Source organism: Vulpes vulpes, chromosome 1, assembly GCF_048418805.1.
Source record: "Vulpes vulpes isolate BD-2025 chromosome 1, VulVul3, whole genome shotgun sequence".
NCBI lineage: Eukaryota > Metazoa > Chordata > Mammalia > Carnivora > Canidae > Vulpes > Vulpes vulpes.
Genome location: NC_132780.1, coordinates 51,503,594 through 51,647,772, shown reverse-complemented (window position 1 = coordinate 51,647,772; position 144,179 = coordinate 51,503,594). Strand labels below are relative to the sequence as shown.

The 144,179-nt window shown below is 39.6% G+C and overlaps 3 protein-coding genes across 10 annotated transcripts in view; 2 read left to right on the top strand and 1 right to left on the bottom strand.

The window, feature by feature from the left end:
- The window catches only part of ZNF782 (zinc finger protein 782), a 56,399-nt gene extending 11,774 nt beyond the window's left edge, over nucleotides 1–44,625 (top strand). For 4 of the 5 annotated variants that reach the window (XM_072764112.1, XM_072764106.1, XM_072764118.1 and 1 more), the window contains 2 exons: nucleotides 34,469–34,564; nucleotides 41,355–44,625. In XM_072764112.1, coding sequence (XP_072620213.1) covers nucleotides 34,469–34,564; nucleotides 41,355–43,225 — 1,967 coding nt within the window. In that variant the 3' untranslated portion in view covers nucleotides 43,226–44,625. Of the gene's footprint in view, nucleotides 1–34,468; nucleotides 34,565–37,214; nucleotides 37,282–41,354 lie in introns of those variants that run through there. The other variant, XM_072764129.1, reaches the window with a different exon arrangement.
- A 41,109-nt stretch (nucleotides 44,626–85,734) lies between these two features.
- On the top strand, nucleotides 85,735–121,057 carry ZNF510 (zinc finger protein 510). 4 transcript variants are annotated; one of them, XM_072764136.1, is made up of 6 exons: nucleotides 85,950–86,055; nucleotides 89,309–89,367; nucleotides 92,072–92,114; nucleotides 113,277–113,403; nucleotides 113,730–113,825; nucleotides 116,020–121,057. In XM_072764136.1, the coding sequence occupies exons 4-6, from the start codon at nucleotides 113,334–113,336 to the stop codon at nucleotides 117,711–117,713; spliced, it is 1,860 nt and encodes a 619-aa protein (XP_072620237.1). In that variant the 5' UTR covers nucleotides 85,950–86,055; nucleotides 89,309–89,367; nucleotides 92,072–92,114; nucleotides 113,277–113,333; the 3' UTR covers nucleotides 117,714–121,057. The 4 variants fall into 4 exon arrangements, with proteins under 4 accessions (XP_025840001.2, XP_072620242.1, XP_072620237.1 ...); XM_072764150.1 differs by lacking the exon at nucleotides 92,072–92,114 and adding an exon at nucleotides 87,811–87,878 and having other exon boundaries at nucleotides 85,955–86,055; XM_025984216.2 differs by lacking the exon at nucleotides 92,072–92,114 and having other exon boundaries at nucleotides 85,735–86,055.
- A 9,542-nt stretch (nucleotides 121,058–130,599) lies between these two features.
- LOC112908726 (tumor protein p63-regulated gene 1-like protein) lies at nucleotides 130,600–136,527 on the bottom strand. The gene is made up of 2 exons (XM_072747909.1): nucleotides 135,880–136,527; nucleotides 130,600–130,812 (listed from the first exon to the last, which is right to left on the bottom strand). The coding sequence occupies exons 1-2, from the start codon at nucleotides 136,447–136,449 to the stop codon at nucleotides 130,600–130,602; spliced, it is 783 nt and encodes a 260-aa protein (XP_072604010.1). The 5' UTR covers nucleotides 136,450–136,527.
- Between the last annotated feature and the right edge of the window lie 7,652 nt (nucleotides 136,528–144,179).

Sequence of the window (144,179 nt, the reverse complement as noted above, 5' to 3'; positions counted from 1 at the left end):
ATTCTTCTGCATGTGGATATCCAGTTTTCCCAACACCATTTATTGAACAAACTGTTCTATTTCCATCGCATATTCTTTGCACCATTAAGTCAACTCTATATGTATGAATATATTTCTGGGCCTCTGTACTAATCCATTGGTCTATATGCCTGTTTTCATGCCAGTACCATAATGTTTTTATTACTATAGCTTTGTATAATATATTTTGAAGTCCGGTAGTGTGATGCCTCTAACATTGTTCTTTCTCAAGATTGCTTTGGCTATCCAGGGTCTTTTGTTGTTTAATATGAATTTTTGGATTTTTTTCTACTTCTGTAAAGAATACCATTGGGATTTGAATAAGAATTGCATTAAATCTGTAGAGCACTTTGGGTAGTATAGACATTTTAACAGTATTAATTCTCCAATCCATGGGATGTCTTTCCATTTGTCTGTATCCTCTTTAAATTTTTTTATTGATGTTTTGTAATCTTTACTATACAAGTCTTTCAGTTCTTTGGTTAAATTTATTCCTAAGTACTTTTAAATTTTCTTTTCAGATAATTCATTGTTAGCATATAGAAACTGTGTTGACTTTACATACTCTAACTTTACTGAATTTATTAATTTTAACATTTCTTTTTTGTCTTTAGTGTTTTCTACATAGAGAATTGTGTTGTCTGCAGACAGATAATTTTACTTCTTCCCTTCAGGTTGAGATGCATTTTATTTCTTACCTAATTGCACTGGATAAGGTTTCCAATACTATATTGAATAGAATTGGTGAGAGTGGGCATACTTGCCTTGTGCTGGATCTTAGAGGGAAAACGTAGTATTCCCCCATTGATTATGGTGTTTACTGTGGGCTTTTCATATATGCTTTATTGTATTGAGCATAATTGATATATTTAGATCTGTTTTGTTGAGAATTTTAATCATGAATGAATGTTTACAAATGAAACTTTGTGAAATGATTTTTCTGTGTTTTTTGGTATGATCACATGGGGTTTTTTTTCCTATCATTTCTTTATGTGTTGTATCACATAAATAGATTTGCATATAAACAACCTTGCATCATAGGGATAAATCTCACTTGTTCATGATATATGATCCCTTTAAATATGCTGTTAAATTCAGTTTGCTAGTCTTTTGAGAATTTTTTAAATCTATGTTCATCAGGGATATTAGCTTGTAGTTTTCTTTTCTTGTGATGTCTTTCTCTGGTTTTAGAATCAAGGTGATGGTGGCATCACAAAATGAATTTGGAAATGTTCTTTGTTCCATTTTTTGAAAAGGCTGAAGAAAGATTGGTATTCCTTAAATGTCTGACTGAATTCTGCAGTTTAGCCCTCTGACCCTGAGCCTTTTTTTTTTTTTTTTTTTTTTTTGTCAAGAGGCTTATGATTAATTATTCAGTCTTATTTGTAAGTCTGTTTAGGCTTTCTCTTTCTTTTTGATTCAAGTGTGATAGATTGTATATTTCTAGGAATTTATTTCTTCTACATTAATCAGTTTGTTGACATTTATTTAGATTAGTCCCTCATGATCCTTTTTATTTCTGAGAAATCTGTTATAATATCTCCTCTTTGCATTATTTTTGTATATTTTCTTATTGGCGTTTCTCTTTGCATTTTTAATTTTATTAGAGTCATCTCTCTTTTTTTAGTCTAGCCTAAGGGTGTGTTCATTTTGTTTATTATTTCAAAATACCAACTGTTGGCTTTTGCTTTCTCTAGTCTCCGTGATATTTATTTCTGCTCTGACCTTTATTTTTAAAATTATAACTATAGGGATCCCTGGGTGGCGCAGCAGTTTGGCGCCTGCCTTTGGCCCAGGGCGCGATCCTGGAGATCCGGGATCGGATCCCACGTCGGGCTCCCTGCAGGGAGCCTGCTTCTCCCTCTGCCTGTGTCTCTGCCTCCCTCTCTCTCTGTGTGACTATCATAAATGAATAAAAATTTTTAAAAAAAATTATTAAAAAAAATTATAACTATATTATTTTATTTTATTTTACTTTATTTTTTATCTTAGTTTTAAGGGTAGAGTTTAGTGATTCATCAGTTCATATAATGAGCACCCAGTGCTCATTACATCAAGTACCCTCCTTAATGCCCATCACCCAATTATCCCATCACCCCACCTCCTCTAGCAATCTTAGTTTGTTCCCTAGAGTTAAAAGTCTCTTATGGTTTGTCTCCCTCTCTGTTTTCATCCTACTTTATTTTGTCCTTCCCTTCCCCTATGTTCAATCTGTTTGTTTTTAAATTCCACCTATGAATGAAATCATATGGTATTTGTCTTTCTCTGACTGACTTATTTCACTTAGCAAAATATACTCTAGTGCCATCCACATCATTGCAAATGGCAGTATTTCATTCTTTTTGATGGCTCAGTAATATTCCATTGTATAAATATACCATCTCTTCTTTATCCATTCATCACTCAATGGATATCTGGTCTCTACATATTTTGGTCATTGTGGACATTGCTGCTATAAATATTGGGGTGCATATGCCCTTCCAAATCACTGTTGTATCCTTAGAATAAATACCTATGAGTGCAGTTGCTGGGTCTTAGGGTAGCTCTATTAACATTTTGAGGAGCCTTCATACTGTTTTCTGGAGTGGCTGCACCAGTTTGCATTACCCCAAAAGTGTAAGAAGATTCCCCTTTTTTCTAACACTCATCAGCATCTGTTGTTTCTTCAGTTGTTAATTTTAGCCATTCTGACTGATGTAAGGAGGTATCTCACTGTGGTTTTCGTTTGTATTTCCCTGATGTTGAGTGATGTGGAGTATTTTTTCATGTGTCTGTTAGCCATTTATATGTCTTCTGTGGAGAAATGTCTGTTCATACTTTCTGCCTATTTCTTGGCAGGATTTTTTGGTTTTGGGCGTTGAGTGTGATAAGTTCTTTATAGGTTTTGGATACTAGCCCTTTATCTGATAAGACATTTGCAAATATCTTCTCTCATTCTGTAGATTGCCTTTTAGTTTTATTGATTGTGTCCTTTAGTGTCCAGAAGCTTTTTATCTTGATTAACTCCCAATAGTTCATTTTTGTTTGTTTTCCTTCCCCTGGAAATCTGTCTAGCAAGAAGTTGCTGTGGCTGAGGTTAAAGAGGTTGCTGCCTATGTTCTCCTTTAGAATTTTGATGGATTCCTGTGTCACAGTTAGGCGTTTCATCCATTTTGAGTTTATCTTTGCATATGGTGTAAGAAAGTGGTCCAGTGTCATTCTTTTGCATGTGGCTGTCCAGTTTTCCCAACACCATTTGTTGAAGAGACTTCTTTTTCCATTGCATATTCCTTCCTGCTTTGCCAAAGATTACTTGACTGTAGAGTTGAGGGTCCATTTCAGAGTTCTCTATTCTGTTCCATCCATCTATGGGTTTGCTTTTCTGCGAATACCATACTGTCTTCATGATTACAGATTTATATTACAGCTTGAAGTCTGGAATTATAAAGCCTCCAGTTTTGTTTTCCTTTACAACATTGTATTAGCTGTTTGTGGCGTTTTGTGGTTCCATATCAATTTCAGAATTGTTCTGGCACTGTGAAAAATGCTGTTATTTTGATAGAGATTACATTGAATGTGTCATTTGTTCTTCCAAACCATGAGCATGGGATGTTTTTCTATTTCTTTGTGTCTTCCTCAATTTATTTCATAAGTGCTCTATAGTTTTCAGAGTATAGATAGAGTCATTGCTTTTCTGGTTAGGTTTATTCCTAGATATCTTATGATTTTTAGTGCAATTCTAAATGAGGTGGATTCCTTGATTTCTCTTTGTACTGCTTCATTATTGATGTATAGAAATACAACAGATTTCTCTATGTTGATTTCATATCCTGCAACTTTGCTAAATTCCTGTATCATTTCTAGCAGTTTTTTTGGTGTAGTTTTTTGGGTTTTCTGCATAGAGTGTCATGTCATCTGTGAAGAGTGAAAATTAGATTTCTTCTTTGTCAATTTAGATGCCTTTTATTTCTTTTTGTTACCTGATTGCTGATGCTAGGACTCCCAGTGCTATGTTGATAAATAGTGGTAAGAATGGACATCCATGTTGTGTTCCTGACCTTAGGGGGGAGGCTCTCAGTTTTTCCCCGTTGTGGATGATGGTAGCTGTGGGCCTTTATGATGTTGACATATATTCCTTCTACCCCTACTTTCTTGAGGGTTTTTATCAAGAAAGGATGCTATATTTTGTCAAGTACTTTTTTCTGCATCTACTAAGAGGCACAATGGTTCTTGTCCTTTCTTTTTTAAATTTTTATTTTTTTTAAGATTTTATTTATTTATTCATGAGAGACACAGAGAGAAGCAGAAACATATGCAGGGGGAGAAGCAGGCTACCTCCAGGGAGCCTGATGTGGGACTTGATCCCAGGACCTTGGGATCACGACCTGAACCAAAGGCAGATGCTCAACCACTGAGCCACCCAGGTGCCCATTTTTTTTCTTCTTCTTCTTTTTTTTTTAATGTGATGTATCACGTTGATTGATTTGCATATGTTGAACCACCCTTGTACCCATTTGGTCCAAGACCAAAAAGGTCTTGGTGAATAACCCTTGTAATGTATTGTTAAATCCAATTAGCTAGTAGCTTGTTGAAAATTTTTGCATCCACGTTCACTGGGATATCAGTCTGTAATTCTTGATTTTAGTGTCTTTGTATGGTATTGGGATCAAGGTAATGCTGTCCTCATAAAATGAGTTTGGAAATTTTCCTCCATTTCTGATTTTTGGAAGTTTCAGAAAAACAGGTATTAAATTTCTTTAAATATTTGGTAGAATTTCCTTGGGAAACCATCCAGCCCTGGACTCTTATTTGTTGGGAGATTTTTGATTACGGCTTCAGTTTCTTTGCTGGTTATGGGTCTATTCAAGTCTTCTATTTCTTCCTGTTTCAGTTTTGGTAGTTTATGTTTCCAGAAGTGCATCCATTTCTTCCAGATTGCCTGATTTGTTGGCATATAGTTGCTCATAATATTCTTTTGTAATTGGGTATTGGTGGTGGTGGTTGTGATCTTTCCTCTTTCATTCATGATTTTATCTACTTGAGTCCTCTCTTCTTTTTAATAAAGCTGGCCTAGAGATTTATCAAATTTGTTAATTCTTTCAAAGAACTATTTCCTTGTTTCATTGATCTGTTCTACTGGGTTTTTAAAAGTTTCTGTATCGTTGATTTCTACCCTATTATTTCCCTTCTGCTGCTAGATTTAGGCTTTTTTTTGCCCTTTTTTCCTAGCTCCTTTAGGTGTAAGTTTAGGTCATATATTTGAGACTTTCTTGCTTCTTGAGGAAGGCCTGTATTGCTATATACTTCCCTCTTAGGATTACCTGTGCTACATCCTAAAGGGTTTGGACTGTTGTATTTTCATTTCCTTCCATTTATGTTTTTAATTCTTTAATTTCCTGGTTGACCCATTCAGTTTTTGGTAGGATGTTCTTTAACCTACATGTATTTATGGTCCTTCCAAATTTTTTCTTGTGATTGACTTCAAGTTTCATATCACTGTGGTTCAAAAACATGAATGGTATGCTCTTGATTTTTTGTACCAGATGAGTCCTAATCTGTGACCCATATGCATGGGTCTTGTTTTTGTATTAATTCTGATACCTTATGTCTTTTGATTGGAGCATTTAGTCCATTTGCAATTCAGAGTAATTATTGAAAGATGTGAATTTAGTGCCATTGTATTACCTATAAAGTTACTATTCCTGTAGATTGTTTCTGTTCCTTCCTAGTGTTTGTTACTTTCGGCCTTTATTTCCACTCACAGAATCCCCTTTAATATTTCTTGCAGGGCTGGTTTAGTGTTCACAAACTCCTTTTTAGTTTTTGTTTGTCTTGGAAACTCCTTATCTCTCTTATTCTGAATGGCAGCCTTACTGGATAAATTATTCTTGGCTGCATGTTTTTTCCATTTAGTACATTGGATATATCTTGCCAATCTTTTCTGGCCTGCCAGGTGTCTGTGGATTGGTCTGCTGCCAGCCTCATATGCCTACCCTTATAGGTTAAAGCCCTTCCCTCCTGAGCTGTTTTTAGAATTCTCTCTATATCTTTGTATTTTGTAAATTTCACTATGCTATGTCATGGTGTTTACCTACTTTTGTTGATTTTTAGGGGCATTCCCTGTCCCTCTTGGACTTGAATGCCTGTTTCCTTCCCTAGATTAGGGAATTTCTCAGTTGTAATTTGTTCAAGTAAACCGTCTGTCCCCTTTTCCCTGCTCTTCTTCCTCTGGGACTCCTATGATATAGATATTATTTCGCTTTGTGGAATCCCTGAGTTCTATGTGTACCTTCATGACCTAATAGTTTTCTTCGCCTTTTCTTTCAGCTTCATTTTTTTTCATAATTTTATCTTCTCTATCACCTATGTTCTCCTCTGCTACTTCAGTCCTCATACTGATTTTATCCAGCCTGTTTTGCATCTTAGTTACAGCATTTTTTATTTCTCTCCAGCTAGTTTTTAGGTCTTTTATCTCTTCAGCAAAGGTTTCTCTGGTGTCTTCTATATTTTTTTTCAAGTTCAGCTAGTAATCTTATGACTGTTGATCTAAATACTTGTTCAGGTATATTGCTTATATCTGCTTTGAGCAAATCCCTGGCTGTGATATCTTACTGACCTTTCTTCTGGGGAGAATTTCTCCATCTTGTCATTTTGGCTAAGTTTCTATCTGTTTCATGTAATGGAAGCTTATTATGTTTCCTGCATCTCAGAGTAATGCTATATTAAAAAGAGGTCAAACACTGTGCAGGGCCCGGCCATTTGGGAATTGTTTCTGGTGTATGCTGTGTGCACTCTGCTGTTGTGTTTTGGCTCTTCTTTCCTACTGGCCCATCCCCTGCAGAGTTCCTCCTCGATTGCAGTGGGGAGTGTTTGCAGTTCATCTAGGTGGCTTTGATTTGTTAAAAAAAAAAAAAAAAAAATCTGAAAAGGAAAGAAAGGAAAAAAGAGAAAAAAGCCTGATCCTAAAAAAGAGAAAAGGAAAAGGAATAACAACAACAAAAACCCAGGCAGACAATCAGAAAAACTATAAGCCTGATTCCAAAAAAAGAGGAGGGGGGAAAGATGAAAAGAAAAAAAAGAGCCTGATCTAAAAAAAAAAAAAAAAAAAAGGAAAGAAAAAAAGAAAAAAAAATCTTAGGTTATTTATTTTTTTCTTCTTTTCTATTATGTGCACTTAGTGCTATAAACTATTCTCTGAGTACTGCTTAACTGCATCACACAAATTTATTTTCATCTAAAAATTTCAGAATTTCTCCTGTCTTATTTGATGCATTATTTAGAAGTATATTGGTTAATTTCCAAATATTTAGGAATATTCTAGCTATCTTTCTGTACTTGATTTCTTATCTACTTCTGGTGTAATCTGAGGACATATTTTTTAATTTCGACACACATTTGTTAAAATATGCTTTTGACCTAGAATATGTTCTATTTTGATGAGTATTTCATTTATACTTTGGGCGAATGTGTGTTCTTCTATTGTTGGAATAGCCTTAATATATGTCAGTAGGTCCATGTTCATTGCTAGTGATATTCAAGCTGTCCACAACCTTAGTAAAGATCTGCCTTCCTGGTTTGTTAATACTGACAGAGCAGAGTTCAAGGATCCAAATCTAACAGGAAGTTTTGTGTATATGTTGTTTCAGTTTTTTGCCCGATATGTTTTCAAGCTCTGTTTTTAGGTGAATAAATATTTAGAATTGTTGTGTCTTCATAGAGAGTAGACCGTTTTATAGAGGGTAATATCCTGGTAATGTGTATGATGTTTGGTAATCTTCCATGTTTTGAGTTGGAAGTTTGACTTTCTCTGAGTTAATGCATTTCAGTTTTCTTTCTTTGATTATTATTAGCATGGCATATTTTTCTTTATCTCTTAACTTTTAACCATTCTGAGTCTTTGTATATAAAACGTATTTCTTACATTCAGCACAGAGTTCCCTTCTACCTTTTTTAAAATCGTGTTGACAGGCTCTTTCATTGGGTGTTTTTAGACATTCGTATTTATGATGACTAACTGATGTAGTTGCATTACATTTTTTAACTTTTCATTGAATTTATTCTTTGATTTTCTCTTACCGGTTCCTTTTTTTCTTCTTGCCTTCTTTGCCTTCAGGAACATTTTATATGACTCCAATTTATTCCTTTTCTTAATGTATCACATATACTTATTTTAAAATCTTTTTAGTGGTTGCTTGATATTTACATTATACCTTTTTAAGTAATCTATGTCCATCTTATAACCATAAGACTATCACTTCACACATAACCATACCACTTCACACATAGTGCACATATAACAGCTATGTACCATAACTGTGGCCCTTGCCATCCCTTCTGCTAATGTTATCATTAAGTTATTCCTATGCTATAATCATCTCATAGATTGTTATTGTTATCATTATTTTTATCTTGGACGTTCTAGGAATTATGAGATTCTAAATCTTTTTCACCTTCAGTTTCACCTTCCTCTGGCATTCTGGCAGCTGGAGACAGGAAAATACTGTTTCTTACTGCCAGGTAAGGTTTGGAGTCCAGATTCTCTACTTAGCCTGTGTAGACACCATGAGTTAGGGATTGGGGCCAGTGTTTGCCGCTGGTCTGTGGTGAAAGTCTTGGCTCTCTACTAGTCCTCTTCTGACATGATCCCACTGGAAAGGTGGAAGGGTTCTTTGTTACTGCAGAATGGTGGTAGAAATCTGTCTTTACTGATAGAGGCAGGCATCAATGTTTTCTCATGGTATACGGCTGAAGTAAAGCAGTTGTCTAAAATTTTCTTTCTAGGCTACCCCTTTCCTTTTACTTGTGTAGAGAAAGCAGTCTTTAATGGGATTTTTTTTTTCTGTGTACATTTGCTTGCACAGATTAGGTTGTGTGGGTTGCTTTTATCTAGTATTGAATTTAGATATGTTAGGCAAAAATAAAACTCAGGAAACTAGGTGTTCATTCTTAGATTCAGGGATCATTAGCCAATCTCTTTCCTTTGTTCCACTGTCCAAAGTCTCTGTAATTTTGCTTTATATGTAATGTCTAGGATATAAGATGGTCTTAAGGGGAGGGACATAATAAAGTATGTCTAATTAATCTTATCTGGAACCATCAGCCTCTGAAATTTTCACTTAAGAATTGCTTTTAAGTTTAGTGTAATTTTTTTTTTTAGTGTAATTTTTAAATATGTGAAATATATATGTAGTTCAAAAACCCAAACTATATTCAAAGATAAGGTCAAAGCCTCATTTCCATTCTTCTTCCCTTCATTCTTTCCCCTCCTGTCCTACTTTTATTACTTTCTGATTTTTCTGCCAGTGTTTCCTTTTTGCAAATATAAGCAATTATATAATTCCTGTCTCTCTTCCTTGCTTGATCAAAGGAGAGCTTTCTCTGCACAGTATTCTGCTTCTCTTTATTTTATACTGAATATTACTCATTGCCTATGTATAAGCTCTTGTCTATATTATGAATTTATGGTCTTCACTTGTGGGTAGATGCAACACAAGTTTATTAACTAGTCAATGATGAACATTTGAGTTTTTTTTTTTTTTTTTTTTCATTTGAGGTTTTATATTTTGCTGTTGTTACCAGCAACGCTGTATTGAATAACCTTGTACATATATCATTTTGTATCTGTGCAGGTATACCTTTAAGATAAATTCCTAGAAATGAGATGTTGGGTAAAAGCTAATGAATCTGAAAATATTTTAGTGCCCCAAATTTATATTTCTTAAAGATAGATGTGATTGTATTACTGCCTTACTAAGAACACTCACTGGCTGTTGATTGCTTAAAAATGTCAAAATATGGCTTCAAGAAAGCCATATTTTTATTCTCTTCCACAAGAAAGCCATTCTCTTGATTCTCTTCCACATCTTCTACCATATGCCCTCTTGCTTTCTTTGTTCCAGCCTTACTCATCTGTTTTTAGAACCATGTACACACTGTCTCCTTTTCTTACAAGGATCTTGGTACTTGTTCTTTTCCTTGGAATGCTCATATTTCCTTATTTCAGTTATTCCTATACTTTCCTTAAAGATTTACTCAAGCTTCATTTTATCTTAACATTTCTTTTTCTTTGAGTTTGAAAACTTTCACAAAATAGTAAATAGTCCAGTGAATCCCTCCCCACCCAACTTCAAAAAATGGCACACATTTTTTATAGAAAGATTTCTTTGAGCTCCCTGAAGTCAAGTTGGATTGTATATTTTTGTTTCCTGGGGCTTAACAATTTTGCAGAGCTACGTTTGTTTATGTAGATTAATTTTAATTTACCCCAGGAATGCTGAGCTTCCCTAGAATGTTCACCAAGTTGCCAGCATAAAAAAATAAATAAAAATATTTTATGAACTAGCAACTGATGAGAAAACAAAGTTACTTACAACACCATTTACCGTCACTCAAAATAATCAAATACTAAGATGTAAATTGAAAAAAAACATGTATAGGACTTTAATGCTGAAAACTACAAAACCCTGATTTAAAAAAATCAAATATCTAAATAAGTGTATATAGTTTATGGATTGCAGTAAAGGGATTAAATCTCATAAAATTGGTAACTGATATATTAAATGTAAATCTTAGACCAAGCAACATTTTAAAAAACACAACATTATTCCAAATTTACAAGTGAAGCCAAAGTAACTAGAACAGATAAAATAATGTTGAACAAGAAGTATAATGTGGGAAGTATCACTCTACCGGATTTAGAGAACCCAGAAATTAACCCATGAAAATACAGCCAACTGATTTTTGACAAAGGAAAGAACAATTCAGTGGAAGAAGGATAATGTTACAAAGCAAATGGGTATCCACAGGCAAAAAAATGATCTCAACTTAAACTTCACTATATAGAAATTAACTCAAAATGCACCATAAATTTAAATGTAAATATAAAATGACATAATTTTTAAAATTTGGAGGAAATCAGGGATGCATGGGTGGCTCAGTAGTTGAACATCTGCCTTCAGCTCAGGGCATGATTCTGGGGCCTGGGAATCAAGTCCTGCATTGGGGAGTTTGCTTCTCCCTCTGCCTATGTATCTGCCTCTCTGTGTGTATCTCTCATGAATAAATAAATACAATCTTAATAATTTTGGAGAAGATCTTTGGACCAAAAACTTGATGATGCATTCTTAGATACACAACAACAAAAACACTGATGAATTGGACTTCATCAAAATTAAAAATTTAGGGGCACCTTGGTGGCTCAGCAGTTGAGTTTCTGCCTTCAACTTAGGGCATGATCCTGAGGTCCCAGGATTGAGTCCCACATTCAGCTCCCTGCATGGAGCCTGCTTCTCCCTCTGCCTCTGTCTCTGCCTCTCTCTCTCTGTCTCTCATGAATAAATAAATAAAATCTTTTTAAAAAATTAAAAATTTAGACTGCAAGAAAAGGCTGAGAAGACAAGTCACAGACTAATATGAAATATGCAAATCCTATATATCACAGTAAACTTACTATAAACTCATAAAATCAAAGGTAAAAAAAAAAGTCCAGTTAAACAATGTGAAGGAAGGAGTATGGCTAGAACACTTCCAGACTCATTTTACTAGGCCAGCATTCCTCTGATACCAAAACCAGACAAAACACCACAAAGAGGAAAATTACAGGCCAGTATCCTGAACATATATGCAAAAGTCCTTAACAAAATATTAGCAAACTGATGGGGTGCCTGGGTGGCTCAGTAGGTTAAGTGTCTGTCTTCAGCTCAAGTCCTGGGATTGAGTCCTGCATCAGGCTTATAGCTCAACAGGGACTCTGCTTCTCCCTCTACTTCTGCCCCTACTCTTACTGTCTCTCTCCCTTTCTCTCTCTCTCTCATTCATAAATAAATAAATAAATAAATAAATAAATAAATAAATAAATAAATCTTTTTAAAGAAAATGTTAGCAAACTTAATTTACAATATAAGAGGATCATATAGCATGATCAAGTGGAATTTATTCCAGAGATGGAAGGATGCTTCACTATCTGGAAATCAATCAACAAGACATACCACATTAACAAAATGATAAAAATCATGTGATCATATCAATATGCAGAAAAGGCATAGAACAAAATTCAACATCTACTTATGATAAAAATTCTCAACAAAATGGGTATAGAGGGAATGTATCTAAACATACCGAAGGCCACATATGACAAACCCGCAGCTAACATACTGAATGGTGAAAAGCTGAAAGTTTTTCTTCTAAGATCAGGAACAAGGATACCCACTCTCACCGTTTTTATTTGACATCCTGTTGGGAGTCTTAGCCACAGCAATTAGGCAAGAAAAAAAATAAAAGGGATTCAAATTGACAAGGAAGAAGTAAAACTGTCACTATATGCAGATGACATGATACTACACATAGAAAATCGTAAAGACTCTACAGAAAAACTAATATATCAGTTCAGTAGAGCTGCAGAATATAAAAATCACTGTATAGAAATCTGTTGTGTTTATATACAGAAACTATCAGAAGAAAAAAAAACAATCTCACTTATAAAAAATAAAATATCTACAAATAAATTTAAGAAGGTGAAAGACCTGTACACTGACAACAAGACATTGATGAAAAAAATTGAAGAAATGAAATAAATAGAAATGTATTCTGTATTCATGGAGTGGGAGAATTAATATCATAAATAATTCATACTACCCAAAGCAGTCTGCAGATTCAGTGCAATCACTATCAAAATTCCAGTGACATTTTTCACAGAACTAATGTTAGTTCTGTTAAAACAAAAACAATGTTAAAACAATTCTAAAATTTGCATGGAGCCACAAAAAGATAAAAAATAGCTAAAACAGTCTTCGGAAAGAACAGAGTTGGAAGCATCACACCCCCTGATTTCAAACTATATTACAAAGCTGTAGTAATCACAGTAATATGGTACTGGCATAAAAACAGACACACAGATCAATGAAAGAGAGCCCAGAAATAAACCTATGCATATATGGTCAATTAACTTATGACAAAGTAGCCAAGAATACAATACAGAAAGGATAATCTCTAAAATAGGTGTTGGGAAAATGGACAGCCATGTGCAAAAGGATGAAATGGACATTATCTTATACCATACACAAAAGTTAACTCATAATGTATTTAAAAACTTCACTGTAAGGCTAGAAACCATAAAACTCCTAGAAGAAAACAAGGGTAGCAAGTACCTTGATATTGGTCTTTGTGATGATTTTTTGGGGGGAACAAAAGCAAAAATCAAGTGGGACTACATAAAACATAAGTTTCGGCACAATAAGGAAACCATCGACAAAATGAAAACAACCTAACTGGGAGAAAATACTTGAAAACCATATGTCTTTAAAGAACTCCTGTAACTCAACAGCAGAAACCAAACAATTCATTTAAAATATGGGCAGATGGGATGCCTGGGTGGCTCAGCAGTTGAGTGTCTGCCTTTGGCCGAGGGCATGATCCAGGAGTGGGATTAAGTCCTACATTGGGCTCTTTGCATGGAGTCTGCTTCTCCCTCTGCCTCTGTCTCTGTCTCTGCCTCTCTCTGTGTGTCTCTCATGAATAAATAAATAAAATATTTAAAATAAAATAAAAAATAAAATGGGCAGAGCATCTGAATACATCTTTTTCTGAGGAGGACATTTTGGATGGCCATCAAGTACATGAAAAGGTGCTCAACATCATTAATCATTGAAGAAATGCAAATAAAAAATACGAGGTGTCACCTCACACTACTTAGAGTGGCTTTTATCAAAAGGACAGGAAATAACAGTGTTGTCGAGGATGTGAAGAAAAGAAAATCTCTTCCGTACTATTGGTGGGAATGTAAATTGGTACAATCACTATGGAAAGCAGTATTGAAATTAAAAATAGAACTACCATAGGGATCCCTGGGTGGCGTAGCGGTTTAGTGCCTGCCTTTGGCCCAGGGCGCGATCTTGGAGACCCGGGATCGAATCCCACGTCAGGCTGCCGGTGCGTGGAGCCTGCTTCTCCCTCTGCCTGTGTCTCTGCCTCTCTCTCTCTCTCTCTCTCTCTCTCTCTCTGTGACTATCATAAATAAATAAAAATTTAAAAAAAGTAGAACTACCATATGATCTAGCAGTTCCACTTCTGAGTCTTTATCTGAATGAAAACAGTAACTTAAAGAGATATATTACATGTTCACTGTAGATTTTTTTTTAAGATTTATTATTTATTTATGAGAAACAGAGACAGAGAGGCAGAGACATAGGCAGAGGGAGAAGCAAGCTCCCCACAGGGATCCTGATGTGGGACTCGGTTCCAGGATCCTGGGATCATGCCCCAAGCTGAAGGCAGATGTTCAACTCCTGATTCACCAAGGTATCCCTCACTGTGGCATTGTAATAGCCAAGATAATCGAAACAACCCAAGTGTCCATTGACAGGTAAATGGACTTTAAGAAATGTATATTTATATATATTTGTATTTATTTACTTGTTTACGGTGAATTATTATTCAGCCCCCCAAAAAGAATGAAATCTTGCTATCTGTGACATGACCTTAAGGGCATTATGCTAAGTAAAATAATTCAGACATAGAAAGACAAACAGCATATGATCTCACTCACATGTGGAATCTAAAAACAAAAACGAAGCTCATAAGATACAGAGAACAGATTGGTGGTTGCCAGCAGCAGGTGGTAGGGGAACTTGAAATATGTGATGGGAGTTAAAAGGTACAAACCTCCATTTACAAAATAAGTTATGAGAATGTAATCATAGGAAAAAGTGAAGGAGAGTCCAGTGTAAGATGGTGGATTAGGAGTTCCCAGCTCTTGTTCCCCAGTAATGATCTAACAACTGTCGACTGAGGAAAATAGACCTGGGTCATCTCTGGAGTACAGTTAACACATTGCAGCAACCTAGCATCATGCAAAACTGAGGACAGTGGCTTAGAAAAGCATAGAAAACATTTTACGTGTACCACCCATGTCCCAGCCTGGCAGCCTTTGGTGCCAAGAGGACTTATGTTACCTATATTCCTTTGTTGGGGGATCCCTGGGTGGCGCAGCGGTTTGGCGCCTGCCTTTGGCCCAGGGCGCGATCCTGGAGACCCGGGATCGAATCCCACATCGGGCTTCCGGTGCATGGAGCCTGCTTCTCCCTCTGCCTGTGTCTCTGCCTCTCTCTCTCTCTCTCTCTCTCTGTCTCTCTCTCTCTGTGACTATCATAAAAAATAAAATAAAAAAAAAATATTCCTTTGTTGGGGGAAAGAAGAGCAGAAGGGCCCCTGCAGCCTTTGTTACCAAGGACTCTAACAGTCCTCACTGTCACAAGACACCTTGCAGCTTTCTTTAATGAGGACACATATAGTCTTTGCCTATGGTTACCCTAGCTGATAGAGCTGCCTGGAGTCCATGCTGCTGTGATCCTCTGGAACAGAAGACACTGTTGTGTTCTCTTTGGGGGTGAAGCCATGACACCTTGGAAACATCATGAACATGCTCGAGTCCTGAACTTTGATGCTGCCATTCTGTGTGTCTGCACCCCGGCACCATGAGAGAATCTCTTGCCCATGACATCTGTCTATGGGGCACAGGAGACCAGGAGTAGTCCAGCAGCCTTTGCTGCTGCTGTAGATATCTACAGCCTTCACTGCTAACAAACCCCAGTGCTGACTTGCTGACTTTAGCTGATGGAGCTCCTGAAGTCCACACCTTGCTGCCCCTCACAGAGATGGAGCTGCCACACTTGACCTAACTAGCCCCTTCATACCCACCCTTAGGTGAAAGTCTTTCTTCACTGAATCCAGTCTGTAGAGTTTAAAAGAAGTGAATGATCCTAACAAAGGACATCAACACAAAACTAAAGGAAATAAAAGCCAAGCAAACATTATACTACCAAAGGAAAAGAATAAATTTGCAGTAACCTACCCCAAAGATATGGAGATCCATGAATTGGCTGGGAAAGAACTAACAGTAATTGTTTTAAGGAAGATCAGTAAGCTACAAAAAAACAGACCGCTAGCTCAGAGAAACCAGGAAAACATTTCATAAACAAAATGAGAAGTTCAACAAAGATAGAAATCATTAAAAAAAAATTGGGGGGCTGAAGAACACAATGAATGTAATAGCTTCATCAAGAAGAAATGATCTGTAAATATGTAGATAGGTCATGAGATTATCTAGTCAGAGGAGAAAAAGCAATGAAAAAGAATGAAGAACACCTTTAGGAGTTAGGGGATACCACCAAAAGAACCAGTACACACATTCTAGGAGTCTCAGGAAAAAAGAAAACAACATAAAGTTTATTTAAAGAAATCATGGCTAAAACATTCTCAAATCTACAGAGGGAAATGGACATCCAGGTTTATGAAGCTCCAAGGACTTAAATGAGATAAACTTAATTATTTATTTATTTATTTATGATAGTCACACAGAGAGAGAGCCAGGCAGAGACACAGGCAGAGGGAGAAGCAGGCTCCATGCACCAGGAGCCCAATGTGGGATTCGATCCTGGGTCTCCAGGATCGTGCCCTGGGCCAAAGGCAGGCGCCAAACGGCTGCACCACCCAGAGATCCCTAAATGAGATAAACTTAAATAATCACACCAAGGCACATTATTATCAAACTATCAAAAGTCATAAAAAGAATTTTGAAAGCACCAAGCAAAAAGTGACTCATCAAATAGAAGGTAACATGCATAAGACTTAGATTTCTCAGCAGGAACCTTGCAGGATAGGAGACAGTAGGATGATATATTCAAAACACTAAAAAAAGAGCCTTCCAACCAAGAATACTCTACCTGGCAAAATTATCATTTACAAATGAAGAAGAGCTAAAAGTTTTTCTCACAAAAAAAAACAACCAAGGGAGTTTATTGCCATTGACCTGCATTACATAAATGCTTAACCAGAGTTCTTCAAATCAAAATGAAAACACTAAAGTATATGTTAGCATAAACCTCATGAATAAAAATAGTCAAATACAGAATAATGTAACACTGCAATAGTGGTATGTAAATTACTTTAAAAATTAAATAGATACATAATATAAAAAGAACTCTGATTATAAGAACATAAATTGTACAGAATTTTTATAAGCAACTGATGTTAAGCTGTTATTAAAATAGATGGTTATGATTACAAGGCATTGTATGTGATAGTCAAGGTAACTTCAAACAAAACACCTGTAATAGATACACAAAAGATAGAAAGAAACAAAGCAAATCAACAGAAAAAAAATGTTTAAAGGTAGCAAGGCAGGAAGAAAAGAAAAAAAAAAACCTGCAAAACAGAAAATGACTGATAACATGGCATAAGTCCTCACCTACCAATAGGTAAATGTAAGCAGATTAAACCCCCAATGTAAAAGGCATAGGATACCTGAATAATTTTTAAAAAACAGGATCTGGAGATAATGCTGTCTACAAGTGACTCATTTTAGACTTAAAGACACATACAGACTGAAAGAGAATGGTTGGGAAAAGGTATTTCATGTAAATAGTAACCAGAAAAAAGCATGGCTGCTATACTTAATATCAACAAAATAGACATAAAGTAAAAAACTCTCTAGAAACAAATGTCATTATATAAGGGAAGGATCAATTGTACAGGAAGATATAACAGTTAAATACACACCTAACATTAGAGTCTGTGTGTATATACACACACAAATACAGGCATACTACATTTTATTGTGCTTTACTTTATTGCACTTCACAGATACTGCTTCTTGCATAAATTGAAGACTAGTAGCAACTCTCCACTGAGCAAGTCTGTTGGTGCCATTTTTCCAATAGCATTTTCTGTATCACATTTTGGTAATTATTAAAATATTTCAGAAATCTTCATTAGGACTTCAGGGAACTCTGGCAGAGTAGGAAGACCCTAAGCTCACCTCATCCCATGGATACAACAAGATGATGCTCACATCAATGTAAATAACCCAGAAAACAAACTGAAGGCTGACAGAAAGTAGAGAAGAGGCCATATCAAAGAGGATACGAAAGCCAAAGGTGCAGTATGGAGCTAAACAGCCCATGGGTCTGCCTATGGGAAGGGAAGGATGCCCCTCTCCAAGGGTGTGGAAAGGGGAGTGAAACAGACTCTCACACTGAGAAGGACACACAGGAAAGATTAATGCCCATAACACTTGGCTTTGAAAACCAGAGGACCAAATTTCCTGAGTTCTTAAAATTAGTGGGACTTAACACTCAGAACTTTAAAAATCAGCTGATCTCCTAGAGATCAGGGACTGAGTCTCCCCACCCTTTTACAGACAGCACCACAAGCAGCCTGCAGTGATAAAACATCAGACTAGCAGTTTGAGGGGGCGGGGAAAGATGGTGGAAGAGTCGGGTCCCCAAGTCACCTGTCCCCACCAAATTACCTAGATAACCTTCAAATCATCCTGAAAATCTAGGAATTCGGCCTGAGATTTAAAGAGAGAACAGCTGGAATGCTACAGTGAGAAGAGTTCATGCTTCTATCAAGGTAGGAAGACGTGGGGAAAAAGAAATAAAGAAACAAAAGGCATCCAAGGGGGAGGGGCCCTGCGAGGAGCCCAGCTAAGGCCGGGGCAAGTGCCCCCAGGACAGGAGAGTCCTGTCCTGGAGAAGCAGGGGCTTCACCAATCTTCCCTGATGGAAAGGCGCTCACAGGGAGTTGGCGCAGGATCCCAGGAGGGGTGGGGATGCCCTCAGGCTCCCAGGGACACTAACAGAGACACCTGCGCCCAGGGGAGAGCGTGCCACACCCCGCCGCTGAACTCCCTAAAGAGCTGCAGCGCACTGCTGGACCCGTGAGCAGCTCGGAGGCGGCTCAGGTGGCGGTAGCGTGCGGAGGGGGCTGCGTGCTCCGGGAGCAGCTCAGAAGCGGTTCAGGCAGAGACTCTACAGGGAGGGATCTGTGCAGCCGGGAGCACGATTCCAACAGCACAGGCCCGGGAGCACAGGGCGCCGAGGACACAGCCCAAGATCCGGTGCTCCCCCTGGGACAGACAGAGGCCGGGAGGGCACAGGACACCAAGGACACTCCAGCCTCTAGGCAGTGGAGCTGAGCAGATCAGTGGCTCCTGCCCCCAGAGCATCCAGTCCCCTACAGACTGAGAGCTCTGTAGTTACTGCAGGAGCTGATTCCAGGGCTCCAGAGCTGGCCGCTGCCACTGTTGTTCCTCCTGGGGCCTTACAGTGGCCTCACGGGATAAACAGGATCTGGCCGCTGCCACTGTTGTTCCTCCTGGGGCCTTACAGTGGCCTCACGGGATAAACTTGATAAACATCTTTCACTAAGCCCTACACCAGGCAGGGGGCTAAGCAGCTCCCCCAAGTGCTAACACCTGAAAATCAGCACAGCAGGCCCCTCCCCCAGAAGACCAGCTAGAGGGACGGGAAAAACAAATTATTAACCAAGCAGCACTGGAAAGTTCCAGGGGAAGTCGAGGGATTTACAGTATACAGAATCAGAGGATACTCCCCCTTGTTTTTTGAGTTCGGTTTGCTTCCCCCCCCCCCCCCCATTTTTTTTTCTTTTTTCTTCTCTCTCTTTTTTTTTTTCTTTTCTTCTTTTTCTTTTCTTCTTTCTCTTCTCTCTTTTTATCCTTTTCCCAATACAACTTGTTTTTGGTCACTGTGCACTGAGCAAAATGACTAGAAGGAAAACCTCCCCTGAAAAGAAAGAATCAGAAACAGTCCTCTCTCCGACAGAATTACAAAATTTGGATTACAATTCAATGTCAGAAAGCCAATTCAGAAGCACGATTATAAAGCTACTGGTGGCTCTAGAAAAAAGCGTAAAGGACTCAAAAGACTTCATGACTGCAGAATTTAGATCTAATCAGGCAGAAATTAAAAATCAATTAAATGAGATACAATCCAAACTAGAGGTCCTAAGAGGAGGGTTAACAAGGTAGAAGAACGAGTGAGTGACAAGTTGATGGCAAAGCAGGAACCTGAGTAAAACTCAACAGCAAATAAACAATCCAATCATGAAATGGGCAAAATACATGAACAGAAATCTCACAGAGGAAGACATAGACATGACCAACAAGCACATGAGAAAATGCTCCGCATCACTTGCCATCAGGGAAATACAAATCCAAACCATGAGATACCACCTCACACCAGTGAGAATGGGGAAAATTAGCAAAGCAGCAAACCACAAATGTTGGAGAGGATGTGGAGAAAGGGGAACCCTCCTGCACTGTTGGTGGGAATGTGAACTGGTGCAGCCACTCTGGAAGACTGTGTGGAGGTTCCTCAAAAAGTTAAAAATAGATCTTCCCTATGACCCAGCAATTGCACTCCTGGGAATTTACCCCCAAGATTCAGATGCAGTGAAACGCCAGGACACCTGTCCCGATATTTATAGCAGCAATGTCCACAATAGCCAAACTGTGGAAGGAGCCTTGGTGTCCATCGAAAGATGAATGGATAAAGATGATGTGGTTTATGTATACAATGGAGTATTACTCAGCCATTAGAAACTACAAATACCCGCCATTTGCTTTGACGTGGATGGAACTGGAGGGTATTATACTGAGTGAAATAAGTCAATCAGAGAAGGACAAACATTATATGGTCTCACTTACTGGGAATATAAAAAATAGTGAAAGGGAATAAAGGGGAAAGGAGAAAAAATGGGAAATACCAGAAAGGGAGACAGAACATGAGAGACTCCTAACTCTGGGAAACGAACTAGGGGTGGTGGAAGGGGAGGTGGGCGGGGGGTGGGGGTGACTGGGTGGTGGGCACTGAGGTGGGCACTTGACGGGATGAGCACTGGGTATTCTGTATGATGGCAAATTGAACACCAATAAAAAGTACATGTATGGAAAGAAAAGAGTAGCAGTTTGAAAATATGCTGGGGTATATGGGAGGTAGATTTGTTTACTAATGTCAGAGCCTGTGCTGGAGAGATAGGGATCATGCAGAGCCTTCTCCAGGAATAAAGGAGTTGGTCAGCACCATTTCCCTCTCCCACCCCCACCCCCAGCATAGCAACCTATGGGAACCAGCACAGTGTCAATACTTGCTACCTAACTTGCTAACAATGTCCCCACACACAGGTTTCCCTATGGACATGCCCCCTCCAGACAGAGGATCCTCCCAACCCTTGTTAATAACATTATGCACCCCCACCCTCAACCTCCACCCTCTGCACCTCTGCGGATCCACCCCCTCCACTACACTTTTGGCTAGAGCCCAACCAAATCACTGTGATAAGCCTGGCAGAGTGCAAGCAGCCACAACAAAGGCCAGCAATGGGGTGGGAAAGATAACCACATAACAGCAGTCAAACTATGGCCCCTGCAGTGGGCTGGGGACAGACAACTGTCTGACAGCAGGCCCCTCCACCAAGGAAAACTTTTCAGGGGACAAAACCAAAAGTGCCCTGCACTTCAGTGGTACTGCATCTCCGGCAAATACTTGTTCTAACTCAGATCAAGCCCACAGCAGCCCCAAAGTGACTGCTATCACCATAGAAGCTAAACCCTGCCCACCAGAGGCAGAGACATTGCAGACAACTGGACTAAAGGAAAAGGTGCCTCATCCACAGAAGAAAGCACAAGGAACACACCTAGGTTCTGGTGACCAGGGGAAACTTCACTGCAGGGCACTACAGAATCTCTTCTTCTTTATAAGGGAACTACTTTTAAAAGCACAAAATGTAGTTGACCTTCCTAATCCCTTGAAACAGACACAGAAAGTTAGACAAAATGAGGACATAGAGGCATATGTTCCAAATGTGAGAACAGTACTACATGTTGGGGTGTTGAAAGGGAACCTGGGGGCTCCACTGCCCCTCTACTTATTGCATACTACTACATATTGCTTGTTTATCCTACTTATTTTAGGGGGTGATCTCTCTATAGCCTGGATCTGAATGCCTGTTTCCCTCTTCAAGTTAGGGAAGTTCTCAGGGGTGAGTTTTTCAAATACACTTTCTGGTCCTCTGTCCCTTTCGGTGCTCTCTGGAACCCGAATTAAATGTAGATTTTTCCTTCTGAGGCTGTCATTTATTTCCCTTAACCTTTCCTCATTATCTTTTAATTGGTTTTCTCTTTTTTCCTCAGCTTCCTTCCTTGCGATCAACTTGTCTTCCATATCACTCACTTGTTCTTCTACCTCATTAACCCTCATCGTTAGGACCTCCAGTTTGGATTGCATCTCATTTAATTGATTTTTAAATTTCAGCCTGATTAGGTATAAATTCTGCAATCATGAAGTCTCTTGATTCATTTATGCTTTTTTCCAGAGCCACCAGTAGCCTTGTAATTGTTCTTCTGAATTGGCTTTCTGACATTGAATTGTAATCCAAATTTTGTAACTCTGTGGGAAAGAGTAGTATTTCTGATTCTTTTGTGGTAAGTTTTTCCTTCTAGTCATTTTGCTCAGTGCAGAGTGGGTAAAAAGAAGTTGTACTGTAAAAAGGAAGGAAAAAGGTAAAAAAAGAAAAGGAAAAACAAAAACAAAAAAACAAGGAGGGGTATCCTCTGATTCTATATACTGTAAGTAACTTGACTTCCCCTGGAGCTTTCCATCACTGCTTGGTTAAGAACTTGATCTTCAAAAAGGAAAAAAAAAAAAAGAACTTGCTCTTCTCTTGTCCTTCCAGCTGGTCTTCTGGGGGAGGGGCCTGCTGTGCTGATTCTCAGGTGTGTGCACCTGGGGGAGCTGCCCTGGCCCTGACAGGTGCACTGTTTAGTGGAAGCTGTTTATCCTGTGAGGCCCCTGCTCACTCGCGGCCCGGCTCAGACCCAGGCACAAGGTGACACCAGGAGGAAGAACAATATTGGCAGCAGCCAGCTCTCCTGCCCCTGAGTCAACTCCAGTAGTAACTACTGCAGTTGCCAGGCCACAGGGGTCTGGATTCACCGGGGGTGGGGGCGCAGATCTGCACAGCTCAGGGGTGCCTGAGGCAGGAGCATCCCTGCTGTCCTGTGTCCTCCTGGCCTCCGCCTGTCCCAAGGGGAGTACCCGATCCTGGGCTGTGTTCCCTGGTGCCTTGGGCTCCCAGGCCATGCAGCCCCCTCCACACGGAGCCACCGCCTAAATTGCTCTCAGGCCACACAGCCTCCTCTGTGAGGAACTGCCGCTTGAGTTGCTTCCAGGCACAGCAGACCCCTCCGCAGACCTGCTGCCTGAGCTGTGGCCCGAGCTGCTCCGGGGCACACAGCCCCCTCCACATGCATTATTTGTTCCAATCAATTAATGAAACTAAAGCATAACAGAAGGAAAATGAATGTCATGAATAAATGGAAAATAAACAACACACTTTTAAACAACCAATGAGTCAAAGAAAAATCACCAGGGAAGTTAGATAGAAAATACCTTAACAGAATAAAAATGAAAACACAGGATACAAAAACTTACAGGATGTGGTAACAGTAATACTAAGGTGGAAATTTGTAGCTGTGAACATATACCTTAAACAAAAAAGACGGGAGCCTTGGTGGCTCAGTTAAGTATCTACGTTGGGCTTAGGTCATGACCTTGGAATCCTGGGATCCAGCCCTGCATGGGGCTGCCAGCTCAGCGTGGAGTCAGCTTCTCCCTCCCCCTGCTTTGCTCACTCTCTCACTCTCTCCCCCTCTCAAATTAATGAAATATAAAAAAACCAACAACAACAACAAACAGGGTTGATAGAGGGAAGTGTGCAGACAATACCCTCATTCATTTGGATGTTGGGTATTAAGCTGGGCACTTGTTATGATGAGCATTGAGTATTGTGTGTAAGTGATGAACCACTGAATTCTACTTCTGAATGCAGTATTGCACCGTATGTTAACTAACTAGGATTTAAATAAAAAGTTAAAATGATGTCCTGTTGATAACATAAGATAAGGATAACAGTCCTTTTGCCTCTAGTCTTTATCCCCAAACACAAACTCCATTTTTATCCCCAAAACAGGGTAGTGTAGGATTTTCTACAATATCTTCTAAACTGTCAGGGTATCAAAACCAAGGCAAGTCACTCATAATCTAGAGAAATCTAAGGAGACATGATAACTAAATGTAATGTGATATCCTTGATGGAATTGTGGAACATAAAAATGAGATTAATGGGAAAAATCTGAATAAACTATGGGCTTTATTTAATAATTGCCAACATTGTATTATTAGTTGTGACAAATCTGCTAGTAATGTTAACATTAGGGAAACTTGGGTACAGGATATTTAGGAATTTTCCTTCCTATCCTCATAGACATCATACATTTGCATCTGGCTTTTATATTCAGTCTATAAATCTCTGCCTTTTTATTGTAATGATCAGACCAGGGGGGAGCGGCAAGATGGCGGAAGAGTAGGGTCCCCCAAACACCTGTCCCCACCAAATTACCTAGATAACCTGGATCTAGGTTATCTGGATTCGAATCATCCAGAAAATCTACGAATTCGGCCTGAGATTTAAAGAGAGAACACTTGGAACGCTACAGTGAGAAGAGTTCGCTCTTCTATCAAGGTAGGAAGACGGAGGGAGAAAAGAAATAAAGAAACAAAAGGCCTCCAAGGGGGAGGGGCCCCGCGAGGAGCCGGGCTATGGCCAGGGCGAGTGTCCCCAGGACAGGAGAGCTCCGTCCCGGAGAAGCAGAAGCTTCATCAATCTTCCCGGTCGGAAAGTCCTCGCAGGGAGTTAGAGCAGGACCCCAGGAGGGCTGGGATGCCCGCAGGCACACAGGGACACGAACAGACACCTGCCCCCCGGGGAGAGTGCGCCGAGCTCCCTAAGGGCTGCAGCGCGCACAGCGGGACCCGGAGCAGCTCGGAGGGGCTCAGGCGGCGGCTCCGCGGAGGGGGCTGTGGGGCGCCGGGAGCAGCTCGGAGGCGGCTCCGGCAGAGGAAGAGGCTCCGTGCGGACGGGGCTGCGCGGCTACCGGAGCAGCTCCGAGGGGCTCGGGTGGCGGCTCCGCATAGAGGGGGCTGTGCGGCGGGAGCGCGAATCCAACAACGCAGGCTCCGGAGCACAGGGCGCCGGGACACAGCCCAGGATCCAGCCTCCCCGCGGGACCGGCAGAGGCCGGGAGGGCCCAAGCAAGGACGCTCCTGCCCCGAGCTGAGCAGATCAGCGCCCCGCCCCAGAGCCTACAGGCCCCTGCAGACTGAGAGCTCCGTAGTTACTGTGGGAGTTGAATCTAGGGATCCAGAACTGGCCCGGACACTGTGGTTGTTCCTCCTGGGGCCTCACGGAGTAAACAACCCCCACTGAGCTCTCCACCAGGCAGGGGTCAGAGCAGCTCCCCCAAGCGCTAACACCTGAAAATCAGCACAACAGGCCCTTCCCCCAGAAGACCAGCTAGACAAACAAGTTCCCGGGGAAGTCAAGGGATATATAAAGTATACAGAATCAGAAGATACATTCCCGTGTTTTTTTTTTTTTTTTTTTTTTTTGCTTTTTGATTTCTGTTTGCTTCCCCCACCCCTTTTTTCCTTTCTTTTTATTTCTCCTTTTCTTCTCTTTTTTCTATTTTTTCTTCCTTTTCTCTTTTTCTCTTTTCTTTCCTTCTTTCTCTCCTTTTTCTCCTTCTCCCAATACAACTTGTTTTTGACCACTCTGCTCTGAGCAAAATGACTAGAAGGAAAACCTCACCTCAAAAGAAAGAGTCAGAAACAGTCCTCTCTCCCACAGAGTTGCAAAATCTGGATTACAATTTAATGTCAGAAAGCCAATTCAGAAGCACTATTATACAGCTACTGGTGGCTCTAGAAAAAAGCATAAAGGACTCAAGAGACTTCATGACTGCAGAATTTAGATCCAATCAGGCAGAAATTAAAAATCAATTGAATGAGGTGCAATCCAAACTAGAATTCCTAACGACGAGGGTTAAGGAGGTGGAAGAATGAGTGAGTGACATAGAAGACAAGTTGATCGCAAAGAGGGAAACTGAGGAAAAAGACAACCAATTAAAAGACCATGAGGATAGATTAAGGGAAATAAACCACAGCCTGAGGAAGAAAAACCTACGTTTAACTGGGGTTCCTGAGGGTGCCCAAAGGGACACAGGGCCAGAATATGTATTTGAACAAATCATAGCTGAAAACTTTACTAATCTGGGAAGGGAAACAGGCATTCAGATCCAGGATATAGAGAGATCACCCCCCAAAAAAAATCAATAAAAACCGTTCAACACCTCCACATTTAATAGTTAAGTTTGCAAATTCCAAAGATAAAGAGAAGATCCTTAAAGCAGCAAGAGACAATGAATCCCTGAGTTTTATGGGGAGGAGATTTAGGGTAACAGCAGACCTCTCCACAGAGACCTGGCAGGCCAGAAAGGGCTGGCAGGATATATTCAGGGTCCTAAATGAGAAGAACCTGCAACCAAGAATACTTTATCCAGCAAGGCTCTCATTCAAACTGGAAGGAGAGATAAAGAGATTCCAAGACAGGCAGGAACTGAAAGAATATAGGATCTCCAAACCAGCTCTGCAAGAAATTTTAAGGAGGACTCTTAAAATTCCCCTTTAAGAAGAAGTTCAGTGGAACAATCCACAAAAACAAGGTCTGAATAGATTTCATGATAACACTAAACTAATATCTGTCAATAGTAACTCTGAACGTGAACGGGCTTAATGACCTCATCAAAAGGCACAGGGTTTCAGATTGGATAAAAAAGCAGGACCCATCTATTTGCTGTCTACAAGAGACTCATCTTAGACAGAAGGACACCTACAGCCTGAAAATAAAAGGTTGGAGAACCATTGACCATTCAAATGGTCCTCAAAAGAAAGCAGGGGTAGCCATATCAGATAAACTAAAATTTACTCCGAAGACTGTAGTAAGAGATGAAGAGGGACACTATATCATACTTAAAGGATCTATCCAGAAGAGCACTTAACAATCCTCAATATATATGCCCCGAATGTGGGAGCTCCCAAATATTTTAATCAATAACCAAAGTGAAGAAATAGTTAGATAATAATACACTTATACTTGGTGACTTCAATCTAGGACTTTCTACCCTCGATACATATTCTAAGCACAGCATATCCAAAGAAACGAGAGCCTAAATGATACATTGGACCAGATGGATTTCACAGATATCTACAGAACTTTACATCCAAACTCAACAGAATACACATTCTTCTCAAGTGCACATGGAACTTTCTCCAGAATAGACCACATACTGGGTCACAAATCAGGTCTGAACCGATACCAAAAGATTGGGATCGTCCCCTGCATATTCTCAGACCATAATGCCTTGAAATTAGAACTAAATCACAACAAGAAGTTTGGAAGGATTCAAACACGTGGAGGTTAAGGACCATCCTGCTAAAAGATGAAAGGGACAACCAGGAAATTAAGGAAGAATTAAAAAGATTCATGGAAACTAATGAGAATGAAGATACAACTGTTCAAAATCTTTGGGATGCAGCAAACGCAGTCCTGAAGGGGAAATACATCTAAATACAAGCATCCATTCAAACACTGGAAAGAACTCAAATACAAAAGTTAACCTTACACCTAAAGGAGCCAGAGAAAAAACAGCAAATAGATCCTACACCCAGCAGAAGAAGAGAGTTAATTAAGATTTGAGCAGAACTGAACGAAATCGAGACCAGAAGAACTGTGGAACAGATCAACAAAATCAGGAGTTGGTTCTTTGAAAGAATTAATAAGATAAATAAACCGTTAGACAGGTTTATTGAAAAGAAGAGAGAGAAGACTCAATAAAATCATGAATGAGAAAGGAGAGATCACTACGAACACCAAGGAAATACAAACGATTCTAAAAACATATTATGAGCAGCTATACGCCAATAAATTAGGCAATCTAGAAGAAATGGACCCATTCCTGGAAAGCCACAAACTACCAAAGCTAGAACAGGAAGAAATAGAAAACCTGAATAGGCCAATAACCAGGGAGGAAATTGAAGCAGTTATCAAAAACCTCCCAAGACACAAAAGTCCAGGGCCAGATGGCATCCCAGGGGAATTCTGTCAAACGTTTAAAGAAGAAACCATACCTATTCTACTAAAGCTGTTTGGAAAGATAGAAAGAGATGGAGTACTTCCAAATTCGTTCTATGAGGCCAGCCTCACCTAAATTCCATAACCAGACAAAGACCCTATCAAAAAGGAGAATTACAGACCAATATCCCTGATGAATATGGATGCAAAAATTTTCAACAAGATACTAGCCAATAGGATCCAACAGTACATTCAGATAATTATTTACCATAACCAAGTATCATTTATCCCCGGGACACAAGGCTGGTTCCACACTCATAAAACAATCAATGTGATTCATCATATCAGCAAGAGAAAAGGCAAGAATCATATGATACTCTCATAGGTGCAGAGAAAGCATTTGACAAATTACAGCATCCATTCCTGTTCAAAACTCTTCAGAGTGCAGGGATAGAGGGAACATTCTTCGACATCTTAAAAGCCATCTACGAACAACCCACTGCAAATATCATTCTCAGTGGGGAAGCACTGGGAGCCTTTTCCCTAAGAATAGGAATAAGACCGGGATGTCCACTCTCACCACTGCTATTCAACAGAGTACTGGAAGTCCTAGCCTCAGCAATCAGACAACCAAAAGACATAAAAGCATTCAAATTGGCAAAGAAGAAGTCAAACTCTCCCTCTTCGAAGATGACATGATACTCTACATAGAAAACTCAAAAGACTTCACCCCAAGATTCCTAGAACTCATACAGCAATTTGGTCACGTGGCAGGATACAAAATCAATGCCCAGAAATCAATGGCATTTCTATACACTAACAATCAGACTGAAGAATGAGAAATTAAGGAGTCAATCCCATTTACAATTGCACCCAAACGCATAAGATACCTAGGAATAAACCTAACCAAAGCGGTAAGGGATCTATACCCTAAAATCTATAGAACACTTCTGAAAGAGATTGAGGAAGACACAAAGAGATGGAAAAATATTCCATGCTCAAGGATTGGCAGAATTAATATTGTGAAAATGTCATTGTTACCCAGGGCAATTTACACGTTTAATGCAATCCCTATCAAAATACCATGGACTTTCTTCAGAGAGTTAGAACAAATAATTTTAAGAATGTGTGGATTCAGAAAAGACCCCAAATAGCCAAGGGAATTTTAAGAAAAGAAATCCATATCTGGGGGCATCACAATGCCAGATTTCAGGTTGTACTACAAAGCTGTGGTCATCAAGACAGTGTGGTACTGGCACAAAAACAGACACATAGATCAATGGAACAGAATAGAGAACCCAGACGTGGATCCTGAACTTTTTAGTCAACTAATATTCGATAAAGGAAGAAAGACTATCCACTGGAAGAAAGACAGTCTTTTCAATAAATGGTGCAGGGAAAATTGGACAGCCACATGCAGAAGAATGAAACTAGACCACTCTCTTGCACCATACACAAAGATAAACTCAAAATGGATGAGAGATCTAAATGTGAGACAAGATTCCATCAAAATCCTAGAGGAGAACACAGGCAACACCCTTTTTGAACTTGGCCACAGTAACTTCTTGCAACATACATCCACGAAGGCAAAAGAAATAAAAGCAAAAATGAACTATTGGGACTTCACGAAGATAAGAAGCTTTTGCACAGGAAAGGATACAGTCAATAAAACTAAAAGACAACCTACAGAATGGGAGAAGATATTTGCAAATGACGTATCAGATAAAGGGCTAGTTTCCAAGATCTATAAAGAACTTTTTAAACTGAACAGCAAAGAAATAAACAATCCAATCATAAATGGGCAAAAGACATGAACAGAGATCTCACAGAGGAAGACATAGATATGGCCAACAAGCACATGAGAATATTCTCCGCATCACTTGCCAATCAGGGAAATACAAATCAAAACCACAATGAGATACCACCTCACACCAGTGAGAATAAGGAAAATTAACAAGGCAGGAAACAACAAATGTTGGAGAGGATGTGGAGAAAAGGGAACCCTCTTACACTGTTGGTGGGAATGTGAACTGGTGCAGCCACTCTGGAAAACTGTGTGGAGGTTCCTCAAAGAGTGAAAAATAGACCTGCCCTACGACCCAGCAATTGCACTGTTGGGGATTTACCCCAAAGATTCAGATGCAATGAAACGCCGGGACACCTCCACCCCGATGTTTCTAGCAGCAATGTCCACAATAGCCAAACTGTGGAAGGAGCTTCAGTGTCCATCGAAAGATGAATGGATAAAGGAGATGTGGTTTATGTATACAATGGAGTATTACTGAGCCATTAGAAACGACATATACCCACCATTTGCTTCAACGTGGATGGAACTGGAGGGTATAATGCTGAGTGAAGTAAGTCAATTGGAGAAGGACAAACATTGTATGTTCTCATTCATTTGGGGAATATAAATAATTGTGAAAGGGAATATAAGCAAAGGGAGAAGAATTGTGTGGGAAATATCAGAAAGGGAGACTGAACATAAAGACTCCTAACTCTGGGAAACGAACTAGGTGTGATGGACGGGGTGGGGGGTGGGTGTGAATGGGTGACGGGCACTGAGGGGGGCACTTGACGGGATGAGCACTGGGTGTTTTTCTGTATGTTGGTGAATTGAACACCAATTAAAAATAAATTTATTAAAAAAAGAAGTAATGATCAGACCACTTCCATTTTATAGTAAATGTACCATGTATGGCTCTTTACAATTTTTGGTATCTATTTTTTCCCATTTTTCTTCTTTGGCTGCTTTCTTTGGGTTAACTGTATGATTTTATTTATTTTTTTAAAAGACTTTATTCATGAGAGACACTCAGAGAGAGAGAGAGAGATTGAGAGGTAGAGACAAAGGCAGAAGGAGAAGCAGGCTCCATGCAGGGAACCTGGTGTGGGACTCCACCCCGGGACTCCAGAATCACACCCTCGGCCAAAGGCAGACACTAAACTGCTGAGCCACCGAGGGATCCCCTTACTGTATGTTCTTAATGCTTTCATTACATTTATATTGGTAATTAACTAGCTTTGCCTTTCCTATGGATATGTGGTTGCTTTAATATTTGCAGCATACATCTTTAACTTAACACAATCTACCTTCAAATAATTTCTTTTACTACATTTATGAAAATTTTGTAATTGCCCACTTTTTACCCTTCATCTTATGTGTTGTTGTCATATATTTTACATACACATACATATACGTGATATGTATATATGTTACAAACCTTACAGTATATTGCTGTTGTTATTTTAAAAGGTAATTTACCATTTTTAAAAAAGTTCTAAAAATGGGGCAGCCCCAATGGCGCAGTGGTTTAGTGCCGCCTCCAGCTGGGGCTGTGATCCTGGAGAACCGGGATTGAATCCCACATTGGGTTCCCTGCATGGAGCCTGCTTCTCCCTGTGCCTCTGTCTCTACCTCTCTCTCTGTGTGTCTCTCATGAATAAATAAATAAAATCTTAAAAAAATAAAAAATATCTTAAAAAACTAAGAAACAAAAAGTTCTAAAAATAAGAAAAGTGCATTTTATCTTTATCATCATGTTTCCAGATTGTGGTGCTCTGTATTTCTATGTATAAATCTAAATTTCCACCTGATACCATTTTTCTTCTGTCTGAAGTTTTGTTTTGTTTTTTTTAGTTTCTCCTGTAATATTTGTCAATTGGTGATAAATTCAGCTTTTGTTTGTCTGAAAATGTCTTATATTTGCTAAATATAGAATTATAGGTTGACTTCTTTTATTTCTTTAAAATTGTCACTTCATTGTCTTATGGCATATTTAATTGCTGACAAGAAGTAAGCATTCTTTTTTCCTTAATATACACTATACCTTTTTCTGCCTACTTTAAGTTTTCTCTTCATCAATTGAGATTTTGCCATTTGCAATAAGATGGATAGATTTAGAGGGTATAATGTTAAGTGAAATGAGACAATCAGGTAAAAGATAAATACCATATGATTGCACTCATATTGAAATTTAAGAAACAAAAGAAATGAACAGCCCAAAAAAGGACAAAGAAAAAGAACAAACAAATATAGAGAAGAAACTAGTGGTTGCCAGAAGGGAGGTAGGTAAGGAGAAGGATGAAATTGATAACAGGGATCAAGAGAACATTTTTTTTATTTAGCACTCAATAACGTATGGAATTGCTGATTTTCTGTTTATCAGTGGTTTTTAGCAGTTTGATCACAGTATATCTTGGTGTGGATTTCTTCATGTTTCTTCTCCTTAATTCATTAAGCTTTTAGGATTTTTTTGTACACTTCATCAAAGTTTGAACACTTGTCCATTATTTCTTCAAATGTTTTTATCTTTTTTTTCTTCTGAAATATTTATTACGTATGTGTTCAATTACTTGATATTATCACATGGGTCACAGAATTCTGTTTATTATTATTATTATTACTATTACTGTTATTTACAGTCTTTATTCACTGTGGGTTTCTTTTTCTTTCATGCCTTAAAGTCATCCATTATGTTATTTATCTTTTCTTATATGGTTTCTTAATCCTCTTTAATGTTTTCCTGTTTCTTGTTGGTTGGTTAGTTTTCTCATTTCATATATTCTTCAAACAGGAAGTTTTTAAGTAAGTTCCTGTTTGTTTTCATCATGTTAATATTTTCTTTCTCTTCTTGAACATATGATACATATTTACTGTTTCAAATAGCCTTTATTATTAGCTTTATCATATGCATTTCCTACTCTGTTGCTACTAATTAATTTTCTCTCCAGTAAGGGTTGTATATCTCTACTTCTATTCATAACTAGGTATTTTTTTTATAGGTGAAGAGTGTGGTGAATTTTATAGTATTAGCTATTACTTTTGTTTTATTATTAAATCTTTTGAGGCCTTTTCTGGTTAATTAGTTAAGTTACTTGGAATGGATTTGATCATTTTAAGCTTTGTTATATTAGATTAGAGCTCACTTTAAGACTAATTTGGCTCCACTATTAAGCAATGAACATCTTTCTGGTATTCTCCATTGGCCATGAAGTAGATTTTTCTACCTTGGCTAGTGGCAACAGAAACTTCTTACATCTGTGTATGGCTTCGTTGATTTTTTTACGTCTGCTCTTTTTCACTGGTCTTTCCCCATCCTTGAGTATTTTTGTTAATTTACACCAGTTAGTATTTAGGAGACTCTTTTGCAAATATTTAAGACTCAGCACCAGTGCTTCCTTTCCTTCTTTAGTATTTCTTCCTTAAGAATTCCAGTTGTCATGGCTTCCTTTAATTCATTTATGTTATTTGAGGTTACGGAGTCAGGTAGGCTTTTTTGGTTCTTATTGTTTATAGGCTGTAAACTCTTCTTTGTAGTAGTGTGTGTGATAAGGGAAATTTTCAGTTTGTAATGTTTATGGGCCCTGCTCCTGAACTCTCAGGAAAGTTATGCTTTAACATTTATTAAGGCCAAAATGACTCAGCAAAACTTCAAAACCTGGGCTCTATTTCTGCCCCATGCACACATTGTACATCTGCTTTGAAAAGGGGGGGGGGGAAACCCCTGGGCGGCTCAGTGGTTTAGCACTGGCCTTCAGCCCACGGCGTGATCCTGGAGTCCTGGGATTGAGTCCCACATCAGGTTCCCTGCATGGAGCCAGCTTCTCCCTCTGCCTGTGTCTCTGCCTCTTTCCCTCTCTCTTTGTCTCTCTCTCTCTCTCTCTGTGTGTGTGTCTTTCATGAATGGATGAATAAAATCTTAAAAAAAAAAAAGAGCATTCCAAACATAAAAATATGAAAAACAAAACAAAACAACTCTCCCTGGTTCCCATAAGATTAAAGTCACATAGCCTTGAATATAATAAAAACATAAGATGCAATCTGTAACCTTCTGGAATATCCTTCATCTTGAGGATTTGTAACTGTTTATGTAAAGAACCCTGCACTAAATGTTCATTCTCTGGACCACTCTCTCTTGCTTGTAAGGATTGTACACCCCTAGCGTTGTCCTGACTTGGGCTCAAAAAAACCTCTTCCTTTCTCTTTAAAATTTTTTAAAGTTTATGTTCATTTTACATCAACATGCGATGATTAATAGGACTCACCTCATTCATTTTTCTGTTTTCAAGTATCTCTGTTTGCACTGCCTGGTGTCTAAAGTTTAAAACCCATTAGTGGGGATCCCTGGGTGGCGCAGTGGTTTAGCACCTGCCTTTGGCCCAGGGTGCGATCCTGGAGACCCGGGATCGAGTCCCACGTCGGGCTTCCAGTGCATGGAGCCTGCTTCTCCCTCTGCCTGTGTCTCTGCCTCTCTCTCTCTCTCTCTCACAGTCTGTGTGACTCTCATAAATAAAAAATTAAAAATTAAAAAAAAAACCATTAGTATATAATTTGTGCACTAGATGTGTGACATGGAGAGGTAAATCAATTCCTTTTACTCTACTGGGCCAGTTTAGGAAGTTCTTCTGAAATCTATTTAACACATAGACATTGACCATTTTAGAATTTAACATTACTTAGGCTTATGATTTGGGGGTTTAAGAAGATTGATCCTTTATAAACATTAGAAAATATTTTTATGATCGCCTCCCAGAAAAGTTGTAGTGAGCACCCTGAATGTGCCATTTTTGAACCTTCCTTCATTTTCAGAAATAGTAAAACCTATGCAGCAAATTCAAGTGCTAAATTATTTTCCATTTACAGGGTACTGCTTTACAAAACCAGAACTGATCTTCACATTGGAACAAGGAGACGATCCATGGTTACTAAAGAAAGAATTTCTAAGAGAAAGTTCCCCAGGTGAGTTATTGAATACTGGTAGAAGACATCCAAGAAAATTAGATCCAAAGTGATTAGCTTAAAAAAAAAAAGAACAAAACAGAGCAATCAGCTACAAGTGAGCAGTTTGAATTTTTCAGCACTGTCCTTTTAGAGGCTTTTGCATTTGAAATTATGAAAATAAAAGATCTAATAAAATGTGGAAGGGGCCAGCTTGCATAAGGAGTAGATTGTAAGCATGTTAATATTCTCATCTGTAACAATGGGAACCAACTATTCCATTTGAAGCTGAAAAGTTTAATAATAAACTCCATATACTTAACAGTAAAAAGATAAAAACTAAGAAAAGTTAATGAAGCAACTAAAATTAAGAATCAGCAGATCAGAGAAGAGAAAGGAACCATAATTTTATCATTATATAATAATGAGCTACTAGATGCCATCTAAATATATAGATTAAGGAATTGTATAATTGGAAAGGATGACTAATAGGGCAAACTGTAGCCCTCCTAATTATTAGAAGTTAAATATGTTTGCCAGAGCAAAGATAATAGACCTGTTACTAGAAAAGTTTCTTACAAAGCTGAATAAAGAGTCCTCCCCAGTAATCTTGTATGTCAACTATACTTCAAATACAAAAATAAAACGAAAAGAGTCCCCAGGACAACCACCACATATCACATTCATTGATTCTTTGTTACTCAGCATATAGTCATACTCAGAACTAAGATTTATAAGGTGAAATGATTGGGACAAAGCAAAATCAGCAAAGAGAAACAGGACAAAGTTCAGAGGAAACCAGGTGTGAACTTCCAAGATCCTGAGCGGTGAATGTGACAACACATACGAAATGTTGTCTACTTGGAAAATTCATTAGAGACTAGGTTTTTGGGAACCATCTCAAAAATCTAAGTTCACATTTGTCAGCCAGGGACTAATCTTAAAAGCCAACCATCTAAAGGTTAACAGTCTCAGGCCTGCTGTGTTACATGTTTTATACAAAAGCTATGTAAACACACCACATAACATACAATAAGGTAAACACACCTGCCATATCAATTAATAGAAATGAATTGATTCACCTATTAAAATAAAATACCATCAGATTGTATCAGAGATATGCCTACAAAGTAATATACAAAGTATGAAATATAGTCATCAATTGTTAAGCCAAAGGCGTAAAACTCAATATTTATTTACCTAGCTAATACTTATGGTTCAATTCATGTCAAAAACTGATGAGAAAAAGGACATTTTGATAAAGCTAAATAAGTTTTTATTTTTTTTAATAAATTTATTTTTTATTGGTGTTCAATTTGCCAACATACAGAATAACACCCAGTGCTCATCCCGTCAAGTGCCTCCCTCAGTGCCCGTCACCCAGTCACCCCCCCACCCACCTCCCTTTCTACCACCCCTAGTTCGTTTCCCAGAGTTAGGAGTCTCTCATGTTCTGTCTCCCTTTCTGGTATTTCCCACTCATTTTTTTCTCCTTTCCCCTTTATTCCCTTTCACTATTTTTTATATTCCCCAAATGAATGAGACCATATAATGTTTGTCCTTCTCCAATTGACTTATTTCACTCAGCATAATACCCCCCAGTTCCGTCCACATTGAAGCAAATGGTGGGTATTTGTCATTTCTAATGGCTGAGTAATATTCCATTGTATACATAAACCACATCTTCTTTATCCATTCATCTTTCGATGGACCCCGAGGCTCCTTCCACAGTTTGGCTATTGTGGACATTGCTGCTATAAACATCGGGGTGCAGGTGTCCCGGCATATCATTGCATCTGTATCTTTGGGGTAAATCCCCAGCAGTGCAATTGCTGGGTTGTAGGCAAGATCTATTTTTAACTCTTTGAGGAACCTGCACACAGGTTTCCAGAGTGGCTGCACCAATTCACATTCCCACCAACAATGCAAGAGTGTTCCCCTTTCTCCACATCCTCTCCAACATTTGTGGTTTCCTGCCTTGTTAATTTTCCCCATTCTCAGTGGTGTGAGGTGGTATCTCATGGTTTGGATTTGTATTTCCCTGATGGCAAGTGATGCGGAGCATTTTCTCATGTGCTTGTTGGTCATGTCTATGTCTTCCTTATGAGATTTCTGTTCATGTCTCTTGCCCATTTCATGATTGGATTGTTTGTTTCTTTGGTGTTGACTTTCATATGTTCTTTATAGATCTTGGATACTGGCTTTTTATCTGATAGGTCATTTGCAAATATCTTCTCCCATTCTGTAGGTTGTCTTTTAGTTTTGTTGACTGTATCCTTTGCTGTGCAAAAGCTTCTTATCTTGATGAAGTCCCAATAGTTCATTTTTGCTTTTGTTTCTTTTGCCTTCGTGGATGTATCTTACAAGAAGTTACTGTGGCCGAGTTCAAAAAGGGTGTTACCTGTGTTCTCCTCTAGGATTTTGATGGAATCTTGTCTCACATTTAGATCTTTCATCCATTTTGAGTTTATCTTTGTGTATGGTGCAAGAGAGTGGTCTAGTTTCATTCTTCTGCATGTGGCTGTCCAATTTTCCCTGCACCATTTATTGAAGAGACTGTCTTTTTTCCAGTGGATAGTCTTTGTCGAGTATTAGTTGACTATAAAGTTGAGGGTCCACTTCTGGATTCTCTATTCTGTTCCATTGATCTATGTGTCTGTTTTTGTGCCAGAACCACACTGTCTTGATGACCACAGCTTTGTAGTACAACCTGAAATTTGGCATTGTGATGCCCCCAGGTATGGTTTTCTTTTTTAATATTCCCCTGGCTATTTGAGGTCTTTTCTGACTCCAGACAAATCTTAAATAATTTGTTCCAACTCTCTGAAGAAAGTCCATGGTATTTTGATAGGGATAGCATTAAACGTGTAAATTGCCCTGTGTGACATTGACATTTTCACAGTATTAATTCTTAACAATCCATGAGTATGGAATATTTTTCTATCTCTTTGTGTCTTCCTCAAGCTAAAGAAGTTTTTTTTTAAAGGTCATATAAAAGTTTTGAATACTAGTACATCAAATAAATTATCAAGATTCATAAAACAAAAACTGGCAGGAATTGTAAGGAGAAGTAGGTATACATTAGGTATAGAAGACCCTAATATGTCCCTCTGATTTCATAACAGACTCTAGTGGACTCTAGAATAATGCTCAGAAAACTACCCCTAGGTCAAATCCTGCCTGCTGCTTTTTTTTGGTAAAGAAACACAGGCATATCCATTTGTTTATGTATTCACACTCCAAAGTAGAGTTGAGTAACATGGGTTTGAACTACACAAACAACATACGCTTAAACTGCACAGTTTTTCTTCCATGTGGAATTTTTTCAATAAATACAGTAAGTATATTATTGTAAATATTTTTCATATTTATGTTTTTTTCTCTAGCTAACTTTATTGAAAGAACACAGTATATGATACATGTAACATATAAAATGTGTTCATTGACTTTATGTTATCTATATGGCTTCCAGTCAATGGCAGGCTATTAATAGTTAAATTTTTGGTGAGTCACAAGTCATAATGCAGATTTTCAACTGTGTGTGGAGGAGTTGGCACCCCTAATCCTCATGTCGTTCAAGGGTCAACTACAGTTGGAACAGAGATGCATGACCCGCAAATCCCAAAACATTATCTGTGGCCTTTTATATAGAAAGTTTACCAGCCTCTGGTCTAGACATTATACATAGCATATTTTATAAAATGAACCTATTAAGTGCCTTTCAAAACTCTCTTCTGAAAACAGAAATAAAACCTCTTTTTAAATAACCTTGGGGGGGGGCACCTGGGTGGCTCAGTTGGTTAAGCATCTCCCCTGCTCCGTGGGGAGCCCACTTCCCCCTCTCCCTCTGCCTGCCACCTCCCTGCTTACACTTTCTCTCTCTCTCTCTCTCTCTGTCAAATAAATAAATAAATCTTCTAAAAAACAAAAAAATAAATGACCTTGGAATATTGAGAAAATGTAAATGTATTTTAGACAAATTCCACAATAACACTGTAAATTGCAAACAATATGAGAAAAGTTAAAATCCCTCTATCTTATAATCAGTGATGAATATATATCTTTCAACAACCTATTTTATCAAAGGGTAAATCAAAATTATACAGTATCTAGAAAAAAATTTTATTGAAAACGTTTTTTATAAATGACCACCTTTGGACAGTAGATAGAGCAGTGAAGAATTTTTTATCTCAAATACAGTTTACCCTTGAACAGCAGAGGTTTTTAACTGCAGAGATCTACTTATACATGGGTTTTTTCAATAAATACAATAAAGTACTGTAGATGTATTTTCTCTTAATAACATTTTTTCTCTAGTTTACTTTATTGTAGAAATGCAGTATATAATACATGTAAACTATAAAATATGTGTTAATCAACTGTGTATCTTATTGTTAAGGCCTCCGGTCAACCATAGGCTATTAATAGTTAAGGTTTTGAGGATTCAGAAGACATACACAGATTTTCTCTGTGCATAGGGGTGGTTGGCACTCTTTGACCAGCTGATCTTGAAAACACAGGTCAAGTATACTTTTTTTTAACAAGCAAGAAAGTTGTAAAAGAAAGCTTAAGTAAAGTAAAAGATGTAATAAAAACCATAATGGTATAAATTATAAATCAAAAGGTAGTTCTTGAAATAAAATAAAATACTAACCTCAGCTAAAAAAAGGAAAGAAAACACTATTACTCATTATAAGTTTTGTGATAGATTCCTACTTCTGTAATATAATTTTGGAATACTTTACCCTATACCTTCTCTCTTTTGTAAGCTCTTTAATTTGATGGACATGTCAAAAAACAATGAGATATCTGTGCCAGATAACATACGGTTGTTGAATGAGCTTCTTTACTCACCTGGGTTATGATTTCCTCCAAGAGAATGGTCTATTTCATTCTTCCTTACTTTAGTATGTATCATATAATAAATATTTTTAATAACATTGTGAATTGATTCTGAAGCTAGGTGGAGATAACTATCTCATATTGATTCATTCAGAAGACACTCTTCATAAATGCAATGCCCAAGTCAAATTTCTAGGATTTTTGAATCCTTAGGTGTAGATGAGCAATCGTTCTGGGCCCTTGTTTATGCAGAGCTCTCTAGGTAATTCTGAGGCACACTGCTTTTTATGGACCACTGACTTAACTTACACTACAGAAGGATGCAGAGAATATCACAGTAAGGGTTTCATTTTGGAAACGTGGGCAAAGCTGCATAAAATACATTTCATATCATATAAGGGCTGTTGATTAAAGTACAACCACATAACTTTTGAATACAACCAAGAAAGAGAACATGCTGTCCATTCACCTATGCACTTGCCATCAATTTGAAGATGCATCCTGAGTTTGATTATGGTAATTTACTTTAAAAATCATGAGTCACAAATATGGGTGCTTTCTATATATTTCTTGTTAAAATGAATGATACAGGCAGAATGATACTTCTTTCCTATTTCAAAATAAGTGTTGCTTAAATTTGTGAGAAGCTATGAGAAGCCTTTTTCTTGTTTAGTTTTGGGAGGATAGCTTTGCTATATAGTCCTAAGGCTAGAAGAGAGGGTAAATTAGGGAAAGAATGTGTGTATAAAGTTACTACTGGAAGTGTAATGAGGACTGACATCAAGATTAGAGTAGAAAATACCGTGGACTGGTGGAATGGTAACTAGAATGCATAATGAACATGCAGTTAGTGTTAAACTTTGTTTCCCTGAATCACTTAAATCTTTCATCTCTTGTTGCTTAGTACAGTGTATTCAAGGCTTTCAAATATTTTTAGCATAGGCCTGACATTTTTACTAGGAGTCTGTGTAGTAGCAGGGCAACAACAGTCAAATATGTACAAGGCACCTATAGTGAATAAATATAAAAGATACTTGTAGTTTTTAGGACCAGTTTGATACATGATCCTTAAGATTCTCACAGTCAAGACTAGACAGGTTGGAAAACAGAATTGAAGATTGGGCAAGGAAGACTAGTTTGGGGAAAATGAGCAAGTAGAAATGAGAAAAGATGAGGTTTGATGACCAACAGATATTCACTATTGAACAACCCTGATATAATACCAAGGTACCAGAACCAGGATAGAGCATTGACTCCAGTATAGGTGGGAAAATTACTTTTCGCTCCCATCTTTTTTTTTTTTAAACTTCTGATACACTAATGTTTCTGTGAATGATACCACAGAGAAAATCAAAGCATGGCAAATAGAGTTTGTTTTTTTTTTACCATGAGGAAGTTGGTGCCATTATAAATTAATTTTAGTGTTTTGTAGACTGGAAAAAAATGGAGTTCCAAGGGGAATCATAGAGACTAATGATTATGCTACCATTTTAATCTATATTTGACTAAGAATCTAGACTCATATTTTTCCCTAGTGCAAATTCTATTTCAAATAAATCCATTGGAAATCTTTAATCTACTTTGAATTAGATTAACCTTTGAATTCATCCCATTCACTACTTTTGTTTTTTCTGTTCCCAAGATCCAATTCTCTTGAATATATTCCCAATTACCAATTGTTCCTTTCCTTTATATTTTCTTCTTTAACCAGTTTTGAAAACTATACTTTATGATGCCAAATACATGTGTATATTTACTTCTAGTTTCTTTTCTTTCTACTACAAAAGGTTTGGGTTGTTGTTGTTTTTTTAATAAAAAAGAGAGAATATGTGCTTAGAATTACTTTATTGTTGGGAAACTGATCCAGAAACCAAAGCATCAAATACATAATAGGGCATATATCTATAAGTCCCATTGCATAATAAGTGTGTTAAATATCATAAAGTATTTTTAATTTTCTCATTTTTAGAAGACTCCCAACCTAATCATCTTTCAAAGAAGAGCCTAGAAAGCCAAGGAAAATATTTGTGGCACGTTTTATTCACCAATAAATCATTGCCTACAGAGGAAGAGATTTCAGGAAAACCATGTAATCTGGACATAAACATTTTACGTGCAAGAACAATGCCCTATAAATTTGACACTGCAGGACCTACCTACCTGCATCTCAGCTCATTGGCTCCACACTGTCAGTATTCAAGAAAGAAGGTTCATGAGCTTAATGTATGTGAGAAATGGCTCCTCAGTATTAAGGAGGGCAGAATTAATACCAGAGAGAAATCATTTGTTTATGGTAAAAATGCGAAAGCCTTCAGTTATAAAGAGAAAGTCATTCAACATCAAACAATCCCGACTTTGCAGCAGGCTTCTGAGTACAATGAATGTGGAAACGCTTTCTTTGAAAAGACTGCCCTTATTACATCTGAGAGTACCTACCCCAAAGTGAAATCTTATAAATTCAGTAAATATGGGGGAAAACAATGTGATAAGCCAGCTCTTACAATCTCTCATAGAAATAATCCAGAGAAAAATCATTATGAGTTTAATGAATTTGAATGTACTGAAAACAGAAATAATTTCAGTAAGATCACACAAAGAACTGATACAGAAGGGAAATCTGTCAGCCAAAATTCACACATTGGAGAACATCAGAAAAATCATATAGGAGTGGAACACTTTGAATATGGAAAGAAGTTCAGTCCTAATTTGGCCCTCCCAGTGCATCAGAGAACTCACATGATAGACAAATCCTCTGATTATGACACATGTACAGAGACATTAACTTGCCAGTCAGGTTTCAACATACATCAGAGAACTCACATAACAGTGAAACCCTATGAATGTAATGAATGTGGAAAATCCTGTTCTATGAATTCGTTCCTGATTCAGCCTCTGGAAAATCACACAGGGGAGAAACCCTATGAATGTCATGCATGTGGGAAAGCTTTCAGTGAGAAGTCACGCTTAAGAAAACATCAGAGAACTCACACAGGAGAGAAACCCTATAAATGTGATGATTGTGAGAAGGCTTTCAGTGCAAAGTCAGGTCTAAGAATACATCAGAGAACTCACACAGGGGAGAAACCCTATGAATGTAATGAATGTGGGAAATCTTTCAACTATAAATCAATCCTTATAGTACATCAGAGAACTCACACAGGGGAGAAACCCTTTGAATGTAATGAATGTGGAAAATCTTTCAGCCACATGTCAGGCCTAAGGAATCATCGGAGAACTCACACAGGGGAAAGACCATACAAATGTGATGAATGTGGGAAGTCTTTCAAACTGAAGTCAGGTCTCAGAAAACATCATAGAACTCACACAGGGGAGAAGCCCTATAAATGCAATCAATGTGGGAAAGCTTTTGGTCAGAAATCACAACTCCGAGGACATCATAGAATTCACACAGGAGAGAAACCCTACAAATGTAATCATTGTGGGGAAGCTTTCAGCCAGAAATCAAACCTCAGAGTGCATCACAGAACTCACACTGGGGAGAAACCCTATAAATGTGATGATTGTGGAAAAACTTTCAGGCAGAAATCAAATCTCAGAGGACATCAGAGAACTCACACAGGGGAGAAACCCTATGAATGTAATGAATGTGGAAAAGCTTTCAGTGAGAAGTCAGTCCTAAGAAAACATCAGAGAACTCACACAGGAGAGAAACCCTATAAATGTAATCACTGTGGAGAAGCTTTTAGCCAGAAGTCAAACCTCAGAGTACATCAGAGAACTCACACAGGGGAGAAACCCTATAAATGTGATAAATGTGGGAAAACTTTCAGCCAGAAATCAAGCCTTAGAGAACATCAGAAAGCCCATACAGGGAGTTAAACATATGAATGTAAAGAATTTGGAAAACCATTGAACCAGAAATCAAATCTTACAATATAAAAGGGAAAGAGAGAGAACCATACGAATAAACAATTGCAAATTTCTCTGCAAGATGCCAGCCTTGCATCAGGGAACTTACACAGGAGAGAAATTCTTGGAATATATTTTATATGGGCTGTATTTCATCCAGAATGCAGTCCTCATTATGGATCACTCAGCAAAGGTGTTACAAAGATAATTAATGTGAAAAATACTCTGTACTTAATCATCAGAAAACTTACACTGCAGAAAAGTAGTGTAATGTAATAAAAATGTGAAAATTTTGTGTCGGTAACCAAAATCTACTCATCAGAGAAATGATACAATGAAAAAACTGAACATATAATAAGCGTTTTGATAAGCTTTTGCCAAAAGCCAGCTTTCTCAGTTCAACAGAAAATACACGGAGGTTAGAGACCTCACAAACCATTAGGTAATGGATGTGGGGAACTCTTCTATTATAAATCAGCCCTCAATTGGACTTACACAGAAGTAATTCCTGTATGCCATATAAAGACTATTAATTGTTCACCAAAAAAATTTCCTCTTCTCCGTCATGCTGCACTTAGTCTACATTTTTCAACCAGTGTCATCTAAATGGGGTCCTATTAACAACCTCTGGCTACTAGAATGTGGTGGTCAATGACCTGTCTCACTTAGTACATCCCTCAAATTCTCAATGTTTTCTCCTGTCCCTTAGCAGAATGGAGTGGATATTACTCTCAGTGAAACTCTGGGCTCATGCACTGAAAATCGGAGAGTACAAGACACTAGGAAACAGGGTAAAGAGTGACTGTGGAATGGAATTTTCTCCTCCATATACACAGACTTTTTGCAGCAAGGAAATAATCTTGTTCTCTACTGAGCTTCTGCAGGTTTGAGTATAATTTATACTGACATAATACTCACCGACCCTTAACTAATAAAGCCTATGAATATGATTTCTGTGGATATCTGAACTCAACATATATCAGAAACCTGACAACAAGAGAAACCCCTGACAATAGTTTTTATCCACAACTCCTCATCAGTCAGGTAAATATCAATGAAAGAAATTCAACATTTCAACATATGTAGGAAACATTTACCAAAAAATAACATCTCATTAAATATCTGATAATTGAATTATAAAAGTTTTCAACAAGTCATCAAACTTTAATCTTTCTCAGAATGTGTTACAGGGGGAGAATCTATCAATTTGAGAAAGGTAAGTAATAGCATCTACATAGAAATTGTTCTATAAAACTGTTGTTTCATGTGTATTATTAAAACAGTTAATGAAACACAATATTGATAACAGACATTCACTAGAATAAGACACTTTAAAAGAATAAGAAATAAATTGCATAAACTAAACAGCATTGAATGTATGTGAATATTTTCTGAGTTCTTTTTTTAATCTATGTGAGTTTGTATTCATGCATGCCAGGTACTTATATGTGTATTGGAACTAAACATCACTCTAATAGAATTATCTACCCCTTGCTCAGTAACTATTATGACATCAGTTATACTTTCACATGTAGATTAATAACAAGTAAACCTTTATAGGAAGTAACTGAAAACTCAGAATCCCATACTACATTTTATTTCGCCTGATGCCTTCTGGACATGTGCATATAGGAAAGGCCTTTGTGGGGCGAGATGGCAGAGGAGTACGGTCCCCAAGTCCCCTGTCCCCACGAAATTACTTAGATAACCTTCAAATCATCCTGAAATATCTACGAATTCAGCCTGAGATTTAAAGAGAGAACAGCTGGAATACTACAGTGAGAAGAGTTCATGCTTCTATCAAGGTAGGAAGACGGGGAAAAAAGAAAGAAACAAAAGGCCTCCAAGAGGGAGGGGCCCCGCAAGAGCCGGGCCTTAGCCCGGGGAGAGTGTCCCCAGGACAGGAAAGCCCCATCCCGGAGAAGCAGTAGCTTCACCAATCTTCCTGGGAGGAAAGGCGTTCTCAGGGAGTTAGAGCAGGACCCCAGGAGGGGCGGGGATGCCCTCAGGCCCCCAGGGACACTAACAGCACCTGTGCCCCCCGGGGAGAGCGCGCCACACCCCTGACCGAGCTCCCTAAAGGGCTGTAGCCCCGCACGGCTGGACCCGGAAGCAGTTCGGAGGGGCTCGGTCACCGGCCCCGCCTGCGGAGGTGGCTGTGCGCCCCAGGAGCAGCTCTGAGCGGCTCCGACAGAGGCTCCGCGTGGAAGGGTCTGCGGGGTCGGGGAGCAGCTGGGGGCAGCTGGGGTGGCGGCTCCCCACGGAGGCGGCTGCGCGGCCCAGAGCAGCTCTGAGGCAGCTCCGCCAGAGGCTTTGAGCGGAAGGGGTTGCGGGGCCAGGAGCCCAAATCCAACAGCACAGGACCAGGAGCACAGGGCGCCGAGAACACGGCCCAGGATCCGACACTCCCCTTGGGACAGGCAGAAGCCAGGAGGGTAGGGGACAGCAAGGACACTCCTGCCCTGAGCTGAGCAGATCAGCGGCCCGACCCCGAGCATCCAGGCCCCTGCAGACTGAGAGCTCCGTAGTTACTGCGGATTTGACTCCAGGGCTCCAGAGCTGGCCGCCGCCACTGTTGTTGTCCCCCCTGGGGCCTCACAAGATAACCCCCCACTGAGCCTCACGGTGCCCTCACTGGATAAACAGCTTAAACATCTTTCACTGTGCCCTCCACCAGGCACGGGGCTGAGTACTCCCCCATGTGCTAACACCTAAAAATCAGCACAGGAGGCCCATCCCCCAGAAGACCAGCTAGACGGTCGGGGGGAAAACAAATTATTAACCAAGCAGCACTGGAAAGTTCCAGGGGAAGTCGAGGGATTTGCAGTATACAGAATCAGAGGATACTCCCCATTGTTGTTTTTTTGTTTTGTTTTGTTTTTTTGATTTCTGTTTGCTTCCCCCCACCCTTTTTCCCCTTTTTTCTATTCTCTTTTTTCTTTTTTTCTCTTTTCTCTTTCTTCTTTCTTTTTCCTTTTTTCTTTTTCTTTCCATCTTTCTCTTCTCTCTTTTTCTCCTTTTCCCAATACAACTTGTTTTTGGCCACTCTGCACTGAGCAAAGTGACTAGAAGGAAAACCTTACCTCAAAAGAAAGAATCAGAAACAGTCCTCTCTCCCACAGAGTTACAAAATTTGGATTACGATTCAATGTCAGAAGACCAATTCAGAAGCACTATTATAAAGCTAATGGTGGCTCTAGAAAAAAGCATAAAAGACTCAAGAGACGTCTCGACTGCAGAATTTAGATCTAATCAGGCAGAAATTAAAACTCAATTGAATGAGATGCAATCCAAATTAGAGGTCCTAATGACGAGGGTTAACGAGGTAGAAGAACGAGTGAGTGACATAGAAGACAAGTTGATGGCAAAGAGGAAAACTGAGGAAAAAGACACAATTAAAAGCTCATGAGGACAGATTAAGGGAAATCAGTGACAGCCTGAGGAAGAAAAATCTACGTTTTTTTTTTTATTATTATTGTTTATGATAGTCACAGAGAGAGAGAGGCAGAGACATAGGCAGTGGGAGAAGCAGGCTCCATACACCAGGAGCCTGACGTGGGATTCAATCCCGGGTTTCCAGGATCGCGCCCTGGGCCAAAGGCAGCCGCTAAACCACTGCACCACCCTGGGATCCCAAAAATCTATGTTTAATTGGGGTTCCCAAGGGCCCCGAAAGGGACAGAGGGCCAGAATATGTATTTGAACAAATCATAGCTGAAAACTTTCCTAATCTGGGAAGGGAAACAGGCATTCAGATCCAGGATATAGAGAGATCCCCCCTAAAAACCATAAAAAACCGTTCAACACCTCAATATTTAATAGTGAAGCTTGCAAAATCTAAAGATAAAGAGAAGATCCTTAAAGCAGCAAGAGACAAGAAATCCCTGACTTGTTAGGGAAGAAATATCAGATTAAGAGCAGACCTCTCCACAGAGACCTGGCAGGCCAGAAAGGGCTGGCAGGATATATTCAGGGTCCTAAATGAGAAGAACATGCAGCCAAGAATACTTTATCCAGAAAGGTTCTCATTCACAATAGGAGAGATAAAGAGCTTCCAAGACAGGCAGGAACTGAAAGAATATGTGACCTCCAATCCAGCTCTGCAAGAAATTTTAAGTGGGACTCTTAAAATTCCCCTTTAAGAACAAGTCCAATGGAACAATACGCAAAAACGGACTGAATAGATATCATGATGACACTATCTTTCAATAGTAACTCTGAACGTGAATGGGCTTACTGACCCCAATCAAAAGGCTCAGGGTGTCAGACTGGATAAAAAAGCAGTACCCATCTATTTCCTGTCTACAAGAGACTCATTTTAGACATAAGGACACCTACAGCCTGAAAATAAAAGGTTGGAGAACCATGTACCATTCAAATGCTCCTCAAAAGAAAGCAGGGGTAGCCATCCTCATATCAGATAAACTAAAATTTACCCCGAAGACTGTAGTGAGAGATGAAGACGGACACTATATCATACTTAAAGTATCTATCCAACAAGAGGACTTATCAATCATCAATATATATGCCCCGAATGTGGGAGCTGCCAAATATATTAATCAATTAATAACCAAAGTTAAAACATACTTAGATAATAATACACTTATCCTTGGTGACTTCAACCTAGTACTTTCTACACTCGATAGGTCTTCTCAACACAACATTTCCAAGGAAACGAGAGCTTTAAATGATACACTGGACCAGATGGATTTCACAGATATCTACAGAACTTTACGTCCAAATGCAACTGAATACACATTCTTCTCAAGTGCACATGGAACTTTCTCTAGAATAGACCACATAGTACGTCACAAATCAGGTCTGAACTCATACCAAAAGATTCAGATCGTCCCTTGCATATTCTCACAAAGCACAGAAGAAGTCAAACTCTCCCTCTTTGCCGATGACATGATACTCTACATAGAAAACCCAGATGAATGGGATGAGTGCTGGGTGTTATTCTGTATGTTGGCAAATTGAACACCAATAAAAAATAAACTTATTATTAAAATTAATTAGTTAATTAATTAATTTTAGAAAAGGAAAGGCCATTGTTGCTAAACCATTTTTTTTTTCAAAAAGCCAATGTTTTCTGTGTACTTTTGTATTATATCACGGTCACTGGTACATTTAAAACATATAATAAAATATGGAAAGAGCCCAGATGTCCATCAGCAGATGAATGGATAAAGAAGAGGTGGGGTGTGCGTATGTATGTGTGTGTGTGTGTGTGTGTGTGTGTGTGTGTGTTATTGAGCCACCAAAAAGAATGAAATCTCACCATTTGCAACAATGTGGATGTACTAGAGGATATTATGTTAATCGAAATAAATCAGAGAAAGACATACCATTTCACTCATGTTGAATTTAAGAAATGAAAAAGATATACATAAAATAAGAGGAAAAGTGAGGGTGGCAACCTATGAGAGTCTTTTAACTTTATTTTTAAGAGTCCCCCTTAAAATTTCTTGCAGAGCTGGTTTGGAGGTCACATATTCTTTCAGTTCCTGCCTGTCTTGGAAGCTCTTTGTCTCTCCTTCCATTCTGAATGAGAGCCTTGCTGGATAAAGCATTCTTGGTTGCATGTTTTTCTCATTTAGGACCCTGAATATATCCTGCCAGCCCTTTCTGGCCTGCCAGGTCTCTGTGGAGAGGTCTGCTGTTACCCTAATACTCCTCCCCATAAAACTCAGGGATTTCTTGTCTCTTGCTGCTTTAAGTATCTTTATCTTTGGAATTTGCAAGCTTAACTATTAAATGTCGAGGTGTTGAACGGTTTTTATTGATTTTAGGGCGGGTTCTATTTCCTGGATCTGAATGCTTGTTTCCCTTCCCAGATTAGGAAAGTTTTCAGCTATGATTTGTTCAAATACATATTCTGGCCCTCTGTCCCTTTCAGCGCCCTTGGGAACCCCAATTAAATGTAGGTTTTTCTTCCTCAGGCTGTCACTTATTTCCCTTAATCTAATTTCATGGTCTTTTAATTGTTTGTCTCTTTTTTCCTCAGTTTCCCTCTTTGCCATCAACTTGTCTTCTATGTCACTCACTCGTTCTTCCACCTCGTTAACCCTCATCGTTAGGACTTCTAGTTTGGATTGCCTCTCATTCAATTGATATTTAATTTCTGCCTGATTAGATCTAAATTCTGCAGTCATGAAGTCTCTGCGTCCTTTATGCTTTTTTTCTAGAGCCACCAGAAGCTTTATAATAGTGCTTCTGAATTGGCTTTCTGACATTGAATTGTAATCCTCCCACTCAGGCACCTCTAAGAGCTCAGGGAACAAACTACAGGGAACAAACAGGTTGCTGGAAAGGAGGGAGTGGGAGCACGGGGTACCTGGCGGATGAGCATTAAGGAGGACACTTAAGTAATGAGCACTGGGTGTTATATGCAACTGATGAATCACTGAGTTCTACCCCTGAAACTCATAATACTGATTTGTTGAATAAAAGAGTACATGATTGTATAGTTAAACAGATAAGGGGATACTTCGTGTACATATATTTTTAAGAGTGTATACTTGTAAACACTTGTAAATACTAAGCTTGTCAACATTAAAATATGTAAAATGAAAAAGCATACATTTAAGTATACCCACACATAAACACACACATCTTTAATGTCACTGTTTTCTCAGCAGAAGTATACTGAGGAGCCCTTTGAAGGCATCGTTCATTTATGATACTGTGGTTTTTATTTCTAGCATTTATTTAGCATTTATCTAGCATTTTATTAAACTTTCCATCTCTCTCCTGAAATAACCTACCTAATCTAGCATGTTGTCTAGCTATTCCAAAAGAGGCATTTCATACAACATTTGACATTCTCTGGCTCAGTGAACCGACTCCTTGGGCCCTTGCTTCTCCCTGCAGCCACCTAGCCCTCTAGAGTCTAGGTTAGTTCTTTGCCCTGAAATCTCAGATAAATTTCTGAAAATGTTCAGTAACATTTAAGGAAAATTGTTACAGTCTGCCTAGCTCTTTTCTTTTATGGATGGGAGCAGTCTGCTTTCCTGCTCTCTGCTTATCTGAGCTAATACTGTAAGTTTTCAGTAGATTTTTAATAAATGTTCCAGTGTAATTTGATGGGAAATGATAACTGTCTTCAAAATGGTGATAAAATAATTGGAATTCATGTGTTTTAAATATACCTTCATGTTTACATCATAATTACTTATTCAAAATAAAATACAGACCTAAACAAGATAGCTAACAGTACAAAATTTGTTAGGAAACAGGAGGAAGCTATTTTAATTTGAGACTGAATAGCAAAGCAAAAACGATAAATTGGAGTTTATGAATTATTAATAGTACTTTTCAAGATTTTATTATGAAAATGGGAAAAAAACAGTTTAGGAGAAAATGTCCCTAATCTGATAGTTACGTCAAACAAAGGACTTGAATCCACGGTATGTAAAGAATATTAATAATGGAGAAAGAATTTTTATAATGCAGTAGTAGTTAAAATGGGCAAAACAGGAGATTAAAACAGGCATTTCACAAAAGAAGATATATAGCCAATAAGTACTAGAAAAGATGTTCAAATTTTTAGTTATCAAGGAGGTGCAAATTAATATTCTTGTGATAGTATTACAAATTCCTTTGATAGTTCTTTATAAAGCTAATGATATAACCTACAATCATCAGTTTTAGTTCTAGATATTTGCCCGCAAAGAAACATAAACTGTGCCAAAATTTTTTTCAAGTTTTCTTAAAGAAGTTTATTTAGATGTTAATGGAGCTTTTATTCACAATAATCCCAAACTAGAAAGAATCAGAATGTCCATCAACAGATAAATTATGTAAACAGTGATATTACCTTATAATGGAATAGTACTCAGTAATAGGAAGGACTATTAATGGATGTTTTAACATTGATAAATTTCAGTAAGATTAAATTGGGAAATGAAGCCAAGCACAAGAACCTGTATGATTCCATTTCTATGAAATTCTAGAAAAAAAAACATTAATCTAGAGGGATAGGAAGCAGATGATTGGTTGCCTAGGAGTAGAGGAATAAGGGAATGTTTTAGTGTGATGAAGTGTTCTATATTTAGATTGATAGTGTTTACAAAGCTAAAGGCAACTCATCAAAATGTACCAAAAATGAATACACTTTATATGTCAGTACATTTGATTTTAAAAATTATAAAGGTGAACTTTGGTATATTAGGAGACCCACCATGTGCCAAGTGGCTTGTTGACTACTTGGGTATTCATTCCCTTCTTCCATATGGCTTTGTGACAATGGACAAATCAGTTCCCCTGTATGCTCCCCAGTTTCTTCATTTGTGAAAGGTGCATAATGATAGTAATTACCTACAGTTCATTTGGGGAGCATTTTCTGAGTTAATGTATGTCAATCACTTAAAACCATACCTGTCACACAGTTAGTGAGCAATAGTGAGCAATAAAATCATTATTTTATACTAAATATCCAAGTATATGTGTATACTTATACTAAAAATAAAAGTGAATGTGTTCCTTTAAAAACCTTAAAGCAAGATTATAGTAAAACAAAAGGATAAATTAGACCGAAAGGAGATTCAACCTTGATTGAATGTGAGTTCCTCACACGGGTGGCAACAATTTTTATAACTCTATATAATGACACTATTCCTGGAATGCTTGAACCCTCCAGCTCTGGTAACTTACTGACATGACTTAGCCCAAAACATTAGGTGTCCAGTTCCCAGGAAATTGCTTTTGAACAAAGACATAAAAAGCCCCTCCCCCCGATGACTCTATGTCTCCCCTTTCCCTGCTAAGCTTCTCTCTGATAGAAGCTTTTAGAAACGAGAACTGAGGTGAAGTCTTGTCACTTGGGTGCTCTGCTACAGTCCAGGTTAGCAGGCATACATACCACATGTATAAACATTCTAGAAAGAACTCATACTTAAGCATAGTGCTAGTAATACACACACTCTCTAAATGTTTTCAGCATATGATACCACTGCTGCCTAACTTCTGTTTCCCTGTTGTATTTTCTTTTCCCTCTTGTATTAAAAGTGATTTCAGTGGTGTGGGCATGACCCTTCCTGTAAATATTTTAGCAGCCAGAGAGGATGAAATCAGATGGCATGAGTCCAAAATTAGTCCTTTGTTTGATAGTATAATTTATTTTTATGTTGAAATTGCTGGAACACAGCAGAAGACAGTATTCACAAGATATAGGGAAACACTATAGAAGATTATAGTGAAAGGATGGCATCCACTGTACATAAGTCTGCAACAGAAACCATTAAGTTGACATTCTTTTTTTTTAAGTTTCTTGTTTAATTTTTTTTTATTTATTTATGATAGTCACAGAGAGAGAGAGAGAGGCAGAGACACAGACAGAGGGAGAAGCAGGCTCCATGCACCAGGAGCCCGACATGGGATTCAATCCCGGGTCTCCAGGATCGCACCCCGGGCCAAAGGCAGGCTCTAAACCGCTGCGCCACCCAGGGATCCTGACATTAGTTTTAATCGCTAAACCTTATTCCTTGCATTAATGCTTTATGTCCAAATATTATGAGGGTTTTCAATCCTTATTTTTTTCATTTGCACCATTTGTTTCAGTAACATCCTTGGGTAAAGCAAAATCCAACATCTATATCCCCATAAGAGGAAAAATTTTATCTTTTTTTATTTATTATTTTATTTATTGGAGTTCAGTTTGCCAACAGATAGCATAACACCCAATCTCAACGTGCAAAGTGCCCCCCTCAGTGCCCATCACCCAGAAACCACAACCCCCTGCCTACCTCCACTACCACTACCATTGTTCATTTCCCAAAGTTAGGTGTCTCTCATGTTTTGTAACTCTCACTGATAGTTTCACTAATTTTCTCTCCTTTTCCTATATTCCCTTTCACTAATTTTTATATTCCCCAAATAAATGACACTATCTAATGTTTGTCCTTCTCCGATTGACTTATTTCACTCATCATAATACCCTCCAGGTCCGGGATCCCTGGGTGGCGCAGCGGTTTGGCGCTTGCCTTTGGCCCAGGGCGCGATCCTGGAGACCCGGGATCGAATCCCACGTCGGGCTCCTGGTGCATGGAGCCTGCTTCTCCCTCTGCCTGTGTCTCTGCCTCTCTCTCTCTCTCTCTATCATAAATAAATAAATAAAAATTAAAAAAAAAAAAAATACCCTCCAGGTCCATCCATGTAGAAGCAAAAGGTGGGTATTATTGTTTGTTTTTTGTTTTTTTGGTATTATTGTTTTTAATGGCTGAGTAATATTCCATTGTATACATAGACCACATCTTCTTTATCCATTCATCTTTCAGTGGACACCGAGGCTCCTTCCACAGTTTGACTATTGTGGACATTGCTGCTATAAATATCGGGACAGGTGTCCCGGCGTTTCACTGCATCTGTATCTTTGGGGTAAATCCCCAGCAGTGCAATTACTGGGTCATAGGGAAGATCTATTTTTAACTCTTTGAGGAACCTCCACACAGGTTTCCAGACTGGCTACACCAGTTCACATTCCCACCAACAGTGCAAGATGTTTCCCCTTTCTCCAAATCCTCTCCAACATTTGTTGTTTCCTGTCTTGTTAATTTTCACCATTCTCACTGGTGTGAGGTAGTATCTCATTGTGGTTTTGATTTATATTTCCCTGATGGCAAGTGATGTGGAGCATTTTCTCATGTGCTTGTTGGCCATGTCTATGTCTTCCTCTGTGAGATTTCTGTTCATGTCTTTTGCCCATTTCATGATTGGATTGTTTGTTTCTTTGCTGTTGAGTTTCATATGTTCTTTATAGATCTTGGAAACTAGCCCTTTATCTAATAGGTCATTTGCAAATATCCTCTCCCATTCTGTAGGTTGTCTTTTAGTTTTGTTGACTGTTCCCTTTGCTGTGCAAAAGCTTCTTATCTTGATGAAGTCCCAATAGTTCATTTTTGCTTTTTTTTCTTTTGCCTTCATGGATGTATCTTGCAAGAAGTTGCTGTGGCCAAGTTCACAAAGGGTGTTGCCTGTGTTCTCCTCTAGGTTTTGATGGCTTCTTGTCTCACATTTAGATCGTTCATCCATTTTGAGTTTATCATTGTGTATGGTGTAAGAGAATCATCCAGTTTCATTCTTCTGCATGTGGCTGTCCAATTTTCCCCACACCATTTACTGAAGAGACTGTCTTTTTTCCAGTGGATAGTCTTTGTCAAGTATTCGTTGACCATAAACTAGAGAGTCCACTTCTGGATTCTCTATTCTGTTCCGTTGATCTATGTGTCTGTTTTTGTGCCAGTACCACACTGTCTTGATGACCACAGCTTTGTGGTACAACCTGAAATCTGGCATTGTGATGACCCCAGCTATGGTTTTCCTTTCTAATATTCCCCTGGCTATTCGGGGTCTTTTCTGATTCCACACAAATCTTAAGACTACTTGTTCCAACTCTCTAAAGAAAGTCCATGGTATTTTGATAGGGATTGCATGAAATGTGTAAATTGCCCTGGGTAACATTGACATTTTCACAATATTCTTCCAATCCATGAGCATGGAATATTTTTCCATCTCTTTGTGTCTTGCTCAATTTCTTTCAGAAGTGTTCTGTAGTTTTTAGGGTATAGGTCCTTTATCTCTTTGGTTAGGTTTATTCCGAGGTATCCTATGATTTTGGGTGCAATTATAAATGGGATTGACTCCTTAATTTCTCTTTCTTCAGTCTCATTGTTAGTATACGGAAATGCCACTGATTTCTGGGCATTGATTTTGTATCCTGCCACACTGCCGAATTGTTGTATGAGTTCTCCAATCTTGGGTTGGAGTCTCTTGGTTTTTCTATGTACAGTATCATGTCATCTGCGAAGAGGGAGAATTTGACTTCTTCTTTGCCAATTTGAATGCCTTTTATGTCTTTTTGTTGTCTGATTGCTGAGGCTAGGACTTCTAGTACTATGTTGAATATCAGAGGTGAGAGTGGACATCCCTGTCTTGTTCCTGATCTTAGGGAAAGGCTCCCAGTGCTTCCCCATTGAGAATTATATTTGCTGTGGGCTTTTGGTAGATGGCTTTTAAGATGCTGAGGAATGTTCCCTCTATCCCTACACTCTCAAGAGTTTTGATCAGGAATGGATGTTGTATTTTGTCAAATGCTTTCTCTGCATCTGTTGAGAGGATCATATGGTTCTTGTTTTTTCTCTTCCTGATATGATCTATCACACTGATTGCTTTATGAGTGTTGAATCAGCCTTGCATCCTGGGGATAAATCCTACTTGGTCATGGTGAATAATCTTCTTAATGTATTGTTGGATCCTATTGGCTAGTATCTTGTTGAGAATTTTTGCATCCATGTTCATCAGGGATATTGGTCTATAATTCTCCTTTTTGGTGGGGTGTTTGTCTGGTTTTGGAATTAAGGTGATGCTGGCCTCATAGAACAAGTTTGGAAGTATTCCATCTTTTTCTATCTTTCTGAACAGCTTTAGTAGAATAGGTATCGTTTCTTCTTTAAACGATTGATAGAATTCCCCAGGGAAGCCATCTGACCCTGGACGCTTGTGTCTTGGGAGGCTTTTGATGACTGCTTCAATTTCCTCCCAGATTATCAGCCTGTTCTGGTTTTCTGTTTCTTCCTGTTCCAGTTTTGGTAGTTTATGGTTTTCCAGAAATGTGTCTGTATCTTCTAGATTGCCTAATTTATTGACATATAGCTGCTCATAATAAGTTTTTAAAATCGTTTGTATTTCTTTCCTCTTGGTGGTGATCTCTCCTTTTTCATTCATAATTTTATTAATTTGAGTCTTTTCTCTCTAATTTTATTAAGGCTGGCTAACGGATTATTTATCTTATTAATTCTTTCAAAGAGTCAACTCCTGGTTTTGTTGATGTGTTCCACAGTTTTTCTCATCTCTATTTCATTGAGTTCTGCTTGAATCTTCATTAATTCTCTTTTTCTCCTGGGTGTAGGATCTATTTGCTGTTTTTTCTCTAGCTCCTATAGGTGTAAGGTTAAGTTTTCTATTTCAGTTTTTTCCAGCTTTTGGATGGATGCTTGTATTGCAATGTATTTCCCCCTCAGGACTGTGTTTGCTGTATCCCAAAGATTTTGAATGGTTGTATCTTCATTCTCATTAGTTTCCATGAATCTCTTTAATTCTTCTCTAATTTCCTGGTTGACCCTTTCGTCTCTTAGCAGGATGGTCCTTAACCTCCACGTGTTTGAAGTCCTTCCAAACTTCTTGTTGTGATTTAGTTCTAATTTCAAGGCATTATGGTCTGAGAATATGCAGGGGATGATCCCAATCTTTTGGTATCGGTTCAGACCCGATTTGTGACCCAGTATGTGGTCTATTCGGGAGAAAGTTCCATGTGTACTTGAGGAGAATGTGTATTCCGTTGCATTTGGATGTAAAGTTCTGTAAATATCTGTGAAATCCGTCTGGTCCAATGTATCATTTAAAGCTCTTGTTTCTTTGGAGATGTTGTGCTTAAAAGATCTTTCAATTGTAGACAGTGCTGTGTTCAAGTCACCAAGTATAAGTGTATTATTATCTAAGTATGTCTTAACTTTGGTTATTAATTGTTTGATATATTTGGCAGCTCCCACATTCCGCGCATCAATACTGATGATTGTTATGTCCTCTGTTGGATAGATCCTTTATGTATGATATAGTGTTGCTCTTCATCTCTTGCTACAGACTTTGGGATAAACTTTAATTTATCTGATATAAAGATGGCTACCTCTGCTTTCTTTTGAGGACCATTTGAGTGGTAAATGGCTCTCCAACCTTTTATTTTCAGGTGTAGGTTTACTTACCTCTAGAATGAGTCTCTTGTAGACAGCAAATAGATGGGTCTTGCCTTTTTATCCATTCTGAAACCTGCGGCTTTTGATGGGGTCATTAAGCCCATTCACGTTCAGAGTTACTATTGAAAGATAAGAATTTAGTGTCATCATGATACCTATTCAGTCCCTGTTTCTGTGGATTGTTCCCTTGGACTTCCTCTTTCTTTTACAGTGTCTCCCTTAATATTTCTTGCAGAGGTGGCTTGGTGGTCATATATTCTTTCAGTTTCTGCCTATCTCGGAAACTCTTTATCTCTCCTATTATGAATGAGAGCCTGGCTGGATAGAGTATTCTTGGCTGCATGTTCTTCTCATTTAGGACCCTGAATATATCATGCCAGCCCTTTCTGGCCTGCCAGGTCTCTGTGGAGAGGTATGCTGTTAACCTAATACTTCTCCCCATAAAGGTTAGAGATCCCTTGTCTCTGCTGCTTTAAGCATCTTCCTTTATCTTTGGAATTTGCAAGTTTCACTATTACATGTCGGGGTGTTGAACGTTTTTTTTTTTTTTTTAATTTTAGGGGGTGATCTCTCTATCTCCTGGATCGGAATGCCTGTTTCCCTCCTCAATTTAGGGAAGGTCTCACCTATGATTTGTTCAAATACACTTTCTGGTCCTTTGTCCCTTTTGGTGCCCTCTGGAACCCCAATGAAAGGTAGATTTTTCCTTCTGAGGCTGTCATTTATTTCCCTTAACCTATCCTCATGATCTCTTAATTGTTGGTCTCTTTTTTCCTCAGCTTCCTACCTTGCCATCAACTTGTCTTCCCTGTCACTCACTCATTCTTCTACCTTGTTAACCCTCACCATTAGGACCTCCAGTTCATATTTGTTTTTTTTTTTATTTTATTTATTTATTTTGGGGGAAGAGAAAGAGAGTGAGAGAGAGAGAAAAGCATGTGTGGGAGACGCAGAGGGAGAAAGAATCTCAAGCAGACTCCGGGTTAAGCTCAGAGCTTGAAGTGGGGCTTAACACAGGGTGTGATCCCACAACCTTGAGATCAATACCTGAGCTGGAACCAAGATTTTAGTTGGCTGTTTAATTGACTGCACCACCCAAACACCCCAAATTTCCACAGTATTTTTAAAGATATAGTTTCTTCATTGTTGTGTCCTCTGTTTCCTATCTCTTCACCTTGGCCATGAGATCCCTGAGGACCAAGACTCTGTTATGCTGCTCCCATAACTCAGATTTCACTACAACGTGAGCAGGATACAAATTTTCAGGAATCAAAGGGTTCAGCACAAATTACCATGACAAAAAGCCTCTAGGTGCTGTCCATGTTGTTTGTTCTGATGTTTTCACCCTCACCTTGGCCTCAATGTCAGGAGCAGAATTCTATTTGATGTGTATGTAACATTTAGCTCTGCATAGTAAAAATCCTATATTATCTAACCCCTGACTCCCCTCCCCACATCCTCAAATCCTATGAAGTCTTCTTGTAAAAGAAGTCATGTGTTCTATTCTGTGCATCAAAGGACAGAGTCAACAGAGTAAAGGCAACCTGTGAAATGGGGAAAAAATATTGAGTCATATATCTTATTTGGGGGTTAATGTCCAGAATATGTAAAGAACCCCTACAGGTCAACAGTAACAACAGCAACAAAAACAGTAACAGCAATGAAAACAACTTAGGTATAGAATGGGTGAAAGACTCGAATAGACATTTCTCCAATGAATTTATACAGATGGTTAATAAGCTGACAAAAAGATACTCAACATCACTAATCATTAGGAGAATGCAACTCAAAACCACAGTTAGATATACCACCTCCCACAAATTTTGGATAGCTACTATAAAAAAAATGCAACAGGAAATGATACATTTTGGTGAGAATGTTGAGAAATTGGAAGATTTGGAGATTTTGATGGGAATGTAAAACCCTGCAACAACTGTAAAAAACAGTATGGAAGTTGGTCAAACGGGTCCAGAAGTGGAATTATTGGATCATGTGACAATCCAGTTTTTTATTTTTTGCTCAAATATTCATAGCAGCGTTATTCACAATAGCTAAAAGGCTGAAGCAACTGAAGTAGGACCTCCAGTTTGGATTGCATCTCATTTAATTGATTTTTAATTTCTGCCTGATTAGATCTAAATTCTGCAGTCATGAAGTCTCTTGAATCCTTTATGCTTTTTTCTAGAGCCACCAGTAGTTTTATAATAGTGCTTCTGAATTGGCTTTCTGACATTGAATTATAATCCAAATTTTGTAACTCTGTGGGAGAGAGGACTGTTTCTGATTCTTTCTTGTGAGGTGCTGTTTTCATTCTAGTCATTTTGCTCAGTGCAGAGTGGCTAAAATCAAGTTGTACTGGATAAAGGAGAAAAAGGGAGAAAAAAGAAAGAAAGGGGGGGAACAAACAGAAAGCCAAAAACAAGGGGGAGTATCCTCTGATTCTATATACTGTAAATCCCTCAACTTCCCCTGGAGCTTTGCAGCGCTGCTTGGTCAAGAACTTGCTCTTCCCCTGGCCTTCCAGCGGGTCTTCTGGGGGAGGGGCCTGCTGTGCTGATTCTCAGGTATGTGCACCTGGGGGAGCTTCCTTGCCCCCTGCCAGGTGCACGGTTCAGTGGGAGCTGTTTATCCTGTGAGGCCCCTACTCACTCTGAGGCACAAGGTGACACCAGTAGGAACAACAGTGGCGGCGGTCAGCTCTCCAGCCCTATAGTCAGCTCCTGCAGTAACTACTGCAGTCTCCCAGTCTGCAGGGACCTGGATGCTCCAGGGGTGGGGGGATGGTGATCTGCACAGCTCAGGGGCGCCGGGTGGCAGGAGCGTCCTTGCTGTCCTGTGTCCTCCTGGCCTCCGCCCATCCCGGGGGAGCACTGGATCCTGGGCTGTGTCCCCTGCCGCCCTGGGCTCCGGGGCCTGCACCACTGGAATCGTGCTCCGGGCGGCACAGCCCCACCCGCCCGGAGGCGCTGCCTGAGCTACTGCCTGAGCTGCTCCTGGGGCTGTGCAGCCCCTTTCGGGCAGAGCTGCTGCCCAAGCCGACACTTGGACTCCTCCCCACCATCATGCCCGCTCCAGCCCTTTCTGGTGCCAGCTGTGTGGCACACTCTCCCCCAGGGTGCAGGTCCTCTGTTAGTGCCCCTGGGAGACATTCCCTGCCCCTCCTGGGATCCTGCGCAAGCTCCCTGTGAGCGCCTTTCCCCGGGAAGTTTGGTAAAGCTCCTGCTTCTGGTAAAGCTCCTGCTTCTCCGGGCCTGGGCTTTCCTGTCCTGGGAGCACTCGAGGTGCGGCCTTAGCCTGGCTCCTTGTGGGGCGGCCCCTCCGGCTTGGATGCTTTTTTATTTCTTTATTTTTTTGCCGTCTTCCTACCTTGATAGAAACATGAACTCTTCTCACTGTAGCATTCCAGCTGTTCTCTCTTTAAATCTCAGGCCGAATTCGTAGGTTTTCAGGATGATTTGAAAGTTATCTAGGTAAGTTGGTGGGGACGGCTGACTTGGGAACCCTATTCTTCCGCCATCTTGCCCCGCCTCCCGGATAAACTTTATCATACACCCACAGACCAGGTGCTTGTCCCATAGAAGCCTTGCCACAACTGCAGGACCTGGCAGGACCTATGCCTCCTGGAATAAATAGTACAGAGCTTGGTGTCCTCAAACAAGCCAACCCTGTAGGCTTTGGGAGCTTCCTGTAAAGCCCTAATGGCTCTGCTCTGGAAGCACAGGTCAGACTGCAACGTTTGAGCAACTTCTCAGACCATACCTGTAAAAGACTTGAGGATCCAGATTTCTGTGTTTTCTGGTACTGCCTGACCTCATGGAAGAGGAGCAGTCTGGGATTTGTAACCATGTGACACCAGCAGAGAGTTCTTTCTTGCTGGCTGCTAGGGTGCTGGGCTCTTCAGGGCCCTGGGGATCATAACAGCTGTGATGGTCAACTTGATGCATGATGAAGGCTGCTTTACAACACGTTCCACTCATGGGCCTTCTTTTCTGTATGGTCTTTGAGGGCAAGACTGGCCCCTGTACCTGAAGTAGGGAAGAGCAGCTACAGATACATCTAAGTGTACATTTGTTAAGCTTGGGCACAGCACCTTGCTTAACAAAGATTTACCAAAGAAAGCAGTGCTTGAGTGATGCTTCTAAAAATCGAATACACTCATCATTTGTTTTCATATTGTTTGATATTTTTGTGGAAAAAAATACAATTCTTGAAGAAAATATGGCTCAGCCTCCTCTTTGGCATAGGTTTCCAATGTTTTTATATTATTTAGCTATGTATTCCCCATCCCACCCCTGCCAGCCCTGTTTTATTGAATCCCATGATTTTAGTATATTCTTTTGCTTTTCATTGTCTCTAAGTATTTTCTAATTTCCCTTGTGATTTCTTCCTTGATCTATTGTTTGTCTAAGAGTGTTGTTTAATTTCCACAAATTTGAATTTTCCAGTTTTCCTTCTGTTACTGATTTCTAACTTCATCCTTCTATGGTCGTAGAAGAGACTTTGTATGATACCTTTCTTTTTAAATCTATTGAGACTTAATTTGTGTCCTAATATTTGGTCTCTCCTGAAGAATGCCCCATGTGCACTTGCGACAAATGTGTATTCTCTTGTTGAGTACAGGATTCTATAAATGTTTGTTAGATCTAGTGGGTTTATTTTGTTGTACAGGTCCTCTGTTTCCTTATTTATCTTCTGTCTGGTTGTACTTTCCATTATTGACAGACAGAAATCTCTTGGTTATTATGAAATGTCTGTTTCTCCCTCAATTCTGCCTATTTTTGCTATTTATATTTTGATCTATTTTTATATGTGTAATTGTTTATAATTGTTATGTGTTCTTGCTGTATTGAACCTTGTATTAATATATAATGTATTTTTAGCAACCTTTTAAATTTTTTATTTAAATTCAATTAGTTGTGTATCATTAGTTTCAGAGGTAGAGTTCAGTTGTATACAACACCCAGTGCTCACTACATCAAATGCCCTTCATAATGCCCACCACCCAGGTACCCCATCCTCCATCTGCTTCCCCTCCAGCCACTCTCGGTTTGTTTCCTAGAGTTCAGAGTTTCTTATGGTTTGCCTTCCTCTATGTTTTCATATTATTTTATTTTTCCTTCCCTTCCCCTCTGATACTCTGTTTACAGTTTCTTAGATTCCACTTATGAATGAAATCACGATAATTGTCTTTCTCTAATTGATTTATTTCACTTAGCATAACAACCATTTTTTATTTAAAGACTATATTGTCTGATAATACAGGTACCCCTGCTCTCCTTTGGTTAGTGTTTGCATAAAATATCTTTTCTATCCTTTCACTGTCAACCAATTTGTCTTTGCATCTGAAGCATAGACTTGGATCAAGGTGGTTTTTTTTAATAATAAATTTATTTTTTATTGGTGTTCAATTTTCCAACATACAGAATAACACCCAGTGCTCATCCTGCCAAGTGCCCCCCTCAGTGCCCGTCACCCATTCACCCCCACCCCCACCCACCTCCCCTTCCACCACCCCTAGTTCATTTCCCAGAGTTAGGAGTCTTTATGTTCTGGCTCCCTTTCTGATATTTCCTACCCATTTCTTCTCCCTTCCCTTCTATTCCCTTTCACTATTATTTATATTCCCCAAATGAATGAGAACATATAATGTTTGTCCTTCTCTGATTGACTTATTTCACTCAGCATAATACGTTGAAGCAAATGGTGGGTATTTGTCATTTCTAATGGCTGAGTAATATTCCATTGTATACATAAACCACATCTTCTTTATCCACCTGCACCCTGATGTTTATAGCAGCAATGTCCACAATAGGCAAACTGTGGAAGGAGCCTCGGTGTCCATCGAAAGATGAATGGATAAAGAAGATGGATCAAGGTTTTTTATTAAAATCCATTCTGCCAAACTCTCTCTTGATTAGAGAGTGTAATCCATTTACATTTAAAGTAACTACTGATAAAGAAGAATTATTTCTATTTTACTTCAATTCATTTTTCTATGTGTTATCTACATGATTTATAGCTTTTTTCTCTCCTTCATTTTCCATATTCATTTTGTTTGTTTCATAAGGGGTATTTTTGGTGAAACATTTAAATTACCTTCTCAATTCCTTTTATGTATAAACTATTTTTTTTGTCATTACCGTCAGGATTACATTTAACTTCCACTCTAATTTATATCTGCTTAACTTCAGTGACATATAAAAGCTCTGCTCCTATACAACTCTATCTCAACCCCTTACAGTTTTTAGTGTCTCAGAATTTCATCATACATTGTATGTCCCAAACCATAAACTACCAAGGGTTTTGTGGGGTTTTTTTGGTATATTTTTTTTATTGGAGTTCAATTTGCCAACATTTAGCATAACACCCAGTGCTCATCCTACAAGTGCCCCCCTCAGTGCCCATCACCCAGTCACCCCATTCCCCCACCAACCTCCCTTTCTACTACCCTTTGTTCGTTTCCCAGAGTTAGGAGTCTCTCATGTTCTGTCACCCTCACTGATATTTCTAACAAGGGTTTTTTATTCATTAGTCTCCAATCATGGCTCACAAAAAGTGGAGATATCAATCAAAATTATAATAATATAATACTTTTTATACTTATCTGTTTATTTATCTTTACCAGAGGTCTCAGTTTCTTTATATGACTTGACTTTGAGTTACTATCTAGTCTCATTTTACCTGAAGGACTCCGTTTAACATTTCTTGCAGAGAGGTCTAGTTGTTATGAACTTTCGTCACTAGCTTTGATTTATCTGGGAATGCTTTAATTTCTGCCTCATTACTGAATGATAGTTGTGACATATACAAGATTCTTGATTAACAGTTTTCTTTTTCCTTCAGCTCTTTGAATATATCAATGCCATCTGGCATCCAAAGTTTCTGATGAGAAATCTGCTTATTGTCTTACTGGGATCCCTTTTATGAGATGTTTTGCTTCTGTCTTGCTGCTTTCAAGATTCTCTCTGCCTTTCAAAAGTTTGATTATGGGACACCTGGGTGGCTCAGTGATTGAGCATCTGCCTTTGGCCTGGGATCAAGTCCCACATTGGGCTCTCTGCAGGGAACATGCTTCTCTCTTTGCCTATGTCTCTGCCTCAGTTTGTGTGTGTGTGTATGTGTGTGTGTGTGTCTCTCATGAATAAATAAATAAAATATCTTAAAAAATTAATCTTTGTCTAGTATAACAAATATCCAGGGTTTTTAGAGTTAATTTCTGTTGATTTATTTTTTCCATTGAATGAATAATACTTTCTTCTTTTTGTGTGTGTACGTGTGTGTCCTGTAACTTTCTATGTTGAAAACTAGATATGTATGTCTTTTAATATAGCAATTCTAGAAATCAACGTCTCTTTCTTTCCTCCTGGTTTGCAGTATTATTTGTTTTTAAATTGTTGTAGGGTTTCTCTGTGCTAGGGGTCAGCCTGAGGTATGAGTAAGGTCTTCTCAGAGCTTCTCTGAGCCTGTCCCTCTCTCTGGGCATTTATGGTGACTTTCTAAATTTCATTACATACATGGTTGTTATGAATGTAATACTCCTTAAATGTCTGGCTTCCAAAACAATGGGGGGGGGATGAAAGTGGAAAAAAAGGTACTGTCTGATAAATCTTCCAGAAGTTTCCTTCAGCCATAGGTGGAGGGGCTTATAACAATGGAGATAGGGTTTACAACAATGGCTGTCCACCTCTGTGTCTGCACCTCTGAGATCAGAACCAGCAATCAGCAATAAAAATACAGATCCCTGGAATTTGGATGGCAGGGTCCTTATCACCCACCCTAAACCCACAAGATGCATGCCAACTGTTCCCGGAACACATTCATGGCTACCTGCAGTGGGTTTAGGGGTATGGGGAGATGGGTACCTGATATGGTGCTACGAACTGAAATTAACTGCAATTGACAGGCCTCAGCCTTCCTCTGTTACATCAGAATATTCTGCTAGCATAATTGTCCTCTAGGCAGGGGGACAGATTCCTGGTTCTTCCTAATCCCATCATCTTCCAGCTAGCTCCACCTCTTTTTCATATTACTTAACTTTAGTGTGGTTAATAATTAGGGGACAGTGTTTTGTTCTCTTTCTATAACAACATTTTTAGCTGTATTCAGTACTATTGCTTATTTCTGAATATTTTTCAGTTTGTGGCTTGGAAATTTTCAAAGATGAAGTCAATATCCCCAATCACTGAAAAACCAGTATATTGTTTCTAAGAAGCTTAAACCATTTGGTCAAACATTTGACAGATGATTTGTGTTGTAAGTGCTTTAATTTACTCACAACATTTTTCTTTAGGCCTTTGGGAAAGATATTTTAATTCTATTGAATAATTTTCTGAGAGATAAATTTCCTACCCATTATCTGGTAATCTTGAAATCAGTTAATATTAATTTCACTTTACCTTGTGCATCCCATTTAGACTACTTGTAAAATTTATTTATTGTATCTCACTCATCTTTTATTTTTCTAATCAGATATGGCCTTCAGGTGCCATTCCTTTCTGCGGAAAGGCTGTTTAGTGATAGTAAACCAAAGACTCCTGTGAATATCTGTTAGTCACTGAGCAGAAAAACTCATGAAAATGTAGTACCTTCTTACTTTTCACAAATCACCATAGTTCCTTCAAGTTTTTTGTTGGCTTGTACTAATTAAAATTAGTGGCACCTGGTTGTTCAGTTGGTTAAGCATCCCACTCTTGATATAGGCTAGATCATGATCCCAGGGTTGTGAAATTGAGCCCTGTTTAGGGATCCATTCTGGACATGGAACCTGCTTAAGACTCTCTCCATTTACCTGTACCCCTCTCCCCCTGCCAAACAAAAACAGTAACTCCACTGTGTGAAATCAGTATGTTTTATTTCAAACCAAAATAGTAGGAAAATGTGAAGGCCAATATCACTGAGTAATGTAACTCAGGATTAGTATGGTTATTGCAATGGCATTCTAAATTTTGTGTCTGGTTTTTTTTAACATATTTTTTGCAATGGACAACTTTGGTAGTTCAGTGAAAACAATGGTCCTTCTTAATAGTTTTTAAAGGCATAAAATATAGGATTACAATGAAAACCAAAACTAAAAGAAAGTAATCAAAATTATTTTTAAATATAGATTTTCAGTGTAGTAAGAAACGTGAACTTCATTAATGTATCAAATATCTAAATCTAGTGTCAGACTTATTAGATTCTATAATTTCACAGTAGACATGAACACAGTATTTTCATGTGCAATAATTGGTATGTGGTATATGATAGTATCTCTGATTTCTGTTAATAACTGTCATGGATCCTGTAAAATTACTGAGATTTGTTGGTCACATTCGTTATTTAAGAAACAAGTAGTTATGTAACAGAAACTACTTTTCTAGTTTCTGTTACATTAAAGATGTAATTTTGAGTGGCATCAACAGGATGAAAAGGATAGGTGGTCTCCAAAATCAGTCCCTCTCACAGAAAGACTAAATAGCAACCATTCATAGATAAGACAGTTGTTAAAATCCCAGAACCAAGAGGTGAGATTGAAAAACCCCTTTGAACAACAGAGAAAGAAAATGACCACATTGGAAAGATGTGAGGGGCATTTTTCCTTTGACTACATCATCTCTACCCCAGGCCATGACAACTCCTTGCCTAGAGATTTCTGCTGGGCCTACACTTTCTCCAGTGAGGGAAAAAAGAACCCAAGATGAGCATGAAGCATCCTCCGGCATTACAAGATACTTCCCAAGGTGCTCACCTGGTTCTCATTCTATAGGAATCACTGGAGGAATCACTGGGGCTGGATCACTAGGAATCAGAGATGAGGATAGGGGGCAGGACTTAAAGAACCAGTAAGATCTTGGCAAACCACATGCCTGCTGTTAAGTGGTATCTTACTTTAGCCAACACACCAGCCAGTGCTTCTATCTATTTGCAGTGCTGAGCTGATGACCCCATCTACCCATGAAGCTCAACTGGCAGTTATGCGTGTCTTGAGTTCAGCCAATAGAACATATGTCTATGGAGCCCATTATATGGTCCCACAAAGACAGGGAAGTAAGACAGCAGTCCCACTCCATTGCAGAGTGTAATTTTCAGCCCTGCCTGATCAGAGAGCCCAAATAGTGAACCCAGGCAAACTTATGGCCTAGCCTACAGCCACAGTCAGCTATGGATCCCAGTTTATGGCTTCACCTGATTACCAAATACAGCCTGCAACCACATCAAGTATCCCTGCCAGTTACCCACTCAATTGCAAAGCATAACTTGCAGTCCCATCCTGACCAGAAGGCCCAGACAGTGACCTCACTTGACTAGAGCACAGCCTCCTGTCCCACCCAGCTGCAGAGTACAGCTTAAGGCCTTCCCAAATCAGGGAGCCTATCAGTGGCTTTACCCAAAAACCTTCTCAATTTCAGAGTCAAACCTGTGGCCCTGCCCAACCCCAGGGTAGAGTCAGCAGCCCCACCTGATCACATAGCACAGCCTGAGGTCCTGTCCAATTACAAAGCCTTACCTGTCGCTCTTCCTGAATGTGGAGTCCAGCCAGGAGCACTATATGGCTGGTAGACTACATACCCATCTAATCCAGAAGAGTTGCAAAGAGAGTCTGAAAGCTCACTCAACCAGGGTGTCCAAGAAACATCAATGCACTACCAGGCAACACAACCTGCAAACAGTCAGAAGTGATTATATAGTTCTACCTGGCCACAGAACACAGCTAGCAGTCCCATTTAAACACAGAGCACAACCAGAAATCCACCCTACTGGAGGATCCAGCCAGTGTCTCCCCCCTGCCTCAGAGTATAGGCAGTAAAGTTGCCCAACTAGAGACCTTGACAGAAACCCCAGTTGCCCACAGACACTATCACCTAGCCTGGCCAGAACCCGAAGCTGAGATGAGTGATGAAGGTCTTTCCCTGCCAAAGATAACCTGTAAAATCTAGAAGAGGAGATTTCCTCAAGTATGCAGAAACTAACACAAGAATATAAGAATTACAAAGAATCCAGTAAACCTAATACTACCAAAGGACACTAATAAGATTCTAATAACTAACCATAAAGAAATGGAAATCTATGAATGGTCTGATAATTCAGAATAATCCTCTTGAAGTTCACTGAACTATGAGAACATGCAGTTAGACAACTAAATGAAATTAGGAAAACAATACATGAACAAAGGCTAAAGACATAAAACAACAAAAAAGCCAGAATTCTACAGGTAAACAAAAGAGTGACTGTCCTGAAGAACTCAATAGAAAATTTTTAAAAGACTCGACCAAGCAGGAGAATTAGTGAACACAAAAAAGTATTTAAAAGCATCCAATCATAAGAGAAAAAAGATTTTAAAAGAGTAAAAGAAAGTCTATAGGACTAATAGGATAAAATGAAGCAAAATATTTCATTATGAGAATCTCAGGGAGAGAGTATCTATTTAAAGAAACAATGGTGGGGAAAGAGGGGCAAAATGGCGGAAGAGTAGGGTCCCCAATCACCTGTCCCCACCAAATTACCTAGATAACTTTCAAATCATCCTGAAAACGTATGAATTCGGCCTGAGTTTTAAAAGAGAACAGCAGGCAGCCCGGGTGGCTCAGCGGTTTGGCGCTGCCTTCCGCCCAGGGCCTCATCCTGGAGACCCAGGATTGAGTCCCACGTCGGGCTCCCTGCATGGAGCCTGCATCTCCCTCTGCCTGTGTCTCTGCCTCTCTCTCTCTCTCTCTGTGTGTCTCATAAATTTAAAAAAAAATCTTTTTAAAAAAATTAAGAGAGAGAGAACAGCTGGAATGCTACAGTGAGAAGAGTTCGCGCTTCTATCAAGGTAGGAAGACGGGGGAAAAAAAGAAATAAAAAGTATCCAAGGGGGAGGGGACCCCCGAGGAGCCGGGCTAAGGGACGAGAGCGCCAAGGACAGGAAAGCCCCGTCCAGTCCCGGAGAAGCAGGAGCTTCACCAATCTTCCCGGAAGGAAAGGCGCTGGCAGGAAGTTGGAGCAGGGTCCCAGGAGGGGCGGGGATGCCCTCATGCTCTCAAGTCCCAAGGTCACTAACAGAGGACCTGGGCCCCTGGGGAGAGTGTGCCACACACCAGGCCGAGCTCCCTAAAGGGATGCAGCAGGCGATGGCGGGGTCCCGGGAGCAGCGGGGAGGAGGCTCAGGCTGCGGCTCCCCGCAGATGGGGCTGCCCAGCCCCAGGACCGGGATTCCAGCAGTTCAGGCCCCAGAGCCCAGGGCACGGGGGGACACAGCCCAGGATCCGCGGCTCCCCCCGGGACAGAGGCCGGGAGGATCCAGGACAGACAGGACACTCCTGCCGCTGTGCGGCTCCGAGCTGTGCAGATCGGCGGCCACGCCCCACAGCATCCAGGCCCCTGCGGACTGGGAGCTGCGGTAGTTACTGCGGGAGCTGACTCCAGGGCTGGAGAGCTGGCCGCCGCCACTGTTGTTGTTCTACCTGGGGCCTCACAGGTAAACAACCCCAACGGAGCCTCACAAAGGCCTCACAGGATAAACAGCTCCCACTGAGCCATGCACCAGGCAGGGAGGCTGAGCAGCTCCCCCAAATGCTGACACCTGAGAATCAGCACAGCAGGCCCCTCCCCCAGAAGACCAGCTAGACGGACAGGGGAAAAGAAAGTTATTGACCAAGCAAAACTGGAAAGTTTCAGGGGAAGTAGAGGGATTTATAGTATATAGAATCAGAGGATACTCCCCCTTGTTATTTGTTTTCTGTTTGCTCTCCACCCTGCCTCAGAGGCACCCTGCCTTATTCACTTCTTTTTTTTTCGTTTTCCTTTCTTTTTCTTTCTCCTTTTCTTCTCTTTTTTCTATTTTTTCTTCCTTTTCTCTTTTTTCTCTTTTCTTTCCTTCTTTCTCTCCTCTCTTTTTCTCCTTTTTCCAATACGACTTGTTTTTGGCCACTCTTCACTGAGCAAAATGACTAGAAGGAAAACCTCACCTCAAAAGAAAGAATCAGAAACAGTCCTCTCTCCCACAGAGTTACAAAATTTGGATTACAATTCAATATCAGAAAGCCAATTCAAAAGCACTATTATACAGCTACTGGTGGCTCTAGAAAAAAGCACAAAGGACTCAAGAGACTTCATGACTGCAGAACTTAGATCTAATCAGGCAGAAATTAAAAATTAATTAAATGAGATGCAATCCAAACTAGAAGTCCTAAAGACGAGGATTAACGAGATGGAAGAACGAGTGAGTGACATAGAAGACAAGTTGATGGCAAAGAGGGAAACTGAGGAAAAAAGAGAAAAGCAATTAAAAGACCATGAAATTAGATTAAGGGAAATAAATGACAGCCTCAAAAGGAAAAATCTACGTTTAATTGAGGTTCCCAAGGGCACCGAGAGGGACAGAGGGCCAGAGTATGAATTTGAACAAATCATAGCTGAAAACTTTCCTAATCTGGGAAGGGAAACAGGCATTCAGATCCAGGAAATAGAGAGTTCCCCCCCTAAAATGAATAAAAACCGTTCAACACCTCGACATTTAATAGTGAAGCTTGCAAATTCCAAAGATAAAGAGAAGATCCTTAAAGCAGGAAGAGACAAGAAACCTCTAACTTTTATGGGGAGAAATATTAGATTAACAGCAGACCTCTCTACAGAGACCTGACAAGCCAGAAAGGGCTGGCAGGATATATTCAGCACACTAAATGAGAAGAACATGCAGCCAAGAATACTTTATCCAGCAAGGCTCTCATTCAGAATCGAAGGAGAGATAAAGAGCTTCCAAGACAGGCAGAAAATGAAAGAATATGTGACCACCAAACCAGTTCTCCAAGAAATATTAAGGTGGACTCTGTAAAAGAAAGAGGAAGTCCAAAGTAACAATCCACAAAAACAGGGACTGAATAGGTATCATGATGACACTAAACCCATATCTTTCAATAGTAACTCTGAATGTGAATGGTCTTAATAACCCATCAAAAGGTGCAGGGTTTCAGAATGATTAAAAAGCAAGACCCATCTATTTGCTCTCTACAAGAGACTCATTTTAGACATAAGGACACATACAGCCTGAAAATAAAAATAAAAGTTTGGAGAACCATGTACCATTGAAATGGCCCTCAAAAGAAAGCAGGGGTAGCCATCCTTATATCAGATAAACTAAAATTTATCCTGAAGACTGTAGTGAGAGATGAAGAGGGACACTATATCATACTTAAAGGATCTATCGAGCAAGAGGACTTAACAATCATCAATATTTGCAAATGACCTTTCAGATAAAGGGCTAGTATCCAAGATCTATAGAGAACTTATTAAACTCAGCAAAGAAACAGACAATCCAATCATGAAATGGGCAAAAGACATGAACAGACATCTCACAGAGGAAGACATAGACATGGCCAAAAGCACATAAGAAAATGCTCCGCATCACTGCCATCAGGGAAATATAAGTCAAAACCACAAAGACATACCACCTCATACCAGTGAGAAAGGGGAAAATGAGCAAGGCAGGAAACCACAAATGTTGGAGAGTATGTGGAGAAAGGGGAACGCTCTTGCACTGTTGGTGGGAATGTGAACTGGTGCAGCCACTCTAGAAAACTGTCTGGAGGTTCCTCAGAGAATTAAAAATAGATCTTCCCTACAACCCAGCAATTGCACTGCTGGGGATTTACCCCAAATATACAGATGAAGTGAAACACCAGGACACCTGCACCCTGATGTTTATAGCAGCAATGTCCACAATAGCCAAACTGTGGAAGGAGCCTCGGTGTCCATCGACAGATGAATAGATAAAGAAGATGTGGTCTATGTATACAATGGAATATTACTCAGCCATTAGAAACTACAAATACCCACCATTTTCTTCAATGTGGATGGAACTGGAGGGTATTATACTGAGTGAAATGAGTTAATCGGAGAAGGACAAACATTATATGGTCTCATGCATTTGGGGAATACAAAAATAGTGAAAGGGAATAAAGGGGAAAGGAGAAAAAATGAGTGGGAAATATTAGAAAGGGAGACAGAACATGAGAGACTCCTAACTCTGGGAAATGAACAAGGGGTGGTGGAAGGGGATGTGGGCAAGGGGTGGGGTGACTGGGTGACAGGCACTGACGGGGATACTTGATGGGATGAGCACTGGGTGTTATGCTATATTTTGGCCAACTGAACTCCAATAAAAAAAAGAAAGAAACAATCGTGGGGCACCTGGGGGGCTCACTCAAGCATTTGCCTTCAGCTTGAGTCATAATCCCCCCTTCATGGGGAAAGAAAAGGGGGACAGGGCAGGGCAGAGGAAAGGAAGGCTGAAAATTTCTAAAACATGGAGAGAGAATGGTTACACAGATTTAAAAGTCAAAGGTCTCTAAATTAAATTTTAAAGGTAGTCAATACACATTATAATTGTCAAATGTAAAAAAATATGTATTTTAAAAGCCACAAAAAGGCAACTTGTTACAAGAGAGCCCCCTTGAAACTATCAGCATCTTTCCAAAGAGCTTTAGTAGAATAGGTATGGTTTCTTCTTTAAATGTTTGATAGAATTCCCCAGGGAAGCCATCTGGCCCTGGACTCTTGTGTCCTGGGAGGTTTTTGATGACTGCTTCAATTTCCTCCCTGGTTATTGGCCTGTTCAGGTTTTCTATTTCTTCCTGTTCCAGTTTTGGAAGTTTGTGGCTTTCCAGAAATGCGTCCATTTCTTCTAGATTGCCTAATTTATTGGCGTATAGCTGTTCATAATATGTTTTTAGAATCGTTTGTATTTCCTTGGTGTTGGTAGTGATCTCTCCTTTCTCATTCATGATTTTATTAATTTCAGTCCTCTCTCTTCTTTTTTAATAAGGCTGGCTAATGGTTTATCTATCTTATTAATTCTTTCAAAGAACCAATTCCTGGTTTTGTTGATCTGTTCCACGGATCTTCTGGTCTCGATTTTGTTGAGTTCTGCTCGAATCTTTATTAACTCTCTTCTTCTGCTGGGTGTAGGATCTATTTGCTGTTTTTTCTCTAATTCATTTAGGTGTAAGGTTAGCTTTTGTATTTGAGTTCTTTCCAGGTTTTGGATGGATGCTTGTACTAAGATGTATTTCCCCCTCAGGACTGCTTTTGCTGTATCCCAAAGATTTTGAACAGTTGTATTTTCATTCTCATTAGTTTCCATGAATCTTTTTAATTCTTCCTTAATTTCCTGGTTGTCCCTTTCATCTTTTAGCAGGATGGTCCTTAACCTCCACGTGTTTGAAGTCCTTCCAAACTTCTTATTGTGATTTAGTTCTAATTTCAAGGCATTATGGTCTGAGAATATGCAGGGGATGATCCCAATCTTTTGGTATCGGTTCAGACCCGATTTGTGACCCAGTATGTGGTGTATTCTGGGGAAAGTTCCACGTGCACTTGAGGAGAATGTGTATGCAGTTGAGTTTGGATGTAAAGTTCTGTAGATATCTGTGAAATCCAATTGGTCCAGTGTATCATTTAAAGCTCTCGTTTCTTCGGAGATGTGTGCGTAGAACACCTTTCGAGTGTAGAAAGCACTAGATTGAAGTCACCTAGTATAAGTGTATTATTATCTAAGGATGTCTTAACTTTGGTTATTAATTGATTGATATATTTGGCAGCTCCCACATTCGGGGCATATATATTGAGGATTTGTAAGTCCTCTTGTTGGATAGATCCTTTAAGTATGATACTGTGTCCCTCTTCATCTCTCACTACAGTCTGGGGGTAAATTTTATTTTATCTGATATAAGGATGGCTACCCCTGCTTTCTTTTGAGGACCATTTGAATGGTAAGTGGCTCTCCAACCTTTTAATTTCAGGCTGTAGGTGTCCTTATGTCTAAAAAGTGTCTCTTGTAGACAGCAAATAGATGGGTCCTGCTCTTTATCCAGTCTGACACCCTGCGCCTTTTGATAGGGGTCAGTAAGCCCATTCATGTTCAGAGTTACTATTGAGAGATATGAATTTAGTGTCATCATGATACCTATCAGTCCCTGTTTTGTGGATTGTTCCATTGGACTTCTTCTTAAAGGGGAATTTTAAGAGTCCCCCTTAAAATTTCTTGCAGAGATGGTTTCGTGGTCACATATTCTTTCAGTTGCTGCCTGTCTTGGAAGTTCTTTATCTCTCCTTCCATTCTGAATAAGAGCCTTGCTAGATAAAGTATTCTTGGCTGCATGTTTTTCTCATTTAGGACCCTGAATATATCCTGCCAGCCCTTTCTGGCCTGCCAGGTCTCTGTGGAGAGGTCTGCTCTTAATCTGATATTTCTTCCCTTATAAGTCAGGGATTTCTTGTCTCTTGATGCTTTAAGGATCTTCTCGTCATCTTTGGAATTTGCAAGCTTCACTATTAAATGTCGAGGTATTGAACCGTTTTTATTGATTTTAGGGGGAGATCTCTCTATTTCCTGGATCTGAACGCCTGTTTCCCTTCCCAGATTAGGAAAGTTTCCAGCTATGATTTGTTCAAATACATATTCTGGCCCTCTGTCCCTTTTGGCGCCCTCGGGAACCGCAATTAAATGTAGATTTTTCTACCTCAGGCTGTCACTTATTTCCCTTAATCTAATTTCATGGTCTTTTAATTGCTTTTCTCTTTTTTCCTCAGTTTCCCTCTTTGCCATAAACTTGTCTTCTATGTCACTCACTCGTTCTTCCACCTCCTTAACCCTCGTCGTTAGGACTTCTAGTTTGGATTGCACCTCATTCAATTGATTTTTAATTTCTGCCTGATTGGATCTAAATTCTGCAGTCATGAAGTCTCTTGAGTCCTTTATGCTTTTTTCTAGAGCTACCAGTAGCTGTGTAATAGTGCTTCTGAATTGGCTTTCTGACATTGAATTGTAATCCAGATTTTGCAACTCTGTGGGAGAGAGGACTGTTTCTGACTCTTTCTTTTGAGGTGAGGTTTTCCTTCTAGTCATTTTGTTCAGTGCAGTGGTCAAAAACAAGTTGTATTGGGAGAAGGAGAAAAAGAGAGGAGAGAAAGAAGGAAAGAAAAGAGAAAAAAGAGAAAAGGAAGAAAAAATAGAAAAAAGAGAAGAAAAGGAGAAAGAAAAAGAAAGGAAAAAAGGGGTGGGGGAAGCAAACAGAAATCAAAAAGAAAAAAAAAAACACGGGACTGTGTGTTCTGATTCTGTATACTTTATATCCCTTGACTTCCCCTGGAACTTGTCTAGCTGGTCTTCTGGGGGAGGGGCTTGCTGTGCTGATTTTCAGGTGTTAGCACTTGGGGGAGCTGCTCAACCCCCTGCCTGATGCAGGGCTCAGTGAAAGATGTTTAAGCTCTTTATCCGGTGAGGCCACTGTGAGGCTCAGTGGGGGTTGTTTACCCTGTGAAGCCCCAAAGGAAGGACAACAGTGGCGGCGGCCAGCTCTGGAGCCCTGCATTCAGCTCCTGCAGTAACTACGGAGCTCTCTGTCTGCAGGGGTCTGGATGCTCCCAAGGTGGGCCGCTGATCTGCTCACCATAAGGCAGAAGTGTCCTTGCTGTCCTGTGCCCTCCTGGCTTCTGCCTGTCCCGCGGGGAGCACCGGATCCTGGGCTGTGTCCCTGGCGCTGTGTGCTCCGGAGCCTGCACTGTTGGATTCGCGCTCTCGTCCACCTAGCCCCTTCCGCGCAGAGCCTCTGCCAGTGCCGCCTCGGAGCTTCTCTGGGGGTGCAGCCCCCTCTGTGCAGAGCCGCCGCCTGAGTCCCCTCCAAGCTGCTCCCGGGTCCAGCCCCGCGCGCGCTGCAGCACTTTACGGAGCTCGGCTGCAGGGTGTTCCGTGCTCTACCGCGGCGCAGGTGCTCTGTTAGTGCCCCTGGGAGCCTGAGGGGATCCCCGCCCCTCCTGGGATACTGCTCTAACTGCCTGCGAGCGCCTTTCGTCCTGGAAGATTAGTGAAACTCCTGCTTTTCCAGGCGGGGCTTTCCTCTCCTGGGGGCACTCGCCCCAGCCTTAGCCCGACTCCTCGCGGGGCTCCTCCCCCTTGGATGCTTTTTGTTTCTTTATTTCTTTTTTCCCCTGTCTTCCTACCTTGATAGAAGCGTGAACTCTTCTCACTCTTTTTAACTGAATGAAAATACAACTTCTCAAAATTTGAGGATGCAGTGAAAACACTGTTAGGAGGAAATTTTGTAGCCTTGTAGATGAAAGCTCTAAAATCAATCATCTACGACTCCACCTTAGAAAACTAGAAAAGGAAGAACAAATCCAAAGAAAGCAAAAGAAAAGCAATAACCTGGGCAGAAATCAATGAAATTGTAAACAGGAAGCCAACAGAGAAAAACAATGAAACCAAAAGCTGATTCTTTTAAAGGATAAACTAATTAACCTCTACCCAATCCAAAGAATATTAGTTACTAATATTAATATTAATTAACCTCTACCCAATCCAAAGAATATTAGTTACTAATATCAGAAATGAAAAGTTAGGACATCACTACAGATCCTGTGGTCATTAAAAACATAATAAAGGAAAACTATGGACAACTCTGGATGCAAATATGATAAGCTAGATGAAATGAACCAATTCCTCAAAAGACAGAATGTACTCACAAAAGAAAAAAAGTCTGAATAGGCCTATATCTACTAAAGAAATTAAATCAGTGATTATTAACTTCCAAAATATAGAGCACCAAGGCCCAGATGAGTTCCCTGAAGAATTCCACCAAACATTTAAGGAAGAAATTATACCAAGCATTTATAATCTCTTCCAGAAGACAGAAGCAGAGGGAATGTGTGCGTACTTATTTTATGAGTACAGCATTGCCCTAATACCAAAATCAGACAAGCATTACAAGAAAAGTGCTGACCAATATCTCTCAATACCGTAGATGCCAAAATTCTCAAAATACTATCAGATTGAATCAAATAATATATAAAAAAATACATAACCAACTAGCTAATTTATCCCAAATATGGAAGGCTGGTTCCATATTTAAAAATCAATGTGATGTAATATAATCCATCACACCAACAAGCTAAAGAAGAATCACATGGTCATATCAGTAGATACTGAGATGGCATTTGACAGAATCTAGTACCTATTCATGATAAAAAAAAAAAAAACTCTCAGCAAACTAGGAATAGAGGGGAATTTCCTCAACTTAATAAACAATATCCACAAAAAACCTACAGCTAGCATCATGCCTAATGGCAAATAACTAGAAGCTTTCCCACTGAAGTCAGGAACAAGGCAAGGATATCACCTCTTGTTATTCCTTTTCAACATAATACTAGAAGTCCTACTAATACAGTAAGACAAGAAAAGGAAATAAAACTTACTGATTGGAAAGAAATAAATAAAGCTTCTTTGTTCACAGATGACATAACTGTCTATGTAGAAAATCTGAAAGAATGAACAAAACTCCTGGAACTAATAAGCAATTATAACAAGGTTGTAGGCTACAAGAATATATGCAAATGCCAATCATTTTCCTATATGCCAGCAATAAACAAGTAGAATTTGAAATTAAAAACATAATACCAGGGCAGCCGGGGTGGCTTAGCGGTTTTGCACTGCCTTCAGCCCAGGATGTGATCCTGGAGACCCGGGATCGAGTCCCATGTCAGGCTCCCTGCATGGAGCCTGCTTTTCCCTCTCCCTGTGTCTCTGCCATTCTCTCTCTCTCTCTCTCTCTCTCTCTCTCTCATTCTTTCTGTGTGTGTGTGTGTGTGTGTGTGTGTGTGTGTGTCTCATGAATAAGTAAAATTTTTAATATAAATCTAACAAAAATGTATGAGATCTATATGAGGAAATCTACAAAACTCTGATGAAAGAAATAAAAGAACAACTAGACAAATGGAGAGATACTCCAAGTTTATGAATTGGAAGACTCAATATTGCCAGGATGTCAGTCAATCCCAGTTTGATGTATAGATGAAATGTAATCTCAATCAAAATACCATAAATATTTTATGGATACAAACAGATTCTAAAGGTAATATAGAGAGGCAAAATATCCAGAGACACTGGCCAATGTAATTAAAAAAGAAAAACAAATTCAGAGGATTGACACTACTCAACTGCAAGACTTACTATAAAGTTGCAGCAATCGAGATAATGTTGTAGAAAGAAAGATGAAAGAAGAGACTAATAGATCAATGGAACAGAATAGACAGCCCAGAAATAGACCCACACAAATATAGTCAACTTACCTTTGAAAAGGAACAAAAGTAATGCATTGGAGAAATGACAGATTTTTTAATAAATGGTGTTGATGCAACTAGATGTCCACATGAAAAAAAAGAGATATCAGGCTTTTATACATCTTTTACAACTATTAACTTGTAATGGATCTTAAGCCTAGATGTAAAGTGCAAAGATAACACAGAAGAAAATCTAGATGATCTTGGGTTTGGCACACTCTGGTGCAGGGTGTTTATAGTGGAGAGGGTTGTATATGTGTGGAAGCAGGAAGTATATAGGAACTCTATATTTTCTGCAGTATTTTGTTGTTCTACAAAATAAAGTCTATTAAAAAAAAAAAGACAGAACCAGCCTGAAAGAGCTCCCAATGGCCAAAGATGTCACATATTCAGCAAAATCATAAGTATAGCAATGGATTGTAGCCCAAAGAGTGAAATAAATCTCCATGTTCATACAGATAAAAACACGTGATTGAATAAATAAGTACATAGGGGAGAAGGGACACATCCTTCTTGCAGAATTCCAATCAATAACTATAGAAGACGTCAATGTAATTCAGCCAAATACCACCAGAACACATGCGAATTAAACAATTTAGATTTTAATAGTCATCACAATGAGAGCACACATTACATGGGAATTATAAAGTGTTTCAGTAAGAGGGTGTTAGAAAGGAATTATAAGACTTGAGCTTTAGTTTCTTTTGCAGTAGTTCCGAAATAGGATTGGGTGTTGTTTAAAAAAAAAAAAAATTGTTCAGGATTGGGTGTTGTTTAAAAAAAAAGCAACAGTCCCTTGTATCAGTCGAGAAGAAGATGTTTGGTATTTTCAGAGTGGTAGAGCAACTGCATTTTTGTCTTTATTCATGCAAAACAATAGTCTTTATGTTACATCACAACAGTCACAAAATTACCTTATCTGCTTGTGTTCAGTGATATTGTTTAAAACCTACAGGAAAACACCACTGTTCAGCTATGAGCAACCAGGACAGCATTTATTCACAGCCAGGCTCTCTCTAAGTATCAGGCCAGTTCCTGGACAACACAGGCTGCTATATGCTTTTTCAAACAATGAGGGAAATTAAAAATCACCGAGTAGGGGCACCTGGGTGGCTCAGCAGTTGAGCATCTGCCTTGGGCTCAAGTCCCACATTGGGCTCTCCACAGGGAGCCTGCTTCTCAATCTGCCTATATTCTGCCTCTCTCTGTGTCTCTTGTGAATAAATAAATAAAATCTTAAAAAAAAAGAACACCAGAGTAATAACTGAATCAGGCAAAACCCAAGGATGAGGATGTTTTATAACCTCAAAGTATCCCTCGGCAAATATTTATTAGTAACTGTCATGGTGTTGCATCTACATTGACAACACTGGATTTGGGGTAGGGGGTGGGGCATCAGTGGTCCATCTTGGCACACTCAGGCCAGTTTTTCTCAGGTATGAAGCAGGGTCTCAGGCATGGTATAGGAATGAAGAGATATGGTTTCCTAGGAAAGGAACTGAGAGGCCTTATATTTTTAAAACATTTGTATTCTTAAAGAACTTCAGACACTTAAACTTTAAAACTCTAGAAATTATTTTAATTGCTTATACTTGAATTGCTATGAAATTTATTTATTGTAATATGAATTCCATTGGATACGGCCTTGCTATGTTCCAGCACCTTCCTCATTGTTCTAACAAAATTACTGAATGTTCTCCTTCCACTGCTTTAAGCCCCGGCTTTAACACATACTACCTACTTACTTTCTTTTCTTCTTGAAGTTGTTTTGCAGGATCAGTTTTTAAATATTTTAGCAATATATTTAGCAATGTACTTATTAATATTGCTATACATTTTCTATTCTCTTTTGAACATTACTAAAAATTTTTATTGGAATAAAGGTTGGAATTGTTCCTTTATGTTTAACAAATAAAATATATAAATGTCAAAGAGAAAAAAAACACAGAAAATTTTTTTTAGAATTCTGATTGGAACTTTAATTATATTGTTTCCATCTAGAAAACCGGTATTTATTGAAGTTTTTTTGAAGTTTTTTAAGTGTTAACAGAATAAAGTTTTATACCTTGATTCACATAAGTTGCAATAACTTAACTGGCAACATTAATCTTTTTTTTCTTGCTAATCAAAATTATTTTTATCATTGCCATATAAAATAATCTATATTACAAAATAACAACCAAGAAAAGTGTGTTTGCTTATATATAATTATAGGTACATTTTGTATGTATACATACCCATACACAAAGACAATCTAAATATGTTGAGGTTCCTAATTTCAGAAGTGTGAAAATACAAGTTTATTCCTAAGAGATGCATAATTTGCATGATAATTGTTTTTTTATTGAGTAGTGTGTACTTTCAGGGATTACTTATGGAAGATTGAAAAATTTACTTTTTCTTTTTCTTTTTTGCCCCAAAGATAAACTCTGAGGAACACAAATACTATTCTTTTATGTTAATGATAGGCTCCATTTCCTGGTATTTGTTACATTTTACTGTTTTATTCACAAAAGCTGTTTACATGAGATGAAGTCAATTGTATACTGGTACCCACAAAATGGGAGCCCAAGTCACAGATCTAAACCTAAGTCTGCCTGATCTCATGGTACTCATCTCATTGTCAAAGACACCTAACGTATGCTTATAACACTCAGCTTTAGCTAGCTGACTTTACCTTCATAAGGAAACTTACCTTTGGCTTATAAGGAAATCTCAATTAATAAAATTCGCTCTTGCCCCAAATCCCTTAGAACAGTGCTCTATGGTTTGTTTTTCCTTAAATAAAATACATCAAACTTGTTACTGTTTTAGTTTTGTTATTTGATACATATTTTTTCTTCTCTTGGCAGCTCTGAGTTAAAAGGCACACTTTTGAAAAAACAGTCCAAAATCTTCCCTTTATAAGTTGCATAATACAAAACTCCCAAGCACGCAGAAAAGGAGAAAATAGTAAAAGGCACATACCCATATACTAGAGGTAGAAACCCTTAACATATTGCTACATTGGCCTTCTCTAATTATTTTTCAATTACAAATATGCAATATGTATGTGAGATATTTTAATATACATCTTTCTGAGAGATAAACAGCTTCCAAGATAAGCAGAAACTGAAACTGAAAGAATATGTGACCACCAAACCAACTCTGCAAGAAATATTAAGGGGGATCCTGTAAAAGAAAGAGGAAGCCCAAACAAATAATCCACAAAAAACAGGGACTGAATAGGTATTACAATGACACTAAATTCATATCTTTCAATACTTACTCGGAACATGCATGGGTTAAATGATCCCACCAAAGACACAGGGTTTCAACAGGATAAAAAACAAGACCCATCTATTAGCTGTCTACAAGAGACTTATTTTAGACATAAAGACACCTCTGGCCTGAAAAAGAAAGAATGGGTCTTTATTTATTCAAAATAAAGCTGGGGGGGGGGAAGAAAGCTGGGGTAGCAATCTTCATATTAGATAAATTAAAGTTTATCCCCAAAACTGTAGTAATAGATGAAGAGGGACACTATATCATATTTAAAGGGTCTATCCAACAAGAAGTCCTAACAATCATGAATATTCATGCCCCTAATGTGGGAGCTGCCAAGTATATCAATCAATTCATAACCAAAGTAAAGAGATACTTAGATAATAATACACTAACAGCAGGAGACTTCAACATGGCACTTTCTGCAAATGACAGATTTTCTAAGCACAACATCACCAAAGAAAAAAGGGCCTTAAATGATAAACTGGACCAGAGGGATTTCACAGATATATACATAACTTTCCATTCGAAAGCAACTAAATACACATTCTTCTCAAGTGCACATGGAACTTTCTCCAGAATAGACCACATAATGGGTCACAAATCAGGTCTCAACAAATACCAAAAGATTGGGATTGTCCCTGGCATATTTTCAGACCACGATGCTTTGAAACTAGAACTCAATCCCAAGAAGAAGTTTGGAAGAAACTCAAACACATGGAGATTAAAGAGCATTTTACTAAAAGATGAATGGGTCAGCCAGGCAATTAGAGAATAATTAAAAAGACTCATGGAAACTAATGAAAATGAAAGCACAACTGTTCAAAATCTTTGGGATACACCAAAAGTCATCCTAAGAGGGAAATACATCACAATGGAAGCCTCCCTCAAAAAACTGGAAAAAATCAAAAACACAAACTAACCTTGCACCTAAAGGAACTGCAGGGAGAACAGCAAGTAAAACCTACACCAAGCAGAAGAAGAGAGATAATAAAGATCCCAGCAGAACTCAATGAAATAGAGACCAGAAGAACTGTAGACCAGATCAACAACACCAGGAGTTGGTTCTTTGTAAGAATTAATACAATAGATAAACCATTAGCCAGCCTTATTAAAAAGAAAAGAGAAAAGACTCAAATTAATAAAATCATGAATGAAACACTTGATCACAACCAATGATCGCAACCAATACCTAGGAAATCCAAATGATTTTAAAAATGCGTTATAGGCAGCTATATGCCAACAAATTAGGCAATCTAGAAGAAATGGATGCATTTCTGGAAAACCACAAACTACCAAAACTGGAGCAGGAAGAAATAGAAAACCTGAACAGGCTGATAACCAGGGAGGAAATTTAAGCAGTAATCAAAAACCTCCCAAAACACAAAAGTCCAGGGCCAGATGGCGTCCCAGGGGAATTCTATCAAACATTTAAAGAAGAAATCATACCTATTCTACTAAAGCTGTTCCAAAAGATAGAAAGGGATGGAATACTTCCAAACTCATTTTATGAGGCCACCATCCACTTGTTTCTGAAACCAAAGACCCCACCAAAAAGGAGAATTATAGACCAATATCCCTGATGAACACAGATGCAAAAATTCTCAACAAGATACTAGCTAATAGGATCCAACAGTACATTAAGAAGACCATTCACCTTGACCAAGTGGGATTTATCCTCGGGATGCAAGGCTGGTTCAACACTCATAAAACAATCAACGTGATAGATCACATCAAGAGAAAAACAAGAACCATGTCATCCTCTCAATAGATGCAGAGAAAGCATTTGACAAAATATAGCATCCATTCCTGATCAAAACTCTTGAGAGTGTAGGGATAGAGGGAACATTCCTCAGCATTTTAAAAGCCATCTACGAAAAGCCCACAGCAAATATCATTCTCTGTTTTTTTAAAGATTTATTTATTATTCATGATACACACACACACACACACACACACACACACACACACACACAGAGGCAGAGATACAGGAGGAGGGAAAAGCAGGCTCCATGCCAGGAGCTGGATGCGGGACTCAATCCCGGGACTCCAGGATGGTGCCCTGGGCCAAAGGCAGGCGCCAAACCACTGAGCCACCCAGGGATCCCGCAAATATTATTCTCAGTGGAGAAACACTGGGAGGCTTTCCCCTAAGATCAGGAACAAGACAGGGATGTCCACTCTCACCAATATTACTCAACATAGTACTAGAAGTCCTAGGCTCACCAGTCAGACAACAAAAAGAAATCAAAGGCATTCAAATTGACAAAGAAGAAGTCAAACTCTCCCTCTTTGCCTATGACATGATACTGTACATAGAAAACCCAGAAGACTCCACCCCAAGATTGTTAGAACTCCTACAGCAATTCAGCAGTGTGGCAGGATAAAAATCAATGCCCAGAAGTCAGTGGCATTTCTATACACTAACAATGAGAATGAAGAGAGAGAAATTAAGGAGTCGATGCCATTGACAATTGCACCAAAAATCATAAGATACCTAGGAATAAACCTAACCAAATGGTCAAAGGTCTATACCCTAAAAACTACAGAACACTTCTGAAAGAAATTGAGGAAGACACAAAGAGATGGAAAAACATTCCATGCTCATGGATTGGAAGAATTAATATTGTGAACATGTCTATGCTACCCAGGGCAATTTACAGGTTTAATGCAATCCCTATCAAAATACCATGGACTTTCTTCAGAGAGTTGGAGCAAATGATCTTGATATTTGTGTGGAATCAGAAAAGACCCCGAATAGCCAGGGGAATATTAAAAAAGAAAACCAATGTGTGGCCATCATGATGCCTGATTTCAAGCTGTACTACAAAGCTGTGGTCATCAAGGCAGTGTGGTACTGGCACAAAAACAGACACATAGATCAATGGAACAGGACAGAGAACCCAGAAATGGGACCTCAAGTCTATGGTCAACTAATTTTCAACAAAGCAGGAAAGATTACCACTGGAAAAACAATAGTCTCTTCAATCAATGGTGCTGGGAAAATTGGACATCCACATGCAGAAGAATGAAACTAGACCATTCTCTTACACCAGACACAAAGATACCCAAAAATGGATGAACGATCTAAATGTGGGACAAGAAGCTATCAAAATCCTAGAGAACACAGGCAACACCCTTTTGAACTTGGCCACAGCAACTTCTTGGAAGATACATGTATGAAGACAAGGGAAACAAAAGCAAAGATGAATTATTGGGAGTTAATCAAGATAAAAAGCTTGTGCACAGCAAAAAAAAAAAAAAAAAAAAAAAACAGTCAACAAAACTAAAAGACAACCTACAGAATGGGAGAAGATATTTGCAAATGACATATCAGATAAAGGGCTAGTATCCAAGATCTATGAAGAACTTATTAAACTCAACAGCCAAGAAACAAACAATCCAATCATGAAATGGGCAAAAGACATGAACAGAAATTTCACAAAGGAAGACATACATACAGCCAAGAAGCACAGGAGAAAATGCTCTGCATCACTTGCCGTCAGGGAAATACAAATCAAAACCACAATGAGATACCACCTCACACTAGTGATAATGGGAAAAATTAACAAGACAGGAAACAAATGTTGGAGAATATGTGAGAAAGGTTAACCCTCTTGCACTCTTGATGGGTTTGTGAACTGGTGCAACCACTCTGGAAAACAGTGTTGAGGGCCTCCAAGAGTTAAAAATAAAGCTACTCTGTGACTCAGCAATTACACTACTGGGGATTTATCCCAAACATGCAGATGTAGTGAAACGGCAGGACACCTGCTCCCCAATATTCACAGCAGCAATGTCCAAAATAGCCAAACTGTGGAAGGAGCCTCAATGTACTTCAGTAGATGAATGGATAAAGATGGGGTCTATATATACCATGGAATACTCCTCAGCCATCAGAAAGGACGAGCACCCACCCTTTGCTTCCAGCGGTTGGAACTGGAGGGTATTATGCTGAGTGAAGTAAGTCAATCAGAGAAGGACAATCATTATAGGGTCTCACATATGGGGAATATAAGGAATAGTGAAAGGGATTATAGGGGAAAGGAAAGGAACTGAATGAGAAAAATTAGAGAGGGAGACAAACCATGAGAGACTCCTAACTCTGGGAAACGAACAAAGGGTAGTGGAAGGGGAGGTGGGTGGGGTGATGGGGTTACTGGGTAATGGGCATTGAGGAGGGCGCTTGATGGGATGAGCACTGGGTGTTACACTATATGTCGGTAAATAAAACTTCAATAAAAAAATATTTTAAAAAATTAACCTTCCCTGCATAATCCCAATGTTACCAGAATTAACAAAAATAACAATAACTTCCCTTAATATTTCTAATATCAGATCTATACACAAATTTCCCCAGTTGTTCCCAAATGTCTTCTGGTTTTCTCCAACCAGGATCTGATCCATGAACACATCCTATATTTGACATTTTGTCAAAGTCTAAGCCATAACCTCTGGGGCTTTGGTAGAACCACGGCGCAAGATATTCGTACCCAGTGCTAACCCTCTGCCTACTGGCCCCAAGCCCGCCCAACACACCGGAAATCCGCAAGGAGCCACGGTGTCTCCCTGGGAAATGTAGTCCTGAAGGTCCTGGCTCAGCGCGCGGCATTGTGGGAACGGATATCCCGGATTTCTCCCTGCGCGTGAGAAGTTCTCCTCACTTCCCGGCTTCCGCCCTCTCTGGCCCTGCGGGCGCGGCCTCATTACTTTCAGGTGAGAGGGGAGCCGGTGCCTGGTCCTCCGCGCGCCTGGTGGGGTGGGCTTGTTCCCAGAGGAAGGCACCCGGACGACTAGGGGCATCCCAGCTGACCCCAAGGCGGGAGCACCCCGCCTGTACCCGAGACAGATACGAGCGTCGCCCTGGCGGAGGCGGTTGAGGGGCGGGCGGGGTGGGCCCTCCCCGCGGGCTCTGGGGCCTGGATGGGGCGAGTGCCGTGAGACGACGTTCCCAGTAGCCCGAGCACGGGCGCTGATGCGCCGGCAGGGGAAGATGCCTTGCTGGCGGCGGTGCGCAGTGTGCCTTTAGGATACTGCATGTTGACCGTGAACCTAGCATGAAGCACGGGCTTGAGCATCAAAGCCAGAAAGACCGAGTAAATTCCGCCTTTGTCACTCAGGTATAAGTCAGGTTCTCATCTGAAAATAAAGATATTAGTAAAAACTGCTTCCTGGCGTTGTTTGGAAAGAGGTACGTCAGCATCTATGAAGCATGTTGTCTGTGTGAGTTACTAAACAGTAAGTTCAAGGTATAAGCCGACTGGTAGTGTTGTCTCCCATCATATTTAGAAGACACTTTGCTCTTTTTTTATTTAATATTTAACTTAACCTTCACAGCCACTCTTTATAGGTATAACCACAGAATTTTTCTAAATTTTATTTTATTTAAATTCAGTTAGTTAAAACAGTGTATTATTCGTTTCAGAGGCAGAGTTCAGTGATTCATTAGTTGCATGTCAACCCAGTGCTCATTACATTACATACCCTCCTTAATGCCTGTCACCCAGTTTCCCCCTCTCCCTCCCCCAGCAACCCTTTTGTTTCCTATAGTTAGAGTCTCTTATGGTTTGTTTCCCTCTCTGATTTCCTCTTATTTTTCCTCCCTTCTACTATGATCCTGTTTTGTTTCTTAAATTCCACATATGACTGAAATCATATAATTGTCTTTCTCTGATTGAGTTATCTCTCTTAGCATAATACCCTCTAGTTCCAGCCACATCATCACAAATGGCAAGATTTCATCCTTTCTGATAGCTAAGTAATACTCCATTGTGTATATATACACTTCCTCTTTATCCACGTATTGTCGATGGACATCTGGGCTCATTCCATAGTTTTAACCATATAATTATAAAAAGACAAAATGGACTCAGAAGAGGGAAATTATAGACTGAAGGTCAAAAAGATAAGGAAGCCAGGATATAAATACAGATATGCTTTACTCCCAAATTTAGCTATTCCTAATATCCTGCCTACCAGAAACCCAGCACTGCAGCCTTCACAGCACTAGCAAAGTGACTTGTCCCCATATTCCCAGGACTATGACTGTAAAGTCAACATTAACTAAATGACACTCTGTGACAGGTATATATATTCCGGGGTTTCTGACATGTCTCCAGAGCTGGATAAGACAGCCTCCTGGCACCTCCTGTACTGTTCAGGCTGTCTCGGTCTTGAAGGCTCAGTCTGATATTGTACTGCAGTGCTGTCCAATAGATAAAGTGAGCCATATATATAATTTTAAATGTAGCCCCATTAAAAACTAAAATGTGAAGTTAGTTTTAGAGCGTACTCTTTATCTCAATATATACAAAACATTATTCAACATGTGGCACTAGCCACATTTCAAATGCTCAACAATGGGATGTGGCAAGTGGCTACAATAATGGGTAAGGAGTTCTAATGAATTTGAAGACAATCAAGTTTAAAGCCCTACCAATGGGTCCGAACCAGGATGATTTTGCTCTCTAGAGGACTTTTGGAAATGGCTGGAGATGATTTGGGCTGTCACAACAGAGGAGGAGTGCTAAGAGCATCTGGTGAGTAGAAACCAGAAATTCTGGTAGACATTATACAGCCCCCACATGACAAAGAATTAAACAGCCCAAAATGTCAGCATTGCTGAAGTTGAGAAACTCCTCTCAATGAAAGTTTCATTTAAAAGGAATTTGTTTCCTAGGCCTAAGTCTCCATGCCTCTGGAACAAAGTAGCTCTTGTGTAGCAGGGAGGAGAGGAGCCCCACCTGGGGACAGGAGTCCCACCTGGAGGAAGAGCTCATCTGGCAGGAACCACCCTCACCAGAACTTCAGAACAGATGCAGAAGAACCCAGAAAGGAGTTGTTCCTAATTTGCTCCACAGAAGCAGTTCTTAAATTACCTTGTCCAGAAAGAGCCAGACTTGATGATGTCACCACATCCAAAAGGCATTATAGACTGTGTGACAGTGGAAACTGGACCAGGTTGCAGAAAGTAGTGAGCTGGGGTTGAAAGAGATAGGTGATTATCAGGCCATATGGGAGAAGCCACAGCCAGGGCTGAGGAAATTTAGTCCAGTCCTTCTTAAACAGCCCCCCATTTTCTTCATTTTCCCTCTTGCCAGATTCTGAGCCACTTTCACATTGTGTCTGTCACAAGTGGCATCTAAATATAGGCTGAGGCTTCCTTTATCTTGAACACATAGAATTATAAAATGACTGACAGTATCAGAGGGGATTTCTACCTCTGACTTTAAATTTAAAAAACAAAAAAAAGTGGAGCCTGAGATGTATATCCCCAGTCACTCAGGACAGAGCTAGGAGCAAAGCAAAGTGTGGTTCATTTTGTCACACATAAGTCACTAGAAGTGCCTTATCAAAAATCTTACCAAAAGGACAAAATGATTTTAAATTTTTTTTTAATTTTTATTTATTTATGATAGTCACACACACAGAGAGAGAGAGGCAGAGACATAGGCAGAGGGAGAAGCAGGCTCCATGCACCGGGAGCCCGATGTGGGACTCAATCCCGGGTCTCCAGGATCGCATCCTGGGCCAAAGGCAGGCGCTAAACCGTTGCGCCACCCAGGGATCCTGACAAAATGATTTTAAAATATTTTGGCACTAAGCATCTTTTTTCCCCCCAGAGTTTTCTGTTGATTTTATAACTCAAGGTATAAATAATAATAGGATATTAATATTACCCTCTTTTAATTTTGTGTTAATTAGAGGGGGACATAAAATTAATAGGAAAATAATTTACAGTGACCCAGTGAAAAACAGCAAGGTTACATCCATAGGATCACATCAGACTGTATTACATATTCAGGGAGTGCTGTCTCTATGTGGTGCTTCTTGCCCCTTCTCAAATGTCAACAGAACATTATTCCATAGGGAGGCCCTTTCCCCAGCTGATGTGATGAGATTTTTAGGCAACTGAATCTGGAAGCTCACCAGACCTCTTATAATTCCATTCCTCTTTCCTTATCCCCAGCTTATCCTTCACAGTTCTCTGTACTCCCCCAACAACAGCAGAAAATGAAAACATCTCAGGTGAGTTAATTTATATATACCTATTTTATAATGAATTTAAAGGTAGTTAACACAGAAAAGTAGCAATAGAAATGGATCCAAACTATTCAGGGAAGGTACAAAAAAGCAGATGAGTAGTTCAGCAGAGTTGGCCTATAGATAGATGCTGCTCTCTGAAGTTACACATTGTCCCCAGTGCAGGTGCAGATCTCTTCCTGACCTTTCAGATAGCCATGGAAGAGAGTCGGACAGTATTTGTTTCAAGATTTGCATCGATAAGAATCTTAAATTAGACGTTCCTCATGATCCTAAAGTCAGGCACAGTGTCTTTGTTGGTCTTCAGATAGAGGATAGTCCAGATCTTTCCAATAACAACCCAGAAATAATTGTAGAATATTGTTTTCACTTTTTCCTCAATGGAAGTAAGGGGCATGTTGCCAAAGCAGGGTTTTTGTTAATGCAGCTGTCAATGTAAATAAATTAGAAGTAGACCTTTTTCTGATCATCCTGCTAGATCCAGAGGTAATACTGAAACTAATTGGAGGTCAACATGAATAAGTCATATGTTCATGTCCTAAAAATAGCTCTTTTTAAATATTTCTCTCAAGTCCCTGATTCAAACAAGTTGTTTAGCAAAGATCTTAAAAGTTCTGTTCTCTAGCAAATGCTATCACATGGCCATTCACGTTTCAGTCTCTTCACGTTTCAGTCTCTCCTCCTCTGCCTGTGACCTGCACTCATCCGTGACCTAATAACTACAGTCAAATCCAGTGGGTCTCACCTTGTGCTTACCTCACAGACCTGTCTGCAGTGCCTGACTCTACCCCTACTCTGTCCTTCTGGAAGGTCTCCCATGTTAGTGTCTGTGACAGCCTCTGCTACTGTCCTGCCTCTTGTTTCTTTCATGGAATCATCTTTTTTTTTTTTTTTTTTTTTGCCCTTTCATGTGTCTCATCACAATTTCCATGCCTTCTCACTATTTTTCCAACTGGTCTTCTTGACTCATTTCATCCCCACTCTGGTTTCAACAATGATGTATTTCCTAGTTCTCACAGATAGAACTCTGTGGCCCACTGTGACCAATAGCATTTTTTTTATTGTTAATTTTATTTATTTTTTGAGAGAGAGCATGAATAGGGAGAGGGACAATCAGAGAGGGAGAGAGAATCCAAGCAGACTCCCGGCTAAGTGTGGAGCCCTACTTGGGCCTTGATCTCACAACCTGAGCCAAAATCAAGAGTTGGATGCTTAGCCAACTGAGCCACCCATGTGCCCCACCAATAGCACTTTTTATGATGATGGAAATGGTCTATATTTGCATTGTCCCAAATGATGGCCACTAGCCACATATACCTGTTAGATACTTGAAATGCAGCTAGTGTGACTAAGGAACCAAATTTTTATTTTTTTAATTTTTTTTTAAAGATTTTATTTATTTATTCATGAGAGACCCAGAGAGAGAGAGGCGCAGAGACACAGGCAGAGGGAGAAGCAGGCTCCACGCAAGGAGCCCAATGTGGGACTTGATCCCGGGTCCCCAGGATCACACCCCGGGCTGCAGGCGGCGCTAAACCGCTGTGCCACCGGGGCTGCCCGGAACCAAATTTTTAATTTAAGTTTTAAATAGTCTCACATGGCTAGGGATTGCCCTATTGAACATAGGTGACTCAACATCTCTGTGCAGGTATCTAAAAGGCAACTCCAGCTCAACTGATTCAAAGTAAAAGTTAATATTTACAGTCCTTCCCAAACTAATTCCCCTCATCTTTCCTTATTCGATGGAAAATAGAATATCCCTGGTCAACCAGACACCCAAGCCATGGAAGTGCAGTACATCCCTGGCTTCTCTTGTTCTCACTGTCTCAACTCCTGCCATGATCTGGTGTGTAATTGTGTCTTGCTACTTTTCCTATTTGTCAAAGATACACCAATTTTACATTGTCAAACCTAATGTATTTTAAATGCATTCCTCTACTTTATTCCTCAAACTGCTGTCTCATGGTCTCATACCTGAACTGTTGGAACAGCTTCTTTACTAACCTGCCTACTTCTTTCTTTACCTACTCAAGCACATCTTCCACATGGGTAGTTCATCTAAATGCTAGTGAGGTAATGTCTCATCTCTATTTAAATCACCTCACTGGCTCCTCACCCCACACAATAAAATTCCCAGTTTCTCAGAATAACGTTTAGGCTTTAGAGGCCTTACCAGCTCCTAGTTCTGTTTTTTACATTATTGGTGCTCTGACTTTTTTGACAGCCTTTTACTGAGCAGCCAAGATGTTCCAAGGAAGTGATATGTGCTATATTTAAAGCTTAAACTATACAGATGTTTTTCTTTCCAAACAGTGTTCACAATCTAGTAGGGGGTGCAATATTTAAAATTTTACTATGTGACTTTATTGTACAGCAAAACCTCATTTGGTTTTTTAAACATATCCTCCTATTCCTAACCGCTTCATATCATCTTCTCATTGTCTTCTCTGGAATGACTTTAGAACCACATCCTCATTCTGTTCACCTGATGCTATGGATTGAGTCGTGTCCCCCCACAAATCCATATGTTGAATCCCTAACCCCCAGTGTGGCTGTATGTAGAAATAGAGCTTTCAGAAGGGAATGAAGATTAAGTGATGTCATAAAGGTAGGATACTAATCCAATAGGATTAATGGTCTTATAAGAAAAGGAAGAGGTCTTTCTCTGTCTCTCTCTCTCAATACATAGGCACCAGGCAAAGGCCATGTGAGGACACAGCAAGAAGCCATCTGTAAGTCTGGAAAAGAATGTCACCAGAACCCATGCATCCTAATACTCTTATCTTGGACTTCTGGCCTCCAGAATTGTGAGGAAAGAAATATCTACCATATAAGCCAGTCTGTGGTATTTCATTATGATAGCCTGTGCAACTAAGATCCCTGGCTCTTTACTTTCTCTTTGTTTTCATTTTATTTTTACTTATGGTAAAGTCCAGATAACATAAAATTTATCATCTTAGCCGTTTTTTTAAGCTGTACAGTTCAGTAATGTTAAGTACATTCATATTGCTGTGCACCCAAACTCTAGAACTCTTCATCTTGCAGAACTGAAGCTGTATACCTGTGAAACAACAGCTCTCATTCCTCCCACCATTCACCTCTGGCAAACATCATTCTGCTTTCTATTTCCCTACTCATATATGCGAAATCCTACAGTATTTGTCTTTTTGTGACTGGCTTATTTCACTTAAAATCCTCAAAGTTCATGCATGTTATACCATGTATCAGAATTTCCTTCTTTTTCAAGGCTGAGTAATACAGCATTGTGTGTATATACTACATTTTATTTATCTCTTCATCAGGTGATAGACACAGGTTACTTCCACATTTTGGTTATTGCAAATAATGCTGCTATGAACACAAGTGTACAGATACTTCTTTGAAAATCTGTCAGTCTACTGGATATATATACCTAGAAGTGGCATTGCTATATCATGTGGTAATTCTCTGTTTAATTTTTTTAATAATAAATTTATTTTTTATGGGTTCAATTTGCCAACATACAGAATAACACCCAGTGCTCATCCCGTCACGTGCCCCCTCAGTGCCCGTCACCCATTCACCCCCACTTCCCACCCTCTTCCCCTTCCACCACCCCTAGTTCATTTCCCAGAGTTAGGAGTCTGTCTTCTGTCTCCGTTTCTGATATTTCCTACCCATTTCTTCTCCCTTCCCTTCTATTCCCTTTCACTATTAAATATATTCCCCAAATGAATGAGAGCATATAATGTTTGTCCTTCTCTGATTGACTCATTTCACTCAGCGTAATACCCTCCAGTTCCATCCACGTTGAAGCAAATGGTGGGTATTTGTCATTTCTAATGGCTGAGTAATATTCCATTTTATACATAAACCACATCTTCTTTATCCATTCATCTTTCGATGGACACCGAGGCTCCTCCCACAGTTTGGCTATTGTGGCCATTGCTGATAGAAACATCGGGGTGCAGGTGTCCTGGCATTACATTGCATCTGTATCTTTGGGCTCAACAGTGCAATTGCTGGGTCGTAGGGCAGGTCTATATTTAACTCTTTGAGGAACCTCCGCACAGTTTTCAAGAGTGGCTGCACCAGTTCAGATTCCCACCAACAGTGTAAGAGGGTTCCCTTTTCTCCCCATCCTCTCCAACATTTGTGGTTTCCTGCCTTGTTAATTTTCCCCATTCTCACTGGTGTGAGGTGGTATCTCATTGTGGTTTGGATTTGTATTTCCCTGATGGCAAGTGATGCAGAGCATTTTCTCATGTGCGTGTTGGCCATGTCTGTGTCTTCCTCTGTGAGATTTCTGTTCATGTCTTTTGCCCATTTCATGATTGGATTGTTTGTTTCTTTGCTCTTGAGTTTAATAAGTTCTTTATAGATCTTGGAAACTAGCCCTTTATCTGATACATCATTTGCAAATATCTTCTCCCATTCTGTAGGTTGTCTTTTACTTTTGTTGACTGTATCCTTTGCTGTGCAAAAGCTTCTTATCGTGAGGAAGTCCCAATAGTTCATTTTTGCTTTTGTTTCCTTTGCCTTTGTGCATGTATCTTGCAAGAAGTTACAGTGGCTGAGTTCAAAAACGGTGTTGCCTGTGTTCTCCTCTAGGATTTTTTTTTTTAATTTTTACTTATTTATGATAGTCACACAGAGAGAGAGAGAGAGAGAGAGGCAGAGACATAGGCAGAGGGAGAAGCAGGCTCCATGCACCGGGAGCCCGATGTGGGATTCGATCCCGGGTCTCCAGGATCGCGCCCTGGGCCAAAGGCAGGCGCCAAACCGCTGCGCCACCCAGGGATCCCTCTTCTAGGATTTTGATGGAATCTTGTCTCATATTTAGATCTTTCATCCATTTTGAGTTTATCTTTGTGTATGGTGCAAGAGAGTGGTCTAGTTTCATTCTTCTGCATGTGAATGTCCAATTTTCCCAGCACCATTTATTGAAGAGACTGTCTTTCTTCCAGTGGATAGTCTTTCCTCCGTTATCGAATACTAGTAGACCATGAAGTTGAGGGTCCACTTCTGGATTCTCTATTCTGTTCCATTGATCTATGTGTCTGTTTTTGTGCCAGTACCACACTGTCTTGATGACCACAGCTTTGTAGTACAACCTGAAATCTGGGATTGTGATGCCCCCAGCTATGGTTTTCTTTTTTAATATTCCCCTGGCTATTCGGGGTCTTTTCTGATTCCACACAGATCTTAAAATAATTTGTTCTAACTCTCTGAAGAGAGTCCATGGTATTTTGATAGGGATTGCATTAAACCTGTAAATTGCCCTGGGTAAAGTTGACATTTTTACAATATTAATTCTGCCAATCCATGAGCATGGAATATTTTTCCATCTCTTTGTGTCTTCCTCAATTTCTTTCAGAAGTGTTCTATAGTTTTTAGGGTATAGATCCTTTACCTCTTTGGTTAGGTTTATTCCTAGGTATCTTATGCTTTAGGGTGCAATTATAAATGGGATTGACTCCTTAATTTCTCTTTCTTCAGTCTCATTGTTAGTGTATAGAAATGCCACTGACTTCTGGGCATTGATTTTGAATCCTGCCACGCTGCCAAATTGCTGTATGAGTTCTAGCAATCTTGGAGTGGAGTCTTTTGGGTTTTCTATGTATAGTATCATGTCATCGGTGAAGAAGGAGAGTTTGACTTCTTCTTTGCCAATTTGAATGCCTTTGATTTCTTTTTGTTGTCTGATTGCTGAGGCGAGGACTTCCAGAACTATGTTGAATAGCAGTGGTGAGAGTGGACATCCCTGTCTTGCTCCTGATCTTAGGGGAAAGGCTCCCAGTGCTTCCCCATTGAGAATTATATTTGCTGTGGTCTTTTAGTAGATGGCTTTTAAGATGTTGAGGAATGTTCCCTCTATCCCTACACTCTGAGGAGTTTTGATCAGGAATGGATGCTGTATTTTGTCAAATGCTTTCTCTGCATCTATTGAGAGGACCATATGGTTCTTGGTTTTTCTCTAGCTGATATGATGAATCACATTGATTGTTTTATGAGTGTTGAACCAGCCTTGTGTCCCGGGAATAAATCCCACTTGGTCATGGTGAATAATCTTCTTAATGTACTGTTGGATCCTATTGGCTAGTATCTTGTTGAGAATTTTTGCATCCATGTTCATCAGGGATATTGGTCTATAATTCTCCTTTCTGGTAGGATCTTTGTCTGGTTTTGGAATTAAGGTGATGCTGTCCTCATAGAATGAGTTTGGAAGTATTCCATCTCTTTCTATCTTTCCAAACAGCTTTAGTAGAATAGGTATAGTTTCTTCTTTAAACATTTGATAGAATTCCCCCAGGGAAGCCATCTGGCCCTGGACTTTTGTGTCTTGGGAGGTTTTTGATGACAGCTTCAATTTCCTCCCTGGTTATTGGCCTGTTCAGATTTTCTATTTCTTCCTGTTCCAGCTTTGGTAGTTTTTGGCTTTCCAGAAAAGCATCCATTTCTTCTAGATTGCCTTATTTATTGGCGTATAGCTGCTCATAATATGTTTTTAGAATCGATTGTATTTCCTTGGTGTTGGTAGTGATCTCTCCTTTCTCATTCATGATTTTATTAATTTGAGTCTTCTCTCTCTTCTTTTTAATAAGGCTGGCTAATGGTTTATCTATCTTATTAATTCTTTCAAAGAACCAACTCCTGGTTTTGTTGATCTGTTCCACAGTTCTTCTGGTCTCGATTTCATTGAGTTCTGCTCGAATCTTAATTAACTCTCTTCTTCTGCTGGGTGTAGGATCTATTTGCTGTTTTTGCTCTAGCTCCTTCAGGTGAAGGTTAGCTTTTATATTTGAGTTCTTTCCAGGTTTTGGATGGATGCTTGTTTTGACATGTATTTCCCCCTCAGGACTGCTTTTGCTGTATCCCAAAGATTTTGAACGGTTGTATCTTCATTCTCATTAGTTTCCATGAATCTTTTTAATTCTTCCTTAATTTCCTGGTTGACCCTTTCATCTTTTAGCAGGATGGTCCTTAACCTCCACGTGTTTGAAGTCCTTCCAAACTTCTTGTTGTGATTTAGTTCTAATTTCAAGGCATTATGGTCTGAGAATATGCAGGGGACTATCCCCATCTTTTGGTATCAGTTCAGACCCGTTTTGTGACCCAGTATGTGGTGTATTCTGGAGAAAGTTCCATGTGCACTTGAGAAGAATGTGTATTCAGTTGAGTTTGGATGTAAAGTTCTGTAGATATCTGTGAAATCCAATTGGTCCAGTGTATCATTTAAAGCTCTCGTTTCTTCGGAGATGTTGTGCATAGAACACCTATCAAGTGTAGAAAGCGCTAGATTGAAGTCACCAAGTATAAGTGTATTATTATCTAACGATGTCTTAACTTTGGTTATTAATTGATATATTTGGCAGCTCCCACATTTGGGGCATATATATTGAGGATTGTTAGGTCTTCTTGTTGGATAGATCCTTTAAGTATGATATAGTGTCCCTCTTCAACTCTCACTACAGTCTGGGGGTAAATTTTATTTTATCTGATAATAAGGATGGCTACCCCTGCTTTCTTTTGAGGACCATTTGAATGGTAAATGGTTTTCCAACCTTGTAATTTCAGGCTGTAGGTGTCCTTCTAAGATGAGTCTCTTGTAGACAGCAAATAGATGGGTCCCGCTTTTTTATCCAGTCTTGACACCCTGCACCTTTTGATGGGGTCATTAAGCCCATTCACGTTCAGAGTTACTATTGGAAGATATGAGTTTAGTTTCATCATGATATCTATTCACTCCTTGTTTTTTTTGATTGTTCCACTGGACTTCTTCTTAAAGGGGAATTTTAAGAGTCCCCCTTAAAATTTCTTGCAGAGTTGGTTTGGAGGTCACATATTCTTTCAGTTCCTGCCTGTCTTGGAAGCTCTTTATCGCTCCTTCCATTCTGAATGAGAGTTTTGCTGGATAAAGTATTCTTCATTGCATGTTTTTCTCATTTAGGACCCTGAATATATCCTGCCAGCCCTTTCTGGCCTGCCAGGTCTCTGTGGAGAGGTCTGCTGTTACCCTAATACTCCTCCCCATAAAACGCAGGGATTTCTTGTCTCTTGCTGCTTTAAGGATCTTCTCTTTATCTTTGGAATTTGCAAGCTTAACTATTAAATGTTGAGGTGTTGAACGGTTTTTATTGATTTTAGGGGGAGATCTCTCTATTTCCTGGATCTGAATGCTTGTTTCCCTTCCCAGATTAGGAAAGTTTTCAGCTATGATTTGTTCAAATACATATTCTGGCCCTCTGTCCCTTTCGGCGCCCTCAGGAACCCCAATTAAACGTAGGTTTTTTTCCTCAGGCTGTCACTTATTTCCCTTAATCTAATCTCATGGTCTTTTAATTGTTTGTCTCTTTTTTCCTCAGTTTCCCTCTTTGCCATCAACTTGTCTTCTTTGTCACTCACTGGTTCTTCCACCTTGTTAACCCTCGTCGTTAGGACTTCTAGTTTGCATTGCATCTCATTCAATTGATTTTTAATTTCTGCCTGATCTAAATTCTGCAGTCATGAAGTCTCTTGCGTCCTTTATGCTTTTTTCTAGAGCCATCAGAAGCTTTATAATAGTGCTTCTGAATTGGCTTTCTGACATTGAATTGTAATCCAAATTTTGTAACTCTGTGGGAGAGAGGACTGTTTCTGATTCTTTCTTTTGAGGTGAGGTTTTCCTTCTAGTCATTTTGCTCAGTGCAGAGTGGCCAAAAACAAGTTGTATTGGGAAAAGGAGAAAAAGAGAGGAGAGAAAGAAGGAAAGAAAAGAGGAAAAGAAAAAAAAAGGAAGAAAAAGAAAAAAGAAGAAAAAGAGAAAGAAAAAGAAAGAAAGGGAAAAAAAGGGTGGGGGAAGCAATCAGAAATCAAAAAGAAAAAAAAACCCAAAAGACACGGTGGAGTATCTTCTGTTTCTGTATACTTTAAGTCCCTTGGCTTCCCCCTGGAACTTGTCTGTCTAGCTGGTCTTCTGGGGGAGGGGCCTGTTGTGCTGATTTTCAGGTGTTAGCACTTGGGGGAGCTGCACTGCCTCCTGCCTGGTGCAGGGCCTCAGTGGGGGTTGTTTACCCCATGAGGCCCCAGGAGGAACAACCACAGTGGTGCTAGCCAGCTTTGGAGCCCTGGATTCTGCTCCCACAGTAACTACAGAGCTCACCGTCTGCAGGGGCCTCGAAGCTCCGGGGGCGGGGCTGCTGATCTGCTTAGCTTGGGGCAGGAGCGTCCTTGCTGTCCTGGGCCCTCCTGGCCTCTGTCTGTCCCGGGGGAGGTCTGATCCGGGGCTTTGTCCCCAGTGCCCTGTGCTCCCGGCCAGGCAGCCCCCTCTCCAGAGCCGCCGAACCCCTCCGAGCTGCTCCCGGGTGAAGCCGTGTGCGCTGCAGTGCTTTAGGGAGCTCGGCGCACTCCCCCCGGGGCGCAAGTGACTGTTAGTGTCCCAGGGAGCCTGAGGGCATCCCCGCCCTCCTGGGGTCTTGCTCTAACTCCCTGGGAGCCCCTTTCTGTCTGGGAAGATTGGTGAAGCTCCTGCTTCTCTGGGATGAGGCTTTCCTGTCCTGGGGACACTCGCCGGGGCCTTAGCCTGGCTCCTCTCGGGGCCCCACCTCCTTGGATGCTTTTTGGTTTTTTATTTCTTTTTTCCCCCTGTCTTCCTACCTTGATGGAAGCGTGAACTCTTCTCACTGTATCATTCAGCTGTTCTCTCTTTAAATCTCAGGCCGAATTCATAGATTTTCAGGATGATTTGAAGGTTATCTCGGTAATTTGGTGGGGACAGGTGACTTGGCGACCCTACTCTTCTGCCATCTTCGCACATGGCCTCTGCTTAATTTTTTGAGGAACCACCATTCTATTCCACAGGAGCTACACCATTTTATTTTTATTTTTATTTTTATTTTTATTTTTATTTTTGCTACACCATTTTAAATTCCCACCAGCATTGCACAGGGATTCTAGTTGCTCCACATCCTCGCCAACACTTGATGTTTACTGATAATGACCATTCTAATGGATGTGAGGTCTGGCTCTTTACTTTTGATCTATCCTAAGTCAGGTTGGGTTGCCAAGTCCAGGAAACAGTGTTCTTTTTTTCCCCCTTGTCTCCCTCTAGGCTAGTTTCCCCTTTACTGAATCTGCACAGCCCCAACTTTATCTCATAACATTGGCAAAAGTCACCTGATAGTGTATTTGTCCAGTTAGACCATTATCTTCCAAGTTTGGGAGCTACCATGGGTTCATTTTCATAGGCTCCATTCTAAACCCTGAGTTTCTCTAGTTGAGATTGCTCATTAAACTGTTTTGAATAAAAGATTATTCCCTCTCTGTAGGGAACTGAGCCACTGAACAAATTGGGTTTCTATTCTTCTCGGAAAAACACCTCATTTCTTACAAGATGGACAGAGCCCAAGCAGTTACTATATTTTGTTCTAGAAATCTGTGCATACCTATTCTGTGCATGACAAAAAGACCTATTCTTTTGAATGACGGACTCTCCAAAAGAAAGTTTTCCTGACATCCCTGTCTTTTGCTTTCTTCAAAATGTCAGTTAGCTTCTTCATCTTTAAGACCAGATCATCTCCAGACTGCTTGCATGCTTATAAAGAAGTACTGAACTTCTTGTGGGCAAGCACAATCCCCTTGTACGAGATGATACATAGGAGGTAATAGGAATAATGTGAACATTTCTTCCTCCTAAATAGAAAACAAGTTATAATTAAAGGAACTAGTTGATTAATTGAGCATTTGAATTGAATCAGCATCAGAATTTATAATTGTCAAAGATTAATGTGGTAGGCTTAGTTGATCAAAGGCAGATAGTTGGAAAGGATCGTCAGTCCTGAAGAACAGGTGGGATTTTAATTGGTGTAGAGAAGAGGGAGATTATTGCATTTTGAGGGAACAATGTGAAGGCCTAAACAGCATCCAAGGTCCAGTGAGAATCTTATGCTCTGGAATTCCTCTTAGGGAATAATAAGAGATAGAGATCGAGATAAAAGTTGGGACCAGACTAGGTCTATTAGTTTGCTAGGGCTGCCATAATAAAGTATCTCAGACTGTGTGATTAATACAACAGATTTACTTTCTCAGTCTGAAGGCTGAAAGTCCAAAATCAGGGAATGGGCAGGGTTGGTTCCTTCTAAGGGATGTGAGAGAAGACTCTTATGGAGGGCTTTTCCCTGTGTCTTCACACAATTTCCCCTCCATACATATCTGTGTCCTGATTTCTTCTTAAAAGGTCACTAATGAAATTGGGTTAGGGCCCACCCTAACAACCTCAATATATGCATTTTGCATCAGACAAAAAGCATATAACACTATAAGTCCTTGGATACCATCCTTTTATCTGAGTTCTAACAGAACATGGGAAAGAAATTCATACAATAAATGCAGTTTTGTTTATAATGTTTTTATTTGTTTTTAATCTGTTTTAATTTGTTTTTAATCTGGAAGTACAAGCAGAATGTGAACAATGTGAAAGGGATAAGAGTCAAGATGACTTAAGTTTTTCTTGACACGGGCAGAATGATGATGATCCCTGTTCCAGAAGTGAATGAGAGCAGAGATCATGCACAGTTTAGTATATTTCTAAGTTGTGTGTGTCTGCATGTGTGCACACATGGGTATGCACATGCAGTTGTTAATCAGCCTTCTTTTTGCTAATTTTAAAAGCTTTTTAGGGCAGCCCCAGTGGCTCAGTGGTTTAGCGCCACCTTCGGCCCCGGGGTGAGATCCTGGAGACCCAGGATTGGGTCCCATATCGGGCTCCCTGCATGGAGCCTGCTTCTCCCTCTGCCTGTGCCTCTCTCTCTGTCTCTCATGCATAAATAAATAAAATCTTAAAAAAAAAAAAGCTTTTTAATTACTAATGAATTAATCCTTTTTCTGACATGTGTGACATATATTTCCCTGTTTCATCATTTGTCTCAACATAGTTTGCTAGACCAGTTTCTTTTATTTTTACCAGTGACATCTTGGGAAATTTTTAACTTATGGAAAGATACAAAGGGATAATGTAATAGACATGTTCCTACTTTCCCAAAATATTAAGTAAAATTTGGTTAATTTTTCTCCATGCACTCTTTATTTTTTTTCCTTTTAGTTATTTCTTTAACTGAGGTACAATTTTAATACTAGTGAAGTGCATTTTTATGTATGAACTGGGTGGATTTTTACATCTGTATTCATATGTACAGATGTAATTTACTACTCAGATTAAGATGAAGAACATTTTCATACCCCTGAAGTTTCCAGATGATAACTACTGCTCTGCTCTGCAAAGACAACTACTATTCTAATATCATATGTCAGGAAAAAAGAATAACTTCATTTTTAACCACATATGAATGGAATCATATATAATCTGTACTCTTTTTCAGAGATAGGGGAGACCTGACTTGCTTCTCTGTACATAACACTGTTGAGATCATCAGTCTTGCTGTGTTTCACTACTTCCTTTTTATTGCTGGGCAGTATTTCATTATATAACTGTATGATGATTTATTTGCTTGTTCTTTTGTTGGTGAGTTTTTCACTTGTATTTTTTTCATTTGAGGACTATTATAAATAAAGCCACTGTGAACTTTCTTTTGTGTCTCTTGGTATATCTTCATTTCTTTTGGTTCTACCTAGAAATAGAATGGCTGATTCATAGAATGAACATATGTTCAGCTTTAACATATACAACAATTAGCTTTCTAAAGTGCTTGAACCAATTAATACTACCAGTGTTCTGGCTATACCAAATTCTCACCAACACTTGCTACAATCAGTGTTTTTTATTTTAGTCATCCTGAGGCTATATCATGGTCTCTCATTGAAATTAATAGTTTGCTTCTCTGTAATAAATACTAATTGCAAGTACCATATTTGTGTTTTGGCTGTATAGATATTCTTTTATGTAAAATACTTGTTCAGATCTTTTTTTTTTTTAATTTTTTTTTTTTAATTTTTATTTATTTATGATAGTCACAGAGAGAGAGAGAGGCAGAGACATAGGCAGAGGGAGAAGCAGGCTCCATGCACCAGGAGCCTGATGTGGGATTCGATCCCGGGTCTCCAGGATCGCGCCCTGGGCCAAAGGCAAGTGCCAAACCACTGCGCCACCCAGGGATCCCTCAGATCTTTATCTTAATTAGATTCTTTGCTTTTATATTGATCAGAGTTTTTTCTGTATTATCAATACAAGTCATTTACTAGATGTGTATGTTGCAACTTTTTTGGATTCTGTGGCTTGACTTTTTGGGGTTTTTTGGTAATGTCTTTTGATAAACCAAGTTCTTAAATTTAATAAAGATCAGTATCAGGTTTTCTTTAATTATAGCTCTTTTTGCATCTGTTTGAAAGCTCTTTCCCTTCTCCAAGATCACACAAATATTCTCCTATGTTCTTAGCAGATGCTTGATTATTTGAGCTTGATCCACCTGCAGTTGTTTTTGTGTATGGTATAAGGTAGTGTCAAGATTCATATTTCCATGTGGATATCCAGTTGCACTAGCACCGTTTGTAGAAAAGACCATCCTCTGTCACTGAATTACAGCAAGGCCTTTGTTGTCAAGTAAGTGACTATATATATGACTATATATATATATATATATATATATATATATATATAGACTATGTATTCTACTTCTTTGATCCAATTATTTATCTTTTTCCTGGTACTTCACTGCCATAATTACTATTGCATTGCATTAAGTCATAAAGTATAGTAGTCGGAGGCCTTAAAATTTTACTTCTTCAAAAACTTTAGTCGCTAATTTAAGTCCTTTGTATTTTCATAGAAATTTCATCAGTTTCCATAAAAACTCTGGCTAGGTAATTTTTCAAAGTAGAGGTGAAGTCTCTTGACATTTTTCATTAGATTTGTTCCTATGTATTTGATCTAATTTGTTTTAGTCTTTTTTTTTTTTTTTAAGATTTATTTAGAGTGAGTGTGCAAGTGTGGGGAGGGGCATAGAGAGAATCATAAGCCAACTATACGCTGAGCACGGAGTCTGATGCAAGGCTCAATTTCATGACCCTGAGATCATGACCTGACCCTAAATAAAGATAAGAGTCAGATGCTCAACCAACAGAGCCACCCAGGCCCCCCATTTTGATACTATTATAAATACTGTTTTTTATTTTTATTTTTTTTAAGATTTTTATTTATTTATCCATGACAGACACACAGAGAGAGAGAGGCAGAGACACAGGCAGAGGGACAAGCAGGCTCCACGCAGGGAGCACTATGTGGGACCTGATCCTGGGTCTCCAGGATCACACCCTGGGCCGAAGGTGGCGCTAAACCACTGGGCCACTGGGGCTGCCCAAATACTGTTTGTTTTTGTTTTTTATTTTTCCAAATACTGTTTTTTAATTTCATTTTCTAATTGTTGGTTTATTAAAATATAGTGGATTTTTAATATTCTTATATCAAGCTATTTGTTAAATTCACTTATTCTGGTAACTTATTTGTAGATCCTTTTGGATTTTAAGTATGTGCAATCATATCTTTTGCAAATAAAGACATTTTTACTAGTTCCTTTCCAATCTTTATATCTTTAATTTCTTTTTAGCCTTATTCTTGTCTTTCCACTGCAAGGTTGAATACAAGTGATGATAATAGAAATCCTTTTCTTATATTTCAACCCGAGGGAGGAGCTCAATATTTCACCATTGAGTCTGGATTTAACTATAGGATTTTATTATACACCATTTGTTAGAATAAAGAAGTTCTGGGACACCTGGGTGGTGGCTCAGCGGTTGGGCATCTGCCTTCAGCTCAGGGCCTGATCCGGGGGTCCCAGAATCGAGTCCCACATCGGGCTCCCTACAGAGAGCCTGCTTCTCCTTCTGCTTGTGTCTCTGCCTCTCTGTGTCTCATGAATAAATAAATAAAATCTTTTTTTAAAAAAAGTTCTGTTTTTGGTTTCCTGGGAGTTTTTAATCATACATAGATATTAAACTTTGAAATGCTTTTTCTACATCTAGTGAGATCATATCATTTTCTTCCTTTATTCTTTGTTAACAAGGTGAACAATGTTTAACTAATCTTGGATTCCTGAGATAATTCCCACATGGTCATAAAATACTGTCCTTTAATATGTTTCTAGATTCAATTTTTTTATATTTCAGTTTGTATTTTTGAATGTGCATTAGTGGAGAGATAATTGGCCCAAACTTTTCCTTTCATGTAATGTCTTGGTTGAGTTTTGGCATCAATATTATGCTCTCATAAAAAGCAGGTCCTCATTTTCTTTTCTCTGGAAGAGTTTAAGATTGCTGTTATTCTTCCTTAGACGTTTGGGAAAATATGCCAATAAAGCAACCTGGCCTTGAGGTTTCTTTGTAGTTGGTTTTTTTTTTTTTTTTTTTTTTTTATTTATTTATGATAGTCACAGAGAGAGAGAAAGAGAGAGACAGAGACACAGGCAGAGGGAGAAGCAGGCTCCATGCACCGGGAGCCCGATGTGGGACTCGATCCCGGGTCTCCAGGATTGCGCCCTGGGCCAAAGGCAGGCGCCAAACCGCTGCGCCACCCAGGGATCCCTGTAGTTGGTTTTTAATTATAAATTCAATTTCTTTAATAAGCATAAGAAAATCTGAATAATATTATTTTTGTGTTCTTTTTTTAGCTTTATGGAGGTATAATTCACATACCATACAATTCATATGTTTAAAATATACAGTTCAGTGGATTTTTAGTTTATTAGCTGTTGTACAGTCATCATCACAATCAATTTTAGAATATTTTTATCACCTAAGAAAACAAACAAAACCAAAAAAAACTGTACCATTAGCTATCACCCCGCCATCCCAACATTCCCCACTCCAGCCAAAAGTAACCACTAATTTTGTTACTATAGATTTGCCTAGTATGCACATTTCAAATAAGTTAAATTGTATATAATATTTGGACTTTGTGACTTTCTTTCACTTAACATAATTTTCTCAAGGTTTCATTGTAAGGATATACTACATTTTATTTATCCATTCATCAACTAATGGACATTTGGGTTGTTTCTGTCTTTTGGCTGTTGTGAATAGTACTGCTATTAACATTCAAGACTTGTGTACATATATACAAGATATGTTTTTCCTTTCCAGTTTTGATTTTTTTTCTTCCCTATATGCTTGGGCTAGAACTTCCAGTGTAATAAATGGAATTGGTTACAGTAGGCATACTTGTCTTATTTTTTATCTTTGGAAGAAAACATCCTGTCTTTTAGCATTATGCATGATGCTAGCTCTGGGTTTATCATAACTGCTTTTTTTTTTTTCCAGTAAATTCTACCCCCAATGTCCACAATGAACTCACAGCCCTGAGACCAAGAGTCGCATGCTCTACTGAGTGAGCCAGCCAGGTTCCCCATAAATGCTTTTTTCATTGTGTTGAGGAAGTTCTCTTTTATTCCTAGTTTGTTGAGTGTTTTTCTTTTTTTTCTTTTTTTTATCATGAAAGGGTATTAGATTTTGTTAAATGCTTTTTCTGTAATCAACTGAGATGATCATGTGGCTTATTTCTTCATTCTATTACTGTAGTATGTTACATAGATTGATTTTCATTCAGTGAGCCACCTTCATATTCCTGGGATAAATCCTACCTAGTCATGGTGTATAATCATTTTAATATACTGCTATTCTATTTGCTTGTATTTTATTGAGGAATTTTGCATCTTATTCATAAAGGATATTGATCCTTAATGCCCTCTTATGATTTGTCTGGCTTTAGTTCAAAGTAACTCATAGAATAAGCTAAGAAGATTCCCTCTTCTATTTTTTGGAAGAGTTAGAGAAGGATTTATGTTAATTCTTCTTAGACACTTGGTAGAATTCATCAGTGAAGCCATCTGGTCCTAAGCTTTTCTTTATTGGGAGGTTTTTAATTACTAATTCAGTCTCCTATGGATCTGTTCATATTTTCTATTTCTTTTTGAGTCAGCTTTAGTACTTTGTATGTTTCCAAGAATTTGTCCTTTTCCTCTAGGCTATCTCATTTGTTGGTATACAGTTTTTTATAGTACTTTCTGATAGTCCTTTTTGTTTCTGAAAGGTTGGTAGTAACATCCCCCACTTTCATTTCTTATTTTAGCAAATTTGAGTGTTGTTAAAAGTTCATCAATTCATTTGATTTTTCAAAGAACCAGCTTTGTTCTGTTGATTCTATTGTTATTCTGTTATTCTTGTTTGTTTGTTTGCCCTAATCTTTATTATTTCTTTCTGCTAGTTTGTTTAGTTCACACTTATTTTTTCCAGTTGCTTAAGGTGTACAAGTAGGTTATTGATTTGAGATCTATTTATTTATTTAAAATTTTACCTATTTATTCATGAGAGACAGAGAGAGAGGCAGAGACACGGCAGAGGGAGAAGCAGGCTTCCTGCGAGGAGCCTGATGTGAGACTCAATCCCAAGACCCCAGGATCACACCCTGAGCCAAAGGCAGACACTTAACCACAAGCCACCCTGGTGCCTCTAATTTAAGATCTTTTAAAATATAGGTTTTACAGCTATAAATTTCCCCAATAAGTACTGTATTAGCTGTATCCCATGACTTTTGATGTATGTTGTGTTTTCATTTTCATTTCTCTCAAAGTATTTTGTAATTCCCTTGTTAGTATTCTTCAATCTTTTGGGGGTTTCTTTAGAATGTGCTGTTTCATTTCACATATTTTTGAACTTCCCAATTTTCCTTCTCATTGATTCCTTGTTTTATTTTCATCATAGGAGATATAAAATTTTAACCTTTAATATGTATTAAGACTTGTTTTGTGACCTAATGTGTAATCTATATTGGAGAGTGTTCATGTGTACTTGAGAAGAATGTGTATGCCACAGGTGTTGGCCTGGGTAGTCTTGTAGATATTTATCTTTGTATCTGTCTTGGTCTAATTGATACAGTATTAAGTGTGCTTTTCCCATATTAGTTTTCTATTTGGTAGTTCTATCCATTATGAAAGTGGGGCATTAAAATTTACAGCTGTTATTGTTGAAGTGTTTGTCTTTTTAATTATTAGTTTTTTCTTCAAGTGTTTGTATTTTAGGTATGTTTATAATTATTATATTGTCTTCATGTATTGATGCTTTTACCATTATAAAATGTCCTTATTCTCTCCTATTTTTGCCTTAAGGTCTATTTTGTCTGTTCCTAATATAGGCAGTCCAGGGTTCTGTTGGTTACTGCTTACATAGTATATCTTTCACCAGTCTTAATTTCACGCTATTGTGTCTTTAAATGTAAAGTGTCTCTAGCAGACAGTATATAATTGGATAATGGTCTTTTTTTTTTTTTTATCTATTCTGCCAGTCTCCACTTTTTAATTTAAGTATTTAGCCACTAACATTTAATGTGATTACCAATAAGTAGCATGTATGTCTTCCATTTAGACATTTCTTTTCAGTATATGACAAGTCCTTTTTGTTTTTATATTTCAGTTTTTTTTGCTTTTTTATTGAACTAATATTTCCTAGTGTACCATTTTATTATTTTCCTAGTGTACCATTTTAATTACCTTGTGACTTTACTGCATTTTTTCCATTAGTTGTTATCTTAATGCTAACATCTTAACCATGACAGTCTTACTCAGATGAATACCAACTTATAATTTCAAGAATATTCTAAGTCTTTTTTTTAAGTCTTTTTTTTTTTTTTTAATTTATGATAGTCACACACAGAGAGAGAGAGGCAGAGACATAGGCAGAGGGAGAAGCAGGCTCCATGCACCAGGAACCCGATGTGGGATTCGATCCCGGGTCTCCAGGATCGTGCCCTGGGCCAAAGGCAGGCGCTAAACCGCTGTGCCACCCAGGGATCCCTAATTTCAAGAATATTCTAAAACCTTCCTCCTCTATAGTTCCATCCCCTTCTTCTTTGTGCTGTTATTATCTAAATTACATTTTTATGCATTGTGTGAGATTTTTAATTACTGCTTTATGCAGTTTTCTTGAAATCATATAGGAGAAAAATAAATACCAAAAAAATATGCTTATAGAGCCCTTTGTATTTTCAGCTGTGTAGTAACTTTTACCTACATAGTTTTCTTTATTCATATTGATTTGAGCTATTATCTAATGCATTCTCATTACAAAGTGAATGACTTCTCTGTTAATGTTTCTTATATGGCAGGTGTACTAGTGACAGATTTTCCCAGTCTTTGTTTTTTTTGGGACTTCCATAATTTCTTCTTCACTGTTGCTGAATGTTGAAGTCTTGATTGATAGACTTTCCTTTCATCCTTTAAAATTTGTTATACCACTGTCTTCTGGTCTCCCCAGTTTCTGATGACAAATCAACTGTTAACTTTATTCAGGAGCATTTAAAAGTGATGTCAGTTCCCTTTTGCTGCTTTCAAGATTTACTCTGTTTTTCTGCCCCTTTTCCTCTCTCCTCCTCCTCCTTTCATGTGGATATTGCTGTATTTGGATATTTGATTTTTTCCCACAGGTCACTGAGGCTTTTTGTTCATTTTCCCTGCTTTTAACTTTCTGTCCTCAGATTGTATCATCTCACTAGGTTTATATTCAAAATTGGTTCTTCATGTTCAGATCTACTGTTAAGACTTTTAGTGAATTTTTCACTTCTATTACTGCATTTTCATATTTTGGATTTCAAATTTTCAAATTCTGTTATTTCAGAATTTCAGCTTGCTTTTTCATCATATATATATTATTTTCTGTCTATATGTATCCTTTATTCCGTGAAAATGTGTTCTTATACCTTTTTTTTTTTGTTTTTTTTAGGTACGGTTTTCTTTAGTTATTGGTATATATTTAAGTTTATTGAAAGTCTTTGTCTAGTAAGTCCAGTGTCTGGACTTCCTCAGAGACAGTTTCTACACTGTTTTATACATATACTTTTTCATTTGTTTGTCTTAAATTTTTGTTGAAAACTTGACATTTAAAATATATTGTGTTGATTTATCATCATAATATCACTGCACCACAGCTGTCATTTGTTTAGTGACTCTGTTGAATGGATTCTGTACAACCTATATTCTTTGTCATGTCTGGCCACTGACGTCTCCACTCTATTAGCTAAATAGTCAGCTAATAATTGGACAATAATTTCCTTAAGGACATGTAACCGGTAAGGCTCTAATCTTTGCCAAGATGTATATGTTGGGGCATCCCTTCAACAGTTAGCCTGGCATTTACTATTTTGTATTCACCTTCACTTTTCACAGAGCCTCAAGGTTAATGAGAAGCAAGTTTAGTACTTTCTCATAGCCCAGGGCATATGTGCCACCTTGTAGATTCCCAGAGAGATGTCTGAGCTTTTCAAAGCCCCTTCTGTATATATCATGCTTCAGCTTTTCCTTTTAAGCTTTTTAATTAGACTGTTGTTCCCTTTAATTGTTACAAACTGCCTGAGATAGCTATGATGGTAAACAATATCTCATGAGTTTTTTTCTTTCTTAACTAATGTCATGCTCCCCAGAGAAAATGCTGTATGCAGTGGGCAAGCTTTGAGTTATGTGAAATGAAGACAGCTATATGAGTGGGATGTTACAGGGAGCTACAAGACAAGTCAAATAATGACAGTTCTCTGAGGCTTATCTTCTAATTTAACCTCAGTTTTAGGCACTAAGAATTTACATCTCACCATTTAGATACTTTATTACTTAGGAGAGATAAAGTAGATGGGTCTGGGCAACATTTGAAAACTATGTGCAAGGGGACACAACCAATACATTAAGTTATTTGTTGTTGTTGTTTTTTAATAATAAATTTATTTATTGGTGTTCAATTTGCCAACATACAGAATAACAATTGCCAACATACAGAATAACAACATACAGAATAACATCCCGCCAAGTGCCCCCCTCAGTGCCCATCACCCATTCACCCCCACTCTCCGCCCTCCTCCCCTTCTACCACCCCTAGTTCGTTTCCCAGAGTTAGGGGTCTTTATGTTCTGTCTTCCTTTCTGATATTTCCTACCCATTTCTTCTCCCTTCCCTTCTATTCCCTTTCACTATTATTTATATTCCCCAAATGAATGAGAACATATAATGTTTGTCCTTCTCCGATTGACTCATTTCACTCAGCATAATACCCTCCAGTTCCATCCACGTTGAAGCAAATAGTGGGTATTTGTCGTTTCTAATGGCTGAGTAATATTCCATTGTATACATAGACCACATCTTCTTTATCCATTCATCTTTCGATGGACACCGAGGCTCCTTACACAGTTATTTGTTTTATTGACCTTTCCCTAAATAAGCAATATATCTATATATGTATGAGTGGATTTAAGCAGTGACTATTATTTCCCTACACTAGCAAGTAGCACATGGGGCAGGAAAGGACTTCCTTCAATTTCTCCCCCAGTCATCTCTATGAACAGACTAGGTTCCTGGAGAAAATTTCACGAAAAGCTAGAAATCACACTATGTCTGTGACACACACCACCTCCTCAGGGACTTCATACTCTAACATTTGTGCACATGTGGCCTTTAGCAGGTTGTTAATATTTTTCTAGCTTTATCTTCCTTTCATCTTATATGAAGTTTGGTAGCATATGGTCCAGTAAACAAACAAGCAGGTCCTGATTCTCCCTACAGATACCTGTCTCTCTCCTGATTCAAATTGTTTGTTAAGCCGTTTTATTTCTCTGATGAATTAAGAAAAAAAACAAAAACCTTCATTTTTCAACCTGCCTACCTTTGCTTTTATTGTAAGGATGATAGTATTGCTCTTTTCAGCTCTCTACATCTGAGCTAAAACCCAGAGCTACACTGTATGATTGTAGTCTTTTCTAATTTGATGAGACTTACTGTTTTTATTTCCAATACGCAAAATGCACCAGAAAATGATTTGTTATAATTAGGTTATCCTATATGTTTCAGTTACTCAAATTGTTATTTATATCATTTAAACCTTCTGTATCAGTGATCAGCAAACTTCATCTGTAAATGTCAGATAGTAGGCTTAATGGGAGATACGGTCTTTTTTGGAAATATTGAACTCTATGGTTGTAGTGCTGTAGCAGTCGTAGATAATATATAAACAAATGAATGTGACTGTGTTCCAATAAAATCTTACTTACAAAACAAAACAAAACAAAAATGAGCAGACCAGATTTTCCCTCTTGGCTGCTGCTGACCCCTTTCTAAATCTCTATTGGTGTTTTCAGTCACCTTGCCCTGTGAGTTGTGTTAAAATTATTTATAATTAATTATGGATCCATCTCTCATTTCTATCAACTTTGTTTATATATAGTTGATTCTTACTATTCTCAGGGGTTTTCTATAAAATTGCTGTGATCACTAAATTAGCAAATACTGAATCATTGCTTCTAGAGTAAAGACAAGGTTAAGTTCCTGTGTTTCTAGTCACATTTTGGTCAACCATTCAACATACAACCTTGTTTTATGTGTGTTTCTGTTTACAAATATCTTATTTAATATATTACTTCATGAACAAGGACTATAGCTAAGAGCAGCATAATTAATTCTCAAAATTTATCTAACACCCTTGATCTCTCTAAGGCATATCACAACCTTCTTGCACTCAGGAATACTAGACAGCATATCTGCATTACATGGGTGGAGGAGCATTTTAAAAATGAAAACACCAAGCAAAAGCACAAAAATGCAAAGAATATGATAAATAGATTGCAAAACAAACATTTGACAAAGCATTATGCTGTTCAGCTCCAGCTGGGAAAATGTGTTGGACACTCAAATTTTTTACCTTTCTCCAAGTGTCCATAAATATTACAAAGTCATGAGTATTGAGGTTAGTAGTATATTTTAGTGAAGTAAATTTACAGATACAGCACCTGCAAATAATGAGAATTGACTGTATTTAGAAGCTAAGTTTTCAAATGCATAACAATTTATGTTTCTTACATCTTCTGTTAAAAGGATCATAAATAATTACCATTTTATTTTTTTTAAGATTTTATTTATTTATTCATGAGAGACACAGAGAGAGAGAGAGGCAAAGACACAGGCAGAGGGAGAAGCAGGCTTCATGCAAGGAGCCTGACGTGGGACTCAATCCCGGGTCTCCAGGATCACACCCTGGGCTGAAGGCAGCGCTAAACCGCTGAGCCACCCAGGCTGCCCAGTTACCATGTTTAATGATAATTTCTTACTCTTATTGTTTTCATAGTAACATAACCACACCAACTTTCTTTTGGCTGATAATTATGTATATTTTTTCGATCTACATATATCCCTCTCTGTTAATTGTGTTTTCTCTGTTGTTTTTAGTCTTTCCTTTAATTGATTGGATAGTCCAAAAGTTGGCAAATCTTGTCTGTAATGGGTCAGATAGTTTTGATAGTCATAAGGTCTCCAATAGAATTACTAGACTCTGTGGTTACAGCACAAAAACTACCATGAACAGTACAGAATGATGGGGGTGGGTGGGTGGCTATGTTGCAAGAAAACTTTATTTATTAAAGAAGTGGCAAGCTAGATTTGGCCACAGGTCATAATCTGTTGACTCTTACCCTACAATATGCCCAGGGTAGATATTAGGGTGTTGGATAAAAATTGTAGGAAATTTATCATTTTTGCTTTAAAAAATTTTTTAAAACAAAGTTTAATATACTTAGAGTATGTGCAGAGAACTCATAAATATATAGAAATTAAGTTATAAACATTTTTACTCATTGACTACCTCCAAAATATAAGTTAAAGTTAGATTCAAAATAAGCATTCTTTATATTCATTTTTTTAAGATTTTATTTATTTATTCATGAGAGACACACAGAGAGAAGCAGAGACAGAGGCAGAGGGAGAAGCAGACTCCCTGTGGGGAGCCCAATGTGGAACTTGATCCCAGGACCCCAGGATCATGAACTGAGCCAAAGACAAATGCTCAATTAATGAGCCACCCAGGCGCCCTATTCATTTGTTTTAAATTCTTTACAGTAAAGAATTGTTTTTATGAGTATGTCACCTAATTTTGAACCCTTAAGATTGAACAGAAGTGTACTGTTACAGGCATCAATATCATTCAAGGATGTGACTGTGGAATTCACCCAAGAGGAGTGGCAGCAAATGGGTCCTATGCAAAGGACCCTATATAGAGATGTGATGCTGGAGAACTACAACAACCTAGTCTCAGTGGGTGAGCATATAAATATAACTTATCCTCATCACACCATATTGAAGGCATTTCCTTTTTATGCACTAATATATATGAATATTTAGATTGTAATGTCTTTGAGGCATTTCATTCAGGAGTATAAAATTAACTAAGCCTCTTGAGAATTAAGAGGAGTTGTCAATTCCACATGATGATTTTAAATCAGGATCTTCAGGGTGCTACTTCTAAAGCTGTATCTTTTTACAATTAAGAAACCAAAAGCTCAAAAAAAAAAAAAAAGAAAAGAAAAGAAAAGAAACCAAAAGCTCATCATCTGTCCTAAGTACTCCATTGTTCTCTGTCTACAGGGAACTGCATTTTTAAACCAGCAGTAATCTTCAAGTTGGAGCAAGGAGAGGAGCCTTGGTTGTTGGAGGAAGAATTCTCAAACCAGAGCCACCTAGGTGAGTTACTAAGCACTAGCAGACAGAATTCTCTTGGGGTATTTAAAACTCAAGAAGGTCAGTTTAGGAATAAACACCTTTGTATTTCAAGACTTTTTCTTTTAGGCTCAAAGACCAAAAAAGCACCAATCAAAAGAAAATGATTAATAAACCTGACTACATAAAAATTGAGAACTTTGTTTATAAGAGATACTATTAAAAGGATGAGAAGAAAAAAAAAAGGATGAGAAGACAAGCACAGAGTACCAGAATAGGTATATAGTACAAGTATCCTTGAAAGGATTAGTATCCTGAAAATGTTAAAACTTTCACAAGTCAACATAGGAAAAGGTGGCAACCCAATTGAAAAATAAGCAGAAGACTGAACAGGAACTTTTAAATGGCCATTAAATCTTGGAAAATATGTTCAAGCTTTCATTAGCTTTCATGGATTTCAAAATAAAATACAAAGCAAAAGGAGAAACACAGTACGAGATGAGATTAACAATATGGCAAAGCCAAATCCTGATGGGGATATGAAATATTAAAGAATCTTTCTGATGGAAAATGTAAACTGGTAAAACCCCTGTGTTACCAAGTCAGGTTAAAGTTTTATATAACCTGTGAGCAAAGAATTCTTTTCCTAACTATATGCCCTCCCAAAAGGCATGATTGTATTCCCTAGGATGAATAAAACAATATTTATGGAAATATTGTTTGTTTTTGTTAAAAATTGAGTTCATCAGCAGTAGATGAAGAGTTATATTCCTTAAGGGAAAATTAGGTACATAATCTTAAAAGAAACCAAACAATGTAAATATGCATGTATGGTTACATTTGTGTAGATGTCAGAAATGCAAAACTCAATTACGTTTTTGGGAATTCATACATTGATGGTAAAACCTCAAAAAAAATCAAAGAAACAATTACATAAATATTAGAAGCATAGTCAACTCTTAAGCATGAAGGATTGTAACTAGGCAGAGATAAATAGGGATTTTTGCAGAGCCATTTTTGTGTTGTGTTTCTCGGCATGTTTTTTTTTTTTTTTTAACTCAAGTTAACATACAGTGTAGTATTGGTTTCAGTTTGACATTGTTTCGTATTACACTAGTGTTAACTCTGTACTGTTAAGTTGCACATATAAGTTTTATGCAGATATAAATTATGTTTCATACTTAAGAAAGTGAAGAGATGAACCAAAAATAGTAGATGGTATTTACAACTCCTAAAAATCTCAAAGGACAGCCATCTATAATGCATAAATTATTTTGACTTTCTTAAGTGCCGTCTTTGCAGTAAAGCCTTCCATGATACCCCATTTAAAATCATATCCCTCGGAGCACTTCAATGGCTCAGTTGGTAGAGCATGCAACTCTTAATTTCAAGGTCTTGAGTTCAAACCCCACACTGGGCATAGAGCCTACATATATACATGCATACATAAAATACATGAACTCCTCATATCAAATTAAAGTGTGGAAATTTAGGATGAGATGATCAGGTTCACTTATCATTGAATTTTGATAAAATAAAGGTACCAAAGCAGAATTGAGCAGCAAATCTAATTTAGTTGCAAGAAGGATTTTCCTTTTGTCAGTTTTATATTTGTTTGTACTTCCATGACTTATTACTATGAGATGGATTAGATCCTGAGCTGCTTCATTTAATCATGAGGAAAGTTGAAATCAATTTTGATTTGATGTTGAAGGATTGAATAGAAATAAGAGATATCAAATTGGAAGTAGTAGACTCTTGAGTAGTCTATCAGTATATCCTAGGTAGCATAGGACTATAATATATTTCCTCAAAGCAAACTCTTCCCCTGTTGGTCCTAATCTATCAGTGTTCATTATCTCCTAATTATTTTGTTGCTGAACTTAAGTTTATATAGTTTTGTTGTGTTCATCCCATTATCTGGTTTTCCTGTTGCTCAAAATAACCACTCCTATAAAGTCTAATTTCTATTCTTTCTCCACCTCAGTTGGAAGGGCAACTTATCACAATCCAAATACAGATAGGTATTAATTACCAGTTTCCTCTCTCATTTTCACTGTACCAATAAGTTTTTTAAAGAAGGGTGAGGACACACACACATAAATTATTTAATCTTGGAAAACGAAAAAACAAAATGCAATATAGGTTATTTGTCTATAGGTCCCACCCATAATAAATGTAAGATTCTTAAGATGTTTTCAATTTATCTCTGTTTTAGAAGATTACAGAGATGATGACCTGATGAAGAGGAACAAGAAAATCAAAGATAAACACTTGCAGGAAATAATATTCATCAATAATAAACCATTGACTGGAGAGGAAGAGGAAGTTTGGGGGAAACAATTTAATCTGCACATAGCTCCTGTTTCAACAAAAATGTCCCATAAATATGACTCCTGGGGAGTAAATTTGCAAAAAATTTCCCAATTTGTCATTAATAGTAGAACTTACCTAACCAAAAAAACAAATTGCTATAGTGTCTGTGAAAATTTGTCTTTCAAAATTAAGTTTGAGACAACTCATACTGAAGAGGAATTTCATGAATATAATAAAAATGGGAAAGCTCTTAGTTATAAGGAAAATCTTCCTGAGAATCAAAAGTGTCAAACGTTGGAGCAAGCTTTTAAATATAATGCAATTGGAAAAGCCTTCTATGATGAGGCTACTTGTGTTACACATAAGAGTATTCATACAAGAGAAAAATCCTATAAAGATGAATGTAGGGAAAACAAAAAAACAACTATCTTTGACTGTAAAAGAACTGGGATAGAGGAGAAATGCTCTCCTTTTAACCAATATGGGAAATCCATCTGTGAGAAGTCAGCTCTTAAGGAGTATAGTAAGTTTAACATGGCTATGAAACAAAATGAATGTAATGCAAGTGGAAATAATTTCAACAGGAAGTCACACCTCACTCAACTTCAGAGAATTATCACGGAAGAGAACCCATTGGTGTGTAATGAAAGAACACAAACTGAGGATAAATCCTCTGAGTATCATAAAAGCAGGAAATCCTACCAGATATCAGCTCACAAAGTACACCAGAGAACTCACTCTGAGATAAAACCCTATAAATGTAAAGAATGTGGTAAATCCTTCTTTCAAAAAGGACATCTCATTCAACATCAGAGAACTCACACAGGAGAGAAACCATTTGAATGTAATGAATGTGGAAAAACTTTCTCCCAGAAGTCACACCTCAGTACACATCGGAGAATTCACACAGCAGAGAAACCCTATAAATGTAATGAATGTGGGAAAACATTTGTCCAGAAGTCAACCCTCAGGGGACATCAGAGAATTCATACAGGAGAGAAACCCTATAAATGTAGCGAATGTGGGAAAACTTTTGTTCAAAAGTCAACCCTCAGAGATCATCATAGAATTCACACAGGAGAGAAATCTTTTCAGTGTAAAGAATGTGGGAAAACTTTTGGTCAGAAGTCAAACCTTAGAATACATCAGAGAACTCACAGCGGTGAGAAAACATATCAATGTAACGAATGTGAAAAATCCTTCTGGAGAAAAGACCATCTTATTCAACATCAGAAAACACACACAGGAGAGAAACCATTTAAATGTAATGAATGTGGGAAGACTTTTGCCCGGACATCAACCCTTAGAGTACATCAAAGGATTCATACTGGGGAGAAACCATTTAAGTGTAATGAATGTGGCAAAAAATTCGTCCGGAAGGCGATCCTTAGTGATCATCAGAGAATTCATACAGGGGAGAAACCTTTTCAGTGTAACAAATGTGCGAAAACTTTTGGCCAGAAATCAAACCTCAGAATACATCAGAGAATTCACAATGGGGAGAAATCTTATGAAGGTAATGAATTTGGAAAGTTATATAAGAAGTCAACTCTAAATGTTTGCCAGAGAATTCAGGAGGGCGGAAAACCCCATTGATAAAATAACTTTGGAAAATCCGTATGGTTGAAGGACCAAGCCATTTGACTCCAGGAAACCCACACAGGAGAGAAACTATATAAATATGAACGTAGGAAGAATTTTATCCAAAAAGCAATCCTGAAAGGATATCAGAGAATACACATAGGCTGATAATTCTTTTAGGATACTATGGAAAGCCCTTTTGAATGAAGCCATGTCCTTTAAATAACTCACACAAAATTTCCAGGTCTCCTTTTGCTCCAAGTAGGGCTTTGGGACTGTGGATTTTCATGTTTTATGCCACACCCAGTCATGACAAAAGACCTCGCTGATGAACTACTAGGATGCTGTCACAATAGAATGGAGATGACCCAGGACAACCTGGAGTATCATGTTGTAACATGGCACAGCTTTTACAAGGTAAAAGCCAGGGTGCCTGAAATGTACAACAAAATTCTCGTTCATGTCTTTACTTTTTGAACATTTTGTGATCAAGCAGTAAGCTTGTATTCTGTTGAGCTCTCACATATTCATGTCTGTTTCCTTTTGAACATAATTTAGCCATCCCTCTGTTGGGGAGGTAGAAAGTTACTGTGTAAGCCAAGCTTACATCAGTCAGTGGGTACAACACTTATTAAAGGGTTGGTTTGTGAGGAGTCTCTCTAAGATCATCAGAGAATTCATTAAAAAAAAAAAAATCTCCCTTCAGTGTAATGAAATAGATGCCACCTGTTCAAAGGCTTTCAGTGAACCTAAAAAGTTGAAAAAATTTTTGGTTGAAGCTGCTCTCCCTTCACGCTTTGTTGTACCTCTCTATGCCCCAATATCAGCTGTTTCAAGGAAAATAAATTTTTCTGACTCCAAAGGGGGCATATATTCATTGGCACCTACCCAAATATTTGGGGGAACTTTAAGGGAGAAGAGAGGCTCAAACTTTTATGGTTTTATGGGATACAAGTGCCCAAGTCAAAATTTTACCACTTTACGTGGAAGTAAGAAGGATCTAGATTTAGAAAATGCTGTTAGGGTAAGGGTTACAGTAGGAGGGGGTGAAATGAATGTGACCCTGTGAATAAATGAGGCCTTTAGGCCAGTGCTGTGTACTGTGGTTACTTCTAAATATGAAAGTGTAGTAGGAGTGTGGTATATGTCATATTTACCCTTCCCATAACTCAGAAGGGATTCTCCCAGTCAGGAAGATTTGTGTGTAAAGAAGATACCTTTGAGTTCCCACAGCCCTTAATGACCACTTTGGGCTTCAGTCTCTGTGACTGGTCATTCTGTTGATTGGAATTTCTGGCAAAAGGAGATGGCCTGGAGGTGTGGGAAAGGGTAGTTTGACTTGATACCCTAACAAGTATATATATTTTTTGTAAAGCAACTATTAGCTTACTCTTGGACTCTATACACTATACACCTGACTCAGAGGAGCTTCTGACTTGATATTCCAATTTTAGAGTGTGTTATCTTAACTGGCTAAAAAGATACAGAGGATACAAGCCTTGTGTAAAATGTACATGGTATATTTAAGAATACAGCTGTACTGGTCCCAGCAGTATCTTAGCTGTATGTCGAATTGTAGCAGAGGAAACTTACCGTCCATTCTGCTGCCTGAAGCAAAGCTGCTGGCTTGGTAGGGCCCTTCATTCATGGAACTTACTCGAACTGGGCTTGGTTAACTGACAGGCTAGTGGGCATCACTGGACACTGACTACTCAACTTCAGTGCCATGATGCAGACCTAAAAATTGATGTGGCTGCTCTCCTTGTGCAGGACTTAAGGATGTTCTCAACACTGGCAAATATTCCATTTGAAACTTTGGGCATTTTTACTGACTCTGGTCCTTATACTGCCTAGGTTTTTGACACACAGTAGTAAAACTGCTGACAAAAGCACCCCTCTTTGGTGCTGTCAACTGTGGGAGGAAAGTCAGCTGCTGAGCACATCTGAGTTGTCAAACTAGATGCCCTTGGTGAGTGACTATTCTGTGATAACACTGGAATCAAGCTACTGAGCAAGACTTCACTACACTAATGGCCAGCATTGCTACCTGGATCCATCATCATACTGACAGAGCAAAATATTCACCATCCTAACTGCATACAAAGTAAAATCCTCTGTATCCAGTGCTCCCTTTGATGTCAATTGCCCTAAGAATCTACAGTCTTTTTCTTGTGTATTAATACCCAATTCCACATACCATTTGATAATTCATCCCTTTCCTACTGATTTTAAATATGATCACATACCAAATTGTCATTCTTAAAGACATTGCACAAGACTGCTCATGACCCAATCCCTACATTCTGTTAGCAACATATCCTTTTGGGATCAGGGCTGGCATATACCTCATATGAACTGAAATACTACAACTTTCTAGCCTGATACTGAATTTTTCACTGAAGTGTTTCAATCAGGAAATGAAGAACACCTAGAACTTTGGAAATAGAACATCACACACTAGAGCTGCCAGCACCTTTGCCAAGATGCATCTGCAAAAACAGAGGATAATAACTAATTAGTGCTGTGTTCCCTGAAAATAAGAGATTACTGTTTGCTCTATTTTTATAATTAGGTGGAATATAAAGAAAGTCATTCATCTTAGAATTTTTTCTCAGTTTCTCAAAATATTTCAAATCATCCCCTTCATACTCCTTTATATATATATACTTTTAGAATTATGATTGGATTTGCTATTAAGTTCAAAATCATCTACCCAATAGGATGAAATGAATTCACATAAGTAGTCTGAGTCATTCATTGGAAGTCCAGGTGACAGTCCCATTATTGGGCACTTAGGCTTTATCTGCTGTCCCGTTGCTGGGGTAGGCCCAAGAACACCTCTCTGTGTAATACATTATCAACTGGAGACCGTAGTCTATGCTACAGCCACAAAGGCTCCCTTCTCCCTGCCTGGCTGATCACCTTTCCAGCTTTTATTCCAACAGGTGGATGCCACATCTAGAGACCCTGGAAGAGTCCATTTTCTGTCCTTGCCTAGTGAGGGTCTTTCTGCTAATTTTTAAAAGCCTTCATTTAAGGCAAGAATCTTAATGTTTTGTTTATAATATATCCCAAGCAACTGAAACAGACCCTCTAAATATTGGGCACTCAGAAATACTTGGTGAAGGTGGAACTGTCAAAATGAAATCTGAACATATTTTCTCTTGATACTGCAATGATCTTTTAGGATTATTCATATATTATTAATAGTTAAGGAGAATTATTGCTGTGAGCTCTACTCAAAGACTCGTGTTTAGGATATTTTCAAAAGTTTACTAAATGTTCTTAATACTCAGAAATATACAGTATTGTTCTTCAAATATTCGTCACCCAAAATAAAATTTATTTATTTTTTGAAATTTATTTTCTTGATTTTGGGGGGGGGATCTCTCTATCTCCTGGATCTGAATGCCTGTTTCCCTTCCCAGATTAGGAAAGTTTTCAGCTATGATTTGTTCAAATACATATTCTGGCCCTCTGTCCCTTTTGGTGCCCTCGGGAACCCCAATTAAACGTAGATTTTTCCTTCTGAGGCTGTCATTTATTTCCCTTAATCTATCCTCATGATCTTTTGTTTGTCTGTTTTTTCCTCAGTTTCCCTCTTTGCCATCAACTTGTCTTCTATGTCACTCACTCGTTCTTCCACCTCGTTAACCCTCGTCGTTAGGACCTCTAATTTGGATTGCATCTCATTCAATTGATTTTTAATTTCTGCCTGATTAGATCTAAATTCTGCAGTCATGCAGTCTCTTGAGTCCTTTATGCTTTTTTCTAGAGCCACTAGTAGCTTTATAATTGTGCTTCTGAATTGGCTTTCTGACATTGAATTGTAATCAAATTTTGTAACTCTGTGGGAGAGACGACTGTTTCTGATTCTTTCTTTTGAGGTGAGGTTTTCCTTCTAGTCATTTTGCTCAGTGCAGAGTGGCCAAAAACAAGTTGTATTGGGAAAAGGAGAAAAACGAAAAGAAGAAGAAGGAAAAAAAGTGGGGGAAGCAAACAGAAAACAAAAAACAAGGGGCAGTATCCTCTGATTCTATATACTGTAAATCCCTTGACTTCCCCTGGAACTTTCCAGTGCTGCTTGGTCAATAACTTGCTTTTCCCCTGTCTGTCTAGCTGGTCTTCTGGGAGAGGGGCCTGCTGTGCTGATTCTCAGGTGTGAGCACCTGGGGGAGCTGCTCAGCCCCCTGCCTGGTGCATGGCTCAGTGGGAGTTATCATGTGAGGCCACTGTGAGGCTCAGTGGGGGTTGTTTATCCTGTGAGGCCCCAGGAGGAACAACAGTGGCGGAGACCAGCTCTTAGCCCTGGAGTCATCTCTCACAGTAACCACCACAGCTCTCAGTCCCAGGGGCCTGGATGCTCTGGGGCCGGGCCACCAGGCAGCAGGAGCATCCTCGCTGTTCTGTGCCCTCCTGGCCTCTGCCTGTCCCGGGGGGGAGCGCCAGATCCTGGGCTGTGTCCCCCAGCGCCCTGGGCTCTGGGGCCTACACTGCTTGAATCGCGCTCCAGGCCTGCGCAGCTTCTTTCGCGCAGCGCCGCCTCCGAGCTGCTCCCAGGCCCAGCCAGGTAGCACTGCAGCCCTTTAGGGAGCTCAGCCACGGTGTGTGGCGTGCTCTCCCCGGGGCACAGGTGCTCTGTTACTGTCCCTGGGAGCCTGAGGGCATCCCCTCCCCTCCTGGGATCCTGCTCCAACTCCCTGCAAGTGCCTTTCCCTCCAGGAAGATTGGTGAAGCTCCTGCTTCTCCTGGCTGGGGCTTTCCTGTCCTGGGGGCACTCCCCACGCGGCCTTAGCCCTGCTCCTCACGGGGCCCCTCCCCCTTGGATTTCTTTTGTTTATTTATTTTTCCCATCTTCCTACCTTGATAGAAGTGCGAACTCTTCCCACTGTAGCATTCTAGCTGTTCTCTCTTTAAATCTCATGCCGAATTCATAGGTTTTCAGGATGATTTGAAAGTTATCTAGGTAATTTGGTGGGGACAGGTGACTTGGGGACTCTACTCTTCTGCCATCTTTCCTATCTCCAAGATGTCTGAACTAGACTTTATTTTATTTTTTAAACGATTTTATTCATTCATGAGAGACACAGAGAGAGAGAGAGAGAAGCAGAGACACAGGTAGAGGGAGAAGCAGGCTCCATGCAGGGAGCCCTTGTGGGACTTGATCCCGGGACCCCAGGATCACCCTGATGGAAGGCAGTCACTAAACTGCTGAGCCACCGGGGCCTCCCTGAACTAGATTTTAAAACAATGATTATAAACTAGCTGGGCTTGAAACACTAGAGAATCCTTTACTGGAGAAATTAGAGAACTAAAATCTAATCCGGCTGAAATTTAAAATGCTATTATTGAGATGTGGTAAAAATAGAGGCTCTAACAAGGATAAATGAGGCAGAAGAGAGATTCAGTGATACAGAAGACAAAATGTTGGAAAATAAGGAAGCTAAAAAGAAGAGAGAAAGACTACCAGGTCATAAAGGGAGACTCTGAGAAATCAGTGATTACATAAAGCAAAATAAAATATGGATTATGGAGGTTTCAGAAGATGAAAGGGGAGGGTAGAAGGTTTATTTGAACAAATTATAGCGGAGAACTTCCCTAACCTGGAGAAGGAAGCAGGCTATTCAAGTCTAGGTGGTATAGAGAACCTCCCTAAAAATGAGTAAAAATACATCAACATTTCAACATATAATAGTGAAGTGTGCAAATTTCAGAGAGAAAGAGAAAATTCTTTTTTCTTTTTTTTTTTTTTTTTTTTGAGAAAGAGAAAATTCTAAAAGCAGCTAGAAGAGTAGAAACAAGACTGGCAACAGACCTGACCACAGAGACCTGGCAGGCCAGAAATGACTGGCACAATATAGTCAATGTGCTAAATGGGAAAAATTTGTAGCCAAGAATATTTTATCCAGCAAAGCTGCCATTCAGAATAGAAGGAGAGAAGAAGAAGGAAACAAGAGTTTCCAAAACAAACAAAAACTAAAGGAATTCATGAACACTAAGCCAGCCTGGCAAACACTAAAGAAGATGCTTCAAGTGAAGAGAGAGGTGAAAAGTAACAAAGACCAGAGAGGAACAGAGGCAATTTACAAGAAGGGTGACTTTACAGGTAATACAATGCACTAAATTCATATCTTTCAATAATTCCTCTGAAGATAAATGGACAAAATGCTCCAATCAAAAGATGTAGGGCAAGAGATTGGATAAAACGAATAAGATCCATTAATATGCTGTGTACAAAAGACTCATTTTAGACCTAAAGACACCTCCAGATTGAAAGTGAGGGAGTGGAGAACCATTTATCATACTAATGAACATTAAAGCTGAAGTAGTAACCATCCTTATATCAAACTAGATTTTAAACCCAAGACTGTAATAAGAGATGAAGAAAAATGTTGCATCATAATAAAAGGGTCTATCCAAAAGAAGATCGAACAATTATAAATACTTATGCCCCTAAATTGGGTGCAGCCAAATACATAAACCAATTAATATCAAAATTAAAGAAACACATTGATAGTAATACAATAATATCAGGGTAGTTTAACACCCCACTCACAGCAATTGATAGATTGTGTAAGCAGAAGGTCAAGGAAACTAGGGCTTTGTATGACACACTGGGCCAGAAAGACTTAGATATATTTAGAGCATTTCATCCCAAAGCAACAGAATATACATTCTTCTCAAGTGCACATGGAATATTCTCCAGAGTAGATCACTTATTGGGTCACAAATCAGGTCTCAACTAGTACCAAAAGACTGGGATTATTCCTTGCATATTTTCAGACCACAGTGCTTTAAAACTTGTTATCACTCAGAAGAGAAAATTTGAAAGGAATACAAATATGTAGAGGTTAAAGAGAATCCTACTAAAGAATGAATGGATCAGCCAGGAAATTAAAGAAGAATTTTAAAATACATGAAAACAAATGAAAATGAAAACAGGTACTTCAACACCTTTTGGGATGCAGCAAAGGTGGTCCTCAGAGCAAAGTATATAGTAATACAGGCCTTTCTCAAGAAACAAGAAAAGTCTCAAATGCACAAGCTAATTTCACATGTAAAGGAGCTGGAAAAAGAACAGCAAATAAAGCCTAAACCCAGCAGGAGAAGAGAAATAATAGAAAACAAAAGAACAGTAGAACAGATCTATGAAACTAGGACCTGGTTCTTTGAAAGAATTAATAAGATAAAAAAAAAAAACCCTAGTTGGACTTCTCTAAAAGCAGAGAGGACCCAAATAAATAAATCATGAATGAAAGAGGAGAAATCATAACCACCACCAAGGAAATATAAACAATTATCAGAACATATATTATAGGCAACTATATGCCATCAAATTAGGCAATCTGGAAGAAATGGATGCATTCCCAGAGACATAAATCGAAGAAATAGAAGCCTTGAAAAGACCCAAACCAGCAAAGAAACTGCAGCAATAAAAAATCTCCCCAAAACAAGAGTCCAGGAACAGCTGGCCTCCCAATGGAATTCTACTAAACATTTAAGAATTAATACTTACCTTCTGAATCTGTTTCAAGAAATAGAAATGGAAGGAAAACTTCCAAACTCACTATGAGACTAGCATTACCTTGATTTCAAAGCCAGACAATTCTGTATGTTGGCAAATTGAATTCTGTATGTTGGCAAATTGAATTCTGTATGTTGGCAAATTGAACACCAATAAAAAAATAAATTTATTATTAAAAAAAAGAAAAAATAATAAAATAAAATAAAATTCCAAAAAAAAAAAAAAAAACACAGAAAACAAAAAACAAAGCCAGACAAAGACCCCATCAAAAAGGAGAATTATAGACTAATATACCTGGTGAACACAGATGCAGAAATTCTCACCAAGATACTAGTCAGTAAGATCGAACAGCACATTAAGAGGATTATTTACCACGATCAAGTGGGATTTATTCCTGGGCTGCAATGGTGGTTCAACATCTGCATTCAATCAATATGATACACCACATTAATAAAAGAAAGGACAAGAACCATATTATCTTCTCAATAGATGCAGAAAAAGCATTTGAAAAAACACAGCATCCTTTTTTGATTAAAACTCCACAGTGTCGGGACATAAGGATCATACCTCAGTATCATAAAAGCCATATATGAAAAACCCACAGCGGGCAGCCCCGGTAGCGCAACGGTTTAGCGCCGCCTGCAGCCCAGGGTGTGATCCTGGAGACCCAGGATCGAGTTCCACATCGGGCTTCCGGCATGGAGCCTGCTTCTCCCTCTGCCTGTGTCTCTGCCTCTCTCTTCGCTCTCTCTGAATGAATAAATAAATAAATCTTTAAAAAAAAAAAGAAAAGAAAAACCCACAGAAAATATCCTCAACAGGAGAAAACCAAGAAATTTTCCCTGAAGGTCAGGAACAAAGCAGGGATGTCCATTCTCACCACTGTTATTCAACATAGTACTGGAAGCCCTAGCCTCAGCAATCAGACAAGAAAAGGAAATAAAAGACATCCAAATCTGCACAGAAGTGAAACTCTCACTCGTCACAGATAACATGATACTCTATGTTGAAAACCCAAGAGATTACCCAAAAATTGCTAGAACTCATAAAGCAAGTCAGCAAAGTGGCAGGATATAAAATAAATGCAGAAATCAGTGGCATTTCTATACACTGAGACAGAAGAAAGAGAAATTAAGGAATGATCTCATTTACAATTGCATCAAAAACCTTACAATACCTAGGAGTAAAGTTAACCAAACAGGTAAAGGATCTATACTCTGAAAACTGTAGAACATTTATGAAAGAAAATGAGGAAGATTCGAAGAAACGGGAAAATACTCTATGTTCATGGATTGGAAGAACAATTATTGTTAAAATATCTGTGCTACCTAGAGCAATCTTAACATTCAATGTACTTCCAGCAAAATACCATCAACAGGTTCATCTGAGTGGCTCAAACAACTGCTTTCAGCTCAGGTCATGATCCCATGGTCCTGGAATCCAGCCCCAGAGAGTCTGCTTCTCCTTCTCCCTCTGCCCCTCCCCTGGCTCATGCTCTCTTTCACACACTCTCTCTCAAATAAATAAAATCTTTTTTAAAATACCATCAACAGGGATCCCTGGGTGGAGCAGCGGTTTGGCGCCTGCCTTTGGCCCAGGGTGCGATCCTGGAGACCCGGGATCGAATCCCACATCGGGCTCCCGGTGCATGGAGCCTGTTTCTCTGCCTGTGTCTCTGCCTCTCTCTCTCTTTGTGTGACTATCATAAATAAATAAAAATTTAAAAAAAAAAACTACTTTATAAAATACCATCAACATTTTTCACAGAGCTATTATAAATAATCCTAAGATTTAGATGGAACCAGAGAAGACCCTGAATAGCCAAAGAAATGTTGAAAAGGAAAACCAAAGCTGAGGGCATCACAATGCCAGATTTCAAGCAGTATTACAGAGCTATAATCATCAGACAGTGTGGTACTGGCACAAAAACAGACACATAGGTCAATGGAGCAGAGTAGAGAACCCAGAAATGGGCCCTCAACTCTATGGTCAACTAATATTTGACAGAGCAGGAAAAAATATGCACTGGGAAAAGGACGGTCTATTCAACAAATGATGTTGGGCAAATTGGACAGTCACGTTCAAAAGAATGAAACTAAACCATTCTCTTACACCAGAGACAAAGATACACTCAAAATGGATGAGATACCTAAATGTGAGACAGGAATCCATCAAAATCCTGGAGGAGAATACAGGCAACAACCTCTGTGACCTTGGCCACAGCAACTTGTTGCTAGACATGTCTCCAGAGGCAAGGGAAACAAGAGCAAAAATGAGCCACTGGGATTTCATCAAGATAAAAAGCTTCTGCACAGCAAAGGAAACTATCAGCAAAACTAAAAGACAACCTACAGAGTCGAGAAGGTATTTGCAAATGACACATCAGATAAGGGGCTAGTATCTGTAGCCAAAATCTATAAATCTATAAAGAACTTCTCAAACTCAACACCCAGAAAACAAATAATCCAGTCAAGAAATGGGCAGAAGACATGAACAAACATTTCTCCAAAGGAGACCTGCATATGGCCAACAAACACATGAGAAAATGCTCCACATCCCTTGCCATCAGGGAAATACAAATCAAAACCACAGTGAGATACCACCTCACACCAGTGAGAATGGCAAACATTAACAACTCTGGAAACAACAAATGTTAGTGACAATTCAGAAAAAGGGGAACCCTTTTGCACTATTGACTATTGATGGAAATTCAAACTCTGGAAAAGCCACTCTGGTACAGCCATTCTGGAAAACAATGTGGAGGTTCCTTGAAGAGTTAAAAATAGAGCTACCCTATAACCCAGCAATTGCACTACTGGGTATTTACCCAGAGGATACAAACATAGTGATTTGAAGGGACACCTGCACTCTAATGTTTATAGCACAATAGGCAAAATATGGAAAGAGCCCAGATGTCCATTGACAGATGAATAGATAACAAAGTAGTGGCATATATATATATATATATATATATGTATATTAGAATATTATCCAGCTTTCAAAAATAAGGAAATTTTATCATTTGCAACAACATGGATGGAACTGGAGGTTATTATGCTAAGTGTAATAAGTCAGCCAGAAAAAAAGACAGTTATCATATGATCTCACTCATAAGTGGAATTTAAGAAACAAAATAGAGGATCATAGGAGAAGGGAGGGAAAAATAAAATAAGACAAAATCAGAGAGGGAGGTAAACCAGGCTCTTAACTATAGGGAGCAAACTGAGGGTGGCTGGAGGAGAGGTGAGAAGGGGGTATGGGGTACCTGGGATATATGGCATTAAGGAGGGCATGTGATATGATGACCACTGGGTGTTATATGTAACTGACAAATAACTAAATTATACCCATGAAACTAATAATGCAGTATATGCTGTGTTTAAAAACAAAAAAAAAAAGAAGAAGAAGAAGAAGAAGAAGACCATCCCAGGGGATCCCTGGATAGCTCAGTGGTTTAGCACCTGCCTTTGGCTCAGGGAGTGGTCCTGGAGTCCCGGGATCGAGTCCCACATCAGGCTCCCTGCATGGAGCCTGCTTCTCCCTCTGCCTGTGTCTCTGCCTCTCTCTCTCTCTCTCTCTCTCTCTCTCTCTCTGTGTCTCTCAAGAATAAATAAATATTTTTTTAAAAGACCATCCTGTGAAGTTTTCATTTCAGATATTGTACTTTTCATTTCTTGGATTTCCACTTTGTTCTTTAATTCTTTCCACTTCTCTGTGTATAGCTTACATCTTTTTACTCATTATAGGCTTTTCCATATATCCTTGGGCATGTTTATAAATACTTTCACTGCCCCTTATCTGCTAATTCCAACATCTTGACTCTTTTGGCTGTTTTTTTCTTAATTATGGGTTATACTGTTCCTCTTTTACATACCGCATAATTTTTTATCCTATGCTGGACATTTTGTGTGATATATCACAAGGAGTCTGGATTATGTTGTCATCCTTTAAAATATGTTGTTCTGGCCTCCTGTTAAATGACTGATAAATCCTTTTGATCTCTTCAGGTTTGGTTTTATTCTTGATTAAGACAGGCTTATGTGTTTTCATCCCGACAGCATGGCCTTTTCTCAGTGTGGTCCATATTGCTAAGGTGTGGCATTTCTGGACATCAGCTAAATGCCTTGGGTCCTCAGAGAGGTCTCTCTTCTTTTTTATTTTTTTAAAGATTTTATTTATTCATGAGAGAGAGAGAGAAAGAGAGAGGCAGAGACACAGGCAGAGGGAGAAGCAGGCTCTATGCAGGGAGCCCCACGTGAGATTCGATCCCGGGTCTCCAGGATCACACCCTGGGCTGAAGGTGGTGCTAAACCGCTGAGCCACCGGGGCTGCCCTTCTTTTCTCTCTCTCTCTCTCTCTCTCTCTCTCTCTCTCTCTCTCTCTCTCTCTCTCTCTCTCTCTCTCTCTCTCTCTCTCTCTCTCTTCTTTATCTGAATTGGACTTTTGCTTCCCCAGCATGACTCTTGATAGCTGAGGCTAGCTCTCAGCACTACAGCAGGCACTCCCCACTAATTCTGTGTTTTGAAAGAAACGTTGGAACATATTCTTTGACAGCATTTGTCTATACAATATCTTTGAGAATATTTCTCCTTTCTGGAGCCTGTATTATTATGTACAATGAAATTACACTAGAGAAGAATGTTTGGTTGCTAGTGAGTTGCAGGCAATAGAGTTTAGTTTTCGATGTGAATGATTCTAACAAAACTGGAGGTACAAAATGAGACTTCTCTGTAAGCCTTATAAGATACCACAAAAAAAATCACTGAATATCTTGGAGGAGTGGAGCAGCTTGGCTCAAACTCAATTTAATTTAGTTTTTTTTTTTAATCTTATATGAGGTAGTTGAATTGTGATTCAGTAACTTTTTTTCTTTTTTAATTGTTTTGCTTTGTTTTGTTAGAGACAGGAAAGCTGTTTAAAGCAGTGATAATTGATAGTTGAGACTGAGGTTGGGGCACCTGACTGGCTCAGTCAGGACAGCCTGCAACTCTTGATCCCCAGGTTGTGAGTTTGAAACCCATAACTAGGTTCAAGACACAATCTTAAAAAAAAAAAAAAAAGACTGGGGTGCCTCAGTGGGTCAGTAGGTCAAAGTCTGCCTTAGGCTTAGAACTGGATCCTAGAACCCTAAGATCAAGCCCTACATCAGGCTCCCTGCTCAGTGGGGAACCTGCTCCTCTCCCTGCTTGTGCTTTCGCGCACTCTCTCTCAAATAAAAAAGAAAATCTGAAAAAAAAAGGGGGGAAAAAAAAGACTGAGGTTAAGAGCCTCATACAGACACTTTAAGTTTTATGTAGCTGATTTGTTTAGTTCAACTAGGAAATGTAACAGTACTCATTAGGTAAATATAGATTTAATACAATTTTATTTAAAATATTAGAATATGATTTGACAAAACACTGCAAAGTAATAGCCCAAGACAAGATTACTAAGAATTATTCTGAGGGAAGCTCCAGGAGTAGGAGGAGCAGCAGCAGCCATGCACCCCACATCACAGAGTCTCTGGGTATCCTCATGCACCTGGTCTGCACCAGTGGGCACATACTTGCCACCATCCTCAAGAGGAAGGGCAGCCTGGCAGAGGGGCAGCTAAGGAACAGCCCAAGAGATCAGCGTGCTTGTTGGCCAAACCTGCTCCTATATAAGAGTGGAAATGATGCCAAAAAGGTAGCAGGAAAAGATAAAACTTCAGACAACAAAAAGTACAAAGAAGATTTACCTGGCAGAAAATGGAGAAACTAAAAACAAGGAGTCCAGCTCCTGGTGAACAGAAAGAAGACTGGTCTGATTAATATCCTATACCTGGTCTTTCAGCAGTCCCTGTCTCTTTTCTTGTATAATCCAGAGGAATATTTTTATCAACTATCTTGTAAATGCAAGTTTTTTAGTAGAAGTGTGTTAAGAAGAAGGGAATCTGACTTCATCCCATTTTTTAAAGATTTATTTATTTATTTATGATAGACATAGAGAGAGAGAGAGGGGCAAGACACAGGAGGAGGGAGGGAGAAGCAGGCACCATGCCGGGAGCCGGATGTAGGATTCGATCCCGGGACTCCAGGATCGCACCCTGGGCCAAAGGCAGGCAATAAACTGCTGAGCCACCCAGGGATCCCCTCATCCCATTTTTTAAAGTGTAAATGCTTTTTTTTAAAGTGGTGAAATCATTTCTGGTTGTTTATTTTTTGGTAAAACTAGAAAATGGTGGGAAATTGATTTGGGGAAGCTTTCATTGTCTTGGGTGTTAGCTTAACATTCCATAGATGGGGTAGTTTTTATATACTATAATACAAAGCACAGTACATGGCAATTTGGAGTCAGTCATGCATTTAATATGTCTTCCATATTTTAAGTTACTCTTATTCCCATATTGTTGTTGGTAGAATTGTTTCCTAGAGAAAAGCATTCCTTGATCTTGGCTCTCCCTCTCAGAGTTTTGTACACTTTGTAACATCTTGGTCGTGGTAATCCAATTTTCCTAGTAACTTTGCTAATGTGCTGTGCAAGATTGAAAATTTGAGTATGTACTGTATAAGATATTAAAATGTGAATCAATAGAACTCAACAATGCAATAGCATATCAACATTTGAAGATATTGGTACTTGACATACTGTTAAGGAAACTTTACCTCCATATTCTAAACTGGAAAGGTCACTGGAATAACTTATTTTTTATTTATTTTTTTCAACTGTAAATGTCTTTACTACGAGACCAAAAGCAAATGCTCAAGACCCAGGTGGTGTGGAGGCAGCCTTCCAATTTGAGCAGGCTGCTGCATTTGGATCATATCCATACCAACTAACGCTATACCAGAGTTGTAAATAAGGAGGAAGAAACCAGAGCCAGCACTTCCAGTTGATAACAAGTGCTGCCAGTCAAGCCAGCAACCTGAGGACAGGTGGGAGCTCGAGCAGCATGCTGCAGGTCCATGGGAACCTGGACCCATGGGGCAAGAGCGTCCTTGCTGTCCTGGGCCCTCCTGGCCTCTGCCTGTCCCGGGGGGAGGCTGGATCCTGGGCTGTGTCCCGGCGCCCTGTGCTCCGGGGCCTGCGCTGTTGGATTCGCGCTCCCGCCCCGCAGTCCCCTCCGCGGAGGGGAGGCTCTGCAGGCTGCCACAGCTCAGGCATGTTCAGGGCAAGGCAGGCGGCCTCAGGTCTGCATGGGCATGGTGGGATCCCAGCTGAGTGTCAGCAGCATGAGAGACAAGAATTTGACAAGGTCCCTTCCTTAAAAAGCAAACTGAGCAATCCCCATTTTAAATGTGACTATGGCAACCCAAACCTAGAATAGGCATGGGTGTCAAATTGTTGGCAAAGAACTATCAAGGTAACTCTCATATCAATGAATTGTCTACACACGACTTCCTGTGAAATTCTGGGCCCGGGAAAGATGCCATAGGTATGAACACAATATAATTTTAGGAAAAGTAGGACTTTAGGTCAAACATATTTACACAAAGCCACTGTTCACTAAGGAGCCAACAAGGCAGACTGGTTTAAGTTCAATAGTCTGCTGGCTTGTTTTGCATTAAGCTTTAAAAAATGGATTACATTTCAAAATACAAACTTTGACACCAAGTAGAAAGGTATTTGCACCTATGGGCACCGGGTCTCAAAACTTCCGCTGGGTATAGGCATCTGCACAATTGAAGTGCTAGCAGGGAGATTCCAGTGGGAGCACACGTTTATTAACATGATAGAGGGCTGGGGAAGGGCCAAGAGAGGCACACGGAGACGCTCCAGGAAAGACACGGAAATAAGTTCTAGAAGATGGAATACCGGCCACGCAGGAACAGCTAGACTCACTTTGCTCTTTGTCTGTAGCTCCGATTACTCGATGTTCAAGATTCAGCTAAAGTATAGAATCCGAGGCGGGGCCAGATGGCGGAAGAGTAGGGTCCCCAAGTCCCCTGTCCCCACCAAATTACCTAGATAACTTTCAAATTATCCTGAAAACCTACGAATTCAGCTTGAGATGAAAAGAGAGAACAGCTGGAATGCTACAGTGAGAAGAGTTCGCACTTCTATCAAGGTAGGAAGACGGGGAAAAAGAAATAAAGAAACAAAAGGCCTCCAAGGGGGAGGGACCCCGCGAGGAGCCGGGCTGAGGCCGGGGCGAGTGTCCCCAGGACAGGAGAGCCCCGTCCCGGAGAAGCAGGAGCTGCACCAACCTTCCCAGGCGGAAGGGGGCTCTCAGGGAGTTAGAGCAGGACCCAGGAGGGCGGGGATGCCCTCGGGCTCCCTGGGACACTAACAGACACCTGCGCCCCGGGGAGAGTGCGCCGAGCTCCCTAAGGGCTGCAGCGCGCACGGCGGGACCAGGAGCCCCTCGGAGGGGCTCGGGCGGCGGCTCCGCGAAGGGGACTGCGGGGCGGGAGCGCAAATCCAACAGCGCAGGCCCCGGAGCACAGGGCGCCGGGAAACAGCCCAGGATCAGGCCTCCCCCCGGGACAGGCAGAGGCCAGGAGGGCCCAGGACAGCAAGGACGCTCTTGCCCCAAGCTGAGCAGATCAGCGGCCCCGCCCTGGAGCCTCCAGGCCCTGCAGACGGAGAGCTCTTTAGTTACTGCGGGGGCTGAATCCAGGGCTCCAGGGATGGCCGCCACCACTGTGGTTGTTCCTCCTGGGGACTCACGGGGTAAACAACCCCCACTGAGCCTCACAGTGGCCTCACCGGATAAACAGGATAAACAACTTTCACAGAGCCCTGCACCAGGCAGGAGACTGAGCAGCTCCCCCAAGTGCTGACACCTGAGAATCAGCACAGCAGCGGGCCCCTCTCCCAGGAGACCAGCTAGATAGACAGGGGAAAAACAAATTATTGACCAAGCAGCACTGGAAAGTTCCAGGGAAAGTGGAGGGATTTACAGTATACAGAATCAGAGGATACTCCCCCTTGTTTTTTGTTTTCTGTTTGCTTCCCGCCCCATTTTTTTCCTTTTCTTCTTTTTTTTCCTTCTTTTTTTTTTTCTTTTCTTCTTTTTCTTTTCTTCTTTCTCTACTCTCTTTTTCTCCTTTTCACAATACAACTTGTTTTTGGCCACTCTGCACTGAGCAAAATGACTAGAAGGAAAACCTCACCTCAAAAGAAAGAATCAGAAACAGTCCTCTCTCCCACAGAGTTACAAAATTTGGAATACAATTCAATGTCAGAAAGCCAATTCAGTAGCACAATTATAAAGCTACTAGTGGCTCTAGAAAAAAGCATAAAGGACTCAAGAGACTTCATGACTGCAGAATTTAGATCTAATCATGCAGAAATTAAAACTCAATTAAATGAGATGCAATCCAAACTAGAGGTCCTAATGAAAAGGGTTAAAGAGGTAAAAGAACGAGTTAGTGACATAGAAGATAAATTGATGACAAAGAGGGAAATTGAGGAAAAAAGAGATAAAGTATCATGAGGATACATTAAGGGAAATAAATGACAGCCTCAGAAGGAAAAATCTACGTTTGATTGGGGTTCGAGGGCCCCGAAAGGGACAGAGGTCCAGAATATGTATTTGAACAAATCATAGCTGAAAACTTTCCTAATCTGGGAAGGGAAACAGGCACTCAGATCCAGGAGATAGAGAGATCTCCCCTCTAAAATCAAGAAAAACCACTCAACACCTCGACATTTAATAGTGAAGCTTGCAAATTCCAAAGATAAAGAGAAGATCCTTAAAGCAACAAGAGACAAGAAATCTCTAACTTATATGGGGAGGAAGATTAACAGCAGACCTCTCCACAGAGACCTGGCAACCCAGAAAGTGCTGGCAGGATATATTCAGGGTCCTAAATGAGAAGAACATGCAACCAAGAATACTTTATCCAGCAAGGATCTCATTCAGAATAGAAGGACGAATAAAGAGCTTCCAAGATAGGCAGAAACTGAAAGAATATGTGACCACGAATCCAGCTCTGCAAGAAATATTCAGGGGGATTCTGTAATAGAAAGAGGAAGTCCAAGGGAACAATCCACAAAAACAGGGACTGAATAGTTATCATGATGACACTAAACTCATATCTTTCAATAGTAACTCTGAACGTGAATGTGCTTAATTACCCCATCAAAAGGTGCAGGGTTTCAGACTGGATAAAAAAGCAGGACTCATCTACTTGCTGTCTACAAGAGACTCACTTTAGATATAAGGACACCTACAGCCTGAAAATAAAAGGTTGGAGAACCATGTACCATTCAAATGGTCCTCAAAAGAAAGCAGGGGTAGCCATCCTTATATCAGTAAAACTAAAGTTTATCGCGAAGACTGTAGTGAGAGATGAAGAGGGACACTATATGATACTTAAAGGATCTATCCAACAACAGGACTTAACAATCATCAATATATATGCCCCAAATGTGGGAGCTGCCAAGTATACCAATCAATTAATAACCAAAGTTAAGACATACTTAGATAATAATACACTTTTAATTGGTGACTTGAATGTAGCGCTTTCTACAATCCACAGATATCCTAAAAACAACATCTCCAAAGAAACAAGAGCTTTATTTTTTTAATTATTTTTTAAATATTTATTTATTTTATGCAGAGAGAGAGAGACTGAGAGGCAGAGACACAGGCAGAGGGAGAAGCAGGCTCCATGCAACGGGAGCCCGATGTGGGATTCGATCCTGGGTCTCCAGGATTGCGCCCTGGGCCAAAGGCAGGCGCCAAACCACTGCGCCACCCAGGGATCCCCTCCATCTGTTTTTGAATGAAGGGCGGCTCTGTTTGTCCCACTGAATGCGATTCCCAAAACCTTCTTGCTTGTTGAGCGACTTGGGGGGAAACTGGAACTCCCCGCAGGAGATGGTGTCCACCGCGTTGAGGGCTATGCGGACCACCTGCTGGCCCTGCAGGCTGATGAAGTCGTACTTGCAGATGAGCTGCACCTGGTCCGTGATGAATACCAGCCACTCCTCCTCGTTGTTCCAGTGGTCCACCTCGGTCAGCAGCCACACACCCTGGATGTCGCTGTCCTCCACCGGCCGCACCACCATGCCCATCTCCTCCACCACCGGCTCTATGGTGCCCGGCCGGAACACGGGGTACTCCTTGATGCAGGCGCGGCGAGTGGTGTGGTGGATGCTGATGCTGAGTGGCCACAGTGTCTGGCACAGCGGCGTGCCCGTGCCCGGCCACCCTCCGCCCGCGCCCCAGCTGTCCGCGCCGACCTCCTCGCCCGCCACCAGCACCGCGGTGGGGCTCGTGCCCACAGAGTCCGCTGAGTCCCGCAGCTGCAGCATGGCCAGGCCGGCCAAAGCCGCCAGACCCCGCCAGAACAGGCCGCAGTGGCCTTCTCCGTCCCTACCGCCCCCAGTCCTGCCCCCTGGAATAACTTTTAGAAAAGAATAACAACTACATGATTTTTTAGATTTTTGGTAGATATATTAAGAATTGTGTACAAATTAGGGCACCTGGGTGGTGCAGTCAGCTGAGCATCTGACTCTTGGTTTCAGCCCAGGTCATGATCCCAGGATGATGGGATGGAGCCCCAGTTGGGCTCTGTACTCAGCTAGGAGTCTGCTTGAGATTCTGTCTCCCTCTCCCTATCCACCCCCACCCCTGTTGTGTGCTCTCTCTCTCTCTCTCAAATAAATAATAAAATAAATCTCGTAAAAAGAGTCTCTTAAAAAAATAGTGTACAAATTATAATGTTTATACTGATACCCAGAACAGCCAGTAAAAACTCAATTATGGAAAAAAAAATAATTATTTTGAAGGATACCAGCCAGGCTGGTTCAGTTCAGTAGAGCATATGACTCTTGATCTTGGGGTTGTAAGGTTGAGCCCTACATTGGATCTAGAGTTTACTTTAAAAAATATTTTTAAAATTATTTTGAGTGAAATAATAGATTTTTTAAACTACTCCTGCCAGACAAAAAATTTAGGCCTCAGTGGCTTCCTAACTGATCTAATTTTATCAAATGTAGACCACCCCACCTTTACCCCCATGAATCCATCTTCTACATTGCAGCAACTGTGAGTTTTGTGGGGCATTTCGGTGACTTCCCATTGCTATTAAGATAAAACAAAACAAAACAAAACAAAAAGATAAAACTAACTCTTTATAGGGATTACCAGACTTACAGTGTCTGACCCCTGCCTATCTACCTATATACTACCTCCCCCTCCAGATTCACCTCCCATGACATCATGTCTCACTCTCTCAGCTCTGACTAAGTAACATTTTCTTAATCCCTTTTCCCTGTCTCACTCCTTTCTGTCACGGGGACTTTGTCCTTCTGTTCTCTCTGCCTGGAAAGTTCTTCCTTCCTCGTCTTCACCTAGATAACTCTAATCTTATACATATCAAGTATTATTTTCTTGGGGAAGCCTTCTCTGGCCTCATGGTCTGCCACATCCTATTATTTTAAGTATTCATAGTATTTGAACTCACTCAGAGTGTGTTGACTGAGTGTGTACAACTCACTCAGTTGTAGTCCACAAGTTGGTATCAGGCATTTTAAGTTTATTAATTAATAGTATCTTAGTCTCTTCCAGGTAAATGGTCTTTTTTGGATAGCTGTCTTTAGAAGAAAATTATCTTTCAGACTTCCTCCCTTTCTCTAAGATGGCATCTGAATATTTAGAGGAGCTTAACACATCTTACCCCCTTAACCTTGAGGGAGTGGTAGGTAAACAGGAGGAGCTGAGAGACAGTAGGTCAAAAGATCAAAGCAAGAGGTAAAAGCTTCTATCCCTAAGGAAAGGGAAAGTCTGGCCTGTGAAGAGACTGCGTTAGGAGTGGCTCTGAAGGAATCTGAAGGTACAGGCCCAGTGTTTCTCCAACCTCTTAGGTAATACCTCTGTTTTTTTCATGACTGGTCACCAGTCTTGCTCATCTTGTTTTCTAACAAGGTTGTTGGTGTTTTTTCCCCTTCCTTTTTTTTTGTAAGCCCTAGATCAACCTCAGATAGTTCCACAGAAAACATAATCTCCCAGGTTCCTGTCTCCACTGGGACCTCCTGTCTTCACTGGATCCACATAAGGACTCTGCTAGTTCAGTAATAAAGTATCTCCCTAAGATTCCCACCTAATGGTGAAACTACATGCCAGTGTTTGTAGTAAAAATTTCTATGAACTCTGATTTATCCTACCCCTCACACATATAATGGTAAAGTGTTACACAGTTTTCACTGGCTATGTATGCTTTTTACTTTAAATGTTCTTTTCTGTAAGTGAAAAATATGGTCTATGTATATTTTTTTTTGTTTCATGTTTGAAAGTATATTAAACTGGGAAGAAATGGTGTCTGAGATTCAGGGGAGAAGACTTGCAGGAGAGGTTGTTGCTGGAGGGACCTGGTTAGATTGGGGTCGAAGTGGGTGTGAATATGTTGAAGAAGATGGAGGAGAGCAGAGCTCTCAGATTGGAGCTCTTGTGTGAGGCATCAAAAGATGCCAGGCTTTTCTTCATCTCAAAAGCCACTTTTTCAGGGAGGAGGGAGTCAGGCAGAAAAAACAGTGTCTCAATTTTGGTGGAGAAGAGGCCAATCTCCCACTAATAATCTTCAGTTACTATAACCTCCAATTATACCCATGGGAGTTTAGGGTAGAACACAGTACAGGGAAAATATCTGGTACTTTTCTTATCATGGAGAGAGGGGGTCGTGCAATGTCGAGGGTGAGGCCCTCTAATTTACCTACCCAAGATGTGGAATCAATCAATTGGTGAATGAAATAAGTGATATTGAGTAATTCAAGAGGTGATACAAATATGATTTGACCAGGAAAGGCAAAAAAAAAAAAAAATGCAGGTGTATTTCTCCACCCCTGTTGGGAAAAGAGTTCTGCCAGAGTTCTCCCTCATCATGGGATTCTTCCCTGGTGAAAAGGGGAGGCAAAGGGCCAAGTTCTTCATGGTTGTTATTGTCATTCATTTACTCAACACAGTGATTGTCCATCATGTACCAGATTCTGTTATAGGAACTGGAGTGTGAAACAATGACTAAAACATATTTAAAAATAATAAACATGGATCTTAGATTCTAGCAGAGAAGACAGAAATAAAATAGTAAAACACCTGGCATATGAGACAGTCACAGGTGCTAAGGGGAAGCTGAAAGCAAAGGTTGTGATTATGATGGTGATTTGTGCTCTATCTACTGCTGCTGGACAAATTCCACCAGTACCCAAGAGTGACAACAGGCATTTGTTGTGTAAAACAGGTGAGTGAGGTGTCTCTGACTCAGTCTCTCACAAGTTTGCAGTCAAGATGTTATCCAGGACTACAATCATGTGAGAGACCCAGACGTAAGGTAGTCCTTCTTAAGACATATCCATCCGCAGGGGTCACATAGCACCGCTTGTAGATTACTTATCTCTTACTGCTTAACGAATCACCCCAAAACTTAGTGGCTTAACACAAAATAAACATGTAAAAGATTGGTTTGAGTCAAAAATTGAGACAGGACACAATGCGGTTGGTTTGTCTTTCTCAGCCACATCCTCAGCTGGGACACTTAAAGCCTGGGCATCTGAGATCATCTAAAGGGATCCCCTTCCAGGAGCTCACTCAAATGTCTGCCTAGTTGCTTCCTCTCTATCTGAGCTGCCCAGCCAAGGGCCTTTCCCCAGCCAAATAGTCTCACTTTCTAAATGGAGAATGGGAGAGGCCTGGGTGGCTCAGTTGGTTAAGCAGCCAACTCTTGATTTTGGCTCAGGTCATGATCTCAGGGTTGTGAGATAGAGTCTGGTGTTGGATTCTACGCTGAGCCTGAAACCTGCTTAGGATACTCTCTCTCCTCCCTCTGCCCCTCCCTGCTAATGCTCTCTCTTTCTAAAAAGATAGTAATAATAAAATAAACTTCTTTGAATAGAGCAATGGGAAAGGGAAAGAAGACAATACTTGTGTGTTTGGTTTACCATTTATTCAGCATAAACTTATAATTGTCTATTATGTATGTTATATGCCAGATTATATTTTGGGTGTACTTGGGGGTAGAATGTTGACTGAAACAAATCCCAAAAGTATCACTTTTTAGAGAAGACAGAATATGTGTATATATACATACTAATTTACTATATATACACTAATTTACCATATATAAACATGTATAAAATATGTTTGCTGGGACACCTGGATGACTCAGTGATTGAGCATCTGCCTTTGTCCCAGGGCATAATCCTTGAGTCCCATGATGGAGTCCTGCATCGGGCTGCCCCCAGGGAGCCTGCTTCTCCCTCTGCCTCTCTCTGTGTGTCTCTCATGAATAAATAAATACATGCATACATACATACATACATTTTTTAAAAAGAAACACAAAAACAAAACAAAACAAAAAACCCCAGGGATTCCAGAGTAAGCTGGGACCTTCAAATTGGGATCTGCTAAAGTATTCAAGAAAAAGAAAAGAGGGGGAGGGGCAAGAAGCCGGAAGAGTAGGGTCTCCAAATCACCTGTCCTCAACAAATTACCTAGAAAACCTTCCAATCATCCTGAAAATCTACGAATTCGGCCTGAGATTTAAAGAGACCAGCTGGAACGCTACAGTGAGAAGAGTTCGCGCTTCTATCAAGGTAGGAAGACGGGGAAAAAGAAATAAAGAAACAAAAGGCCTCCAAGGGGGAGGGGCCCCGCAAGGAGCCGGGCTGAGGCCGGGGCGAGTGTCCCCAGAACAGGAGAGCCCCGTCCCGGAGGAGCAGGAGCTGCACCAACCTTCCCCGCGGAAAGGCCTCCCGGGGAATTGGAGCAGGACCCAGGAGGGCGGGGATGCCCTCGGGCTCCCTGGGACAGTAACAGAGGAACTGCGCCCCGGGAGATGCGCCGAGCTCCCTAAGGGCTGCAGCGCGCACGGCGGGACCTGGAGCAGCTCGGAGGGGCTCGGGCGGCGGCTCCGCGGAGGGGGCTGCGGGGCTCCGGGAGCAGCTCGGAGGGGCTCGGGCGGCGGCTCCGCGGAGGGGGCTGCGGGGCTCCGGGAACAGCTCGGAGGGGCTCGGGCGGCGGCTCCGCAGAGGGGGCTGCACGGTCGGGAGCGCGAATCCAACAGCGCAGGCCCCGGGGCACAAGGCACCGGGACACAGCCCAGGATCCGGCCTCCCCCCGGGACAGGCAGAGGCCGGGAGGGCCCAGGACAGCAAGGACGCTCCTGCCTGGAACTGAGCAGATCAGCGGCCCCGCCCCGGAGCCCCCAGGCCCTGCAGAAGGAGAGCCCCGGAGTTACTGCGGGAGCTGACTCCAGGGTCCCAGAGCTGCCCCCGCCACTGTGGCTTCCTCCCGGGGCCTCACGGGGTTAACACCCCCACTGAGCCCTGCACCAGGCAGGGGCAGAGCAGCTCCCCCAAGTGCTAACACCTGAGAATCAGCACAGCAGGCCCCTCCCCCAGAAGACCAGCGAGACGGACCAGTTCCAAGGGAAGTCAAGGGACTTAAAGTATACAGAATGGGAAGATACTCCCCAGTGTTTTTTTTGTTTTTGTTTTTTTGTTTTTGTTTTTGTTTTGTGCTTTTTTTCTTTCTTTCTTCTTGATTTCTGATTGCTTCCCCCACCCCACCCCACCCTTTTTTTTCTTTTTTCTCCTTTCTTTTTCTTTCTATTTTTCTTCTCTTTTCCCCCCTTTTTTCCTTCTTTCTCTTTTTTCTTTTTCTCTTTTCTTTCCTTCTCTCTCTTTTTCTCCTTTTCCCAATGCAACTTGTTTTTGGCCACTCTGCACTGAGCAAAATGACTAGAAGGAAAACCTCACCTCAAAAAAAAGAATCAGAAACAGCCCTCTCTCCCACAGAGTTACAAAATATGGATTACAATTCAATGTCAGAAAGCCAATTTAGAAGCACTATTATACAGCTACTGGTGGCTCTAGAAAAAACCGTAAAGGACTCAAGAGACTTCATGACTGCAGAATTTAGATCCAATCAGGCAGAAATTAAAAATCAATTAAATGAGATGTAATCCAAGCTAGAAGTCCTAACCACGAGGCTTAATGAGGTGGAAGAACGAGTGAGTGACATAGAAGACAAGTTGATGGCAAAGAGGGAAACTGAGGAAAAAAGAGACAGGCAATTAAAAGACCATGAGGATAGATTAAGGGAAATAAATGACAGCCTGAGGAAGAAAAACCTATGTTTAATTGGGGTTCCCGAGGGCGCCGAAAGGGACAGAGGGCCCGAATATGTATTTGAACAAATCCTAGCTGAAAACTTTCCGAATCTGGGAAGGGAAACAGGCATTCAGATCCAGGAAATAGAGAGATCCCCCCCTAAAATCAACAAAAACTGTTCAACACCTCGACATTTAATAGTGAAGCTTGCAAATTCCAAAGATAAGGAGAAGATCCTAAAAGCAGCAAGAGAAAAAAAGTCCCTTTTATGGGGAGGAATATTAGGGTAACAGCAGACCTCTCCACAGAGACCTGGCAGGCCAGAAAGGGCTGGCAGGATATATTCAGGGTCCTAAATGAAAAGAACATGCAACCAAGAATACTTTATCCAGCAAGGCTTTCATTCAAAATGGAAGGAGAGATAAAGAGCTTCCAAGACAGGCAGGAACTGAAAGAATATGTAACCGCCAAACCAGCTCTGCAAGAAATTTTAAGGGGGACTCTTAAAATTCCCCTTTAAGAAGAAGTTCAGTGGAACAATCCACAAAAACAAGGACTGAATAGATATGATGACACTAAACTCATATCTCTCAATAGTAACTCTGAACGTGACCGGGCTTAATGACCCCATCAAAAGGCGCAGGGTTTCAGACTGGATAAAAAAGCAGGACCCATCTATTTGCTGCCTACAAGAGACTCATTTTAGACAGAAGGACACCTACAACCTGAAAATAAAAGGTTGGAGAACCATTTACCATTCAAATGGTCCTCAAAAGAAAGCAGGGGTTGCCATCCTTATATCAGATAAATAAAAATTTACCCTGAAGACTATAGTGAGAGATGAAGAGGGACACTATCTCATACTCAAAGGATCTATCCAACAAGAGGACTTAACAATCCTCAATATATATGCCCTGAATGTGGGAGCTGCCAAATATTTAAACCAATTAATAACCAAACTGAAGAAATACTTTGATAATAATACACTTATACTTGGTGACTTCAATCTAGCTCTCTCTATACTAGATAGGTCTTCTAAGCACAACATATCCAAAGAAACGAGAGCTTTAAATGATACAGTGGACCAGATGGATTTCACAGATATCTACAGAACTTTACATCCAAACTCAACTGAATACACATTCTTCTCAAGTGCACATGGAACTTTCTCCAGAAGAGACCACATACTGGGTCACAAATCAGGCCTGAACCGATACCAAAAGATCGGGATAGTCGCCTGTATATTCTCAGACCATAATGCCTTGAAATTAGAACTTAATCACAACAAGAAGTTTGGAAGGACCACAAACACGTGGAGGTTAAGGACCATCCTGCTTAGAGATGAAAAGGTCAACCAGGAAATTAAGGAAGAATTAAAAAGATTCATGGAAACTAATGAGAATGAAGATACAACTGTTCAAAATCTTTGGGATGCAGCAAAAGCAGTCCTGAGGGGGAAATACATCGCAATACAAGCATCCATTCAAAAACTGGAAAGAACTCAAATTCAAAAGCTCACCTTACACATAAAGGAACTAGAGAAAAAGCAACAAATAGACCCCACCCCAGCAGAAGAAGACAGTTAATTAAAATTCGAGCAGAACTAAATGATATCGAGACCAAAAGAACTGTGGAACAGATCAACAGAACCAGGAGTTGGTTCTTTGAAAGAATTAATAAGATAGATAAACCATTACCCAACCTTATTAAAAAGAAGAGAGAGAAGACTCAAATTAATAAAATCATGAATGAGAAAGGAGAGATCACTACCAACACCAAGGAAATACAAACGATTTTAAAAACATATTATGAACAGCTGTACGCCAATAAATTAGGAAATCGAGAAGAAATGGATGCATTCCTGGAAAGCCACAAACTACCAAAACTGAAGCAGGAAGAAATAGAAAACCTGAACAGGCCAATAACCAGGGAGGAAA

Bases quoted from the DNA above. Each gene is read 5' to 3' on its own strand.
- ZNF510 (XM_072764150.1), top strand. From the start codon at position 87,824: ATGGCTGGAGATGATTTGGGCTGTCACAACAGAGGAGGAGTGCTAAGA. The intron at 87,879-89,308 runs GTGAGTAGAAAC...CCTTATCCCCAG, and splicing joins AGGAGTGCTAAGAGCATCTG to CTTATCCTTCACAGTTCTCT. The intron at 113,404-113,729 runs GTGAGCATATAA...CTCTGTCTACAG, and splicing joins CAACAACCTAGTCTCAGTGG to GGAACTGCATTTTTAAACCA.
- LOC112908726 (XM_072747909.1), bottom strand. From the start codon at position 136,449: ATGCTGCAGCTGCGGGACTCAGCGGACTCTGTGGGCACGAGCCCCACC. The intron at 130,813-135,879 runs GTTTGGCGCCTG...GCTGTTCCTTAG, and splicing joins GATCCCTGGGTGGCGCAGTG to CTGCCCCTCTGCCAGGCTGC.